Here is a 108,818-nt window from a genome sequence, read left to right on the forward strand (position 1 = left end):
AGCCAGAAGAATCAGTCTCAGACAGAAGGAGGGACAGCTCTTCCATGGTATAGGAATGAGAGCTGAGAATTCAGCTACATCTGTAGGTTTGGTGGCTGGAAGTCCTACAAAGACCTTTCTGTGAATCTTGGTAACGTAGGCAGCAAATCTGGATTCTCTGAGAAGCTCAGCATACTTGGGAACATCATTCCATTCACTTTTGTAACTTATGTAAAAAGGAAGCAGACGTTTTCTTCATCATCGACTGTACTGACGCACTACGGAGCAAAATAACAAGTTTCCAAAGCAACTCGGTAACAGAGCTGAGACAAGGGATCTCAGTGTTCTCTTTATTGAGCATGCTTCCTTCCCAAATTGGGAAACAGTACGGTAAAATGATAATATGGTAAAATAATAATGGCTGACACTGGTGGAGTGTTACTATGTGCCAGGCACTGTTCTAGTACTTCACCTGCAATAACTCATTCGGTCCCCACATTATGATACATTTTAAGATGAGGAAACTGAATTCTTCGGAGGTGAAGGAACTTAGCCAAGGTCAACAGATAGTAGGTGGCAAAACTAGGTTTTAAACCAAGGGGTCTGACTCCAAAACAGAAGCCTTTATCCACTCGGCTGTATTCCCTCTCTAGCAGAGGGGAAAGAACATATTAGGAATCAGAAGTCCTGGTGTCTCTACTATGAACTAACTCTGTGAACTTGGGCATTCACTTAGGTGTCTGAACATCAGTTCACTCATCGATAAAATGAGAATGATAATGTTTACCTTATGACGATTTTAAAAGGATTATGAAATGTTGAAAATGGGAAATCACTATACAAAATATATTATTATTATGCTAGTCATAGACTTAATATGCTTGTCTTCTAATTGGATCACAGTCCAATAGGCGGTTGTGGAGACCCTCGGTTCCCATAACCAGTACAGCAGCAGCTAGTTGGCTGTTTCTCATCCCATCAGCTTTAACATCCTTGACCAAGTCTCCTTGGTGTACATACCTTGGTGTCCCCTTTACCCCTGAACACACTCACTACTACCTCTGGGAACAGTTACAGCTTATGCCCTCACTTTGATTCTGTTGCCTGAAGGAATGACTGTTAAAGAATAAGTAATAAATAGCCTGAATTACAGCTAATGGTGAAGTGTACCCTAGAAGGCCAAGTTCCAGTCTGGTGACAGAATCACTGTTCCAGTTTAGTGATGGAATCAGACTATCAGAGCTAGAAAAGAACTTCTAGGTCATCTTTTAGTGCAACTCCCCACCCCCTCTCCCAACCCATTTCATAGACTAGGAAAACTGAGGCCAGGAAAACTGAGATGACACAACGAGTTAGGAGTGGTAGCAGGACTTTTTTTTTTACCTTGAAAATGTTTTCAAATGGGTTTAACACAAGTGCTTTCACCTTGCCAAAATCATATCTGGAAAGTACTTCAATTGCTTATATATTAGTTTCAGTATGCATACCTTTTCAGAAAGGAGCAAAATCCTAAAATTTGATTACCTGTAAATACATAAAACTTTAAGCCCAATAATTCACACAAAGCCCATTCTTCACATTGCCCGTACTTGGCCATTTCAGGCATTTCTCAGGTAAAAAGAGGCCCACATCGTCAAGGGCAGAATAACCTAATGGTTAAATTCAGACTGCTCTGTACAAAGCCCACTCTATTATTACTAGTTCATTTCTGAGCTTAGCTTCCTAGTCTGGAAGAACAGTACCTACCTCTTAGAGCTGGAGTGAGGGGTGCGGGTCACAGGAGATCATGCACTTTTAGCACCCACCTGGCACTCTATAACTTTGTTATTATTTGGGCATAATTCTTTCCTCTCCTAAGCAGATAGCAGTTCACCGTGGTTAATGACCTTAGACCTTAGACCACTCAGACGCTACCAAACCAAGGAGAAACCCAGCTGTGCCAGGCCTAGAAATGTCCACCCCACCCCCACTCCCTCTTAAGGCAGTGAGTAGGCCGGAATTCTCCTGGTTGATAAATGAGAGGAGCTGAGAAGGAGCCGAGAGAGCTGCAGTGATGACTGTTCCGAGAATCTGATCTGCCAGAAGGCGAATCTCCACCACATGTACCATGGAGATGCTCCGGGAAAGAGAGCCGGCCTACCTGCTTGAGGGAGGACGCGAGAGAGACGGGATGGATGAAAAAAATGATTAAAGGGAGATGGACTGGAGGTGTCCAAACAGGAAAATTTGAAAAGGAAAACAGAGGCTGGATATTGGGAAACCTTCCGGGCGGTGAGTGCCATTCAAGGAAGGATTTCGCGTCCCGGGGATACAGATTTTGGAGCAAGAGCGGAGTAGGGACAAAGGTGGGCTACGCAAACTGAGAAGACCGAGCCCGGCAAGCTGTGGGGGGTACCCAGATGGCCCGGGAGTGACCCGGGGCCGGCGAGGACCGGAAGGCGGGGTTAGCGGGGGCACCCGCAGGGAAGGTGGGGGGCGGTCGGGAGCCGGCAACGGAGCCGCCTCCGCGTTCGCCCCAGGGAAGGTCAGCGACCCCGGGCCGGGGGGCTGTTCGGAGAACCGAGAGGGGCCGCGGTTGCCATGGTGCCGGGCGGGGAGGGGGTGACTCGGGCCCCGCCCCGACCCCCGCGGGGCCGCGGGCTCCAGATGGTCCCGGACCTCCCGCGGGAGCCGGCGGCCTGCGGCAGGGGGAGGCTATTGTCCTCCTTCCGAGGCGCCGCAGTCCCGCCGCTCGCGCCCGCGCGCCGCCACGCGCCCCGCCGCCGCCGGTCCCGCGCGCCCCCGCGCCGCTCGCGCCCCGTGACAGCGCCCGCCCGCCGCCTGCCGCCCGCCGTGCGCCCGGCCGCCTCCGGGCCACCCGCCGCCGCCCGCAACCGCCCCTCGCGGCGGGGCTGCGGGCGCGGCGACGACCGGTGCGCCCCCGCTCGCCGCGATCCCGCCTGCCGGGCCGGCGCTCCGCACCGAGGTAGGTGCCGGTGCCCGGGCCGCTTTGTCCGGGCCGGCGAGGCGGCGCGCTTTGTGCAGCCGCGTGCGGGCGGCTGGGTCGGGGTCAGGGTCGGGGCCGGGGCCGAGGCCGAACAGTGGAGCCGGGGAGGGAGGATGCGGCGCCTGGCCCTCGCTCCCGCCCGGTCCCGGGGACAGGATGGAGAGAGTCATGTGCCAGCCACCCAGGTACCGGCGTGCCGGCGGTGGGGGGTCGAGGCTTGGGAGACTTGGGCCTTTCCAGAGCTGAGAGAAGAGTCTGGAAGAGTTGGGGCTGACAAACGCGTTAAGGGATCGGGTCGGCTGGGCTCGGAGCGTGTCTGACAGCGCCGGCTGTTCGCGTAGCGGAGGCTCCTCGGCGGACCGACCGGCGCCGGTCCAGGTGCTGAGGACACGCTCGGCGGTCTCCACCGGGGTGTGCGAGCGCCCGGCTTCCTCTTGGGAGCTTGCTAGGGCTCCCTCTGGAGCCGGGTGGGCTGCTTCTCGCTTCTTTGGTAGCTAGCTCTCCTTTATGCAAATTCACAGTGTGTGTGTGAGGGGGACACGGTTGGCGGTGATGACCAGAACACTGGCAGAGGGAGAACGAAGCCCTTTCGGGTGGTCAGGACCTGGCGGTGTAAGGTGTTTCTGTGGCTGGGATATCCAGAGGGCTTGGAGACCGCCCGGCGCAAGAACTGCCGGCAAGGCCTCCTCCTAGGTTATTCCAACTCCAGCACCTCAGTCGGCATTTACCATCCACTCTGGCTCCGAACGACTTTACTCCATTAGTCCCATGGCACTGCATGCTTGTATGAGATGCACGCTTGCCCCTTTCCTAACCTGCTACATGTTGTCTCCCGTGAGCTGTTTCTCAGCTGCCCTGCTCCCCTCCTGGAGCAGCCACGATTCCAGCGCTGGAAGCTGGTCGGTTCCTGCATGGGCAGGGTATCCACAAACCAGTTTTCCTTGAAGGTGAAGCGGGCAGAGTGAGTTCCAAATACGGGTCTTAGCTTGAGGTGTTGGGCAACCTCTTGACATATTCATAAGAGCAAAGGATTAGGGAGGAAAAAGCTAATATAGATCTTAGTTAGGTTTGTCCCTTAGAGAAACTGATGTAACTCATCAGTTAAACACTTGGGGGAGGGGGTGAGGAAGGGGGTGAAAATTAGTCTGAATAATTCTGCCCTGAGTGGAGGATTCTAAAGGAGAAGATCAAACAAAAATTCAGTCCCACTCTTCAGCCCCGTCCCTAAATTTCTTGGAGGAGAGTTCCTGTGCTTTATCAGGGACACAGCCTTGAGGGAAACAGGTTGGGATTTTGTTTCTCCTGTGGGTTCTCTGATTGCCCTGAGTGCATCTTTCTTTTTCCTTCCTGGGAGCTCTGAGTTTATTTGTGATTTCTTTTTCCTATCTCTCTGCCAGTCCACTCATATTTTGAGTCAAATGAGATTTTTACTTTGGCAAAGTCCCCGTTTCTTCTAATCTATTATTCCGCCTGCTGTCATTTGTTCAACTCTGCCTCCCCATAGCGTCTCTAGCCATATCGTCCTCCTTCCGCACATCTGTGACTCGCCTGTGCCCGGACATCAGCTCTGTTTATCTCATTAGATCTAGAGCCTGCTCCATCTTCAGTTTCCTCTCTCATCGCCTGAGGCTCTTTGTGGGTCTTGGGGTTTCCGAGGGGAAGTTATATTTGAGTTTAGCCTGGGTTAGTGTCTAACCTAACCTCAGGTCGCTCTCACCCCTGAAACTTTGTGTCTTAGTCCTCATAGCTCCTCTAGCTGATTCTAACTGCTCCTCATCTTTGTGCAATGGTGGCCCTCAAAGTGTGGTCCCCAGACCAGTAGCTTTAGTATCATCTGGGAACAGGTTAGAAATGCAAATTCCCTGGCCCCACCCCAGATCTACTGAATCAGAAACTCTGGGGAGCAGGGCCCAGTGATCTGTGTTTTAATAGCCCTCCAGGTAATTGTGATTCATGCAAATTTGAGAATCACTGATCTTGAACAACACAGCTCAACCCTGAGAGTACTCCAGCTGAGGAGCAGAGGGTCTTCTCTAATCCCATTTTCGTTCTTTCCTTGAGTTTTTCTCTAGCACTAAGAAAGATTAATTTGCTGGCCAAAAAATGAGTTATGGTCTATTTATTCAATATCTCTTTATTGAATACCTATTGTACTGGGCTTAAAAAACCCAAACGGGAGTAAGACACAGCCCTTGTCCTCAACGGGTTAAAAATGGAGCAGGCAGAGAGACACATAAACAACTAACTATAATACAATGTGATAAGTGCATTAATAGCTGCCTGCTGAAGTGCTCTGGGAGCACAGGGGAGGGGATGATCAACTCTCTCCGAGGGAGGTAAAGAATTAATCAGGAACAGGATGTGGCCAGAGGAGGAATTAGGGTACATGACAGGCTCTAGCCCGGGGGATAGTATTTCTAGCTTTACACGCCAGCTAAATCAGAGGAAAAGGGAAGGGAGGCAGACGCCCCTGAGGGTTGGCACGAGGCCGAGCAGAGTCTGCATCCCACAGCGCTTGGGCGTGAAATCTAGCAGGACCCCAAGCTTGCAGCTGTCGGGGGTTGGCCTTATTCTAGCAGGACCAATGTAAGCTCCTTGGGCTTGGCCTCGAGGTCAGTGGCTAAGAATAAGGTGCTGGTAAAACTGTAATCTGGATTAGCTGCTGGCCCGTCCTATTGCCAGAGTTCAGGAATCCACGGAGGAGAATAAGGTTGATGATTCTCCAGCACAGAGAGAGACAGGGGGTCCTGGGGCTGGGGGGCATGCTGACTAAGGAAATGTGAGCATGGAGACCCAGATCATAGTGAGGAATGATATACTGAATGAGAAAAAACTAGAACAGATCTATGTAAAGAAACTCAAATGGGAAACTCCAGGAATCTGGAGATGGCAGCAGGGAACATGGAGAACACAGCATATTGTCCAGAAGGTCAGGGAGCTGCAGAGCCCAAACACTTGAAAACCAAAACTCAGAAGCCCTGAGAACCACTGCACTGAATAACACCAGACAGCACTGTTCATGTGCGAGTCTATGGGAATAAACTCCTTGGAGTCCCAACCTGGTGGCCCTGTGGGGCTCTGTGATCTCAAGACACCAGTGCCATTTTGGTTCCTTATCCATGTGATGGCAGGCATCCCTGGAAACTCAGGATGCAAAATATGTATGATTTGGTCAGAGGAGCATTTAAGTGGTTGAATTTTTATTTGGGAGAAGGGGAGGTTCCAGATCCATACTTTTCTCCCCAAAATTATAGGATCCAAGGAGAGGCTTTAGCAGCCAGACCTCACTGGGATGTCTAGATCCCATGCCTGGGTCCCAGTAGGTCCTTTGGAAGGACCAAGTTTGATCACCAAAAAGAAGGCAAAACAGTACATGTTCAGGTTTTGTGCCGCTTACAGGGGCCCCAGGGACACACAGTAGTTTGGAGACAGGGTCAGACAATCTGTTTCTTTAAGTTTCTGCTCTTTGTGGAGTACAAAGTTAGAAAGCAGGGTTTGAAAACCTCAGAGGCCTTCAGGGGCCAGGCAGGTAACAGAAATATGTGATATGGCTGGGGAGGATACAAAAAGAAATGGTGGGGCTTGCAGAGAAATGGAAAGCATGGGCCCACCTAAGGGAATCCAGAACCAGTTATTTTTAAACAGCGTATCGGCCACACTCCTGGGGGCCAGGTTCAATAGGTTTGTGACTCCTGATAAAAGGAAAATGGTTGTGAAAGGAAAAGGTCAGGGGGCATTGTATCTAGGAGTTCTAGTGGGGAGGTCTATGCAGGGAGAGTATGACTCCATCCCACTGGAAGTGTCCATCCCAGAGCTCAGCGTGAGCATGGCTGCTGGTGAGGAAGCCCTAAGCTGAAGGGTGGAGAGAAAAGGAATTAGAGTTGGTCCTGGGGCTTGAGGTGCTTCCCTGTCCGGTGGCTGAGAGTATTAGGTGACTCTAGTTCAGGTCACGCCTCGCCCACAGCACTCTTTGCTCAGGGTGATTCAACTCTGCCCTAGAATTTATTTTTGTATAAATATTTACAGGGCAAATTCAAAGAATCTGTTGGGGATTAGGGGAAATGATGGATTTCAAATGAGAAAGGAGTCCTAGGCCTAGTGGAATTAAGCTCTCTTTCCTATTATAGGGAATGTAAAGCCCAAATCTGGGAACCTTACACCTTAGCTCCCTCGCATCTCATCAATGCAGAAGAATCCTTGTGCGTGTTTTCTCTTTGGGAGAAAGAGGAGGGGCAGACGATCCTGACTGTCACAGGGGTCAAGTTCAGCTTCAGGGAACCAGTTAATGACAGAAGCCAAGTTCAGCCTGGGTGTGCCCTCCCTACCCACCCACATCTCACCACCCATCCCTTCTCCCTTCCTCAAAACCACACAGAAGGTTCTCCCTACCCCCTTTCCAGAGCCAGAAACTGCCAAGATCGTAGCCCAACTGTAGAAGGTAGTGCTAAGGATTAAAATCTCTTTCATTTGAGGGGTACTAGGAAAATGAGAAATGCAGAATTTGGGGTTCCGATAAAGTTACAGACCCAGCCCCCTCCATTCTCTTGAATGGCTGCTGAATGCTGAATTACATGAGAACTTTGGACAGTAGAGGTGTTTTTTAAAATCCCTAGCAGCTAATCTGAAGCTCATTTGTTAGTTTTGAGAAGGACAGAGTTTGTTTGTGTAACTTAGAGTTGTGACTAGTGCTGTCGAGCCTACATGGTCCTAACCCCCAGCCTGGGCCCTAGAAGTGGGCAGTGGGTGCTGATCTCTCCCAGGGAGTATGAAGAGCTCCAGGAAGTTTGAGGAACATATAAATGTTCTGATTAAGAGCTTGTCCCCGAGAATCAGAAAGAACCTCGCTTCAAAACCCAGCTTTGCTCCTTCCAGCTGTGTGACCTTGAATGGAGACTTAATTTTGCCAGTGCAGCTTCCTCATCTATGGAATGGGGATGATGATGGACCCTCGCCCCATAGGGGGTTGGGATGAGCTGATGCATGTAAATGGCGAGGACACGTAGCACAGCCGACATTTATCAAGCACCTATTAAGTATTCTCTGTAGCACGGAAAGGAAACCAAGGGGAGAGAACCGATCTGTGTCCTGCTTTGAACTCCAGGCACTTCCCCAACAGCGCATCACAGTCTTCCTGATGTATCGTAGATGCGTCTTTGCTCCAGAGCAGGATTTGAGTCTTTTCATCTCAGATGCCTACAGGGTAAGGGAAGCTGTCTGGTATGGAGGAAGGGCTCAGAACAGTTTGTGGAACCAGGGAATGAACGAACTCCAGTTTATACTCAGTATTGCCCAGGGGGTCCCTGCTTCCTGCACCACCCTGGTTTACCCACTGCTGTCCTGAACCATGCTGATGGCCGTCGCCACTTTCGGCCCCCTACTCTGCCCACTGTCCCTCTCTGGCCTGAGGCTCTGGAGCCCTTCCTGTCTGCTGCATCACTCTGAGACACTGCTGCCTTCCCGCCTCACTCTGTGTGCATCTGTTGTATTTCTGTCCCTCTGCTTCCCCACCATGGCTTTCCCTCTCCCACTAGGGGCTGATTTCCAATGACAAAAAAACCAACCATAACCTTTGGCCATCAGGAGAGCGGAGGAGATCTAGGCAGGAGGATAGAAGGACATGGTGAGTGGTGGGCTCAGTGGCCTTGAGATGCCCCTCACCAGCCACGTTCCCCCTTGCAGGAGCAGGAGGCTACCCACCACCATGAGCAGCACCCTGTCACCCACAGACTTCGACAGCTTGGAGATCCAGGGCCAGTACAGTGACATCAACAACCGCTGGGACCTGCCCGACTCGGACTGGGACAATGACAGCAGCTCGGCCCGCCTCTTCGAGAGGTCTCGCATTAAGGCCTTGGCAGGTGAGGTCAGGGGAGGGCGGGGGGATGCTGAGGAGGCTGGGGGGAGAAGCTTTTCATGAAGAGTCCTTTAACTTCATGGGAAGACTACATTTCTTTCTAAGCTGCTGCGCTAGAGTGGGAAATCCAGATCACTCTATCAAGCCCCTGCTCCCCCAACTCCAGCCTCAAGAGCAAACTTTATGGGATCCAGGACATTCCCCAGCTTCCCTTCCCCCGAGCACAGAGAAGCCATGCTGACCCCGACTCAGCTGGCTTCCCTTCTGCACCCGCTGACTTCCAGCCCTCTGTTCCTGAGTCACATTCTGTAATTCTTTGGCACTTCCTCTTGCTATTCTGTTTCCACCCACCTGTCCCTAACCTTTCATCCCCTTGCTGTGTCTTCCTTGATTCCCACTGTCATCTCTCACACCTGTTCTCCCTCCCAGGTCATTATCCGCTCCTCTCCCTCCCCACCTGTTCCTTCCACCTGCCGTCTGTTCCATCATTTCGTCTACCTGTTCCCTGAAGCAGGTTCCCTCTGCGTCTGCCCGTTCTCCCGGCTTTGCTCTCTGCTTCGCTCAGCCTCTGCCCTCCCCTACGGCCTGGGCTCTCTCCTTCTGCTCCTCTGAACACAAACAAACCCGTCCGACGGGCCTCCCTGCGTTCCGGGAGGAGTTGTCATGGCAACAAGAGTGCAGCTGCCACCTGACACCACCAGTGGCTGGCGTGGGGCTGAGTCACCCACACACCCCAAGGCCACCCACCCCATCGGGCTTCCTTCCTCCGTCCCACCCTCGTCTTTCTCACTGACCTGCTGGCCTCTCAGACCAGTGCAGTGGGAGAGGTTGCAACTACGTTCTCCCAGCGTGGGTGGGGTGGCCTCCTGGAAGAAGGGAGACACTCAGGAGGGTGGTTCCCCAACCTAGCCGCACTTTTTATAGGATCGCTCAGCGACGTTTTTACAGATACAGGTTCCCAGGCTCCTTCCTGGACACATTAAATTAGGATCTTTGGACATATGGTCCAGAAATCAGGATTTTTAAGCTCTCTAGGTAATTCTTTCCAGCCAGCCTAGCACCAGTCCAAGGAGCCCCCCGCATGGCGGCCATAGCTCTGGGGGGGTCCCTTATCATTTTCTCCTGGGCCTCTCTGTCCTTCTGGCTGGGTCTTCAGGCTGGCTTGTGAAATACTCATATCAGCGTTTCTATAGATGAGAGAAGAGAAAATGTGGGTTATGGAGAATGCCACCTCTTTGGGGGAAAGTTTCCCTGGTACTCTTGTTTTGGATGCGTGTAGCCTCTAGAACTGTCATGATGTCTGTGTGCACACGACACGTGATATCCAAGACCGTCGTGACGTCTGTGCACACACGACATGTGCCCCCCCCCATGCTGCCATTAGGTGTTTATCTCCACCACTACACTGGGCTCTCCTGAAGAGGCATCTCTCTGTGGGCTTTGCCTCGCACAGCGCCTCACATCAGTCGGTGCCAAATAAATACTGAATGAATGAAGATGGGGGAGGGCAAGAGTAGGCTGTAAGTGACAAGAGCTGAAGCGCAGAGAGAGGTAGGAGGGAATCTGGTAGATGTGCCCAGCAGTGGGTGTACTGGGGGCCTGGGACCACCTGGCTGAGGAGGGCCTGGTGGGCCCAGTGGCAGGGAAGGGACGGGAACTGGAGGTGTTGATGAGAAGTGGGGAGGATGACATCTTTTTCACAGATGAGGGAATGTACACAAACACCTAGCATGGTGCCTGGCATGTACTGAGCTGGCTTTGCCTCTTCAAAGATTTCTCTTTCTCTGCTCTCTGAGCTGGAGGTCAAAGCCCATGTCCTGAAGGGAGACCTCCCAGAGTCACCCAGAGAGGGGCCATCCTTGTCACACCTGCAAACCTTCGGGAAGCGGGACTTGCTTTGGGGGCCCCTCTCTCTGGTCTTCTGAACTCTTAGGCAACTTGGGGCCTGATGGGCAGGCCTCTGAGGCGCTTGCAGTTCCCTCCTCCGCCCTGCATCGCCCTGCCCCAGCAGGCCGAGCTCCGCCTCCTACCCCTCCCCCGCCACTGTCCGACCTGTTTGTCTGGAGCTGCCTCTGTCTTCTCTCCCCACAGTCAGGTGTGCCCTGCTGACTTGTCCTGGAGCTCAGGAGCTCAGACATCCTGTAACTCCTTTCTCCCACTCCTCGCAACTTCCACCATCCCTGAACCATCCCCCGATCCGGGACCCCAGCCTCCTGGGATCCCAGGCTCCAGAGAGAGCAGAACCTTGCCGCCCTGCCCCGCGGCGGGCAGAGCATGGACTCTGGGCCCCGGGCCGTGTGAGAGGCAGCAGGCACCATGAATGTGAACGGAGTGGGCAGGGTGCACGGGCACAGCCTGAACGGGGCTGGTGAGTTTTACTATGAGGCTGTGGAAGGGTCTCAGAACCCCGGGGGCCTCCTGCTCTCACCAGCTGCCTTCATCGACCCCGCTCAGTACGCCAGCATGCTGGAAGGACGCTTCAAACAGCTTCAAGGTGAGCTCGGCAGGCAGAGGGAAGCGCTGTGCCCAGAGAGGGGGGCCTCGGGGTGTGGGACAGGAGCCAGAGCAAAGGACACGGAGTGGAGCATTTTCTGTGACTCAGACGTTTGTGTTGGAAGACAATGTGCCGGGGGAATAATTACAAGGGGCCGGAAAATACATGGATGCTGACAGAATTGGGAAAGGCTTGGACCCAGTGGAAGGGACCGTGAGAGAGCGTGAGTGGGTGTGACCTCGAGGCCCCGCTGGGAGCGGCGGAGCGTGTGTTGCAGCGAAAGCGATGAGCATGGAGGCAGCGGGCGAGGCCGGGAAAAGCAGCGTCTGTGTCAGCAAGTGGGGAGGCCTGTTGCGCAGTCTCACTGAGGCAGTTTACTGTCGGTGGGTTCAGAGATGACGTGCCTGCTCCGATAGTTGGGGCAGGAGAGAGGAGAGCCAGGAGGCTGAGGCACCTAGGGCTTGTTTGTGTTGCCCTGGGTTTCTGAGTGGGTGTCTACCTGTGTATGAGGAGGCTGTGTGGAAACTGAGGAGTTGTCAAAGGGAGTTGGTGCAACAGGCTCGGGTCTATGTCTGAGCAGGCGTGTTCATCTCGGCACCAATATTGCAGTGTATTTCCGAGAGTCACTGTGTTTTGCGGGGTGGGTGTGTGTCTGTGGAGGTTGTGGACGCCGTGTGAAGCACACTGTCTCCAGTGCTTGGCTCTGCGCAATTCTCCCCTAGCTGTCACTATTTCCACCTCTTCGCCTTTTATTCTGCCTGTGTGCCAAAATGGCCTCACCCCAGTGTGCCTGGCATCGGGGCAGGCCCCATGGATCCAGTAATGGCAAGGATCCGGACAATCTCAGCTCGGCCTGTAGACCCTGAGGGGGAGCCCAAAGGCACCCTTGGTTCACAGATGCTACAGAGCATTGGACCATGCTCTGCAGTTGTTGACCCTGAGCTTGGCGCAGGTATAGGGGTTGGAGGTAAGAAAGACAGGAATAGACAGGGTGTGTCGCCATGTTTTATGGGTGAGGTGCGCAGGAATGTGAGATTAAGGGATGAGTCTTTTCGGTTTCTGAGATGCTGGTGCTGAGAAGGAAACAAAAGTGACTCTTCAGGCCCTGGCCACTTGGGTTGGGTCCTTGCACTGGGCTTCTCTCTGGGGAACTGGCAGAAATCCTAGTGACCTGAGCAGCTTCCGACGGCCTGACCTCTTCCCTCACTTTCTCATTTATAACATTTTAATTTTTTTGTGGAACCCAACAGCATCCCCTCAGCGGTAGCTCCCCCTGTGAACCAGGCAGCAGGGCATTTTCTCACTTTTTTTGATAGGCGCCTAACTCTGCCTGGCCTCCCCCCATTCCCATATTTCTTGGGCTCACTGTTTCCCCTGTTGCCAACTTTCAAGGTCTTGTTTTTCTTCTTAGCATTGGAATGTTGGTGTCCTGGGACTGGATCCCCTTGCCGCCAATTGAGTGAACCCAGCCCACAAGTAGAGGAACCTGTGTTTTCTTTAAATTGCCCCAGCAGAGCAAGCTGACTGAGGAGGCCGGCAGCCTCTAGCACGTCATATCCTCCTAATGACCACTTAGAAGAGCTGCTGCTGTAATTTCCGTCCACACCCTCCCCTTTGTCCATGACCCGAAGAGAACAGCCGTCCCTCCTGCTGGACCTGAGCGCCTCTTGGTCTTTGCTTTGGGTTAGGTCACACCTGGACAGCAGTAACCCATCAAGGAGCCACTTCATGCCAGGCATCTTACACACATCGTCTCGTTTAATCAGCACAGTGACCCGTTGAAGTAGGAAGTAATATGCCCATTTTACAGATGAGGAAATTGAGGCTCTGACAGATGAAGTAACAGCATTTCACCACTGTTATATGACAGGGCTCTGATCCCAGATCCCAGATCCCAGCCCTTCCCTGCATGTCCCATGCTTCTAATTTCTTTCATCATTTCTTCTCAAAGCATATTTTCTGTCTCTCATTTTTGTTCTTTACCTTGCTTACAAGCTCACTCCAGTTTCTTTATTTCCCAGCTTTTTAAGTTAGGGATTTTCCTCCCAGCCATCTTTCTTCCCCTCCTCTTCCCCAGACCTCACTTCTGGCCTCTCGGGCTTCCCCTCATTGCCCCAACCCCACCAACTGGTGTTTAGAAGCAGGTGCACTGTACATGAAGGACAGAAATGACCCCATGTTGCTGCCACAGATGAGCGAGAAGCCGTGCAGAAGAAGACTTTCACCAAGTGGGTGAACTCACACCTGGCCCGGGTGACATGCCGGGTGGGAGACCTGTACAGCGACCTCCGGGATGGACGGAACCTCCTGAGGCTCCTCGAGGTGCTCTCGGGAGAGATACTGGTGAGCTGTGGTCATGAGGGAGGAGGGAGCCTGAGGAACAGCGGTCAAGGGGAAAAGCCGTAGGAGTCGCCCTTAGAAAGAAGAGTGACACCACAGAGTGGAAAGCAGTGGCTGCCCTCTGCTCAGAGGATGGTTTCATTTTGAGGGGCTTTGCTGCGTGGATTAAACAGGAACATTGCTTCATGGAGACAGGAACAGTGGTGTCATTGAAAACGTTTCTTTTCCCACCCACTCTGGGTGCAATTAATTCCCTTGGGAATCTTAATCTGCCCCAAGCCTCATCTACAGCCTCAGCTTTGGCTCCATGAACTCCAGCCCAGCTCTGGGGCTGTCCCTGTGTTCCTGAGGGAGGAAGGTGTGCGAAGCAAGGCCCCAGGAAGTCTAGGAGGGAAGCAGGAAGCCACGGTCCCATGCCTTTGTGTCCCCTGTCCCTCAACAGCCAAAGCCCACCAAAGGCCGCATGCGGATCCACTGCCTGGAGAATGTGGACAAGGCGCTGCAGTTCCTGAAGGAGCAGAAAGTGCACTTGGAAAACATGGGTTCCCATGACATCGTGGACGGAAACCACCGTCTGACCCTCGGGCTGGTCTGGACCATCATCCTTCGATTCCAGGTACCCCAGCACAGCGTTACTCAGAGTGCTCTGCACACCGGTACCGCACCTCCAACAGCCACTGCCGGTCCCTGGCATGATCAGTACAAAAATGGGGACTCTAGGGGCCGGCCAGGTGGGTGGTGGTTAAGCACGCGCGCTCCGCTTCGGCAGCCCGGGGTTTGCAGGTTCGGATCCCAGGCGCGCACCGAAGCACCGCTTGTCAAGCCATGCTGTAGCAGGCATCCCACATATAAAGTAGAGGAAGATAGGGCCGCCCCAGTGGTGCAGCAGTTAAGCGCACGTGCTCTGCTTCGGCGGCCTGGGGTTTACAGGTTCGGACCCCGGGCGCGCACCGACGCACTGCTTGTCAGGCCGTGCTGTGGCGGTGTCCCATATAAAGTGGAGGAAGATGGGCACAGATGTTAGCCCAGGGCCAATCTTCCTCAGCACAAAGAGGAGGATTGGCAACAGATGTTAGCTCAGGGCTGATCTTCCTCATACACGCACAGAAAAAAGTAGAGGAAGATGGGCGCAGATATTAGCCCAGGGCCAATCTTCCCCAGAAAAAAGAGGAGGATTGGCAAGAGATGTTAGCTCAGGGCTAATCTTCCTCACCAAAAAAAAAATGGAGAGTCTAGAACCTTGTCTAGCAATTTGTGGTTGCTGTGGACCAGGGGACTCTCCTCGTTAAACAGGGTGGATACCAGTGTGGGTGTTGTCAAACTTCTGTAGCAAATTCCCTGTGACCTGGTCTGTGTACTAGTCATGTGCAGTAGGACCACGTGTTGGTCCACAGGGAATGGAAATTTTACAAACTGGTCCTTCACCGCTGAGAGTTTTAGAACTCCATTCGGGATCGGGTCACCGGCCCACTGCTCTACTTCAAACTCTCCTACCTCCCTCAAAAGAACAGCCACCCTACTTCTTATGCTCTAGCATAGCCAGTCCAGTGTCCTAAAGCCATTACAGCTCTCCTGACTGCCCCACTTACTCCCCACGTGTAACCTCCTCTGCTCCTTCCAGCCCTGAGCAGAGCTCCATCAACTTCCCCTTTGGAACCTGGCTCTCAGCAAATGTTCACTCATCTACCTTCAGTTCCCCACCTGGAGGAATCAGCATCCTTTGCTTCAAGGCACTTCCACTTTCTGACTTCCTAGCCCATTTTCCTGCCTCAAATCCCTTTGACCTGATGTTTTGTGGTCACTAGCCCTGTAGGAAAGGTCCCCAGGCTCTGTCCCTGCTCCCCTATGACAGGAGTCTGACAAGCAGTTTCCTGCCCTGTATCTCTGATAACTGCAGGAGCCCCTGTTCAGGGAGTGAGGGCCTTCTTTCCTTCCTTCTTAGATCCAAGACATCAGTGTGGAAACTGAAGATAATAAGGAGAAGAAGTCAGCCAAGGATGCCCTGCTGCTGTGGTGCCAGATGAAGACCGCGGGGTGAGGCTGCCTGGGGAACATGGCCTTGGAGGGTGGATGTGCCGAGGTCGTGCAGTAAAGGAAGAATGGGCTCCAAGAAACACAAGCTGGGGATCCATCCTTGAGTCGCAGGCCAGGGCTTGGCCCTGCTCACTGTTTTTCCTGGTCCCTGTTTATAGGTATCCCAATGTCAATGTGCATAACTTCACCACCAGCTGGAGAGATGGGCTCGCCTTCAACGCCATTGTGCATAAACACCGGTGAGAAGACGAGAAGATGGGGTTCGCGAGCCTGGCGGAGCTGCTGGAGGGGTTAATGACCCAGGGGCACACACACATGTAGACGAAGCGATGAGATGAGCTACACAGCAGTTATGAGGGATGAATGTTCGGAAAAGAGCCAGGATGTGGGGGCACTGTGCTGCACAGAGGGCATGCGATGGGAAGCGAGGGGATAGGAGCCGTGGGTGTGGGTTTGAGCAGCCTAGCTCTTGACAAAATGGAGTTGGTGACTTAGGGTGGCTTTGCTTTTCTCTTTAGGATCTCACATGCTTTTGATACCTTTGTTTCCTCCGCACCCAGGCCAGACCTGCTGGATTTCGAGTCCCTGAGGAAGTGTAATGCTCACTACAATCTGCAGAACGCTTTCAATCTGGCTGAGAAGGAGCTGGGACTTACGAAGCTGCTGGATCCTGAAGGTGGGGCAGAGCTAAGTGAAAAAGAGGCTGTGGGATAGAGACAGAAGGTAGATGAGTGGGTGCCGGGGGCTGAGGGCGGGGAGAATGGGGAGTAACTGCTAATGGGTACAGGTTTCATTTGGGGGTGATGAAAATGTTCTGGAATTAGATAGGAGTGATGGCTGCACAACCTCATGACTATACTAAAAACCACTGAATAGTATACTTCCAAAGGGTGAATTTTATGGTATGAAAATTATATCTCAATTAAATTAAAAAAAAAGCTGTAGGAAGGAAGGCAGCCCTGTGGCAGAAAGAGTCCCAGGATGTGGTTCTATCCCAGCCCCACCATGGAGTAGCTCTGTGACTTACAGCCAGTTGCTTGGCCTCTCTGTAGCTCAGTTTCCTCATCTCAAAAATGAGAAGATAGGTCTATGTGGTCTCTAAGGGCCATTCTGATTCTCAGATTCTAGCGTTCTAAATTAAACTGCATGACCTTGTGGTCTCACCAAGCACTGGCCTTGTGGTCAGCTGATCCTGCCCATTGGCCCCTGGGGTTCTGACCTTAATGCCAATGAGACCAGTAATGGCCACTGGGATCGCAATTTTGTACCTGGCACTGCACTTGGCATGCTTTAATTTCTTTAATCCTCACAACACCCCCTTTGCAATCAGTGCCATTATTATCCTCAGGTTATGGAAGAGAAGACGGGGGTGGGGCAATGGAGGAGGGCGGCCATAAAGGTTAAGTGACTTTCCCAAGGTCATACAGCTGATGGGGCTGAGAGTCCAACTCAGGCAGCCTGGCTCCAGAGCCTGTTTCCTGAGCCACCTCCCTGGGAGAGCAGCCAGAAAAGGGGAGGAGAGAAGGGCCAAGTGACCTACCTCCCTGCTGGAAATGCTCCTTCCTAAGCTCACTGGGCAGATTTGGGTCTTGGTTATTTTCTCCCTGTTTTCAGTCCTGCCTGTAGCCCCATCTCCTGTGCCCTCTTAGTCCAGAATGACAAACAGCTAACTAGTGATGGAAGTAGGCCAGGTACCAGGTTCTTTGGAGAGCATTTGAGAAGCACAGCTATGATAAAGAACACTCAGGTACAGCTAAGTGTCCTGTAACTTTCTGAGATGATTTTAGTGGATCCTGGCTACCTGTGGGTTTTCAGAGGAGGTCAAGAGGGCTTATAGTCCCACAGTCTTCTCTTTAGGTAGGATACAATTTGGCCTAATTAAGAGAACCTGGGGATTTCAGGTCATAGTCAGAGCCTTGGTCCTTGTGATGGAAGCTGGGTTGCTTGAAGGACGCTCACATCCTCGGGTCCATAGCTGAACTTTGGGACTGAGGTCAGAAATAGCTGTGACCGTGCCCCAAGATGGCCCTGAGAACTGACCTCTGTCCCCGCTGCCAGGGTTGACAGGGTCCCTCACTCTGAACATCCTGGGTTCAGGAAGCTTCATTTGTACCTTCTGTCTTGCTGCCCCTCAGTCGGCTGACTTCTTAGATGTATTTCCAGCCCATAAGTCCATGATCCTTCCCCAACTGGGAATGCAGTTTCTTTTCCTGCCTTTCTTCTCCCAAACAGCTAATTTTGGTCTCCAATGGGGACACTGGGTAAAGCCTCCTTGGGCTTCTGGATTTTGTACTCTGCTTATTTCTAGGAGTTAAAGATAAAAAGGTTAGCTTTCTCATGCCTTTTTAGTCCAAATGCTTTATTTGTCATTTTGCTCTGAAGGGAGCTGCAAAGATGTCAGCCTTGGGGGGCTGGGAGGGCCCTGGGATTGGGGTAAGTGATTCAAAGTGCGGGTACACTTCTGGGAGGCAGGTTTCCACTCTCTGCCTGACCTGAGTGGTCCTTCTTCTCAGATGTGAATGTGGACCAACCAGATGAGAAATCAATCATTACCTATGTGGCTACTTACTACCACTACTTCTCCAAGATGAAGGCCCTGGCCGTGGAAGGCAAAAGAATTGGCAAGGTACTTCCCGCCATGGGCCGGTAGGCGGAAAGGCCTGCGGACGGGTCTTTCTCCCCTAAAGCAGAGGCGGGGTGGAGCTGCCGGACTGCCAGGGACCCCGTGGCCAGGATCCCCGGCTCGCTGTCTGCAGGTGCTGGACCACGCCATGGAGGCAGAGCGCCTAGTGGAGAAATACGAGTCCCTGGCCTCAGAGCTGCTGCAGTGGATCGAGCAAACGATCGTGACCCTCAATGACCGGCAGCTGGCCAACTCCCTGAGCGGGGTCCAGAACCAGCTGCAGTCCTTCAACTCCTACCGCACCGTGGAGAAGCCGCCCAAGTAGGTGCCCCTGGACTACCCCCTGCCGCAGCATGCATGCTCCGAGCTGTGCCCACACAAGAGGAAGCCTAAATTAGGGCGGACTTGCGGGAGGGAAATTTGGCAGCATGTAAATGCGGTGGAGGCTCATTTCCCCAAGCTCAAAGCGCCAGAAGCAGTTCCAAAATAAATTTTTAAAATGATTATTCATTTAAAAAAAATCATGCTGTGAGAATGATTGCTATGGTATGTGGAGCCAGTGCAGCCCACTCAGATGAGATTACTGGTCGGGGTGTCACAGCAACCCCATCCCAGCTTAGGGACAGGAGGGATGGGCCTGACAGGCAGGTCATAGCTGCCCATACAGGAGTGTGGCTGGTGACCTGCACGTTGCAAAGGTTCTTATTGTTTACATATTTCAGCAATTAACTGTTTTCAAGTGTGGAATTGCTGTTAGGCAATTCTATACAGTATAGGCTAAAAATTCTGTTTTTCTGTTATTGAGCTCTTTTGGAGTTAATATGTTTCAGCTCCAAAACTGATATTAATCCAGAAAACATCTGTTCCTATACATTCCAGGGAATCATTTGAGGTTGCCCTTTGACCTGGAAAGTCCTCTTCTGGGCATTGATCAGAGATGTAGCTTCAAAGATGTTCACAAGCATGACCTTTGCAAAAGAAAAATAAGTCATGGGACAGCCACTGAAAATAATGTTGAAGAAATGCGTTTATTGACCTGAAAAGATGTTCATGAAAAATAGGTGAAGAAGCAGTTTACGAAACAGTGATGTGTGGGCAACAGAGAGCAAAGGGCTAAGCATCCAGGCTCAGAGTGCGAGTTCAAATCCTGGCTCTGCCACCTTGCAGCTGTGAGCCTTGAGCAACTTATTTGGCCTCTCTGTGCCTCAGTGTTCTCCTCTGAAAAATGAGGGTAATAAGAGACTGTAGGTAACAGGGAGAACTAAGCAAGTTAATGCTTGTAACGCCCTGAGGACAGGCCCAGCTCACGGTGAGTGAGTCCTCGACACGTTAGCTGTGGTTATGATGTGATCTCATCTGGGTAAAACGAAAATGAAGTGCGTGTGCACCTGTCAAGGGGTAACAGTGATCGTTTCTGTGTGGTTTTCAGTTGTTTTAAAATTATGTTCTTTTGGTTTGCCCATATTTTCTGGCTTTCACACAAAGAGCCTGTATTGCTTTTATGAGAAGGAAAGCAACACAGGACACTTCATTTTGAAACATAAAGAGTCCCTGCGCCCCTAGTGGCCTTTGACTCTGACCCTGACCTGCCCTCCTGCCTCAGGTTCACCGAGAAAGGGAACTTGGAAGTGCTGCTCTTCACCATCCAGAGCAAGCTGCGGGCCAACAACCAGAAGGTCTACACGCCCCGTGAGGGCCGGCTCATCTCTGACATCAACAAGGTCCACGGCCTCCCTTCCCATCCCACAGACGTTCCACCTTCAGCACCAGCCCCTACTGCCCCAACTTGCACACTCATGTGGCTCCCTGAACCCCTCCCTGGTGCAGACGTGACTCACATGTCTTCTTGTGCGTCCTGCACATCCCCCTTCCTCCTCCTTCTGTCTCTCCATGCGAGTCACATAATAAAATTGTACCCTAAGTCCCATATCTTGTTCACGTCCCCAACTCGCTCTCCCTACTTTTATTGTCTTCACAGACAACATTATAAGATTAACAAAAGTAATGGAGTTCACCCACAGTCCCGCCACCACAGACAAATCCAGTGGTTTCCATTGTTCCCTGTTCCCCTCGGTTCTTGTCCTTAGGCAGGTGTAGTGGTCACATGGCTCCAAAGCCCTCACACCTCCCGTTTCTCATACTTCCACGCAGAGGTGTCTAACTGACCGTGGTCCACAGACCCACTAGACTGAGCTTCCCTGGGACTCGCCATGTGCCCCCAACCCTGATGACCCCTGCTCACCCTCCCTTCCTGAGCCTTGGCCCTTTAGCACCAATTCTGTCCCCACCTCACAGGCCTGGGAGCGGCTTGAGAAGGCCGAGCATGAGCGCGAGCTGGCCCTGCGCACCGAGCTGATCCGCCAGGAGAAGCTGGAGCAGCTGGCCGCCCGCTTCGACCGCAAGGCCGCCATGCGGGAGACCTGGCTTAGCGAGAACCAGCGCCTCGTGTCCCAGGTAGGACATGGGGGGCTCTTGGCCTGTCTGGGCTGGTCGGGAGAAATGGGAGAGAGAGAGTGGTGGATAAGGAACCCTGCGATGTGGGAGCTAATGAAACAAGAAATCCATCACACAGATAGGAAGACCAAGAAACTCAGGAACGAGGGGCCGGAGGCTTGAACAGAAGAAAGGGTTAGTGAGGCCGGCCCCGTGGCTTGGTGGTTAAGTGAGCGCGCTCCGCTGCTGGCGGCCCGGGTTCGGATCCCGGGCGCGCACCGACGCGCTGCTTCTCCGGCCATGCTGAGGCCGCGTCCCACATACAGCAACTAGAAGGATGTGCAGCTGTGACACACAACTATCTACTGGGGCTTTGGGGGGAAAAAATAAATAAATAAAATCTTTAAAAAAAAAAAAAGAAGAAAGGGTTAGTGAGACAGGATGAGATGGCGTAGAGAGGACACTTAGAGCCACCTCGTGGAGTTGGCCCCTTGCAACAGAAGTGCCCTGGAGGGCAGAAAGGGCAAGCAGAGATGGTGTCCCTGAGCTCCCAAACCTCCCCTCCCTGCCCCCTGCCCCAGGACAACTTTGGGCTGGAGCTGGCTGCGGTGGAGGCCGCGGTGCGGAAGCACGAAGCCATCGAGACGGACATCGTGGCCTACAGTGGCCGGGTGCAGGCGGTGGACGCCGTGGCCGCGGAGCTGGCCGCCGAGCGCTACCACGACATCAAGCGCATCGCCGCGCGGCAGCACAACGTGGCGCGGCTCTGGGACTTCCTGAGGCAGATGGTGGCCGCCCGGCGGGAGCGGCTCCTGCTCAACCTGGAGCTGCAGAAGGTGTTTCAGGACCTGCTCTACCTCATGGACTGGATGGAAGAGATGAAGGTACCAGTGGGACGCGTGTGGCGGGGTTAAGCTGATCAGGACTTGCGGGGGTTTGACGAGGGGTGCTGTCGCTCACTTGCTCAGCTGATCTTTGTGGAGTATGTACGGTGCAGAGCCCTGTCCTCAGATGAACAGAGCACACTGGTCCCTGTCCTCGGGGGGCTCGCATTCTAGCAGGAGGAGACTGATAATAAAACCCATGGACCGATCAATAAGCAAAATAGCAAGTGGGCATAAAACCTAGGAGAAAGCTGGAACAGAGCGTGTGATGGAGTGCTCTAGGAAGGCCTCTCTGAGAAGATGCCATTTAAGCTAAAAGCAGAATAACACGAGGAGCCACCACAGGGAAATCTGAGGAGAGGTGGTTCCAGGCAGAAGGAACAGCTAGGAAAAGGCCCCAGGCCTGCTGAAGTGTGGCATGTTCAGCACGAGAAGGAAGGCCAGGGGGGCTGTAAGAACAGGATGGGGGCAGTGGAATGAGATGAGGGAGGAGCGGCCAGCTCATGTGGGGCCTTACAGGCCTGGCCAAGGAGTCTGGATTTTATTCCAAGTAACAAAGAGCATTGAAAGTGACTAGAAGGTTTTGAAAAGGGGAGAGACATGATTCTGCCTTATGTTTCTAGAAAGATCCCTTTGATACTGTGTGAGGAAGGGCTGTGGGCAGCTGGAGTGGGAGCCGAGAGACCAGCTGGAGGCTGTTGTGGTGATCTAGGCGAGAGGTGGGGATAAGGATAGGTCTGGAGATGCTGAAGATTGCTGGAGTGCTGGGAACCGAGCCATGACGATAGGAGGGTGGAGATAATTCTGGGGCTGAGAAATGAGTCAGAGCGGAGATTCCAGGAGCAAGATTTAGTAAGAAAGTCGTTCCACAGGAGGGGAGTTGAGTACTAAGAGGCCAGGGTGCCAGGACAGAACTGGGGGATCACTGTGTGTGTGAGTGAGGGCTGACAGACAGAAGCAGGTGAGCTCACCTGGGTGTGACACCTGGAGCCGCCCAGAGAGTTTGGGCGGCACGGTCAATCCAGGAAAATGGAGCCAAGTTAGCACGTGTGTGTGGTGGGGCTGAAAGAGGCACGGCTGAGAGGGGACTGGTGGGTCTCCGATGGGTATCGGCATGCTGCCTGTGCCTGGCAGGGCCGGCTGCAGTCTCAGGACCTGGGCAAGCACCTGGCTGGAGTGGAGGACCTGCTGCAGCTGCACGAGCTGGTGGAAGCAGACATCGCTGTGCAGGCTGAGCGTGTGCGGGCTGTCAGTGCCTCCGCACTGCGCTTCTGCGACCCAGCAAAAGGTGAAAAGTGGGGAAAGGAACTGGAAAAGGAGGGGCTGGGAAGGAGAACATTAAGAGCTGCAGCAGCAAGACTGGGGGAACCTGGGGACAGGAAGAATGGTGGGTGACAGAGCTAGGAGGGAGGCCTAAGAGAGCGGGTGGGGGGATTCGTGACCAGGAGTGCCTGGGATGCAGCAGGAGGGCTGAGGTACAGCTCTCACCCTCTGGTGTAACTTTTCAGAGTACAAACCATGCGACCCCCAGCTGGTGTCGGAGCGGGTGGCTGCCCTGGAGCGGAGCTACGAGGCGCTGTGCAAGTTGGCGGCCGCGCGGCGGGCCCGTCTGGAGGAGTCCCGGCGCCTCTGGCGGTTCCTCTGGGAGGTGGGCGAGGCTGAGGCCTGGGTGCGGGAGCAGCAGCACCTGCTGGCCTCGGCCGAAACTGGCCGGGACCTGACCGGCGTCCTCCGCCTGCTCAACAAGCACACGGCCCTGCGAGGCGAGATGAGCGGCCGGCTGGGGCCCTTGAAGCTCACCCTGGAGCAGGGCCAGCAGTTGGTGGCCGAGGGCCACCCTGGGGCAGGCCAGGCCGCCGCCCGCGCAGCCGAGCTCCAAGCCCAGTGGGAGCGGCTGGAGGCCCTGGCAGAGGAGCGCGCCCAGCGGCTAGCCCAGGCCGCCAGCCTCTACCAGTTCCAGGCAGACGCAAACGACATGGAGGCCTGGCTGGTAGACGCGCTCCGCCTGGTGTCCAGCCCCGAGCTGGGGCACGATGAGTTCTCCACGCAGGCCCTGGCCCGGCAGCATCGGGCCCTGGAGGAGGAGATCCGAGGCCACCGGCCAACCCTGGACGCCCTGAGGGAACAGGCCGCGGCCCTGCCTCCCGCACTGAGCCGCACGCCCGAGGTGCAGGGCAGGGTGCCCACCCTGGAGCGGCACTACGAGGAGCTGCAGGCCCGGGCAGGCGAGCGGGCACGGGCCCTGGAGGCGGCCCTGGCGCTCTACACCATGCTCAGCGAGGCCGGGGCCTGCGGGCTGTGGGTGGAAGAGAAGGAGCAGTGGCTTAATGGGCTAGCCCTGCCTGAGCGCCTGGAGGACTTGGAGGTCGTGCAGCAAAGGTAGGCCCCCTGCAGGCTCCCTCCTGAGGGGCCTTGTGAGTTGGCTCCAGTGTGTAGGGTGGGGTCCCGCCATAAACTGCCTACTCTTGCTACATCCCTTTGAGTCTTAACAGTTGTCTGTTTTTTGTTTTAATGAAAAGTGTTAAACTCAGAAGTAGAAAACATTATCCAACAAACTCCTATATACCTATCACCCGGATTCAATAATTGTCAAGACCTTGCTTTATTTGATTAATTTTCATTTTTAAAGGCAAATTCCCGGGTGGCACAAGCAGTTAAATGCGCGCGTTCCACTGCGGCTGCCTGGGGTTGGCTGGTTTGGATCCCGGGCGCGCACCGATGCACCACTTGGCAAGCCATGCTGTGGCAGCGTCCCATATAAAGTGGAGGAAGATGGGTAGGATGTTAGCCCAGGGCCAGTCTTCCTCAGCAAAAAGAGGAAGATTGGCAGATGTTAGCTCAGGGCTGATCTTCCTCACAAAAAATAAATAAATAAATAAGAGCAAATCCCCAATATTATCATTTCACTTGTGCATTCTCCAGGATGCATCCTTTAAGAAATATGAGGGGGGCCGGCCAAGTGCCTCAGTGGTTAAGTGCATGCGCTTTGCTTTGGCGGCCCGGGGTTCACAGGTTCGGATCCCGGGCACGCACCGACGCACCGCTTGTCAAGCCATGCTGTGGTGGTGTCCCATATAAAGTGGAGGAAGATGGGTAGGATGCTAGCCCGGGGCCAGTCTTCCTTAGCAAAAAGAGGAGGATTGGCATGGATGTTAGCTCAGGGCTGATCTTCCTCACAAAAAAAAAAGAAACATGAGGAAGTATTCTTACATATAGTAAATTATTTTTTAATTGTGTCTGCGGACTTAAAATAGTTAAGGCTTTGAAGTTGTAAACCTTTTAGTCAGAGACACTGATTAACCTCTCACGAAGTGGATTTATTTACAGAATAATAAATCTTAAAATCATTTAGAAAAGATATTTTTCTTATAGAACCACAATCCCATTATCACACAAAACAAAATTAGCAATTCCTTGATATCATCTACTACTCACTCTATATTGAAATTTCCTGGTGGTTTTAAAAAATGTAATCAAAGATTTTTTTTAGTTTTCAAGACATCCCATGACAGGGGTCAGCAAACTACAACCTTGGGCCAAATCCAGCCTGTTGCCTGTTTTTGTAAATAAAGCTTGATTGGAACAGAGTCAACACTTATTCGTTTCCACATTGTCCCCTGCTGCTTTTGTGCTGGGACAGCAGAGCTGAATACTTGAGACAGAGACCGTATGGCCCACAAAGCCTAAAGTATTTACTAATGGCCCTTTGCAGAAAACATTTGCAGACTCTATGAGAATATAAGTGTCCCTGGGAGAAGTTATGCTTCTCTTCTTTATCACAAATATTTTAGGTTGTTCGTTGGTTTTTAACACGTATTGGTGGATGGGACCCAGGTAGGCGGCTGAGGGGTGAGTCCCAGGAGGCAGAGGGGAGGCTCTGATAAAGACGGGCCTGCGCCAGGGATGAGTTTGACTTGTGCAGCTGTTCCCACCTTCAACTTCCACCGCCTTTTTGAGCAACTCCGGAGATACTAGTTTTTCTACTTGTTTTGGGGGAATTGGGCGCGCCCTGTGACCCACAGATGCTGTGAACCTTGTGGATGAGAAGTGCAGAGCCTCCTAAAAATAAGCCTCGTGTTGACGGAGAGGAGTTTTGTGGGCATCTAAGGGAGGTGGGCCGTGGCATCACTGCCTCTCGGTGTTCATGCCCAGCTCTTTGCCCCTTCAGGTTCGAGACCCTGGAGCCCGAAATGAACGCCCTTGCGGCGCGAATTACTGCTGTGAATGACATTGCAGAGCAGTTGCTGAAGGCCAACCCCCCGGGCAAGGACAGCATTGTCAACACCCAGAAGCAGCTCAACCACAGGTGGGGTGGGGGAGGGCAGGACCAGGGACTGAAACAGTAGGCAGCAGGCAAGATGGCAACCGGAAGCGAGCTCTGTAGGGCATGGAATAGAGGCTACAAATGAGGAGGCAGAGCAGTCTGGAATATGTTGGTGGAGGGGATGATGAAAGAGATAGAAGCAGGGTAAAGGCAGTCTGAAGAGGCTGGTGGCTGGACAGGGAGCAATTAAGAAGGAGTCAAGGGAGGATGAGTGGGAGCAGCCTCTTTAAAACAGCAGAAGCAGGTGGGTAGAATATACCAAAGGAGAGAGAAGCAGGGAAGAAGCTTCCAGATGCACCTGGACAGGGCGAGGAAGCTGAGCAACTCCGAACACCAGGCTCTCCCTCACTCTCAGGTGGCAGCAGTTTCGGTCTCTGGCAGATGGCAAGAAGGCAGCTCTGACGTCAGCCCTGAGCATCCAGAACTACCACTTGGAGTGCACGGAGACCCAGGCCTGGATGAGAGAAAAGACCAAGGTCATCGAGTCCACCCAAGGCCTGGGCAATGACCTGGCCGGCGTGCTGGCGCTGCAGCGGAAGTTGGCCGGCACTGAGCGGGATCTAGAGGCCATCGCCACCCGGGTGGGTGAACTGACTCGAGAGGCAAATGCCCTGGCTGCTGGCCACCCAGCCCAAGCCCCTGCCATCAATGCCCGGCTTGCAGAGGTGCAAGCTGGCTGGGAGGACCTCAGGGCCACCATGCGGCGTCGAGAGGAGTCGCTGGGTGAGGCGCGGCGGCTGCAGGACTTCCTGCGCAGCTTGGATGACTTCCAGGCTTGGCTAGGTCGCACGCAGACCGCTGTGGCCTCTGAAGAAGGGCCGGCCACCCTGCCTGAGGCAGAGGCCCTCCTGGCCCAACACGCAGCCCTGCGGGGAGAGGTGGAGCGAGCCCAGGGCGAGTACAGCCGGCTGCGGGCCTTGGGTGAGGAGGTGACCCGGGACCAGGCCGATCCCCAGTGCCTCTTCCTACGGCAGCGACTGGAAGCCCTGGGAACCGGCTGGGAGGAGCTGGGCCGCATGTGGGGGAGCCGGCAAGGCCGTCTGGCCCAGGCCCATGGTTTCCAGGGGTTCCTGCGCGATGCTCGCCAGGCCGAGGGCGTGCTCAGCAGCCAGGTGAGAGCCTGGGGTCAGGCCGAACCAGGAAGAGGCGGGAACTAGGGACCGTGAAGGAGAATGGTGGCTGGGTGGGGAGGAAAATGGCAGTGGGTAGACTAGTTGCGGAAACAGGATGGACAGGGAGAACGTGTTAGAAAAATACGGGAGTGAAAAAAAAGATGTAAATATAACTTACCCAAACTGACTTAAGAAGAAATAGAAAACCTGGCTTGTCATGTAACTATTAAAAAAATCAAATCAGTAGCTAGAAATAAGATTGAACAGGATTTAGACTGTCAAAGGCCCTCCAGCCCAGCTTCCTTCTAGCTTTCTCCCACACTTTCAGGCACCATCCCCCTCTGTCTTCAGAGCCACACGGTCTGCCCTACCCCAGCCCCTGCCCCTGTCTGGTTGGCCTCAGTGTCTCAGATGTGCCCTTTCAGTAGGTCCCTTCTGAGAGGTTGAGCACTGCTTTGAGAAGTGAGCTCCATATCTCCCCTCCCACACAGGAATATGTTTTGTCTCACACGGAGATGCCGGGGACACTGCAGGGTGCTGATGCTGCCATTAAAAAACTGGAGGACTTCATAAGCACCATGGACGCCAACGGGGAGCTGATCCGCGGGCTCTTGGAGGCCGGGCGCCAGCTGGTGTCTGAGGGCAACATCCATGCCGAGAAGATCCAAGAGAAGGCAGACTCCGTTGAGAGGAGGTATAATGAGGACAGTGGGCAAGTGAGGGGCCCGAGAGGGAAATAAGTGAACACGGGATGGCCTGTTTCACTGATGAAGAAGTTGGAGAACGTGGCACAGGCAGACTAACAGATGGTGGTGGGGAGCTGACAAACGTAAAGAAGGAAGAACCAAGTGATGGGAGAGGGACTAGGCCATGGGCTGAGAAGTTCTGTCTCCCCCACACTGGGGCGAAATGAAGTCTAGGAGAGCTGGACGCTGACATCAGGATTCCTGGGTTGTGTTGTAGTGCTCCCAGAAGGCACTGTCCCCAGAGGAGGAAGACTGAAGTCTTCTAGGTTAGTTAGAGGGTTATAACCCTTTCACAACAAGTTCAAGGGCTTCACAAGGGGCTGTCTTACAGACACAGGAAGAATCAGGAAGCAGTGCAGCAGCTCCTGGGCCGTGTTCGGGACAACCGAGAGCAGCAGCATTTCTTACAAGACTGTCATGAGGTGGGGCTCTCAGTTCCCCTGTGTCTCCTCTGACATTCCCTAGCCATCCCTTTCCCACAACACCCTCACTCTTTGAGCCTAGACTAAGTCCACTGCAGTGTCACATGAGCATGTGGACCCCCTTCATGGCTTCTCCCCACATCCACCACTTCTGGCTCACCCTTGCCTCCTCTGTGCTTCACTCTTCCCTCCTTCTGAAATGTACTCTGCCCTCCTCCATCCCTGCTCTGTGCTTGGTCCAGCTGAAACTCTGGATTGACGAGAAGATGCTGACAGCCCAGGACGTGTCCTATGATGAGGCCCGCAACCTGCACACCAAATGGCAGAAGCACCAGGCGTTCATGGCTGAGCTGGCCGCCAACAAGGACTGGTTGGACAAGGTGGACAAGGTGAGTGGTGTGATGGGAGCACGAGAAGAGAGCCTCTGGGGCCTCCTCCAGGCAGGGTCCTGGCCACAGTGCAGGGGAGGGTCCCGCCTTCAGGATATGACTCTTTCAGAGTTAGAGATCAGGGGGCCTCTGGTGCCAAACCCCCAGGGTGGAAAGTTATGGTCTGGGAACAAACGTCTTAGGTCTACGGATGGTGACTCTAGAACTTTGAGAAAGTACAAATTAGTAGAGAACCAAACTGCAGCTTTGGGTCAAGACAATAACTATCCCTGGGTCCAGAGCTGGATGACACTCTTCAAGAGAGATCAGCAAACTTCTGTAAAGGGAGAGATGGTAAATATTTTAGGCTTTGTGGGCCATACAGTTTCTGCTGTGACTGCTCAACTCTGCCACTGTAGTGCAAAAGCAGCCATAGAGAATACAGAAACAAATGAGTATAGCTGTGTTCCAATAAAACTTCATTTATAAAAACAGGCAATGGGCCAGACTGGGCCTGCAGGCCACAGTTTGCCAACCCTGGCTTTTGAGTCTTGCTGTTCTTGGTACTTGGTCTCCCACTCAGTTCTTCCTCAAGAGCTGAGCACCAGTAAAACTTTATTTCAACTCAGCAAGTATTCCTGGACAACAGTGTGTGTGCTCAGCACTCTGCTAGGTGCCACAAGGTATATAAAAAGACACTTTCCTTCCCTCAAGGGCATGATGGTTGGGGAGAGGAGGAGACCAGTGTGTATTCAGTTTTTCCATTTGTTCAGCAAATACTTAGTTGGTGCTATTGTATGCAAAGCATTGTATTAGGCACTGAGCAGGGAATGAAGGTGATTCCATTGCAGGCTCCGCTCTCGAGGAATGACACTGTAGCCAGGGTGAGACATACACAAATAGCTAAATTAAATCCACAGCAGAATATAGCAAGTGCAATAAGAGAGAGCCCGATAAAGCCTGGGCGCTAAGGAGAGAGATGTGAGACTCCTAGAAGCAGGTGCCTCCAGGGCAGTCCACCAAGGACGAGGAGAATTTGGACAAGCAGAGATAATGGGGGAAGGATGTTTCTAGGTGGAGAAGAGAGTGTGAACAGGAAACCAGAGGTGTGGAAGTGGGGTGCCTGTATGGGAGCAAGGGGGTAAGTCAGTCTGGGGGCCCCATGGAAGAAAAGATGGGAAGAGCCTGCAGGGCCAGGTCATGTAAGCCCTGATCACTCCATAAGGACTGTGTGTCGAAGTGTGGCTTGTGCTGAAGGTTTGTGCAGTTACCCAAGCAGTGCTAGACTCCACCGCTCTTCATCTTGGCAGCTATGTATAAAATGGCCTGAAGGCGGTGTCTTGGTTTGTGTTCCCCTAGAAGCAGACCCTGAAACAAGGCTTCCAGTGCAGCCCACTTATATGGGAGGTGATTGCCAGAAACACCAGTAGGACAGTGGGGAGATGAGACGGAGAAGGGAAGGTAGTCAATAAAGGGCCCATTGCCATGCTAGTCATCCCAGTGGGCAACTGACGCTCAGTCCTGGTGGGGCACCTGGGAGACGGTGTAAAACGTGCATCAGAGTTATCCCAACCAAAGCACAAGGATGCCGAGTGTTTGTCCACCGGCTCCCTGTCTGTTACTAGTTGAGGGCTGCTTCTGGGGGCAATAACTCTCTGGCACTTCCAGCCTGCCTTGCATGCAGGTCAAGAGGCCATGCTTCCCTCACATCCCTGGAAACAAAAGTTCTCAAGCAGAAAGGCTTGGAGTGGGGAGACCAGGTGGGACTCACTTGTGAGAGTTCAGGTGAGGGGTAATGAGCTGAGAAACACGAATGATAGCAAATAATACAAGACCACCTGCAGTATACCACCAGAAACCACAGCACTAGGGACTCAAAATGAGGAAAGAGCACAGTGGTTTCTTAGTTGAAAGGGGGTTTGAGCTGGACCTTGAAGGAGGAGTAGGGCTTAATCAGCAGTGAGGGTAGGGAAGTTTAGAGGGGTTTCAAACCTTTGAGAAGAGCATGGTAAGGAGCACACACAAGAACTTGGAATTATTGCCCACACTTCAGGTCTCCACTGCCCTTTAGGTGCCCGGTCTACTCTCAGCCTGTAGAGTTCAGTGCTGTCTAATTCTGACACTTACACCTTCTTCGCACCCAGGAGGGGCGGGAGCTGACCCTCGAGAAGCCGGAGCTGAAGGTTCTGGTCTCAGAGAAGCTGGAGGACCTGCACAAGCGCTGGGACGAGCTGGAGACCACCACCCAGGCCAAGGCCCGCAGCCTCTTTGATGCCAACCGAGCCGAGCTGTTCGCCCAAAGCTGCTCTGCCCTGGAGAGCTGGCTGGAGAGCCTGCAGGCCCAGCTGCACTCGGACGACTATGGCAAGGACCTCACCAGCGTCAACATTCTGCTCAAGAAGCAGCAGGTGTGTTGCGGGCGTTTGATGGGGATGGTGAACAGCAGAAGAAAGGAAGAGGGAGTCTATAGCTTTTGGGAGGTCGTTCTCAGGCCTTGCAGACAACATCTTTACTGATATTTCTCCAAGTGATTTCCATGGGCCACCATATCAGAATCTCTAGGAGTGTGTATCAGTCATAGTAGTCAGGAGACAGAACCCACATTCTAACTTGAACAAGGAAACTTTAGTAAAAACAAGCATTAATTAGTAAAACGTAGTTAGCCACCAAAGGGGTAAAGAGAACTCCAAAGCAGGGATCAGAAAACACTTTTCTATAAAGGGCCAGGCAGTAAATATTTTGGGTTCTGTGTGTCATATGGCCTCTGTCACAACTATTCAACTCTGTCCTTGTAGGGTAAAAGCAGCCATAGACAAAACGTGAAAGAATGGGTGTGGCTGTGTGCCAATAAAACTTTATTTACAAAAACAGGCAGGGGCCTGGATTTGCTGATCCCTGCTCTAAAGAATCCAGGAATAGCAAATGCAAGGAGCAACTACTACCTCTAGGGCTGAGGAGGAGTACCCAAGGAAGGAACGAGATACCCTCGCCCAACCCCAAGGCTGGAGTTTCAGACCTCATTGGAAGGGGCAGAGGCCCGCTGGATGGCATAGAATTTTGCTAGGGTATCATGGCCCCAGCAGGTCTGAAGCTGGCAGGCCAAGGCTGGCCAGCAGGAAGTTGCCACTGGGATGCCAGTAAAACTTGCTGGAGGGTGAGAGCCAGGAAAGGCACTCTGGAACCATAAATAGAAGCCCCTTCCTCTCCTGTACGTTGTGGTGTCCCTCCAGCGCCCTCTACTGACAAGGCTTAGCATTGTACCAGCGGGCAAAGGAGAAATGTTACAGGGTCCAGTTTCACCAGCTCAAAACAGGGAAAGATGGATTTGGAACTGAGGTGGATTTGGGACTGAGAGGCAATAAATTGATAACTGCCACAGTTAACATGCCCCCCTGGATTTTTATGTATATTAATGTTTGAGATCCACTGCTCTAGGTCGCACAGGGATACTCTCCCTGGGGTGAGCCCCTGCAGATGAGAAATCGTGATTGGCTTAATATAGACCAGCGTCTCCTCTGAGTTGGAAAGCAGAAGGTGGCGATAACACCCGCTTCCTCTTCCGGGTTGGCAGATGCTGGAACGGGAGATGGCCGTGCGAGAGAAGGAGGTGGAGGCCATCCAGGCCCAGGCGAGGGCGCTGGCCCAGGAAGACCAGGGTGCGGGGGAGGTGGAGAGGACCTCCAGGGCTGTTGAGGAGAAGTTCAGGGCCCTGTGCCAGCCCATGAAGGAGCGCTGCCAGCGCCTGCAGGCCTCCCGTGAGCAGCACCAGTTCCACCGGGACGTGGAGGATGAGATCGTGAGTCACTAGGATCTGCGATGGGGTGGAGTCATCATCATGGCAAGTTGTCCCCTGCCTTATGGCTTTCTAGTCTCCTTCCTGGATGCTGGGGAGATGCCAGAAGCGCCCTGTTTTCTCTTCCGTTTGGCATTGAAAATCAACCATCTAAGGACACTTGGGGATGTCCTCTAGGTCCCTTTATCCCAGAACCAGAGATGACCATTCCCAGCACGCACATGCCAGAAGCCCTAGAAAACCCCTCCCCAGGTATCCTCACTGTCCACCCCCTATCATTCGCTTTGCCCTCTGGACCTCCACTGACCCCTCTTTCTCCTCCAGTTGTGGGTGACGGAGCGGCTACCCATGGCTAGTTCCATGGAACATGGCAAGGACCTGCCCAGTGTCCAGCTCCTCATGAAGAAGAACCAGGTGAGGCAGAGGCTAAAGGAAAAGTTCCAAGAGCCTCCCCATACTTGGAAGTTTGTTCCTTCTTAAGACCTGGGGTTTCTGTGGCTCCCCCTCAATGCTGTGTGTAATCCTAGACTTCAGTGTTTTGCCTTTCTTCACCGCGGAGGGTGGGTTCCCTCTGTAGGAGATCCTGTGTATTGAAGGGGAATCACCATCACATCCTTGGGCCAGAAAAGAGGGGACATGATGAGGACTCTGGAAGGAAGAGAAGCGAGAGCATGGCGGGCTTGATGTTGAGTAGGTGTAAGGAGGGATGTGGGTGAGGGGTCCCTGAGCAAGCCTTTCAGTGTTTCCTCTTCTGTGCTGTGGACAGACCCTGCAGAAGGAGATCCAGGGCCACGAGCCGCGGATTGCGGACCTGAAGGAGCGGCAGCGTGCTCTGGGGGCGGCGGCGGCAGGCCCGGAGCTGGCCGAGCTACAGGAAATGTGGAAACGCCTGGGCCACGAGCTGGAGCTTCGAGGGAAGCGACTTGAGGAGGCCCTGCGGGCCCAGCAGTTCTACCGTGACGCCGCCGAGGCGGAGGCCTGGATGGGCGAGCAGGAGTTACACATGATGGGCCAGGAGAAAGCCAAGGTGACAGCCAGGGGGGAGCTCAGGCTGCGTGGCTGCTTCTTTCCTCCCCCTGACCCCTGCTCCCTGATGCCCACTGTCCCTTCCCCCAGGACGAGCTGAGTGCCCAGGCAGAGGTGAAGAAGCATCAGGTATTGGAGCAAGCCCTGGCTGACTACGCCCAGACCATCCACCAGCTGGCAGCCAGCAGCCAGGACATGATTGACCATGACCACCCAGAGAGGTGAGCGCAGCGGGCAGCAAGGGCCCCAGCCCCTGGGGGAGAGCGGATCCTGTTCCAGGAAGGTGCAGGGATTGCAGAGTCTTCTGTAGTACATGTGTACAAAACCATCTAGAAAGCTGAGAAGCAGGGACTTGGCAAGTAGTTGGGGGGCTAAGAGGGACAGGACTCTATGGAATAGGCTAGGGATCAGAACAATGTGTCCTGAGTCCTGCGGTGCCTCCCCACCCCCATAGCACGCGGATATTGATCCGCCAAGCCCAGGTGGACAAGCTGTACGCCAGCCTGAAGGAGCTGGCCGGCGAGCGGAGGGAGCGCCTGCAGGAGCACTTACGGCTGTGCCAGCTCCGCCGCGAGCTGGATGACCTGGAGCAGTGGATCCAGGAGCGCGAGGTGGTGGCAGCCTCCCACGAGCTGGGCCAGGACTACGAGCATGTGACTGTGAGTGTGGGGAGGACACCGGCCTCAGGTCAGCTCCGGGAAGAGTAGAGGACCCCTTGGGAGACTGGGGCCTCATCCAGGGAAGAGACAAGGTGGAGGGGGCACAAGATCAGGCTGAGCAGCACTGTCCTCCGGGGTTTTGAGGTATTTAATTTGAAGACGTGTGCAGACAGGAGGACATGGGGCTGAGCGTAGATGCGGGCAAGAAGGAAATTACCGGTCGCTCTTTTCCAACAGAACTCAACAGTGAGGGGGGCCTTGAGATTCCTCTCCACAGTTTGAACCCACATTGGTGCAGAAATAATGGACCATAGTTAGGGGATCTTTGTGTGAAGGCTAAAGGTTCTGAGTATGCTCAACACCTTTGTTGGGGGCTGGGGGTGCCAGTCCATCAGGGTCAATAGGAAGCCATTCTGTCGGGTTGCTTCTGCTCGTTAACTCAGCCCTGCTGAAGAAGCCTATTTTCCCCAAGTGGCCCAGGGGACAGAAGCGGGTTCCCAGTTTGGGGTGAGAGGACTCGCTCCACCAGTGTCACAGCGTTGTCCATGCAACTGCTTCTTCCCCCAGATGCTCCGGGACAAATTCCGAGAGTTCTCCCGAGACACGAGCACCATTGGGCAGGAGCGTGTGGATAGCGCCAACGCACTGGCCAACGGGCTCATCGCCGGGGGCCATGCCGCCCGGGCCACCGTGGCCGAGTGGAAGGACAGTCTCAACGAGGCCTGGGCTGACCTGCTGGAGCTGCTGGACACGCGCGGTCAGGTGCTGGCGGCCGCACACGAGCTGCAGCGCTTCCTGCACGGGGCCCGCCAGGCCCTGGCGCGGGTGCAGCACAAGCAGCAGCAGCTTCCTGACGGCGCCGGCCGGGACCTCAACGCCGCCGAGGCCCTGCAGCGCCGACACTGTGCCTTTGAGCACGACATCCAGGCCCTCAGCGCCCAGGTCTGACCCCAGACTGAGGAGGTGGGGGGTGGCTTGGAGGAGACTTTGTGGGAAACAGGGGAAGGGGTCCCTCAGAAGTGCTGGGTGGAGGGCATCCTCTGGAGGGCCACTTAGGGATGAGGTTAGAATGGTTCCAGGAAGACACCTCTGGCCAGGGGACATCTAGCTACCCCATTCACACCTTTAATGACAAGGCTCCTTTGAGGGCCCATGACATTTTCAGATGGTCTCAATAGCTAGAAGATTCTTCATGTTGTACTAAAATCTACCTGTTGATCCCACTCAGGCTCTAGACCCACACAAAATAAGCATAGATCCTTCCTCCAACAGTTTAAACCCAGTCGGCCCCCATCCAAGTCCCTTCTTCAGGCTGAAAATCTCCTTCTATCCATCTTTGAGGTCCCTCATGTCATGGACAGGCCTCTGAGAGCTCAACTGGCTAGTTGCCCTTTTAAAGGGTTGACCCCTTCCCAGGCTAAGCCTAAGCCCCCAGATGAGACCCAACAGGGCAGAGTGGGACAGGGCTTACTCTGGGCACCAGCCTTCTTCTTCCCCAGCCCCCCACCCTCTGCTTCTCTGGCTGGTAAAATGGGCAGGAGGTGGAGAACGGAGGCCAGGACCAAGGAAGACTGCAGCTCCCCAGGGTGTCTGAGCGCTTCCTGACTCTTAGCTGGGGCCATGCAGGTCCAGCAAGTCCAGGACGATGGCCACCGGCTCCAGAAGGCTTACGCCGGAGACAAGGCCGAGGAGATCGGCCGCCACATGCAAGCTGTGGCTGAGGCCTGGGCCCAGCTTCAGGGAAGCTCTGCCGCCCGCCACCAGCTGCTCGTGGACACCACGGACAAGTTCCGCTTCTTCAAGGCTGTCCGCGAGCTGATGCTGTGGATGGACGGGGTTAACCTGCAGATGGATGCCCAGGAGCGGCCTCGGTGAGGCCCGGGGGCCTCCAAGGGTTTTGGGCTGGTGGCTGAGATAGGGTTGTGGGCAGCGGGTGATGTGGTCTCTGTACCCCCAGGGATGTGTCCTCTGCAGACCTGGTCATCAAGAACCACCAGGGCATCAAGGCAGAGATAGAGGCCAGGGCCGACCGCTTCTCCTCCTGCATCGACATGGGACAGGGGCTGCTTGCCAGGAGCCACTACGCGGCTGAGGAGGTGGGTGAGGCCTGGGCGCAGCTGGGGTGTCATCACTCGGGAGGCCTTAATGCTGATTTCTCCTCTTTCTGCTTCCTCTCATTCTTTCTTCGCAGAAACCTTTCACTGTCTCTCCCTTCAGCGCTGTTCAGGGATTTCCTACATTTCCTCTTTCCCCCAGAACCGTCTGCCTCTTGAAGTCAGAAGTCACTAGTTCCCCCATGTGCATCCCCCCAGGGACCCTGGAAAAGCCCCACTGGGTACTAACTCACATCTCTGTCCCCTAGATCTCAGAGAAGCTGTCTCAGCTGCAGGCACGGCGCCAGGAGACAGCAGACAAGTGGCAGGAGAAGATGGACTGGCTCCAGCTTGGTGAGCCACTGTGGGGGCCCAGAACCTGGCTGAGGGCACTAGGCCCTGGGAGGAGGGGCTGGGGTCTTATACCCTGTGGTTTCCAGAGTAGGTAAGACCAGGAATCCTGGGCATGGGATTCAAGGCACCCACCCTTGGCACCGCCTGGCTCTGCCCTGTGCTCCAGCTCTGGAGCAGCAGCTTTCTCTGTGTCCCTGCTCTTGAAGTGCCATGGCTACGGTGCCCTGCCAGTGCCCACTCTGACTTGCCATCTCCCTGTGACCCCCAATCCCTGCAGTTTTGGAGGTGCTCGTGTTTGGGAGAGACGCAGGTATGGCGGAGGCCTGGCTGTGCAGCCAGGAGCCGTTGGTGCGAAGTGCTGAGCTGGGTTGCACAGTTGATGAAGTTGAGACCCTCATCAAGCGGCACGAGGCCTTCCAGAAGTCAGCGGTGGCCTGGGAGGAGCGGTTCAGCGCGCTGGAGAAGCTCACCGCGGTGAGGGCTCCAGGACCCCCAGAACGCCCGCCCCATCCCACTGCCCCCAGCCTTGTGCTCTCTCCTGCTTGGAGAAGACATTTCTACTCTGCCCATTGCACCAGCATCTCCCAGGTGGGAGCTGAGAGTGCCATGCTGTCACCACAGCTTTAGGAGTCATCAGTTCCCTTGGGTGATGCTAAGAGACACCATCCTCCCCCGTTGCTTCTAATCCCCACCTTCTTTTGGAATTATATTCTCCATCCTTCCTGTCTCATCAGATTCAAGCTGAGCCATTTCAGCTTTTCCTAACACCCCTTAAATGAGAACTTCTATGCTCTGATCTCTGAATTTTTTGACAGCTGGAGGAGCAGGAGAAGGAACAGAAAAGAAAGAGGGAGGAGGAGGAACGGAGGAAACAGCCCCCCCCTCCAGAGCCCACAGCCAGTCTGCCTGAAGGGGCCCTGGTGGACAGCCAGACAGCTCCTGATGCTCCCTGGGACAGGTGAGAGCTGGGACACTGGGGGTAAGGGGATGACACTGAGCCTGAGCAACCCGAGGACTCACCATTCTGTGTCACCTTCTGCTGTTCCAGAACCCACCCCCGGCTACCAGCATCCACACAGCCAGCCAGCGTTAATGGCGTCTGCACAGATGCAGAGTCCCCACAGGTGACACCCCCGCCCCGTGCGCCCCCTTCAGAATCTTAGCCCCCCCCTTGCACACCATCTTACAGCTTCTTGTCATTGTAGCCCCTGTTGGAACAACAAAGGCTTGAGCAGGGCAGCCTCCCAGAAAGGCCTGTGAGTTTCTCTTGGAGGTGTGGGTGTTGATAACTGGGAGATGAAGGGACAAAGAGGGGTGTGAGCTGGGTGGGGGGGATACTGGGGATGGGAGAGGGCAGAGGCTCAAAGGAAACTTGGGGGTGGGGAGACCAGCTCTTGGACTTCAAGCTTCAGGACACCATGTTAGGTATCGTCCATCTCATCCTTTGATACTGACACTGTTTTCCCAACAGGGGTCTGGCGCAGGGGAGGAGGCCAACGGACCACGGGGAGAGAGGCAGACCCAGACTCGGGGCCCAGCCCCTCCTGTAATGCCCCAGAGCCGGTCATCTGAGTCAGCCCGGGTTGCCACCTTGCCCCCTCGAGGCCCGGAGCTCTCCGCCCAGGAGCAGATGGAGGGGATGCTATGCCGAAAACAGGAAATGGAGGCCTTTGGCAAGAAGGCTGCCAACAGGTGTGGGGTCTGGCCACGCAGCGCTGTGGCCTCTTCAGTTCCTGCCTTCTTAAGAAGCTTCCCTGGAACCTCTTCCTAGATAGAGGGGAAGGGTGCCCTGTAGGAGGGGCCTCCTCTGGGAAAGGGGTGGGGCTCAGGGGCAGAGTGGGGCCTCAGTGGGGGCCAGGAGGGTGTAAAGACAATGGGCCTAATGACAGGAGTGGCACCGAAAGTCTTAGGACACCCAAGCTATTCCCAGGGTTACAGGCCCCACAAAGGCCGGTCATTCACCCGCCTCGCTTCGTCACCTGCACCATGTCCCTCCCAGGTCATGGCAGAACGTGTACTGCGTCCTGCGGCGTGGGAGCCTCGGCTTTTATAAGGATGCGAAGGCAGCCAGCACGGGTGTGCCATATCATGGAGAAGTGCCTGTCAGCCTGGCCAGGGCCCAGGGCAGCGTCGCCTTTGATTATCGAAAACGCAAACATGTCTTCAAGCTGGGGTAGGAGGGGAACCGGACTCTCAGGATGGGAGGGGAAGTTGAAGTGGTTAAGGTGAAGGGGAGCCATGAGCTAGGTCCGGAGGGAACAGAGTTACAGAGCCAGGCCTCTGGGGACAGAGATGGAGATGAGGGAGAGGTGAGGGATTCTGGCTGCATTCCACACGAAGGGGAGCAGGAGCACGGAGACGCAGGCCTGATGGCTGATGATGTCACACTGAAAGCTTATCCTGGGTAGGAAATCTGAAGGCAGGGTGCTGGCACTCCCCTGCTTCCAGGCGCCTCCAGGGGCCTGCCCCTGCGTGCCAGCAAGCAGCCAGAGCAGGAGGCACGGCCTGGGATGGAAATGAACTCACCCTGGTCCTCGGCAGCCAGTCAGGAAGGATTTGCTTTTGCACAGTCCTGGGAATCTGAAGAATGTGCAGAACATGTCTGATCTGGCTCTGAGGGCTGCAGCCAGCATGTTCTCCAGCCTGGTCCCTGGGTGATTACTGAGCTCGCACCAGCACTGATCTGGCCAATCCAGATTCTCAGCTCTGCTCTGAGGTTTCTCTCTCTCTCAACAGCTTGCAGGATGGAAAAGAATACTTATTCCAGGCCAAGGATGAGGTGAGCTGTTCCCTTCTCCTCCCGTGTCCCCGTCTCTCTGTGCGACTCTTAGGACCCTCTGTTTGCAGATACCCCTTTCTTCTCTCTCCTCTCTCCTTTTCCTTGTCAAGTGTCTCATTCTTTGTAATCAGACAACCCACAATGTGCCTACTGGATGTTTGTGAAGGCCCCACAAAAACACATTCCCTATCTTAAAGGGGTCTTTTTCTCCAGTGAGACGAAACAGTCCAATTGTTTCTCTGCCGCCTCCTCTTCAGCTTCCCTGCTGTCCGCAGGCCGGCAGCCTCCTTGCAGCTGCCTTGAAGCTGACCGGTTGTCTCTCCATGCCCCCTGCAGGCAGAGATGAGCTCGTGGCTGCGGGTGGTGAATGCGGCCATTGCCACTGCGTCCTCTGCCTCTGGAGAGCCTGAAGAGCCAGCAGTGCCCAGTGCCACCCGGGGCATGACCCGGGCCATGACCATGCCCCCCGTATCACCAGTTGGGGCTGAGGGCCCTGTCGTCCTTCGCAGCAAGGATGGCAGGGAACGAGAGCGAGAAAAACGCTTCAGCTTCTTCAAGAAGAACAAGTAGCTGGGGGCCAGACTCCCAGGCCAGCTCCCTCCCTCTGTTCAGGAAACTGCCAGGGACTGTCGACAGGGACCACTCTCTTGTCAGGACAACTGCCTGCTGCTAGGGTCTGTTGCCAAGGTCAACCCATCACCAGGAACTGTCTCTGGGGACAAGTCAGTGTTCCCAAGGGCAACCCCTCTCTTCTGCTATTTAATTCCAGACTGGTGGTGGGACCCAGGCAAGGCCCGATTCCACTCCCCCAACTTCTCTTTTCCCCAGCCTTACGCCTCTGTCCCCCACCACTGTGCGGACAGCGCCGCACCCTCACCATAGGCCATGTGGGGAATGGCTGCCCCTGGGGACCAGCCAGGAACCTCTCAGAGCTGAAGCAGGACCTGGGGGCAAGATGGCCAGATGACAGAGTCAGAGACACTGAAGCTCCCCCTTCCCGTCCCTCCTCATCCTCTGACTCGAGCAGCCACTCCTCCAGCGACTCTCAATGGCTTCCAGGTGTGAGTTGTTTAGGGACAACCACAGCCTTGAGTCTGGCCAAGGAGGTGATTAAAGAGCTCAGCTTCTCTTACTGCCTCTGGGTGTCTTTGCTTTCCTGACCACAAGCTTCTCTGCCTATGCCGGGTTCTTCCCTTTGGCTCTGGTCTCCTGGGTGTCAGGTTTCCACTCCGCCCCCAGCCTCCAAGCCCTCAAAGAACCACATTATTTTGAGAGCCTCCCTACCTTGGTCTCATTTCCCCATGATAATGACTCCTGGTTGCTGGGTTGACCAATGTCAAGCCTCTTTTTAGACCAAAGAAGTTCACCATGGGTCAAGATGATGTTAACAAGCAGTATTAATGTTAAAAGGCAGTGAACGACTACTTCCCTGTGCACAACCTTCTTCACTCGTGATTCTCTCAACTGTTTTCAAAAATGAAAGACTGAAGAGCATTGACACAACCTAGTCTCAGCCACTGCTCAGCCTGACAGTGGAGAGCGGAGCACATAGGGGGTGATTACTGACCCCTCTTTCTGTCCCCTCCCCAGTAGAGAGGATCAAGGGAGTTCAGACAGGGATCTGATAAGTGGCAGGTTCCCAATTCACTGACCAATAGAAGGACATCACCCTGGGAAGCCACAAGGTACATCCTAAGTCTGTAAATACACAAACACACACTGGAGAATGTATTCTAGATCTAGTGAAGTATGAAAAAGGGAGCAGGTGGCTTTCTCCCTTCTCTCTGACTTGGCAACTGGAGGTTTCAGGGCAATAGTATTTGCCTTGGTGGCCTCCTACAGGAAAAGCTTTGTCCTTTCATGGTTTCCCATACATACAGTAACAACCATTTCTTTTCGGGGCTCAGAGAAGATCTTTCTGGGAAAGCAGCCCCATCTTCAGCGTAATCAGCCGAGGTCCCTGGCTTAGCAGACCCCCCGACTATCATCAGCCATGACAAAGAGAGGGTCAGGTGTGTGCAGGCCCAGGACTAGCACAACACAGCCCCAGAATGGCCTCCAAATGTGAGATCTGGTAGACCAGATAGCCCACAGGATAATTACCCTTTTCTCCTAACAAAAACAGATTCAGAAGTATTCCACTGTAAATATGTGGATAAATGTAACTGGAACAATCTGTCGGGGGACTAAAGGGAATAATAGCACTACAACCTTCACTTGTTCTTCAGGTACAACTGTAAAATCACCACTGTATGAGGGAAGAGAAAGTCATACATTGTGGAGTGCTCAGGGAATCTGGGTATCTACCCTCCCAAGGTGGCAAGCCTGGTGGTTGAGGGGGAAAGCAATAATTTGAAATTTAGAAGGAAATGTATACGGGGGTGAGAAATTAATGGAGAAATTATGCTAACATGTAAAATGCAAGTATATATAGGGCAGCCAGGTGAAGTGGTCCTGCGGAATGCAGTCAGTCACTGTGAATGGAGAATTAATGAAGATATGGTGTGAGCATCATCTACATACACGTGGCAGGTGAAGCTACCTGAGTGCATGAATCCTTAAGGACAGGCTATAGAAGAGGATAAGCATAAGGTCAGGAAGTAAGTCTTGGGAGACAGCTTCAGATATGAGTAGAAGAAAAGAAATGTTCCAGGAAAGATGACAGAATGGAATGGGGTAGTGAGGGATATGAAACAGGTTAGAGCCCAAAAATGGAATAATGCAGGCACCACAAATCAGTGGGGAAATATGGACAGATAAAAATGCATTAATTATTTAGAGGAAAAATGTGTGTGCATTCTTACCTAACACCACCTCCAAGGGTGAAGTCTAGGTCTGTGCTGTCCAATACAGTAGCCATGAGCCACATGGGGCTACCGAGCCCTTGAAATGTGGCGAAGCCAACCTCAGATGTGCTGTGTCAAATGCTCACCGGATTTCGAAGACTGAAGGGGAAAAAAAGAATTTAAAATATCTCAATAATTTTTATATTGGTTGTATATTGAAATGATATTTTAGCTATATTGGGTGTCAAAAGAATTAAAGTTAATTTCAACTGTTTCATTTTACTTTTTAAATGTGTTTACTAGAAAATTTCAAATTACATATGTGGCTGACATTTATTTGTATTTGGGCAGCACTGCTCTAAAGGGACTGCAGACCTAAATGGGAAAGGTAAAATCATTAATGTTAATAGAAGAAAATGTAGGAGAATATGTTTGTGACTCGGGGGGCAGAAAATGACATATAAAACTCAAAAGCACAAATTTTAAGATAAAGATTGATTGATTACATAAAAACTAAGGATTTCTGTTCAATGACGGACATCACGGACAAAGTTAATAATATGGTGAAATAAGATATTTGAAACCAATGAGAGCTTAATATCTAGAATATACAAGAAAATCCTGCAAATTAACAAGGAGACTGCAACCTAATAAGAAAGATGGGCAAAAGATATGAATAGGAAATTTAAAGAAGAGTAAACCCAAAAAACTTAAGAACAAGAAGAGATACTTAAAATCATTAATAATCAGAGAAATGCAAATTAAAGCAACAGTGATATATCACTTTATACCTATTAGACTGGCAAAAATTACAAAGCTGGATAATGTCAAACACTGGCCGAGATGTTGAGACACAGGGCCCCTCACGTGCTGCAGGTGGTACCGTTTTGCCAAAGAACGAGCTGGCACTACTTAGACAAGTTAGTTCCATGTATACCCCAGGACCCAGCAACCTAGCAATTCTACCTCTGGGTTTATACCCCTCAAATTCTCACAGGGATCCATTAGGGCACACAACTAACATAAAGGTGTTAATTACAATTCTTTTTATAATGGCGGGGAGTTGGAGGCAACTTGAGTGTCCTACACCCAGAGATGGAGAGGAAATTGTAGTGGTTGCACACTATGGAATATTAGTGGTTAGCTATCACACAGCAACATAATGCTTACTGAAAAAAGTAAAACGATGAGCTATACAACACAATTTACATAAATTAATTTACCTAAATGAACAATAAGTGGACCTTGTTTAGATCCGTATTAGAAGAAACCAACTGTAAAAAGACATATTTGCAACAATCTAGGAGAAATGTTAACATAAATATTAGGTATTATTAGCATAGCATAGCGCTGAGGTTTTAATTAGAGGCAGATAGTGAAGTCCTCATGGGCAAAATGACATTACATCTGGGATGTGCTTTTAAAAACTCCAGCCAGGGGCCGGCCCGGTGGCACAAGCAGTTAAGTGTTTGTGCTCCGATGCGGCGGCCCCGGGTTCTCCGGTTTGGATCCCGGGTACGCACTGAGGCACCGCTTGGCAAGCAATGCTGTGGCGGGGTCCCACATAAAGTGGAGGAAGAGGGCCGGGCCCGTGGCTTAGCAGTTAAGTGCCCGCGCTCCGCTGCTGGCGGCCAGGATTCGGATCCCGAGCGCACACCGACGCACCGCTTCTCCGGCCATGCTGAGGCCGCGTCCCACATACAGCAACTAGAAGGATGTGCAGCTATGACATACAACTATCTACTGGGGCTTTGGGGGAAAAAATAAATAACTAAAAATTATAAAATAAATAAATAAATAAAGTGGAGGAAGGGGGCCGGCCGGTGGCGCAAGCAGTTAAGTGCGCGCGCTCTGCTGCGGTGGCCCGGGGTTCGCAGGTTTGGATCCCGGGCACGCACCAACGCACCGCTTGTTAAGTCATGCTATGGTGGCGTCCCATATAAAGTAGAGGAGGAGAGGCACGGATATTAGGCCAGGGCCAGTCTTCCTCAGCAAAAAACAAGAGGAAGATTGGCAGATGTTAGCACAGGTCTGATCTTCCTCACAAAACAAAAAAAAACCTCCACCCAAAAAAAAGAAAAGGAGAGGGGTTAGACGAAATAAGATCAGCAAGATGTTGATAACTGTCAAAGCTGGGTAAAATGTCCATGAGGAGTTCATCATAATATTCTCTGTGCCTTTTTGAAAATCTCCACAACAAAATATGTTTAAAGATGAAAAAAGCAAACGTGCACTAGAAAGACATGTCTTGCAAGAAGACAGACAGACAAAATAATACACATTAAACTATTAGAATGGTTGTCTCTGAGGGAAGGGGAGGGGAGATAAAAGAGAATAAAACAGAGTAGGGAAATAGATGCGGAAGGAGATGGACTGGTGCAGTATCCAAACATGGGAGAAGGATAGTAAATGAAATGAAAATCTTAGAAGGGTGAAAGCTGTGAAAAGAACATTAGTTTTGGTGACCTCAGAAAACTTTGGGAATTGGAGAGGAGGACAGAACCCAAAACACAGGGTATGAAGGTGGGCAATAGCAGGTTCAGACTCTCCATTTGTGAAGTCTGTCCTGGAACACAGGGAAGAAACCCAAGTTAGAAAACAATAGTGAAGATGAGTGAAAGCTAGGTCAGAAATGGGTGAGGAGGTCCCCATACATGTTTTTAAAAGTCTGAGTGTAGAGAGAAACTGGAAATGCCCAAGAGGAGAAGGGAAGGGGAGAGGTAGATAGAACTAGGTGGGAGACAAGCATGAGTGTTATTAAAATTGGAAGGACAGTGCTTCTTCTGAAATGGCTGGGAAACAAAAAGAACTCAGCGAAAGAAACATGTCAAAGTGGCAGGGGAGGAAGAGGGCAGCCTGGGGAATTTGTGCCTGATGGTATCAGAGAAGCTCCTAAGGAACCACCACAATGAGGGATGGTTATTGACAGCCACCCTGGCATGCTTTACTCGGAGATAAACTCACTCCATCAATCTCCATAAACGTCTATTCTTTGTTCAGGGGTGACAGTGAGTAAGCCACCTAATAGCTTCCCTTTTGCCACCAGGAGGTGCCCTTGGACCACAGCTGAATTTTGAATCCTAGAAAGTGCCCAGGGACTCACAGTCCTCCAGCAGCTTGGTGTGGACGTGGAGACTCTGTCCCACCCCTGAAATAAGGAACCTCTCTGGGCCTCTGCATCCAGTGTTCCTTTGGTGTGCTCACCGCGGACCAGGAACTGTGAAGGACACCCAATGAGAGCGTTTACTCGAGCTAGGAGAGCAAACCAGCCCACGTATATACACGAGCAAACAAAACATGACTAAGTGTAGCCTGGATACAATGCCTCTGAGAGCTACTCCAGCTCTGCCATCTTTGGTTCTCAGTTTCCTCACCAGTGAATAACGTGTTTGCAATGAAAAAATTTTAAATTATGTTTAAAGCTCTACAAAAAATAACTAGGTTTGCTTAAAATGTGGCGCCTGTATTTTGAAAATGTTGTCCCAAGCTGCCACAGAGGCTGGCCAGCCCGCTAAGTTAGCCCCCTTTAAGGGGACCCGGTGAGATAACGCTTTGTCATCAGCTGCCGCCCCCCACCCCCCAACATGCCCCAAACCCCCGCCCTCCAGCTGGCCCAATAGCACGACCCATTGTGATGTTAGGACTCCCCCAGCCTTCTGACTTCACCAAGGCAATGGTGGCGTCCAGAACCCTTCTGACGCGTGAGCGCCAACCCCCTCCCAAGGTGGTGATTGGCCAGCGGGGGCTGGGGGCGGGCTGACTCCGCTCCGCAGGGCCGTCACCAACTGGCCCCGCCCGCGGCACGGGGCGGCTGGGAGCCGAGCCTGGGGCAGCCATTTGTGTGCGGCCACGCGATTGGTCGCCCGGCTCCGAGGGGGAGGGGAGGGAGACAGCGCGCACCCGCGCGTGCGTGAGCTGGCGCGCGAGAAAGGGCCCGGTCGCGCCGAGGCTCGAGCGGCCGTCGCCATTTTGTAGGGTTCTCTCTGACGCGGGAGCCGCTGCCACCGCCGCCGCCACCCGGAGGTGCGAGGGGGTCCTGTGGGTGTGTGGGGAGCCCGAGGGCGGACGGGCCGGGCCGGGCCTCGGGCGGACGGGGATGGCCCGGGTTTGGGTTTCTCCTCTTGCTGCGAGCGGTCCGGGGGAGACAACGGGAGGAGGCGGGGCCGGGTCTCCGGAGGGGGCGGGGCAGGGGTCGGGTCGAGTCTTTGTTGGGGCGAAGGAGCTGGAGGTTGGGTCCCTGGGGAGGGGGGGTCCCAGTTTGGGGCCAGAGGGGCCTTTTTGTTCCTAGAGTAAATTGAAAGATGATACCGCGCGGAGGAGCGAGACACCGATTTCCCTCCAAAACCTTGTTAGCAGGGACACTCAGATACATGCCTCTTGCCCCTGCTTGGGTCCTTGTCTTTCCTGCTCCCCAAAAAGAGTATTTTAAGACATGAAACAGCTAACCTTGTTACTTAAATGCGCCTCATTTCACGGAGATGATGGACTATGCAGTGCATGCTGACCCCTAGCCTCCTGTTTGTGTGTCACATATAGCCCACACTACTCCTTAAGAACAAACCTTTCTTCCTCTATTGAGAAAAAATAATGAACGTCTGCGTGAAGGTCTTGAAGGTGCCAGCAGCTTCTCTGGGGGATTAAACATAACCTAAATGCAATGCACTGAAATTTCCCACTCCACCCCTAACTTTTGGAAGGAAATCTTGTTTTCTCTCCCAGGCTCTTGTAAGGATGGTGAAGCTGTTCATTGGAAACCTGCCCCGGGAGGCCACAGAGCAGGAGATCCGCTCACTCTTCGAGCAGTATGGGAAGGTGCTGGAATGTGACATCATTAAGAACTATGGCTTTGTGCACATAGAAGACAAGACGGCGGCTGAGGATGCCATACGCAACCTGCACCACTACAAGCTGCACGGGGTGAACATCAACGTAGAAGCCAGCAAGAATAAGAGCAAAGCTTCAACCAAGTTGCATGTGGGCAACATCAGTCCCACCTGTACCAACCAAGAGCTTCGGGCCAAGTTTGAGGAGTATGGTCCAGTCATCGAATGTGACATCGTGAAAGATTATGCCTTCGTACACATGGAGCGGGCAGAGGATGCAGTGGAGGCCATCAGGGGCCTTGACAACACAGAGTTTCAAGGTGAACTGCTCTGGGGTCTGGGTGGCAGAACTGAGGGGGGTCTAGCTCAAGACAGAGGCAAAAACTCAGGACCATGGGACTGTCAGGGTGGTGTCGTCCATTCGATTTCAGTTAGAAATAATAGGAAGATTGAATGTTTACCACTCTTAAGCACAGTTTACTCTTGGAGAAGCAAACACTTCCCTTTTTCAGATCTGCCAAGATATTCCTCAACAACTGCGTAGCATCACAAACTGTAGGTTACTTTATCCTGCAGGCTTCATTCGTTTGAGTGCTGTTGGGAGTTTAATCCACCTGGGCAAATGAGTACCTCATAAGAGAAGGGAGGATAAAAGTCTGGCTGACCTTCTTTTGTAATGACCAGGAAGCTTTATATTTGAGAGTTTCAGTGTTGAGGGTTTATACTCTCTCCTGCCTTGGGTGATGGGTTGTGGGAAAGAGGAACATAAGACATCTAGAGGAATCCTTATATTATAAATCTGGGTGGTGAATCTGGATTTGGGGGAGTGTCTTTTGAGTGCTCACATTTGTTCAGTCTGTGGCCTTCTGCTCCACTTGTTATTATTTAACCCTAAGGGAAAAAAAGAAAATTTCTAAAAATATTAGGTTGAATGGGAATGATGGTCCCTCTTCTGAGGAGGTTCCAGTAAGGCTGTCATAGAGCATATCATATTATTTATACCAATAAAGGTACATATGTTTTCATTAAAACTACAAGAGGTTGTGTGGAGACTCTCTAAAAAACTGTGCTGTCTAATATGGTAGCCACTAGCCACATGTGGTTATTAAATTGAAATTAAATAAAATTTAAAATTCAGTTTCTCAGTTGTACTGCACACACTTCAAGCACTCAGAAGTCACATGACGCTAGAGGCTCCCTTATTAGTGCAGATATGAAACATTTCCATTATCATAGAAAGTTCTGTTGGACAGTACTGTTCTCCAGGTTTTTTCCTCAGGTGTTGTCTTGGACCGCATGTTTACAGCAACTCTTCAGGTTCATAAATGAACATCATTTTTTCTCTGGGTGCCACTAATGGGGTTGTTAAGTACTTAAGTGTCCTCTGCTAAACCTAGAAAACAGAAAAGAAATGAGAGAAGAGGAAAGGTTGACCAGAAAAGGATAAGCAAGTTTGCAAGTAGTGAAGATTGCAAATAGCGCATCCAGTATCTCTGGCCTCAGCGCGTGGTGCTGTGACCTTTTGCTACTCTAAAGCGTAAGGCCAAAGTCATAGATACTTGCTACCCTTAACTAGCTGTATGACGTTGGACTAGTTTTTTAACCTCTCTATGCTTCATTTTCCCCACTTAAAAAATAGAGTTAGTGATCCCTGTGGTACCTCCCTCACAGGATGGTAGTGAGGCTAGAGTGAGGTAATAGATGGGAAAGTGTTTTGACGGTAAAAGTACTATATGATGAAAGGTGAGTGTTGTTTGCAACGAGTGTGTTTCTGTTACGGTTAGAAACTTATTTAAAACGTGATAGTTAGCTTTCCTTATTTACTTTTCTTATTTATATTTGTTTCTCTTTTACTATTTTGGAAAGCTGTTGCACATGAGACAGCTTTACAAAGTATTCTTAAATATTTTCATTTGATGGAGGGCATCATGAGTGGACAGTGGGGAGGGGTCGTCTCTTGACAGGTGACAAGCAAAATGCAAAAGGAATGCAGTTAAAGTCAGGTACAAACTCTGCACACATGTTCTAGTAGTGTAACACTGCGTGTCCTTATATTTTAATATACAATTGAATAAAAGGATAGGGGCAAAAATATATATATGGAAGTCAGTTAATTGGGGGGAGTTGGCTTAGGAGGAGTGTGTGTTTTAATAAAGCAGGTTTAATTACTTTAGGAAGTGCATTTCTGAGTGATGCAGTGATCCATGAAGAGTTTCTAAAATGCCATCACTGAAACAGAAAAATCCTTTATTTGGTTTTCATGTTCTTAGCCTGGCCCCTCTGGAGAAAGCACTCTGAGTTATACATATATTTTTATAACCAGCTGTTTTTTCCCAGATGACAAGAGAAAGTTTAGCATTGGATAATAAGTTGCAGTTTTGCAGAAAATACAATCTAGATACCAATTTGTCATATTTTTCAATAAAGCCTTTTCAGTCATCTCCTAATGAAGGTGGCCTCTGAAGAGTGCCACTGTGAACATCTTTTGAATCCTCCTATGTTAATGGCTGCCATTTAGGGCTTCTGAATTCTTCCAAGTGCTTCCAAATGGAATGCTTCCAGAAGGAAGCAGCAGGATCTGAGTGTACCTGGGTCTTTCAAGATGACTCCTCTCCACAAGCAGCAGTGAACTGATCCACTATTGCGTTAGCAAACCGTCTGCATTGGAAGACCCTAAAGACACTGTTCCCAAGGAACAATTCAGCAGCTGAATTGGGAATGATATGTAAGCGTTCAGGTGTCTCGTTTTTTCTCTCATATGTAAACAAGCATTAAATTGGAGTACTGTTGTGTATCAGCTACATCCCCAGCCGTCTCTGGATCCTGGCACGTGATAGGAATTCAGCAATTAGGACCCCACGTTGCCACCTTGCAGTATCTTAATACTTTTTTCTGTTCCAGCTTTTATTGGATTGGTTTTCTGGAAAATGTTGGCAGCACATTTCCGTAACTTTTGGGGGTCTCAGAAAATCTTTCAGCTTTTGGCCTCTCCCAAGTGTGGTATAGTGGTAGAATTTAATCTTTCAGGTTTCTTTGCCCTGGTTCCTTAAGGTTATAGAGAAGGACTGTGTTTTTCAATTTTTATAAGAACTTTAGGGGGTTTAAATTAAAAGCCTAGTTACAACCTTTGGAAAGATTGTGTGAAAAAAACAACACTTCTGTTACAGATCTTTTAGTTCTGGGTAAAAAATGTTTTACCTGAGTCCTTTTCATAGTTACTACAGAGGTAGATTTTGCCACAGATGTTTATAAACTTATGAGTTCCACTCTCTCAGTAAAGCAGGGATGAAGATTTGATGTAGTGACAGAAACATCAAGGAAAAATCACTGGGTTTTGTTTCTCAAAAAAATGGACTCAGAATCTAGAAAAGAGCAAGTTAAATTGAAATTTTTTCCTTAAAAATGTACTTCTAGGTCTCTGGATTGGCTGCCTTTTAGATTGGCATGGTTACTCCGACTTCACAGTTGGAGCACAGTTTGTGTCTATCATGCAGATTAATGTCACCATGGATATTGGAAAGCCAAGTAACTTGTAATCCTCCAGTCTAAATTATAGAGAACTCTACATTTGGGATATAAATTGGGGCAAAAATCTGTGTCTTTCTGTTCTAAGCATAGTTAGTATGTGGCCGTTAATAACTTTTTCTAAGAATTAGAATGGGAGTATTTAAATCTCTGAAAGCAATGGGATGGCTAAATGCTGCTTTCAGAGAATTATTGCCGTTTGGTATCTGTTGACTGTATCAGTGATGATGGTGGATGCTGCTTCTCTGTTAGCAGCTGGAAGTAAAAACCTGAGCACCTTTATTTCTGCTAAAGAAAGGGTTTTCAGTTGGAGGCAGCAACTACTAGAAACTGGGGTGGTAGGAATCTTAGACATTGGGCAGAACCGAGTTTGACTGAAGTGATATTACTGCACTAACCCGCTCCCCTCTCAGGGTCAGTGCATGGCGCTGTTCTGGCTGCCGTCCTGAATCGGGCTGTTTCCAACAGGCTGGTGGAGCACGAGGCCTCCTATCGCATAGCTGCATCCAGAACAAGGTCTGTTAAAGAGAGAGCAACTTGCTGATCGCGGAGGGGGGATTTGTTTCAAGCAGCCCTTAAGAGTAACATGAAGCCCCTGTTCTCTACCGTCTGTACTGGCTGCCTTTTGGCTACAATTTGAAAAGCATCGACTTGATCTCCAAAGTCTTATGCAGTTTGGAACTAAATACTGCCAAGAATACTCCTGTTCTCCAACTGCTTTTAAAGACCTTCGATGCTTTCATCAGTAAGGGTCCCTGGGCTTAGTGGTACACAAGCCCAGGGTGAAGATTGTTTCTTCTCTTAGCTGTTCATGGTGCTGGTCATTTCCTGGAAGTATGGATGTGGCTTGTTTGTATGGGTGCTCAGAGTCTTTAGGCAAATGTTGCATTTTTCTAGCACATAGATAATCCCCTGTAAAGAATTATAAGCTACATGGCAGGATGAAATGTTGATCATTCCGCTACATGGGAACACGCTGTCCCTAAGAAACCAGTACTGCTTCAAGATCTTTCTAATTCTTGCTATTGAGAGACCTTGGTCAAGTAGTTTTCTTTGCCACAGTAGGCATAGGTTCACCCTTGCTGAAAAAAGTGGGGGCGGGGTTGAAACCTGGAGGGTCTTATAACTCCTAGAGGTACTGGCGAAGAAGCTGCTGGCAAGCCAGGTATGATTTGTGTGCCCAGCACAGCCTCTGGTGACACCTGCAGAAGTCGCTGGAGGAAACAAGATGGACAAAAGATTGCTGGGGCTTTTAAGCTACAGTAAGTGGTCAGGCCTTATGTGGCCCTGAGTAAATCAGTGAAAGGTTGGTAAGATGCTTTCCAAATTTGGCATAACTGAGGTTTTGTTGGGTATTTGATTTGGAAGAATTGGCAGGTTTTGAATCATTACAGTTAATAACAGTCTAAACGGTGAAAAGTGTAAACTTTTTCAATTTCTGTGTTGGGGGGTGGGGGCAAAGGAAAGTTGTGGAGACAGAAGTAGAAAAGAATCTAGTCTACCTGGTGTAAGTAGAAAGTATTGACTGGTCTCTGAGAACTCAAATTTTCTCTAGCTCTCATCTGTATTAAAACTTCACTTCTTTTGGAGGGGATTGCTGAAACAGGGTCACAGGAGTGTGTGTATGTATGTATGTCTTACCAACTAGTTTACTTTCATTTGGGGGAGGATAGATTGTCAGTGAGTTATAATAAATCTTCTTACATCTATTTCCTCAAGGCAAAAGAATGCACGTGCAGTTGTCCACAAGCCGGCTTCGGACTGCCCCTGGGATGGGAGACCAGAGTGGCTGCTATCGGTGTGGGAAAGAGGGGCACTGGTCCAAAGAGTGCCCAGTAGATCGTACAGGTCGTGTGGCGGACTTTACCGAGCAGTATAACGAACAGTATGGAGCAGTGCGCACGCCTTACACCATGGGCTACGGGGAGTCCATGTATTACAACGATGCATATGGAGCGCTCGACTACTATAAGCGTTACCGGGTCCGGTCTTATGAGGCAGTGGCAGCAGCAGCAGCAGCTTCCGCGTACAACTACGCAGAGCAGACCATGTCCCATCTGCCTCAAGTCCAGAGCACAGCTGTGACCAATCACCTCAACTCCACTTCTGTTGATCCCTATGACAGACACCTGTTGCCGAACTCAGGTCCTGCTGCCACCTCAGCTGCTATGGCTGCTGCCGCTGCCACCACTTCCTCCTATTATGGAAGGGACAGGAGCCCCCTGCGTCGTGCTGCAGCTGTGCTCCCCACAGTTGGAGAGGGCTACGGTTATGGGCCAGAGAGTGAGCTGTCTCAGGCTTCAGCAGCTGCACGGAATTCTCTCTATGACATGGCCCGGTATGAGCGGGAGCAGTATGTGGACCGAGCGCGGTACTCAGCCTTTTAAAAACTGGAGGTGAGAGTGGGGTGGGTGTGGTTAAGAGATTCCATTTAGTTCCCTTGAAAGAGACCCACGCTGCATAGAGGAGGCTAAAGCCACTTGTTTGCTGTCAGGACAGTATCCAAAAGGTATAAATTCCATGTTAGTCTTAAATTTATTTCTCTGGCTTAGGCCAGAGGTTCATTTGGCCTATTGGGGTTTTAGTGTGTGATTCCAACCTATTTGTTCCTTCTGAGAGAACAAGAAACTCAGTTTGTTAGTGAGAATATTGTTGTTTAATCAAGTATAAGCAGATCTGGATTATAGAAACATAGCTAAGAGAACTAACATTTGCTGAGTGTCTTCTGTGTACGTTGTCATTTAATCTACAAAATAAGCTTTTAAGATATTTTCTCTTTTACAGAAAAGGGAACTAAGACTCAGAGAGGTTAAGTACTTTGTCTGAAGTCATCTGGTAATTGAGAAGTAGAGCCAGAATTCAGACTCAGGCCTGGCTGACTCCAAAACCCATTCTCTTTCCACTACAAAAGTCACTGTGGTGTAAGCTGAAGAGTACAGGTTCAGAAGTTAATGTATGTCACAGTGAGAATTTTAACTATTAACTTTAGACTTCCAATTTGCTAATAAAACTACTTATGTCATTAGCCTTTATCAGGGGAAACTCTTCTAATGTATATCTATAAGCCAAATGCAGTCCTATAAATTTTAGGGGTTTAGTTCTGAGACAGTTGTTTAAAAGCAGAATGTTGGGCCCAGCCCAGTGGTGTAGTAGTTAAGTTTGTGCGCTCTGCTTTGGTGGACTGGGGTTTACAGGTTCGGATCCCAAGCGTGGACCTACACACCGCTTATCGAGCCATGCTGTGACAGGCGTCCCACATATAAAGTAGAGGAAGATGGGCACGGATGTTAGCCCAGGGCCAGACTTCCTTGGCAAAAAGAGGAGGATTGGCAACAGATGTTAGCTCAGGGCTAATATTCCTCACAAAAATTTTAAAAATGTAAATAAATAAATAAAAGCAGAATGTTTTGATGCCACTGTCCCATGGAGTCCTCTCCTTATTAGTAATCCAGAGCATCTTGTTATACGTGGGCACTTAGGCCATATTTCTACATAGCCTATGATGCTCTCATTTAAAGCCAGACACTTCCCATTTCTTCCAGTGGTTTTTATTTTTTTTGAGAGGAACATTTAAGGAACTAGATAAAACAGGTAATTTTCTGACATCTACAAAATCCCATTGATGGTGACCCTGTAAATTTAATTTTTCCTGCTTTTATACCAAAGATGTTGAAATGGCAAGAATAATTAGGACATTAGGACTAGGGGCCGGCCCCGTGGCCTAGTGGTTAAGTTCGGCATGCTCCGCTTCAGCAGCCCGAGTTCTATTCTTGGATGCGGACGTACACCACTCGTCGGTGGCCATGCTGTGGCAGCGACCTACATACAAAATAGAGGAAGAGGGCCAGCCCCATGGCTTAGCGGTTAAGTGCACACGCTCCGCTACTGGCGGCCCGGGTTCAGATCCCGGGTGCGCACCAACGCACCGCTTGTCCAGCCGTGCTGAGGCCGCATCCCACATACAGCAACTAGAAGGATGTGCAACTATGACATACAACTATCTACTGGGGCTTTGGTGGGAAAAAAAAAAGGAGGAGGATTGGCAAAAGATGTTAGCTCAGAGCCAGTCTTCTCAGCAAAAAAAAAAAAAAAAAAAAAGGATTAGCATGGATGTCAGCTCAGCGCTGATCTTCCTCACAAAATAGAGGAAGATTGGCACAGATGTTAACTCAGGGTGAATCTTCCTCAAGCAAAAAGAGGAAGATTGGCAATGGATGTTAGCCCAGGGTGAATCTTCCTCAGGGAAAAAAAAAAAAGAATAATTAGGACTATCTAGAGATTGATAATCTCTTCATCTGAGTGGAAATGGCATCATGACATGCTATTCTCGTGATTTTCTTGTACCTTGAAATTGAGCATCACTTGAAGTAGAGGCCTAGTAGCAAAGTTAAACTGAGTTACCACTGAGTTTCCAGTGTTCCTAACTTATCCCTTTGGTAGTATCCATATAGAAGAAAACAAAGCAATAGGAATTTGCCCTTTTGTGTAGTGAGAAGCAAATATGGCATTAACCTGTGATAAGTTATATCCTATATGACCATGATGAGACTTGGGATCTCCTAAGACCACTGTGTAGCAGTGTGGGTTCATGTGCATGAAGTGGATAATCTTAAAATTTGTACAGTTTGCCATTAATTTTTACTTTTAATGCAGCTGGATCTGCCATGAAGTGGGATATGCCTCTACAGTAAGGTGGTATCATCTATCAGATAACTTCTGTTTCTCTTGAATATGTTTCAAAGTTAAGTATTAAATTAGTATATTGTGGTCTTTAAAGGGTATTGCTAAGGTATTTTAAAGTGAATTTTGACTGCAAGCAGTGGTTGTTAACTAACTCTTTTTAGTGATGACTTTTAAAGAAACTTACCTTCCAGGTGTGAACCTCAAATGGACTGAATAACCCTGAGTTGGTTGCAGTCCCAGGAGCCTGATGTTAATGAGGCTGCCAGGATGAAATACTCCAGAACTGTTGGGGATCCAAATTCGGGTCTCACCCCAGCAGAACTGATTCAAGAACATCACAACTTTTGAAGTCGATTGGCACAGATCAAGACCAAGATTTGGCCCTTTGTCTGTAATAAGTAGAGGAACTTGGTGTGAGTTAACTTTTTTTTTCCCCCAGCCATTGGTGTCTGGAGTTCCCATCATCAATGGAAGAATTAGAGAATTTTAGGATTTCTTCTTTTGATTTGGTAAGGGATATTTGGTCAATTAGGGGAACTACTGGAATTACGGCTCTAAATCTGTGACCATATATGACATGTTGGTGTGTTGGAGGGTGAATGAACCACTCCTTGATACCCTTTATGATTGTCACTTCTGAAAACTTGTTGACTATGAAAGATTAAAATGAAACAAATTTAGAAGAGTGCAATTGGCCATATTTGAGATCTTGGCATCTGTTGCTTTTCCTGGACCCAAAAATTAAACTATAATTCTTGATAATATCAGTATGCCCTTTGTTGCAGCGATAGTAGCCTTGTGTCACAGAGGTTGTCTTGCCTAAAAGATAGATAAGAAAATGAGAAAGATGTATTTACCACCAACACTGCAGTCCTCCAGATAGATTGCTTCTTGTTCTATATATAGCTATAAGTAGATTCCTATATATAGCCATAGTAGACTCCTAGGTAATTACATGGGAAATAAGTTTGATCCAGTCTGACTTGGTTTTGTTTTGTTCTTTGTTTTTTTTCCCCCTGGAATACAGGACGGGACCAGGGCCCTTGTACTCGGAGCCAAGCTGCTCTCCAGGCATTGTGTAAGCCTCTTGTGTTGTGCTCTCTTTCAGGTAGGATAATTGCGGACTGAACCCTCGGGCTGCGGTCATATATGAGAACTTGCTCCGCGCGGTCCCCTTTGCCGGGATGTTTCCATTGCTTCATGTTTCAGTAAACAAAGGAATTTGTGACCAACTATGTTTTCTTTCTTAATTTAATTCTTCTAAGTTGACTTTTCTTTCCTCCTGATACTAGTCTCTGTAGCCTTTCACTCTGTTCCTTATATTCTCAGCCTCTGAGCAGCCCTAGGTAAGGATTATGCTGGCATCCCCTTTTTCCTGTACAGTGGAACCCCTCTTATCTTGCTTTCCATAGGAGTTGAACCCTTCTCCCTGTCTACAGCAACATCTCCTTTCCCTTTAAAATGACCATGTAGTGGCAAGCAACCTTTTACTCTTCTCTGTTAGCTCTGGACTCTAACACTGAAGCTAATCTTCCGAAATTGCTAGGAGCATTGGGATTTTGGTGGGGGGTTTTTTTGTTGTTTGTTTGTTTGTTTGTTTTGTTTTTTTATGTCTGACCTGTGATCGTGGTACAGCAGTAGCTGAAATTTAGCCTTGTTTTACTCCACTCCTCCCACTTTTTTTTTTTTTAATATTTTGACAAATAAACGTTTCTAACACTTAAGTATCTTTTTGTATTTATGTGACTGTTATTTACCAGCAGTATTTTCTGGTTCTTTCTCAGTTGTGCTCAAGCTACAAAATTCAGGTGAACAGATGTATGAAATTTAGATGTAGAAGGAAGGATTTAGTGAGGTAAGTAATATGGCTTCAGCAATGGATGGAGAGAAGTTAGTCAGCATCTCAAGACATTGATAAATGTGCTACCGCTGGTGGTCAGCCTCATTTTTTCTAAATAACCAAAGATGCTCTTTCCAGCTTAAAGGCTAGCAAACCCAGGTTAGTAGTGATAGTAGTAGACCCCACAGAGAAACCCCTGCATCAGGAAAAGGTTGAGCAAGAATATCACCAAGGACTGGACTGGACTTCATAGTGTATGTTTGTTCAGAGTCGTGAACTATTTAAAGGACTCTCTTCTCATGATGTTAACATTCTGCCAGGATTAGGCTTTGGCTAAAATGAATAAGATAGTTATGATATATCAAAAGAGGGGAAACGGGGGCTGGACCAGTGGCGCAAGCAGTTAAGGGCGTGTGTTCCGTTGCGGCGGCCTGGGGTTCGCTGGTTCGGATCCCGGGCGCGCACCAACGCACCGCTTCCCAAGCCATGCTGTGGCAGCGTCCCGTATAAAGTGGAGGAAGATGGGCATGGATGTTAGCCCAGGGCCAGTCTTCCTCAGCAAAAAAGAGGAGGATTGGCAGATGTTAGCTCAGGGCCGATCTTCCTCACAAAAAAATAAAAGGGGGAAACGTATGTCATAATATTTTGAGCAGAAAAGCCAATAGGGTATTAATAATTAGCAGTGACAACATTCTGCAGTAAAATGTGTCTGTCCTTCTAGAATTTTTTAAAAAGATTTATGGACATTATATTTTATTATCATTGCTTAGAGCCTCACAAAACAAGTTTAATGGTGAACTCAACCTTACTTAAGCTTTATTGTATCCTATATGGAAATGCTGACATACAGATTCTGACTGTGTGAATTTTTATCTACAATTATATAGCATTTCCCCCACATATTTTATACTTAAAATAATCCTGACATAGGTGAAGCAAAATTTTTCCCTGATTATTTGAGGCTAGGATACAACAATCTAGAGAGGTTAACCTGTCCGTGCACGCACTCCAACCAGCAAAGTTTCAACTAGTGAAGTTCACATGGCCCATATTATCTTCAGCCTTCCCCAAGGAGACAGGACTCCCTGTTTTACAAAAAGGAAAATAAAGCAGAGATACTGGGATTTCCTTGTAATTAATCTGCAAGGCACCAGGCAGAACAAAGAAATAAATATGTAAAGGTTTCGCTGGTCTCACCAAAATTTCTGGTCCTCCTCTGTGCTAACTTAACGTAGAAGTTTAATATCTCGATTCCTATCTCACTGGGAGAACAAATAAGAAAAAACACTGGATTCTGCAAAACAGTTCTACATCAGCACTGTCCAGTAAAACTTTTGGCTGTGTTGGAAATGTTCTATATTACTGTGCTGTCCAATTTGTAGCCACTAACTACATATGGCTATTAAGTACTTGAAATGTGGCTACTGAAGCTGAGAAACTGAGTTTTTAATTTTAATTAGCCACATGTGGCTATTGAGGACTTGAAATGTGGCTAGTGAAGCTGAGAAACCGTTTTTTTTAGTATAATTTAATTAGCCACATGTGACTGGTGGCTAGTGTACTGGACAGCACAATTTAAATGGTAAAATAAGTTTCTTATATGAGGAGGAAAAAAAGCCTTGCAGAATCATACAAAATATTTTTCCCCTAGGAAATCCACTCACTCCCCCTAAAATAAATAATACTATGAAAGGTGTTACTTTTCAGCCAGTGTAAAAGGACTGTTGGGTAGGAACAAATGTGTTTCTTTCTCAACCTCAGTTCTTATGTGATAAATTACACATTGTGGGTACAAAAATCCCTTTTATCACCAAATATCCGTGATAAGTACTATGGAGGGACAAGTACAGGGTGCTATGAAAACCTGTAATAGTGACTAACATGAGAGCGGGATGCTATTCCAAGTCGAGGAAGCAGCACATACGAAGGCCCCTGATAGGAAGAGTGTGGTGCCTGTTAGAAATTAGAAAGGGAGCTCTATGGCAGGAGAAAATCTGTGCAGTAGAAATCTGCAGAGCTAAATTACAGGCACAGTTCATGAGAGGTGGTGTTAAAAAATGTATGTTTACCCTAAGACTAACTGGAAGCTATTAAAGGGTTTTAAGTTTGGGGGTAAAAGGATCAGATTGATTTTTCTTAAAAGATCACTGGAGAGGAACACAAGTGAATAGCATTATAAATGTGAGATTTTTCTGATATAAAAGAGGTCTCTCCCCTAATCATGAAGCCAGTAAAGCTGGTGTTTTGTTTTAAAAGGAGAAAAAATACCTCATAGACAAGAAAAGGACCATACATAAGGACATGTGATTGAAGGGGCAGTCAAGGGGGCAGGGTTTAAATCCCTGAGGTTGATGGAGCCATAAATAAGGGAATGAGCTGTGCCTTGTACCTGTGGTGGACCAGGCCATGCTAAGGGCTTTGCGCAAGGCACCGCTGAGTGCTGTGGGGCAGGGGAGATGAGATAAGGTCTCTCAGAGATTTAAGAGGCTATTGAGAGACAGGATGGTATGATGAAAATGTTAATTGCTATGACCAATGTAAAAGCATTGTGAGAGTTCAGAGAAGGGCAGTTATTTATGCAGTCCTACCAAAACTCTGTGGCTTATTCTTTGTGCCTTAAGATTAAAACTCGCAATATATCTCTCCTTTGAAAAAGAAATATAAGGGCCGGCCCCGTGGCTTGGTGGTTAAGTGAGCGCGCTCCACTGCTGGCGACCCGGGTTCAGATCCCAGGCTTGCACCGACGCGCTGCTTCTCTGGCCATGCTGAGGCCGCGTCCCACATACAGCAACTAGAAGGATGTGCAGCTGTGACACACAACTATCTACTGGGGCTTTGGGGGGAAAAATAAATAAATAAAATCTTTAAAAAAAAAAAAAAAAAGAAAAAGAAATATACTTATCAGCAGTCCACAGAGACAGTGAAATGTGAGGGATGATGAAGGCCGAGGGGATATCCCTGGCCCAGTTTGGGGGGAAAAAGCAAATAATAATACCCCAGGCCTTCCATCTCCATGAACTTCTTCCTGAGCAGTAAGGTATTTGAGGTGGGGTTCTGGGCACCCCCTCAAACAAGGCCCACTGACAGCAGCAGCACTCTTTGAGGCACATCAAGTACAAGGCAAAGTAAACTGTAGCCTGATTTAAATATTGCTGCTTGGGAGAAAAGTATCCAGAGTCCCCTGTTTAAGAACTCCCTGGGTTCTACTGCAACACCCTCCCCTGGGTGGTGGGGGAGACACAAACCTACTGAGCCACAGCTCATTCTTGGCAAAAGCTCCTACTTTATAGCCCAAGCTGTGCTCCACCTTTTAGGCCTGCAGCAGCCCCAGACCTACCCCTTCCTCTGATTTCCAGCCACACACTAGTTAGACGATGTGACACAGAAAGATAGTAGGCCCTCAGGGCACTCAATGCAGACACAGAGCTTGTCCGAAGGGTAGAAAACAGTTGGCTGGCTCCAGGGTAGGCCAGAAAGGGTAAACAACTTGCCCAAGATTTGCCTCATGGCTTGCCAGGATTTGGCTCACAAATCTGGTCCTCAGAGACAAAGTCTCCTGCCCTAGGAGATTTGGGAGGAGGAGGGGAGAAATAAAAATACATTCCTAGGAAGAGCTGTCAGCTTGTCAGAAGAATCCATTTCAGAGCTTTCTTAAGATGAGGGCTATGCTCCACTGCCAAGGAGAATTTAAGAGTAAGAACAATCGACAGATCAGCCCCAGGCACCTACAAAAGAAGAGGGAAAGGTCTCGTGAGACAATTGCAATCAGTAGTGCCTTAGGTTTGCAGGCCCTTTGAGGATCCAGGACAAATTCAAACCACACAACGGCCCTACAGATTTGATGACTCATCCATCATCTCTGCTAATCCACAAGAACTCAGTGAGGTAGCATCTTGGTCCAGCCCCCTGGCTTAGCGGTTAAGTGCTCCGTCACTGGCAGCCCGGGTTCGGATCCTGGGCGTGCACCGACGCACCGCTTCTCCAGCCGTGCTGAGGCCACATCGCACATACAGCAACTAGAAGGATGTGCAACTATGACATACAACTATCTACTGGGGCTTTGGGGAAAAAAAAGGAGGAGGATTGGCAATAGATGTTAGCTCAGAGCCGGTCTTCCTCAGTAAAAAAGAGGAGGATTAGCATGGATGTTAGCTCAGGGCTGATCTTCCTCACAAAAAACAAAAATGAGGTAGCATCTTTGGTCCCCCGGTAATTAAAGCAACCGAGGTTTAGAAAGCTTAAATAATTTGGCCCCCAACCCCACACACACAGTGGTGAGGAAAAAAGACCCCCGATTCTTAGTGTGTGTTCTCCACAGCGGAATGCCACAGTAAGAAGCTACTGAAATGGAGAGGAGCAGTTGGTAAAGGGACCCAGCAGTCCTAGGGAACTTCCATGTGGAAGGGAGTGGAGAGGGAGGTTTTTAAGCCTCTTTATTTGGTGAGGTGAACTAGACTGCCAGTGATGGTGGCCTTGGCCCGCCCTTGGCTCTGGTATCTCACAAGCAGGACACTGACTATGAAATTAGGAAAATGAGTGGTTAGGGAAAGGGCCCTTCCCGCCACAGGTACCATTATATTCCCTCCATGTTGGGGCGTGTACGTTGCCAGTACACTTCAGTGGCTGCGTTTGTGAGTCGAACCTTGCCTTCCTGTATGGAAATGAGAAATTTTGGCCAAGATCATCTAAGCCAGGTGAATGGCCAACACTCCAGGAACCATGCTGCTGTCAGCACGCACCCCCACCTGGACCCACACTGCCCTGAGCAGGTCTGGGCAGGCCAGGCAGCGGAGTCACAGAACCCTGGGCACGGAGCTCCCACCCAGGGGTGGAGCTCGTGCTGCCACAGTATGCACACTCACTAGACTAATGGCTAAAATTCGAGCTCTGGAGCTGGACTGCCAGAACTTAAATCCAAGCCCTTTCTGTGGCCTTGGGCACGTTACTTAATCTCTCTGAGCCGGTTCCCTCATTGTAAAATGGGAACAGTTATAACTTTCCTCTTACAGTTGTTCAGGGTAAATGTAAAGCACTTGACTGGCTATTACTATCACAAACTGATGTGTGAGAACAAAAGAGAGGGTTCCACCCCTCCTGGAGCTCACCTGACTAATGGAGGAGGTATCCTGCAAATACACAAATCTATCATGACAAACTATCAAGAGGACTATCTGTGTAGGGAGCTAGAACTGTCCTCTTCAGTCTTTCAACGATTCCGGCTCCCCCTCCTTCCCTTTCTTGCCCAGATGTGAGACCTAGAGACAAACCTGCTCAAGCTCTGCCCTTAGGGATCACCAAATCTCAAAGCTAAAGAGCTCTCCTGGGTTATCAGTTCCCCCATCTGCTGAACTCTTATGGGATGGGGCACGAATCTAGCCCTAACAGTGGCCATCCACGAATCCTCTGGTCCTACCCCAGGGCCTGGTCCTGTCCTGGCACTGTTTCTTGAATGACTGGTGACTGCTAAGGCAATGAATGGATGGGGACAAGGGCAGAGGGCAGTACATTCCCAAGAGGAGCACATTATTCAAATAATAGCTTACATATATACATTTATTATTAGATGCCTGTTATGTGTCAGGCACCGTTGCCAGGCGTTGGGGAAATTTCCTGTCCCCCAGCTTATGATTCTGTGAAGAAACTATTCAATAACTGAGTAAGCAAAGAAACTGGGATAAGTACCACTAAAGATAAACTGGGCACAATGGTAGGAAAGAACAGGAGGGGGCATCTACATAGTTAGAGGTTGTCAGGGAGGGCCTTCTGATGCTTGATCCTGAAGCTAAGACCTGAAGGATAAGAAATTAGCCCTAAAGTGGTCAAGGAGAAGGTCCTTCCAGGTAGAAAGAAGGCCCTGAGGCAGCAAAGTGCTTGGTGAACAAGGATCTGAAAGGAGGGCCAGTGTGGTTAGAAAAAGGTGGGTGAAGGGGAAAGGCCTGAGATGATGGAGTGTAGGGTAGAGTCCAGACATTTCAAGGCATTTTAGGCCAAGGAAGGGGATTGGCATTTTATTTTAAATGCAATGGGAAGTTGCTGAAAGCTTCTAAGTTATGGAGTGACAATCTGATTTATATTTAACACGATCATCCCAACTACTGAATGGAGATTAAATTGAAGAAAGAGAGGAAAAAAACAAAGGAAAAAAGAGCCAGGGGAAGGCCACTGTAGTAGTCCTACAGTCCTAGTGGGAGATGACTGTATGGTCTTGACTATCACCGTGGTAAAGACATGGACAGAAGTGGCAACATTTGATATATAAAATGTGCTAAAGAACTGATAAAGGGGGACAAGAAATGAGGGAAGAATCAAGGATGACTACCAGGAATCTGGCTGGAGCAGCTTTGTGGATGGTAACACTATTTAAAGACATGGGGAAGATTGGAGGAGAAAACTATTTTGGAGTGAGGAGACTCAGGAGTTCTATTTCAGACATATCAAGTTTGAGATGTATTAAGATAACCAAGGAGCACTCTCAAGTAGGTCTTTGGATCCCTGAACTTTGAGCACAGAGAGGAGAGGTTTGGGACAAGAGATATTAATTTGAGTCTTCAGCATGTAGACCAGCATTATCCAACAGAAATATGTGAGCCACCAATGCAAACCACATATGTAGTTTGAAAACTAATAGACACATTTAGTAAAAAGAAACAGGTGAAATTAACTATTATTTTTAATAATGTATTTTACTTAACCCAATATATCCAAAATATCATGTCAACATATAATAATCATTTAAAAATGAATATTTTACATTCTTTATACTAAACTTTTGAAACCCCAGGGGTGTTCACAGCACCATATGTGGCTGTGGCTATCATACTGGACAGCACAACTTTAGATGATATACAAAGCCAAGGAAATTGATGAAATCACCTAGAATAGGGTTTCAACCTTGGCTCTATTGATATTTGGGGGCTAATTCTTTGTAAGGTGCGGGGAGGGGCAGGGGTTATCTTGTGCACTGTAGGATGTTTAGCAGCATCCTTGGCCAGTATCATCCCCCATTTTGACAATTAAAAACAACTTCAGGCAATACCAAATGTCCCGGCAGAGGGTGGGGAGTGGAGAGGGGCAATCACCAGTGGTTGAGAACCACTGAACTATAGAGAGAGTGTACAGGGAAGAGAGCCTAGGAGAATTCAGGAACTCCAGCCTTAGACTCTGCCTTATGTAGTGTGCATGGGTAATTAAAAGGAACAAATAAATTCTCTAGTTCAATTTTTCTAAGATTGGAGGTCCTAGGGAAATGAAAGGAAGAGGTGGGGTGAGTTCATGTGAAAACTGCAGAGGTCCAGTTTCTAGCACATGAAAAAAACCAGTGTCTGTAACAGCAACATCAAGAGGTCTTCCCCCACTGTCACTTCTTATGTAATCAAGTTTTTCTCTTCTCTTCTGATCCCTTCCTCTTGACAACCAGTGGCATTTAATTTTGACCACTGTCCTCCAAGAGAAACTCCACATACCTGTTTGGAGAGATTGGGGGTTATCCAAATTAGAAGATACCACGGGTGCAGATTCAAATATCAAGCTTCCATGGCCTCTTGGCCAGACATACAGCTCTCTTGAGCACAGAGGAGAAAGTATGGGGCTGGAGATATACATCTAGAAGTCTTCAGAATCTAGATGGTCAGGAAAGCTAAGGGAATGGGTTGATACCACCTAAATGAAGAACATGGGAAAAACAGAGGGTAGAGCCCTAGCCTCATTTTTACTGCCTCAAAAACTTACCAGCTTCCTTTTCACCTTGAAAACCCAAATCTGCTTTTTTTTTTAATTTCAAAAAAAAAACCAAAACAAAACAAAACAGGCCTTTAAGGAATATCTAGAGGAATAGCTGGTATAAATCCTAAGGGAGAAGGGGCCTGTCATGTACTCAAAAGATCTGTAAAAATCTAGTGCACAGTGTGGCTGAAGCTGAGTAAGCAAAGAAGAGTAGGATAAAGTCAGAGAGCTAAGAGGAGGAGGGGGCAGATCATATAGGGCTTTATAGGCCTTTCCATGGACTCTTGACTTTTACTCTGAATGAAATGAAAAGCCCCTGGAGAGGGTGTGGGGGTGAGCTGAGTTGTGACAATATCTGATTTTGGTTTTACAAGGATCACTCTGGCTGCTATATTGTGAATAAATGGTAGACAATGTAGAAGCAGGGAGATCAATTAGGAAAGAACTATGGAAATCCAGGTGAGAGATGATGGTGGCTCTGACTAGGGTGCTAAGAGTCAGGGAGATTGTGAGAAGTAGAGCCAACGTTTCCTAACAGACTGAATGTGAATGCACCCCCAAGTTTTTGGCTGGAGTAACTGAAGGATGGAGTTCCATCAACTGAGATGGGGGAAGGGTACAAGGGGGAGGAGAACAGAAGTTCAGTTTTATACAAGTTGTGTTTGAAATATCAGACAGCCAAGCAAAAATGTCAAAAGGGTAGTAAGATACGAATCTGGACTTTGGGGAAAAGATCTGGACCAGAGATATAAATTGGGAATTTTCGTATATAGATGGCATTTGAATCCACAGGATCACCAAAGACCAAGATCTGAACTATGGAGCCTCCAACATCAAGAGGTCAGAAAGAGGAAGAGGAGCCAGTAGAGGAAATTGAGAAGGTAGGAAAACCAAGAGTTGTGTCCTGAAAGTCAAGCGAATTAAGTGTTAAGGAACCAAGAGTAATCCACTATGTCAAAATACTAATACCAAAGATATAAATAGGTAGATAAGGACTAAGAATTGACCAGGGGCTGAGGGGATTAACTGCACAGCAGCACAAGGGCTTTTTGAGATTACAAAAATGTTCTGTATCTTGATTGTGGTAATCATTACACAATGGTATAATTTATCAAAATGTGTCATATTGTACTCTTAAAATTGGGGTATTTTATTGTATGAAAAGAATACCTCAAAGCTGTTTGATTTTTTTTTTAAAGTGCATCACATCATGATACTCCTCGGTGCGCGCCCAAGATCCGAACCGGCGAACCCGGGCCACCGCAGTGGAGCTCGCGCACTTAACCGCTTGCGCCACCGGGCTGGCCCCAACCTCATTGTTTATCTGACCTCCTCTCCTACTACTCTCCCTGTCACTCCACTCTTGCCTCCTTACTATTAGAAAAGGCCAGCTACAGTCCCACCTTGGGGCCCTTGCTCAAGCTGTTCTGTCTACTTGGAATACTGGAGGTCTGTTTGGCTCTCACCTCATTCAAGTCTACTCAAACCTCAATTTCTCAGTGAGGCCTGGCCACTCTATTTATTACAGTAATCTGCACACTTACATTGCCATAGCTCTCCCAATACTCCTTACTCAACTCTACCCTTTTTAATACAAACCTCTTATCTCCTAACATAGAACTTACTTATTTACTATGTTTACTGTCTTGAGCTGGAATTTAAGTTTCAGATGGTGGAGCTTCCATTAGTCATGAGGATAACAAAGAGGAGAAACCACCACACAACTATAACGGACAAGCGGCATTAGCAAGAAATAAACCTTGATTTTTTTTTTTTTTTGCTGAGGAAGATATGCCCTGAGCTAACATCTGTTGCCAATCTTCCTCTTTTTTTCCTTGAGGAAGATTAGCCCTGAGCTAACATCTGTGCCAATCTTCTTCTACTTTATATGTGGGACACCTCCACAGCATGGCTGGTGAGTGGAGTAGGTCCATGTCTGGGATCCGAACCCATGAACCCGGGCCGCCAAAGCCTAATGCGCGAACTTAACCAGTCACAGGGCCAGGCCCCAAACCTAAGTTAAAAAACAAAAAAGTGACCACATGACTTAGCAACATGAAATCACTAACAACATTCCTATGTAACAGTAGGGGTAAAACCCTGATTAAGAAAGTTTTAAGAGAGGGCCCGCCCCGTGGCTTAGTGGTTAAGTGCGTGCACTCCACTGCTGGTGGCCCAGGTTTGGATCCTGGGCGTGCACCAACGCACCGCTTCTCCAGCCATGCTGAGGCCGCGTCCCATATACAGCAGCTAGAAGGATGTGCAGCTATGACATACAACTATCTACTGGGGCTTTGGGGGAAAAACAAATAAAATTAAAAAAAAAAAGTTTTAAGAGAAAATGGAAGGTGATAATTTGAGACAGGAACAATAGAAAACACTTTTGAGGAGTTTTGCTACAAAAAGGAGTGAAGAAATGAAGTGGCGGTGGGCTGGCCCCATGGCGTAGTGGTTAAGTGCATGCAGCTCTGCTGCTGGCGGCCGGGGTTTGAATCCCGGGCACGCACCAACACACCGCTTGTCAGGCCATGCTGTGGTGTCCCATATAAAGTGGAGGGAGATGGGCACGGATGTTAGCTCAGGGCCAGTCTTCCCTCAGCAAAAAGAGGAGGATTGGCATGGACGTTAGCTCAGGGCGATCTTCCGCGCACGCGCGCGTGCACACGTGAAAGAGAGAGAGAAATAAATAAATGAAGTGGTGGTAACTGGCAGGGGAAATAGTCAAGAATTTTTTTTTTAATGGGAATGACAGAATGTCTGTAATGCTGAGGAGGAAAAACCTAAGACATGAGAGGGAAAGAACTGCAGGAACAAGGGGATGGGCCCTAATGCATAAGTAGAGCAAATGGCCTTAGATAAAAGCAGTTAAGAGGGAATGTGATGTGGGTACAGATGCTGGATGGTGAGTAGGTGTGATGAGAACGCTAAAATTCTCTTCTGATTGCTTCAGTTTTTTTCAGTTAAGTATGAAAAAGGTCATTAGCTGAGTAAGCATGAGGGGAGAGGAAGTGAATGGGAGAGCAAATGGACCAAGGACCTATTCTGACTGCTTGGCAGAATTACGGGTCTACACAAGATATAAAATTTGTGATCATTTATTTAAGTCACTGAGATTGTTTTTCTCCAGTTACCTTCAAGCCTTACCAGGCAGCAGAATGGATTGTGAATTGGATTTAATCTGTTTTGTGGTTATGCCAAGCATGATGAAGCCAAGGGACTAGGTAGCCCCGGGACTTGCAAGGAAAACGACTTGACTTGTAGGCAAAGGAATGACAATGATTCGCTATGGATTTTAAGTTGGGTAAGTAAGTGAAAAGATTAAGAGGGTGAGGGACAATGAAAAATTGGATCAATGGATTGGAAGTTCCAGTGGGATTAGAATATTAAAGAAAGCCATCTGAAAAGACAGGAGATGACTGAAGTAAGGACAAGAAGTAAATTTACAGAAATTAAGAGGCTGGCATTTTGGAAGGACTGTCTCCAAACCAAAAAAACAAAACACCCTTCCATACCAATTGGTATTTAAGAATGGTGTACCAGGGCCGGCCCCGCAGCTTAGCGGTTAAGTGCGCGCGCTCCGCTATTGGCGGCCCGGGTTCGGACCCCAGGCGCGCACCGACGCACCGCTTCTCTGGCCATGCTGAGGCCACATCCCACATACAGCAACTAGAAGGACATGCAACTATGACATACAACTATCTACTGGGGCTTTAGGGGAAAAAAATAAAGAAGGAGAAGGATTGGCGATAGATGTTAGCTCAGAGCCAGTCTTCCTCAGCAAAAAGAGGAGGATTAGCAATGGATGTCAGCTCAGGGCTGATCTTCCTCTCACATACAAAAAAGTTAGGGAGTTAAAACTTATGTGTCTGCCCACAAATTGGTCTGCATGCTGTCCACCAGATGGAAACAGTATTACATGACAGAGAAGGAATAGGTGAGAAGAGAAACGTCATTCTCATCCATCTTGACTAATAGAGGCTGGGTGGGTCCCTGTAGGTTCAATCCTGACAGAGAAGTCCTGGGCATTGTTGCAGTGGATTGGGGAGCAGCATTGGTTCTTCAGCAGGTTCTGTAGGTTGAATCCTATAGATTGAATCCCTAGAGGACAGGCATGCCAGACCACAACAAATCTGGTTAACACTCTATAAAGTAAAGCCTAAATACATTATTTAAAGCACTCTAGGCAGAGATTTACATCCAGGGTTCATTTTGCCCCCCCCAGGCCAACCCCTACAGACTGATTTAATTGGTCTAAGGCAGTGGTTCACCCTGGATAAGCAGGGTTTGTTAGAGTAGGTAAGAGGCATCTATGTCCTGCTCATTCCAGTCTTTCATCAAAAAGGGTGCTAAAATTTCTTGCTCCTTATACTTAGAAAAAGAGATGTGGGGGCCAGCCCGGTGGCGAAGCAGTTGGGTTCGCACATTCCACTTCGGCGGCCCGGGATTCGCCGGTTTGGATCCTGGGCACAGACCTACTCACTGCTCATCGAGCCATGCTGAGGTGGTGTCCCATACAGAAGAGCTACCACTCTACAACAACACTAGCAACTCTTACCACACAACTATGTACTAGGGCTTTGGGGAGAAAAAAGAAAAAAAGAGGAAGATCGGCAACAGATGTTAGCACAAGGCCAATCTTCCTCAAAGAAACAAACAAAAAAACAGAAAGAGATATGATGTTCTAATAACATTATTTTCAACCCTTTGGTTCCACTGCAATTAAATTAAAACTTGTTTCCATTTGGTCCCCGAGTGGCCATCCACAAAACTAAGATATCTACCTCACACTTTATATCAAATAAATTCCAAATAGATTAAAATTTTAAACTTAAAAAATGAAACCATAAAAGTACTAGAAAAAAAGTAAGGATTTTCATATGTTCAAGTGCAGAAATCTCAAGTATGCAAAATCCTGAAGCCTTAATAAGACAAGGCTGCAAGTTCAACTACTGTGCATTTAATTCTCCCGCATGGCAAAAACATCATGAAATAAAATGACAATGGAAAAAACACTAGCAACTCTTATCACAAAGCTAATTTCCTTAATATATACATTGCTTCCACAAATTAATAAGACTACCACCCAATTTAAAAAAAAGTAAGGACTAAGGATATGGAAAAACAAAAAGGAAACACAAATGGCTCTTAGAAATGTGTAGGTCCCTGCCCTGGAACGGAACCTGGGCCACCGAAGCAGAGCACACCAAACTGAACCACTAGGCGACCGGGGCTGGCCCTATATTTTTTTTAATTGAGGTATATATTCAAAATCTGGTTCCCTATCTTTGCTGGGCCTTCTACATTTTATAGATGTGCCATGCTGAAATTCTACAGGAAATTTTTTTTGACATCTTAGCTCCCAGGCTGCTTCCCTGGCTTTCCAGGAAAAACTTGCATTGTTCACTACTAAAATCTGTTCTTCAAACCATTTTGAGTCTATAAATAAATAAGAACATTCTAGTCCAGCTCAAGCTAGTAGAAAGTATTTTCCTTCCCCTTGCAAAAGACTGGATGAAATAGATCAGACTAGAAATTCTATACTAAGGGAGCTCCAAAGTCTCAAATCTGGTTTAATATTCCTTCTACAGTGAAACTGAGAGAGGTCCCATCTTCTTGGATAACTGAGTACAAACGATTCAGCATGTTGGATAGAGGTACTGAAGGAGATCAGCAGGCTGAGCCCTTAAAGGAGAACCAGCCCTGGTGGACCAAGAGCAGAGCACTCAGTTTGCCTCTGCTGGCTTTGACAAGTTAGACAAAACAAGAGCAGTAATAAAATACTCAATTCAGCTTCTAAGGTTTGCTGATCACTAGGCTAAGCACTTCCTCCTCTGGTGTCTTATCTCCTTGACAAGACTGCTAGCACCCTCAGGGATGCTACTGACCTGCCAATAAAGTAATACAGGTCCCTACTCCTGACAGATTTGCATTTGGTGAGAAGGTGGAAGGTTCACTGAGTGTTAAGCCACCATCTCAGGCTTAAGACAGAAAAGAGAGCTGTTAGCATGACAAAATTTTTTATTCTCGTCAAAATAATCCATGAACATGGTTTAACAAAGCAAATAGTACAAGGCTTTCACAAGTCTCTTGCCCCACCCTCCCCAGAAGCAACAGCTTTTAGTTTTAGGTGTTCACTACCTTTATGTATCAGAATAAAATGCTCATTATTCTTCATTACCACTTTTTAAAATTATCTATTGATTTCTATCATGAACTTGAGTTTTGCTCTTACACACCTCATTGTCACTCATCCACACTTCCCTATTCTCTCAATTTAGTTAGATGACATTTTATTAAATACTCAGTGCTGCCATGATTATGACTAGGTTGAGCCCCATAATTATATTTTACAAGTTTTTGTTTACTCTGGAGTTAACATTCACCTTTTTTCACTTATTTTCTATGTACTTATCAGTAATTCAGCTCTGAACTCTTCAAATGAACCAAACACTTCCTCAAAATATTCAAATACAGGAAGTTTTTAATTGTCTTGGAGATATCCCCTTCTAAAACTCTACTTTCTCCTGCTTCACCCTAGACTACTGTTCCAAGCCCACAGCAGAAAAATAGTCCTGAGACTTCCCATTGCCATCATTCTGGTCATTCCTTTTACCTCAGCATGAGACCATAATGGAGAACTCCAGTACTGAGCAAATCTTACTCCAGTAGTTTGCTACAGCACCTAATATCACAATGAAGTGGTCTACCTCTCACTACTCCATGCCCCTCGAGTCTAGTTTAGTGCTGATATAGCTTTGGGGTAAGGAGCCCAATTTAATTTAGCATTCACCTAAGTCAACCCCAATTTTGAGGATGCCTGAAAGACTTTTAGTCAAAGTTAAGAGGTCTAACACCAAATTAAACCCCAAAATCACCCTGAAAACTGTTCTCCTAAATCCTTTGACCCATCCAGAACCATTAGGCTGGGCCAGATGCCATCACTACAGAAATGTGACCATTCCCATCCCCACGTGACTTCCAGTGATAAAGCAATAATTCGCACACGCAAGGCCTAGATAAAGCTGTTTGTGGAGGCAAGGTAAGAGTAGGCACCATGCCCTATTCATCTTTGTATTCTCCACATGGTACTTACACATAGTGGGCAACCAGTGAGTACTTCATGAAGCACAAAGCCAGCTCTGAGGTGGATACTAACCACACTTGCACCCAACAGCATGAATGGTGGAAGGCTAGAGAAAATCAGTGTAGTAAAGCATTACTCTTGAAAAACTACTGTGTAACTCCTGAGCTAAGTGATGGCAGTATAACTTTGTCAATTACACAGAGCAGACTATGTGGCTTCAACTCAGAGACAGACTTGACTGGAAGCTTAAACAAAAATAATTTCAAAAAACTTCTTTACTGTTGAAATATTAGCAAGTTAAATTCAATCCTTTCAAATCACCTTTTAAAGTTTTACAATTCACTATTTTTCCATTGTTCTTAACATTGTTCTTCCTTTCAACAAGTAAATAGTTAAATAAAAAAGGCAGCTGCAGTAGGAACATAGCATTAAACCAGCCCTGATTCTGGCAGTGAGGAAAAACTGCTCTTAGTTTGTCTGTTACAGGGAGACCATGCTCTCAAAGCAGAAAGCAAGAATGACTCCCTTTAAAATTTTAACCAGACATCATGATTTATAATGCAAAATACATTACTCCCATATTCAATCTATAACATCACCACCTCAGAAAAGCCTTCACTGACCATGCCCATATAAATAAAATTCTGATTACTATGTATTTTGTACACCCCCTCTGACAGTATAAGCTCCAGAACTATATGTATCCCCAGAACCTAAAACAATACCTTGCAGAGTATCACTCAAAATATCTGTTGGATCAATGAATAGTTAGTCTCCATCTTTCGAAACTTGCCAACCCCACCCATCCAACCAAGGGATATAAAAGTGTGGATCAGTGATGGGTCCATCTTTGAAGAGAAAAAAGGACCAAAGCAGGGACAACCCTCCAAATGGCCGTGACATAAAAACCAACCCAGCTAGGGAAGATAAAAAAAAAAAAAATAGATGCTAGGAAATTACCTAGCCTAGATATTACTTATAATCTTCGTTACTAACTCTTATCTTTGTCGGAGCTAATAACTCTTCCCACCCCTAATCCCCTTAACTCAAGTTTTCCTGGAATTGTTGTCTTCATCACTTGACCTCTCACCAAAGACAGCTTCCGTGTTCAGCAATTATTTGTCTTTTGAGGGTAAAAGGAATAACCAGAAATGGTTGCTGGAAGGATTACATGAGATAGCACATAAAACACCTATCACAGGGTTTCACATAGAGCAAATATTCAATAAATTACAAGTTGTACTGATAGTTATTCCCACCTCAGCCACCAAAGAATCAGAAATGTATCAGTCAGGTAGAAGCATTAAATAAAAAAATCTGAGACATCACCCAACTAAAGACCAGCTCCTTTATCTCCCATCACCACAATCTACCTTTTCTAAAAGCATAATGCCTGGCATACAGTAGGTGCCCAGTGTTGAATAAATGATTCTGGGAAATGGTCTAACTAGACATAGCCCTACTAGTCATGCATTGCTTAACCATGGGGATACATTCTGAGATATGTGTCCTTAGGCTATTTCATATGTGAACGTCATAGAGTGTACTTATACAAGCCTAGATGATATAGCCTACTACACAACTAGGCTATATGGTAGTAATCTTATGAGATCACCACTGTACAAGCAGTCCCTCATTGACTAAAATGTCGTTATGTGGTGCACGACTGTACGTACGTATTAAAACTGGAGCAAGAAGGTAGAGACCAAAAAAATCTGGAAGATAGTCTGTTTTGATAGAAGCATGGAACTGAGACAGTGGCTCTTCCTTGCACTCACCCCACAACCTGTTAAAAATTCTAAAGCTCCCTTTCCTATGCCTATCATCCTAAAGGCTGAAAGTACAAGTAATGAGGCGCTAGTGGGACCATTCAGGTATTCTTTGATTTTGGCAGAGCTATACAAATAGATGGTAAAAAGCATCAGAAAGTGTTACTTACTGGCCTGAAGAAGTAGCAGAATGCTGTTGGAGCCTCAACTTTATTTTTCCCTATGACATGAGAAGTGAAAGCTGACCTCTTGTTCCCTCAAACCCTTCCTTTTCCTAGACCTCTTCCTTGTAAATAAGTCAAGCTAGATGTACTGATGGACTGGGTGGTTGGAATGTTAGTACTAAGGAGTGGGTGATAATTATTCCTCAAGCAGGGAACAGACCTACATCTCAAAACTACTAGTAAGTAGTTGGTTTTATAACAAAGGTGGACCAGTGGAAAGAAGTCTTTACTGGAATAAAGCTGCCTGCTTGGGTTCTTCTGTATAACTCTTCCTTTTCTTTGGCACCTGTGAGTCCTATCTGCAATAAAGAAAGTAACTGCAGTTATGTTCACCCAGAGCTGAAGGTCAAACTGTACACCCTCCCCTTCTCTTCCAGGGACAAATAAAGAACCCAGACACAAGCCCAAGCAAGAACTCTCTCAAAGCACACATACCCTAAGTTGAAAAACCATTTATTTCACCGGAAAGAAAAAAGTGATCCAACTCTGTGTCTACCCGCCACAAGCCTGTGACACTCTCAACAAGGTCATTCCCAAATCCAATACCCACCGGAAGCAGGAGGCGGGGAGAGCATGACCCCCACCATAGTTTCTGCACACAATGAGGCCTGCTGGGAGAACATAACATGAATGGGAAGCTACAAAAGTATTGAAGGACAGGAAGAACAGGAAAATGGGCAGGAGAGAGGAAAGGAAGAGGTGGTCTGAACTTAGCAACGTAAATTAAGGTCCACGGTTCCTGAGGGACTGAACGCACAGAGCTGAGAACGTCCCGGAGACAGGGTACCACGAAGGGTGTATTCTCATGCACAACCGCAGCTCGGAATTTCAGCCCACACACATCCCACCTGAAAGAGAGCACAATACAGGGGCTTTACAGCAAAACTCAAAAGGGCTTTCCCACTTAAAACTTCAAAGAACATCTTTACAAAGTCTGGTAACTTGACACTCCTTTTTAAAGTTTACTTGTACCCATCCCCAGTATCACAGTACTCTCTAAACATGAAAACAGCATGAAGGCCAGAGAGTAACTAGTAAGGTCAAGCAATTCCAACTGGGGCCTTTCTCTACATTAAATAGCAAATTTTCTTTCATGAGAGTAGGCAAAGACATTGTATTTCTCCTGATGTTAACATTAGCATTCCTCAGAAAAGGCAATTCCACATCACAAACTATCATTGCAGGGCAGGAAAAAAGGAAAGGTTCCAATTAGTCTCTGGGGTAAAAAGTCAAAAGTATGTTTAAATCTGGGAGTTACTACCAAGGTCCAAGTTAAAAACCATTCAAGGTCCAGGCAAAAGCAGCATCAATTGAACAAGCCGTAAGACCTGAGGGCATGCAACTCTGCCTAGGGAAGAAACTAAAAGAATGTACTGGAGGGCATGTGTAAGCTACACATCAAGTCACTTGAGTTTCTTTTCCAGCCCTATCAGTGACTGCCTATCCAACAACCCTGGGCAAGTCACGTACCTTCTGCCCTAACTGAAAAGATGACAGCATATCATTTACCCTGTAACTACAGGATTACAGATCAATGGTAATGTTTGGGACACACTGGGGGCTACTCAAAACAAAGGGCATTGGGACTCACCCTTTAATACAATAGCAATCTCAAACACCTAGAGCCCAAAGCTGGCAAGCACCAGAAGAGAATATATTCAAGTAGAGCCAAATGGATCATGAGGCTCAAAATGTATAGTAGAGGAAAAAGCCAGAGGACTCAAGGTAGAGCTGGTGGTTCAAGAGTATTAAGTGCTCATAACCAGTGGGAAGATGAAGGGAGCGATCTGCTTAAGGCAAAGCTCCCAACTCTAGATTTCAACATTACCAAAGACAGTAAAATTAACAGGTGTGCATGCATATTTATATTACCATATACCTTGAAGAAGTGGAGAGGATGTCAAATCTAACACTGTGGGAATAGTTTAAAAAAAAAAAACTGAACAAAGTAAACAGGCTCTTACAGGACAGATTCGAAGATAAAGCCCTGGAGTGGGCACTGTACTCAGGGAATGAATCTGAACTGAGCAGAAAAGTTGGATTTGAGTCTGCCCGAGACTCCTTGTTGAACTCAATTTTATAAATTAAGATACCTTCTTTTTATACTCCTCTCTGCCCCAACTTACCATCCAATAAGTTTTTTCTATAAAGCTCATGGGGGGTGAACTGTTCAGGGATGTCAGAAAAATGCTGCTTCAAGATTAAGATGATGCCACTTGGGGAGTCTTCATAGTAACTGGAACCTGAGCAGTGATGACCAGTTAACTACAGTTATGGATTTTATCATTACAGGTCATATCAGACTTTTCACATAGCACGAAGCAGAACAGGAAACTTGCAGACCTTAGTGATGTTGCACACCTAGAAACTGTAACAAAGGCTCTGAGAAACACCACACCTGAGTCTGTCTGGTCCCAGGTTCAGTTCAATTACAGCACATAGGTGTGACCCAAGATTCATCACACCATTCTTTGTTTTTCCAGGCACAAATAGAATCAGATTGACTCCCACTACTAGGATCCCTGGAAAACTAGCCATGAGGGCCAAGCATGTTTATATATTTCAAAAAGTAGTTACAACTTCTCCCTAGCCTCTGAACCATACCAGTAACCTTACCATAACCCTGCAAAAGCAAGCAAGCAGGGCAGCCTAACTGGAGCCTTTAGGCTGCAGGAGAGATGGCAAAACCAGAACAGGGGACACCCCACCGCTCTCACCTCAAGCTTTAAAAGGCTGAATACCGCGCCCGATCCGCATACTGCTCCCGCTCATACCGGGCCATGTCGTACAGGGAATTCCGCGCGGCCGCCGAAGCTTGGGACAACTCACTCTCATGCCCGTAACCGTAGCCCTCTCCAACAGTGGGGACTGGGGCTGTAGCGCGACGCAGGGGGCTCCGATCCCGCCCGTAATATGAGGTGGAAGCTGCAGTAACAGCAGCAGCGGCTGCTGCAGCAGCAGCAGCTGTAGCAGCAGCAGCTCCTGAGGTCGGCAACAGGTGTCTATCGTAGGGATCGAGAGAGGTGGAGGTGAGGTGACTGGCCATGGCTGTGTTCTGGACTTGTGGCAGCTGGGACAGGGTCTGCTCTGCGTAATTATACGCAGAGGCAGCTGCAGCCGCCACTGCCTCATAGGACCGGGCAGCACGGCAGCGCTTGTAGTAGGCATCGAGCGCTCCGTACGCGTTGTTGTAATACAATGAATCCCCATAGCTCATGGTGTAAGGTGTACGCACTGCTCCATATTGCTCATTATATTGCTCGGTAAAGTCTGCCACTCGGCCCGAACGATCTATCGGACACTCTTTGGACCAGTGCCCCTCTTTCCCGCACCGATAGCAGCCGCTCTGGTCTCCCATCCCGGGCGCAGTCCTAAGCCGGCTGGTGGACAACTGCACGTGCATTCGTTTGCCTTGAAGAAACAGACGCAAGAAGGGTTGCTATCACTCTTAGTCATAGCCCCAGCCCCTACCCCAGACACTGGTCATAGCAATGGCTTTACCTAGACAACCCTAACGCAGGACTCACTGCCAAAAAGATTAAAAAAAAAAAAAAAAAAGTCCAATATATAAACTCAGTATAATGACCTGATTTCAGGAAAAGATCAATTAGATGAAGAAATGTTTCAGTTCTAATGGTAGTTTAATGCTTAAGAAAGAAACTGCTTTTGCTGGAAAACAAGCATCTCATCCTTTGCCAAGTAACTGTGGACAAAAACTACTGTGAACAATGGCTCAATGTCAAAAGAAACCACATTAAGTGTGTTCCACAAGATTCTGACACCTCCAACCTTCACTATCAAGACTGATTTCATTAAGCAGCAGAATGCAAAGGCCAGTCCCCCAGCCCCCGCACCTTACCCCAAACTCAAAGAGAACAGAATAAGACTCTAAAGTTACCACCGATAGAGAGTAATCCAGACTGGATCCATGGCTGAGTGTGGTAGGCATGTTTCAAGCTTTTTGGAAAAAACATTCATGAATGGGGGGAGGAGGGGCAAAATTTGAGTTGAAGGACTGCCTTTCCCCTTAACTGAGTCCTTTAAATTGCTGGTTCTGATACTCATTCTAACAAGGATTCTTTACAATCTGACAGCTAACTTCAGTAACCCCTAGAGCAGGGTCAAACAAAATAGGGCAGGCAGTTCACAAAACGCCTGCATTTTTAGAAAGATTATGGAAAACATGGAAGAAAATGGGGTTTGAAAAAAGTGGAAAATAACCAGTAATATTAGTCAGTGGATTAAACTTTATTTTAGCAAGATTCAAGTACTTCTTCTCCTTAAACTAGAGATGTGAGATCCTAAAAACAAGCACTTAATACCATTTTTTGCTGAAAATTACAATTTGTATTCTGGAAATGAAAAATATTATTTCTGAACACCTAACCAAAAAAAGAAACTTTTCTGAAAAAGTTTAAAGTTTAACTTTTTCACAGAAGCAGTTTCCACCTAACACGATCTACCAATTTAATGGTGAGCAAAATTCCAGCAAAAACTTTTCAGTGCAGTTGGATGCACCAAAACATGCAGATGTTGAAGAACTGAATGGTTAGAACCAGGGGAAGAGTCAACAGATAGGCTATCTACTCATTTAACATTATAGGAAGTGGTAAATACAATTTCACCTGCAAAATTAAATTTAGGTTCTGGGAGGCTAGAAAGGAGAAAAGGGGGTGGAAGGACCAAAATATTTAACAAGTCCTGGTTTAAACATTACATCTGTTAAGGGTAGGTTGCAGGTTAAGAGCTAAAATATGCAATTAAGTACTCAAGTGCCTTAAAGTGCTAACCTGTGTCTCTCTGGCATTTGCCCCTGGGGCCACTTTGGCACCTAACAAAACCAGAGAAGACAAGTGCAACCAAGGAAACAACCATGCACATTCAAGACATAAAAGTCATTAATAAATGCCCTGAGCTAAGGATTTTGCAGATTCCAAAGCCAGAAAAAGAAGCTAAGTCCTTTAAAATATCTAAAAGATGTTCTTTAACTGGGCAAACAATAAAATACCTGTAATCAATACTGCTATTCTACATGCGCATAGAACTCTACTAGACAATATTAATGGGAATGGCTCATAATAAGGAAAAAAGGGCAAAAATAACAAAGTATAGGTAGGATCTGAGAGCTCAGAGTTCAGATGCCAACAGTTATGCTATAAGGATAATTTGTCCTGAATCAGTCCACCACTGTCCTGCCCTTACACATGTAACTACTGCAAGCAGGCACCACCACCTCTTCTATGACTGGGTTCAAGTATAGAGGAGTGCCCCAAAACTAGGCATCATACCACAAACAGCAGCAGCCCTTGCTCCCAATTAAGTTATTGACATAAAATAATTCTCAACTTACCAATTAAAAAAGGAAAACAAACTACACCTGAGAGACCTGTGACACTTTTCTTTAATAATGCACAGCAATACCCATGACACAGGGTACCCATTACCTGGGAGATGATGAGACCTCCAGCTCTATGAAAGGTGCAACTTAAGGAAAATAAACACCAAAGATAACAGCAATGACTCAACAAGAGAAGGGCTCAGGAAAAGCAGCAGCCACTACCTTGTTTAGGCTAAAAAAGTTGGAATATAGGTTAAAAATGTAGCAAGGAGCTGTGGGAATACCCCATGATTTGGAAGTAGTTAAAACCAAAGTGAAAAGGCTCTTTTTTGACACTGAGAACCCAAAAGGGCTGGGAGAAGAGTTGGCAACTCACCGTGGTTACCACCCCCTTCATGACTGCCAGTCTTGCCAGAGGAGCTCAGATCTTAAACCAAGAAAAGATTATGCCTTCCAAAGTGACAATCCACAGCATCACTCATGCTGCCCCCTCCCCGGGCACACCAACAGTTCACCTAGTCAAGGATCCAAGTTAACACCCATCTAGGTGCTCTATTTACCAAGGTTGTTAGAGTCTACTCCCCAAACCAGTGAAAAGACACTGTCATCATTGCCCCCCAAATCCCAATACCTCCTCCTCTGAAATTCACCTTTTAATTCTAGATTCGACTCATCCTCAAAACAGAACCTCTTGGTACAAGCACACTGGAAAAACAAGAGCTGTAGCCTTTTAGAAATGCTAGTCATTTAATGACTGTTTACTGAGGTGTGAGTTGGGATGAAGTGGGAGAGCTTAACAGGGATTCTGTTCCTAAATGTGTTGCTTAATCCACTTTTGCCATGTTCTTTATATGTAAAATAACGCATAATGCTGATACATGCTAAGGCAATAAACTCAGTGAAACACTGCAATATGCTCTACATTGCAAGAAAAGGAAAAAAAAAAAGATAACGGGAAATCTTCAGAGGAAATGATTTCTGCACTAATAGGCATAAATAAAAGCCTTAGGGACTCCAAACTAACGCCAAGTGGTTTTTCTCCTAGAGACTTGATTTGCCTAAGGTAAAGCCTCTAAATCCCATGCATTCTCCATTTTAAGTCCATCGCCCCACTTAATCCTTCACCATCAGCCAGCCAACAGCTATAGCTCTACCCCAAACCCCTCTTTACTTATCCAACCTATTTTCTGCATATAACCTTTTGTTCAGCCCTCTTCCTGAAGAGGGTGGTTCACCTTGAAACTCTGTGTTGTCAAGGCCCCTGATGGCCTCCACTGCATCCTCTGCCCGCTCCATGTGTACGAAGGCATAATCTTTCACGATGTCACATTCGATGACTGGACCATACTCCTCAAACTTGGCCCGAAGCTCTTTGTTGGTACAGGTGGGACTGATGTTGCCCACATGCAATTTTGTGGAGGTTTTGCTCTTATTCTTGCTGGCTTCTACGTTGATGTTCACCCCGTGCAGCTTGTAGTGGTGCAGGTTGCGTATGGCATCCTCAGCCGCCGTCTTGTCTTCTATGTGCACAAAGCCATAGTTCTTAATGATGTCACATTCCAGCACCTTCCCATACTGCTCGAAGAGTGAGCGGATCTCCTGCTCCGTAGCCTCCCGGGGCAGGTTTCCAATGAACAGCTTCACCATCTCGACACAGCCTGGGTGAGAAGAAACAAAATTTCTAACAAAAGACCTTAGACCCACATCAGTTAAAAAAAAAAAAAAAAATCGATACTGCCATCTCCTTTCATTCTAGCAAATATTTCCAGTTTCCCCCTATCTCACACGCCCCCCACACACACCTCCACACAATAATCAAGGGGACATGAAAATACGGAGGCCTGCCACAGAACCGGCTATGGAAACTATAAGAATGAGAACACGCTTGTAACAGAAAGGTCTTTAACAGACAAAGGGTTTGGTAAGAGTTTGATAGCTTCAAACGGGAATGGAAATGAATTGAGAGCATAAACGTAGCGCTGGGGACCTCAGCTTTTCTATCCACTATGAGGACAGACAGAAACAACGGTCTCACTACTGGCCAGCTGGATTAACTGCCTGAAATTATGAATTGGCTCTTCCTCCCGTAAACGAAGTAGCCACCATTTCCGGAAAAGTGGGCCTTATAATAATAGCTACATTTTAGAGCTTCCTTTGGAAGCAGTGCACGGGCGACTTGGGCCCGACAGCGAGGCGTGAGGAGGGTACAGGAAGCGGAGTGTGGACCGTCTCTCTCGGGGTGCCGTCCTACGAGTTCCTGCAGAATGCAGAAAAGCGTGGCCAGAGAGGGGGCTTCGGACTCATCAGCCGGACAACAATGTCTCAGGGCCTGAGAAACTCTCGAGACGGGGTTTTAATTTCTAAGTGTGAGGGAAGCGCGGTAACCTCGGTGGAAAGCTCGAGGCAGGAAACCGAGCCAAGTCAGGTAGAGGGCAGGGTGGGGAAAAAGCAAGGTACTCTCGGGGGAGGTCGTGGGGGAAGGGCTGCTTCAGGCTTACCGCGAAATGCTGAACACCGAGGTCAGCTCTCGGGCACGCGCGCAGAGGCCGCGACCCCACTAGGATACCCCCGAAGCCCGAGGGAGTGAGATAAGATTTAAGAAGGCAAAAGAATGACAGTGGAAGGGTTCGGAGTCTCTCACCCGCACGGAAATCAGCAGGGCCTCTTCCTCGCGGCACGGACGCTTCTGACAAAACGCTAAAATGGCGGCGGCCGCTGCAGTGACTCTGGGTAGAAGGGGGAGGTGAACCTACCACCGGATTGGCCGCTCAATAAAGAAAAGGCAGGCGTTCCCGCAGATCCTCTTCCTGATTGGTTAACACGAACGCCAATTACCTGAGAGGCCGGGAAGAGGTGGAAACGTCAGTAACCCTGGAGCTTTTATGCGAATGCCAATGAGCAGCAATCTCGCGAAGCCGAAGTCACCAATTGGGTAAGAGGTTGGCGTGAGGGAGGAACTACAAACGTGGGCTTCGCGGGCGGGGTTCCGCCCGCCATTAGGCGGAGCGAGCTTGGGGCCCTGTGTGGCGGTCTTTCGCTGCGTGGCGCCAAGTTTGTTAAGCTTCCACATTTCGCCACTTCCACGTGCACATTCCGACAGCATTCCGCGCTCCGTTTTGCCTTCTACTCCACATTTCTCCCTCTGAACTCCCAGATACCAGTCCCTCGCAGCCAGGATGCTGCGGCCGACAGCTTACGCAGACCCAAACGGCAGGTAAGAAAAATTGCGAAGCGTCGCACCTGAAAACCCCAACCACCTCCTTTGGCCAAGAATCCACACGGTAGCCCTGTGAGTCCCTGAGCTCCCCTCAAACTAAAACTACTTTCATAGGTGGTGAAAGGAACTCTGAAAACGGCTAATGGACGCAGCTTCAATTAGGGTACAGTGGCCCCGAAGTCGGCCCGGTTGGGGGCTGCCTTACTCAGGAGGCGCTGAAGAGGCAAGTTCCCTCGAGGAACCAACCTCCCGGGGTCCAAGATGAAGAAACGGCTTCTCTGTGACTGGAGATTGAGAAAACACCCCCACCCCGCCCTGAGAAAAAACTGGAGCAGCAAAGTTTTTTTGTTTTATTTTATTGGGCGCCATCAGCCAGAGCTGTAGAGGTTTAAACTCCTAGAACCGACCTTAGAGGGAAGAGCCTAATCACAACCAGCTAAAAACATAACAATCAAAACGGCATTCTCCAGAGGGTCCGGCTGCCTCATTACAGTCTTTCTCATCCTTGGGCTTCTTCACATAATCCCATACTCACTGAGCAAGCAATGACCTTTTGCAAGGCAGCTTTTGAAGAGGGAGTTAAAAGGGGGACAAAACGGGGAGGGAGAGCGGTGCTGGATGGAAGAACTTAAAACACAGAAGCAGTGAATTGTTTATGAGGAAGGAAAGGGATCCTCAGCAGTGATGACACAAGTAGAACATACTACCGTCCAAAGCAGCCAAAAAAAAAGGGGGGAGGCGGGGGTCATAAAGAGAAAGGTGAAGTCCAAGTTATGGAAATGGGTTTTAAAACCTGACATGACTCAGAAATCAAATGGTGGAAAACTGGTCAAGAACCTATTCTAGGGTAGGAAAAGGTAGGGACCTAAAAACATTTACAGATGTGGTCACTAATCTTGGTCCATTTTCACTGTAGATTCTAATGCTGATACTCTTGAGACTGAGTAAAGGCCACAGGATCAGGGATGAAAACCAATTCCATGTTAGTCAGCTGCATGTGTGCCATTTGAGGGGGCCAGCATCAGGAGGTGGTCACAACTCAGTCTGCACAGGGAAATGCATCTGGTATAGAAATCCTCTTAGCTCCTTTCAGTTTGATCTTCCAAAATTTGTGTGTCGCAACAGCCCTGGAGATAAACTTTCTTCCAAAATACCAAAGTATGTGAGATCAACTAATTCTGTGAAACTAGGAAATCTCTCCAAGTCCGAAGGGAAGAGAACGGGAAAATAAATCTTCTCAGGATCACAATTCAACCCAGTTGGCAGACCACCTCCCCCACCCCCTTATCTAATTACTTGATTTACCTTCTGAAAGCCCTCTAGGTGGAGTTATATTTGTTTCATTTTGCAAACTCATCCAACTGAGTAAACCACATTAAATCATACCCCTGCTTTTTAAAACCCATTGCAATTGGAAAAATTTCAAACTCACCCTACCCAATCTGATTCTTGCCAGAATCTCCCAGTCTCTTTACACCCCCCCCCCAGGGCACAACTATGCTCCAACCCGCCACCCCAACTATGCTCCAGCACACTGGCCTTTTTTCCCCAAGCTCATTCAGACTAGAGTGTTCTTTCTCCAGGTCCTTCACTGGCCACCCCATCCTAAGACACCCCACCACTCCAACCCTACCTTGGAACTCTATCCCATGACTCCATGTTATTTTTCCGAATACTTACCACTACTTGAAATCCTATTTGTTCATTCATTTTTCTGCCTTCTTCCCACCCTCTGCCCCCAGCAAATACTTGTTCTACAAGGGCAGGGCCCTTTTCTTGTTCGATACTATATCCTCAGTGTTAGAACTGCACTTGGCACATGGTAGGCACTCAAATATTTGTTGACTAAGTCAACAAATGGATAAATGAATGCACGAGTTAACTTCTTGATAACAAAAAGGAGAGAAATGACTTTGGATTTTCAGTCAATATCAGTTTAAGAACATGGACACTTAGTACTAAAAACAAGCACGTTCATACTCTTATCACCTAGTACACTTTCCAGTCTCCCTCAAACAGAAAAAGCAGGTGCCCAAAAGTCGAGGGTAATCTGTGCTACAGCTTTTGATTGCTAGGATTACCAGCTTGACAAATGCTGCAAAATGAAGCCTTAGGTAGGAAGATTTGTAGTTCGAATGTCTCCACATGTTCATCTACCCAACTGTGTTTTACCAAGTACTAAAGGAGCTTAATGTAAACATTAAGCTTTTACCATTAAAAACTATTAAAAGTTTTAAATTAAAGACATCTGGTCCAAATCCTCTACCACCCCAACTACAGAGAATGGGATTGAATGGAATGTTTTAAATTCTTATTTATTTATTTTTTCCCCCCAAAGCCCCAGTAGATAGTTGTATGTCATAGCTGCACATCCTTCTAGTTGCTGTATGTGGGACGTGGCCGAGGCCGGAGAAGCGGTGCATCTGTGCGCGCCCGGGATCCGAACCCGGGCCGCCAGCAGTGGAGTGCGCGCACTTAACCGCTAAGCCACGGCCGGCCCGAATGGAATGTTTTAAAAGCACCTTGTCTGCAACACTGTAGATGCCATTTTGGTGATTCTTAATTTGCTGATCAGGTTACCAAGCACCTAAAAGTAAAGTGACTTGTCCAGTCATCTAGAAAGCTGACAATCTGTCAAGAGCCAAACATAAATATTTATTCTGGCTGCAAATCTTGAAGAGATGAAAGACCCTGAACTCTTGAAAGAGAAATAAGGAACAAATCCAAATTTCCGGGGAAAACACCAGTGTCAGTGAAAACCACTCACATGGGAATAAGCAATCTGTATTAGTTTCACACCCTTAGGGGTGAATATATATAATTTATACACCTAATAACTCTGGCTCCTGGTCCACAAATGAGCTCTTGGTATAATAAGGGCTCAAATTAAAAACCAGTGTTCTCCAGGGATGTTCAGAGGGAGCCACTAGGCCAGTCAAGCAAACTTCCATCCTGCTGCCAGTTACATCTTCTAGCCTCCCCTTAATGTCTTTGCAGGTCCCCTACCCCATACCTTTCTCTATACCCAGGAGAATCTGATCCCAGGACACTGAACGGTGTTGGCTGAGACTGGAGGCAGCCAAAACTGGTGTGGTCCAGTGGCCTACGTCACTCCTAGGTGTCACTCATTACAAAAATCCACTGCCTTCAGTTACTCATGTGCTGCACTCACACCTACATCCAAAGTCTTTTGCTCAGCTATGTGCTCCACTAGGCCATCCTAATCTCCCCAGAATGTTCTAACTCCTCATTTCTATAAGATGGCTAGCATTTAATGAGCAGTGACTATATATGAGGCCCTACGCTTGTCAAATGTTCTCATTTTATCCTTCCAATGGTAGTTTTATCATGATTACAAGCAAAGTCCTGGATGGTTCAAAAGGGCTGGTTCAATTCCTTGATCCACTACTTTTTAGCCATATGATCTTAAGTTACTTAACCTACAGCCTCAACTTCCCCATTTATAAAATAGGTTTAGAAATACCTAATGCATTTGGATTGCAATGAAGATTAAATGAAATTAATATATGAAAAGCAGTTTTAATAGTGCTTAGCATGTGTTCAATAAATGTTAGCTATTATCCCCCTTTTACAGAAGAAAAAACCAAGGCAGAGTTCCTGACATGTCCATGATCACACAGCTAAGTGGAAGAACCAGGATTCAAACTCAGGTTGCTTTTAGAGCCAACACCCTTAGTCATTGTCTCTGTGCCAAGTCAGTTTTCAAATCAAATCTCATCCAGAAAGTTTTCTCTAACTACTGGGACTGCCCCCATCCTCCTTCCTTACCTACCACTTCCCTAGCATTGCTTATTAACTGTAACTCATTGAGTAGGTCCTGCCTCCCCAAACTGTAAATTTCTCAAGGTCAGCCCAAGGGCTCAGCTACCTGAACACTATATTTCCAGCACTACCAGACATGTGATATTTCAAATGATTTATTAGAGCTAGACTTGAAATCATTTTAAGAACTTTTTTTTCTGAAAAACTCTAGATTCTACCCTTTAGGACCTTTTTAAAGGTACCTATAGAATTTTGGTGAATATAAATTTTCCACCTGCTATCCACCTTACCTTCTCTATTACCCAAACTCCTATTACATAGCATACTAGTCCATAAGTCCAGGAAATTTATTTTCAATATGCCCTCAGCCATTCCATGTTATAATAGTCAGCTTACTTGGCGTGACAGGACAAAATGGCTAGAGAACCAACAGTCTGTGCTCTGACTTTGGCAGAGCTTAACTGATGGACATGACTAGAAAGGCAGCCTACCCATAGACGCTGACCACTCAGTGATATTCCCATTACCTCCAGTACAAAGGACGGGGCTCCAGGCCTGCCCCAGACAGAACCTGAAACACTCTCCAAACCTCAGAAGAGAGCAGGCTGATGAGGCTAGAAGCCTCTACGTAGTCTTGTTCCAGGAATAAACCGTCTAAAACTTCTCCAATGAAGGCCAAGTTGTAGAGGTGATAGATGGCAGCGGTGCAAAAATCTGAAGGACACTGGAAGCCCATATTCCCACCACCTTTTCCCAAAACACACATTAAACACCTGTCCTCCCATTCACTCAACCCAACCATCTTCAAGTTATAGGAGCCTGGAAATCAGAAATCCACAAAAAGCAAAGTGTGAGGAGTAGGCTTAGGATTAACACAGGTGGCATACTTTAAACAAAAAAGAGGGGAGGGAATTTTAAAACAATCTGCAAGGAAGAGGAAAATGACAAATGATTTAGCTTTGTAGCTCCTTCTGGCTTAAACAATGAGAAGCCTGAGGGCTGAGGCAGCAAGGGCATCAGGACCTAAAGATGACAGGCAGTTAGAGTGATCCTCTAGGCCAGGTCACTCTGAAGAACTTGGTCTGCAATGAAGAACATCAACACTGGCCCGGAGAGCACATTAAGCTGTTTTTCACAGGAACCATGGGATTGGGACAGTGGCAGAACCCTCATTGGAGAGAAAAGACGACAGCCACATTGACAAAGAAAGAAATATTACAAATAACACAGGCCACAATCACAGCCCTAGAATCAACCAACCCTCCATTTTCCAGGATAATAACCAGAGCTAAGCTTGTTAGCTTGGCCCTCAGATCACCCCACCCTCACTGCAGAAAAGGGACAAGAAACCTATCAACTCCCCCTCCCAGACCTGCAAAGAAATGAAAGGAGCGGCAAAGCAGTGAACAGAAAGAGAAGCGAGGAAAACAGCTATGGCCCCAGTACCTCTGAGATCACCCCAGTTAGCATCCGTAAGAGCTCATGGTTGCAAAGACCATATGCTTTTGCCTGCTGGGCAGAGGGAAGAGAACATCTGGGGCAAACTACTCTGTCACAGGCAAGTTCATAAGAAGCCAGTGAAGGAGGCAGAAGAGAACCCACCTGAACTCCACTTGATTGACACACATACCTCTGCAAAATCGCGTTGCCCCAGCAGGCTCCCAAATCAAATCTCTAATAAAGCCCCCTTTCCCAAAGGAACATCAGTAGGTTTTCCTGTTATTACCCCACCCAACCAGTCTTCTAACAGTCACCCATCATTAAGCCCAAGCCTCAGTCTTGTCCCCGGCTGGAATTGCCATATTTTTTGCCCAAGTCCTCTCGACCCTCAGTCTCGGAAGAAAAGTATAGAAGGAATCTTCAATTCCTCACCCTACCCCAGCATCCTTACTTGGTGATGCTTGTACTTCACCCCCTTCCCAGAGGGTATCATGCCACCTTCAAATATAAACCCAGCAAGAAAACATCTGGAAACCTTAACAAATGGAGACAGGGAGAGTGAGAGTCTCAGGTGACTATGATAACAGGGGTTGGCAGGACGCAGGAAGGACGCTCCGTGATGTTCAACAGGCGAAATACCAGGTCTATGGTCAGAATTCCCCAGACCTGCTTCAGACTGTCCCTGCCCCTCCTTTCTCCAACCACAGGGCAGTACCAGACATTGACATCACCCCAGCCCCACTACTGGCTCCTTTCCGGGTCCCAGCCCCAGCACTCACTCGAGACCACTGCCTGAAGGATCCAGTAGCCTCGTAAGCACCAATGCAGCCCACTCCCCACTTCTCACTTGAGAAGCCAAACCCCAGAACCACCCTGCTGGAGCACAGGTTGTTTCTGAACTGTAAACAAGTGAGGGAAAATAGTCAAGCAAAGGCAGAGGAAAATGGGCAATAAACAAACTGCATTTTGGTGTGATTCATTCAAGTTGAGGGCTGAAGAAGTCCAAACAACTTGGTCTGGACTCTCCAGTCCTAAAGATGGCAGACTAGCAGGACGACGATGAGCTAACTCCCTCTGGGCAGCAGGGAAATCATTCTTATTCCCCCATTCAAACCCCCTTCCTCACCTGCCCTGAACTCTCTGGCTGCCTTCCCTTTAGCTGTCATGTCTTCCTGGATGTCAAACTGGCTCCTCTCAAACTGAGTGCAATCAAGACAATGACAACCAGGTTTCCAAACTGCAAATTGCCCCAAGTTTTATTTGTAGTCCATACAAAAGGGAAAAAAAATTAAGGTTTTCTAACACCACCTACTTGGGGAGATGGGGAAGTGGGACTGTGCCGCTCAGCATCAGCTAGAACATCAGGGGTCAGTAGGGATTTGGACATATACCAACTGACTGTCCCAACAGGAACTCAGTCTCAATACAGTCTGTAGAGGGACAAAGTCAGGGCCCCCTGGACTGCTGGCACAGCTTGGCGCATAGGAAATGGTTAAGCTAAAACCCTTTCCTGGCCTCCCTCACATCTAAAAAGAAAAAGGCGCCGCCGACCTCAGCTGCAGGTTGCTTCCCCATCCAGACGACCTTAAATATCGCGCACAAAAATAAAAGGGAGCCAGGAAAAAATAAAAACATAAAAGAAATTCCCATCCCAGGGAGATGGGAGGCAGGGGAGAGGGGAAACCGCAGATCTAGAGCCAGTAGCAAGATATGCTGCTGAGGCGAAGGAACAAAGTAGATTACTGCCGAACACTCAAAAGGATTGACTCCTGGGGAAGGCCCACATGGTAGGGGGGATGAAAAACCGCAAATGGGAGAGGTATGGGCCAGTGGTTATAACCTGGGTCTGCACCCTACTCCACCTCTCCTCTCCTTCCCTCCCTGTGGTGCCCCATCCCAGGATGGCCCTACATGCGGCGCTGGTAGCCAGAGTGCATCTGAGCTGCCCGCAGGTAATCATTATAGGAGCCCGAATAGCGTGCGTAATCGGAATGGGCATCGGGCAGGCGACGGTAATCCAGCGAGGACTTTGTCGGCGAGCGGCGGAACGAAAGCTGCGACTCTGATAAACGGCGGTAATCAGAGAGCTCGGCTAAACGCCGGTCGGAACCATACCTAGTCGAGAGAAGAAGACAGTTGGTGAATGAGACAATTGAGGGGAGGGCTCCAGGTGGGCATGGGGGAGATGCCAAGGGGGATAGGGAGGGTGTGATCAGATTGGTCTCCAACAAACAAGATTTTGTCAGAAGGCTCATCACCCTATCCAGGGCAAGAAATCAAGCCTAGTTCAACTCAGTGGGAAACCAAGCCCACCACTGCAGCCCTCCCTTCTGAACTGGCCAAGGTGGGTTTTGGTGTACATTCCCAAACCACGAACAAAACTATCCCCTCCGGGCCCCGCACAGAAAGACCTTGATTGTTTATCAACAGAACGGCGGACGAAAGCAAGGTCCCCAACTTCCCACAGAGTGGACGCACCTCATACTCCTTGCCTTCAGCCAGGGAGTGCCAAAGGGACTACTCTTTCAAATCCACCCCCACCAAAGCCAGGACAACCATGTAACAGGCTTAAGGATCCTTGAGACGGTGGGAAAGGCCAGGGGCCACGATCTTGCAGGCAGTAGCTCCAATGGCATTTGGGCTAGCCTAGACAGGTGACACTTTTCCCAGCCTGACTAGCTGATACCACCCCAGGCTGAGCATTATGCTCCACCTGAACCCTGGTGACCAGGAAAGTTCACAGACATCACCCCCCTCAGCCTCTGGACATCCCACGGGGGTAGAGAAGACCAAGGGAGGGGCCAATGGCTCCAGTTTCCCTCCCATGCCAACCTCAGCCCCTTGCCCTAAGCCCCAGCTGGGGGCAGAGGCGGGGGGGCATACAGTACCTTTTCGACATGGCGACAGCCTTTTTGTAGGGATCGTCGTAGCTGGCCCGGGGTGGGGAGAGGCGGGTACGCTCATAGGGCGGCGGGGTGCTGTTGGCGTTGGCAACGGCCCCCTGGGACATGGACAGGTAGGCTGCAGACGGCTGACCTGCCCCATCGTAGGCATTGCCCGGCTGGCCGCGGTAGGAGGCAGCAGCCTGGGGATGCTGCTGGGCAGCATAGGATGCAGCCAATGAGGCTGACGACTGAGTGCGGTAAGGAGCTGCCAGGGTGGCAGAAGGCTGGGCCCCGTAGGCAGCTGCTGCACCATAGGAGCCAGTGGCCGCAGCAGCTGACTGAGCCCCATAGGAGCCTGACAGGCCCATTGATGCTTGAGCCCCATAACTATTCAGTTGGGTCTGAACGACTGGCTGGGCCCCATAGGAGCCAGCCATTGGCGTAGTAGCTTGTGCAGCATAGGCGGCTGGCTGGCTGGCATAGGCAGCAGCTGTAGCTGGCTGTGCCACATAGGCAGCAGGCTGGGAAGAGTAGGAAGCAGCCTGTTGTGCAGCATATGGGGCAGACTGGGCATTGTAAGAGGCCGAGGGTTGGGCATTGTAAGAAGCTGCCTGGGCCCCATAAGCTAGTGAGGAGGCTGCAGATTGGGCCCCATAGGAGGCTGCCTGGGCCCCATAGGAGCCTAGGGAGGAAGCTGCTCCCTGGGTGTTGTAGGAGGAGGCAGCTGCACGAACCCCATAGGAAGAGGCAGCCTGTGCGCCATAAGAGGATGGCTGGTTACCATAGGAGGCAAGGGAGGAGCCTTGAGCCCCATAGGAATTGAGCGAAGAGGCCGCGGCTGGCTGACCCCCATAGGAGGAGAGGGCCGAGGCTGAGGGCTGGGCTCCACCATATGGGCCAAGCGAGGAAGCTGCAGCAGACTGGGAGCTAGGGCTAGCCAGCTGGCCCCTGTATGGGGCCCCAAGGGAGACAGAGGGCTGAGCGCGGTAAGAGGCTGCCTGGGCTGTCATGGGCTGAGTCCGATAGCCGACACCCAAAGAGGCAGAAGGCTGGGCCCTGTAGGCAGCTCCCAGTGACACTGAGGGCTGGGCCCGGTAGGTGGCTGGCTGGGCCGTCAGAGGAGCCACGTAAGAGGCTCGGGGAGGTGAACGGCGCAGGGGGCTGCGGTCGCGACCAAAGAAGGGTGGTGTGGGCTGACGGGCTTGCCCATCAAAGCCACCAGTGCTGTTGCCAAAAGCCTGCTGGTAGTCGAAGGTGGCAGAGAAGCCACCAGTTCCAGGGAATGCCGTATCCCCAGCCCCTGGTTTCTTGGTCTTGTCCCCAGACTGGATAGCCAGGCCAGGCCCCTTCTTCTGACCCTTGGTTGAGAGTTCCACGTTGATGCGCTTGCCCTTCACTTCTTTGCCGTTGAGCTGCGCGATGGCGGCTTTGGCATCTGCTTCCTTCTCCATGTGAACAAACGCGTAGTCTGATAAAGCAGCAGACAGAGGGTTAGCAATTAGGGGGGCAGGGCATGCTACCCAGTGGGTCCCACACTGGACACACCAACAGCACCCAGCTGTTGCCAACTACCTCCAGGTCTCCAAACCCTCCTATCCAGGAGTATGTCATAAAATGTGGCTCCCATATAACAAAGCTCCTGACTGTCCCAAGTAGACACCTTTGCCTATGGCCTTCTCCCCATTCTCCCCTTGCCCCCTGCTACCTCACCCAACTTCCTGGTGAGAGAAGAAAAGAGCAAAGATGAACTGCAACACGGCATAAAAATCTTCATGGCTCCTGTAAGTATAAGCCAGCAGACAAAACACAGAAAAGCTTCCTGGATCACTCAATTATTCAGTATTCTCTAACCCAAGGTCACCAAACACTACTGCTCACTTTTGAGGCTTAACTCTCAAACACTAGAAATGAACACTTATGTTTTGATAAGACCAATGTCTCACCCCATGGTCCAATTAAGGCAAGACAGCTAGACTACAATGCACAGTTTACGAAATCCCTCCACTATGATCTCTCCTTTTCCTACAAAACTTCCCAGTTTTCAAAGCACTTCCGTACACAGGACCTCATTTAGGCCTCACAACAATCCTGTGAGGTAGGCAGAACAAAGGATCACTATCCCCATTTTACAGATGGGCAGACACACTCAGACAACTGGCTTGCCCCAAATCAAAACGTGTTAGAGCCAGGAACAGAATCCCATCTCTCCATGCCCCTACATTATCGAGTCTATCCCTGAGAAGTCAATGTATAAGACAGGACTGTGTAATATGGCTAGAAATTTAAGCTTAGAAGGGGAGAAGTTGGACCCCATGCAAGCCAATGAGGTGTGGGGATGGAAACTAAGCCTTCTGGCTGAGCTCAGGCCCAAGCCCCCTCCTCCAGGCTACATTACATCCTCCACTGGCTCCTCTTCAAGGGACAGAGGTATACCTTACCCCTTGGGCTCCTGTTCACAGAGCAGACTATCTACAGGAAAGATTTGGTTTCTCAGCTCCAAGACAAGAAGCTGCAATTACTGCAGCTAGCAGGCTCTGCAAAGCAGATTACCCCTGGGGTTCTCATTCAGAATCTGAATGAGTTGTGGTGGGACAAGATCGAAGACAGAATGTTGATCTCAAAGTCCTACTCATCTACCACACAGAACAAGAACATTGCAGGAGGGGGAAGAGTGGGAAGAAATTCTTGTTCACATCCAAACTCACAAACCACAATGGTGCAAGCAGGATCTGAGGAACAAGGATAAGACCACGCTCATGGGAAATAAGGCCATACACTTAACCCCATCTGGACCTGTGTCTACTTTAAGATGCAAGTCCAAGTACCAGGACCTCATCTCTCTCCCATCAGTTCAGGAAATGAAGAACTACCCGGATGAGATTACTAAGGTTCCCTTCTTGTAGATAAGAAATCCTTGTAAATGGTCTCTAAACAAGTGTCCAAATTTCTAGAAACTTTCATACTAGGATACCCTCTCTAGCTGCTCCCACAAAACAAATCATTTTCCTGGATGTAAGGCAATACCACCAAGCCAACTCTTACATAAATGAGAATAAAAATATAATCAACAGGTAGAAGTCAGAAGTATGATATAGCACAAGGAATCCTGGGCTAGGAGCTAAAAGGCCTCAGTTGTAGATCCAGTTATCACTGACTTGCTATAAGCTCTTAAGGAACCTACAGTCTATTTCTCCATCTGACAAATCTGTCCTACCTACCTCAGAGTTAGGAGATTCAAATGAAGAGATAACAGTGCCTTGTAAAGTATAAACAATAAAAACTTATGATGATTATAACTACAGGCTTATTTCCCCACAGAATATTATCTATAATAAAACACAAGAGATACAATGCCATCTATACATGCAAACTTGGAACCTGCTAGAGATGACAGAACAAAATGAACTATAACAACTCTCAGTCCTCACACCCTCATGACCAGAACGTGATTCCTATCTACCAAATGAGAAAAGCCAAAGTGTTTCTTTTGGCCTAGCCACAGGGCACTAGAACCGTCCTCTCATCTCTCACCTCCACTTTGGGTAGAGTGAGCTAAAAATAGATGCTGGTGGTCAGAGATCTCTCTAAAAGCAGAGGCTGAGCTGACCCTCTGGGAAATGGCAAAACCATCCCGACAATGCAATGGCAAGCAGAAAGTAGGAGCTTGTAGGCAGATTAAGGGGAATGAAAAAAAAAAACCAAAACCCTCCAGGCACTGTAAGGGAATATTAAGGAACCATACTATGTTCCTGGCTAATCTATCCACAAATCCCTGAGACTAGAATAAGCTAGGAAAAAAAACCCAACAAAAAAAATTTCAATGAGTTTACAAGAGCAATAGGACATCCCCACTGTCTATTCCCTACTTAGCTGCGTTTCATTAAGAGACCAAGTTTGTGAAATTTGAAAATTGAAATTTCACATGTACAATTCAATTGACCGCCCAGACTAGCAATACAACTGATAAAAAAAAAAAAAAGCCACTGCATACAATTATAACGAATTTATATCAGAAAGTTCCTAAGCCTGATATTGGAGGAAAGTCTGAACAGGTTGTCCAGCTGACTCAATCACATCAGGGCTAACTAATCCTTTGTGAGCAGCTAAACCCAGCTCCAGCCCCGTCAAAGATGCCCAGGAACCCAACTACTCCTAGAACAATTAAGAACAAGCAGAGATCTAGAGAACTCCAGGGGCCCACCTGCCTGGAGAGCTAGTTCATTCAAGGAACAGTGACTTCTGAAGGAAATTCACTGCACTTAAAGGGACTAGCAAACAACGTTTTATAGAGAGCTCCTAATGGTCTGGTGGCATCACAATTCCTCCAGTACCAAAGTTAAGAGAATCCAGAAAAATAAGTTTTCCTATTCTGAGCAGACTTGAAACTACAAAGCTGTGTATAACAGGAAAGAATAGCCACCCACAAAAAAGAAGAAACAGTTTCCATTTCTGCCTGTCAGACCTCCCCTGAAGTCTAAATGGTTCCTAAAGCTGTCAGCCACTCTCAGTTTTCATCTTTGAACACCCAGTAGAATGTAGCTGTAGAGAGTGGTTACAATCCACTGTTGCTATGGAGACTTTTACTCTACAAATCAAATCATATCTAAGCTCCTGGGGTAACCAAGCAACTATGTTTTTTCCCCTGTGAAATAAAACAACTGGTTGTCCTGTGCAATGCCAAGATTCTGTGCTTTTCAAAGACCTGACAGCCAACACAAGAAGACTCAATCGAAAGCCCACTCCCAGCCCAAGACATGAGTAAGCCATTTATAGAGCCAGAGCCAGTCTCTTCTACTACATTCGCAAGTTAAATACCTCAGTTTCCTTCACCCCAAAGAGACAGAAAGGCATCAGTGGAGAATATAACGCTCAAATCTTTCCCACAGTTCCTGACATCAAGGTATATCACAAGCTCTGTTACATATTAGCGTGACTACAAATAACAGCTGACTACCACATCCTGAGGAAGTCAATGCATTTCTGCTAAGGGACAAAACGCACAAAACTTTCGCTCTAACTCTCACAAGGAGTCAGCCAGGAGTTCTAAAAACCACACGCAGTTATGTATTACCCTGCCCCCCCAGTGTCACCTGGTGTCGGTCCTGAGCAAATTCAAATTTTGGCTTTCTCTACCACCTGAGAGCAAACTTCTTGACCAATGAGTTCCATGGAGACTGTCCCCTCAGATGCTAGTTTCTAGACTCCCAATCTAGTAGCCACCGTACCTAAGAACCACAAAAGCATCGTGGTAGGTCAACTAAACATAGAACTCTCATAATGAGTCATATACCCCCATCCATTTCCTGGCCAGGTGCCCAACTGAGGCCATTCTCACTCTTTTCCTCCAAACAAAAGCAAAAATCCATGCACCATACAGCCTGCCTCAGAGCACCCAGCAGGGAAAGCCCGATTCTGGGTAGTCATGCACTTGCATAACCTGAGTTGAGGAAAATAGAATGCAGTATTAATGCAGAACAAGGGATGGCTCCTAGCAGCAGAGACTAGCACCCTTTACACTTTCCTCAGTTACGGAAAGGACAAGGCCCAAAAGATGTGCCCTTCCAGGACAACAAATAAAGTATCTCGGTGGAAATGAATAAGCAACTGCACCCACATTTATTTCCTATCCTCAAAACTTCTCACATAGGGTAGGTATGAATCCAACACCAACAGTAGGGCAGCAGACACTCCCAGGCTGCACCCTTGAAGACAGCAGGGCAAAGAACTGATCGGTTCCGGAGTGGAACAGAGACTGGCCATATACACAAGGGCTGTCCCACCAAATCTTGCCAACATAAAAGGAAAAGAGCCTGGGGATAAGAACCCAGACTATGAAAAAAGTCAACTGGGTCCCAAAAAGAAAATCGGGCCTAAATTATGGTTACACATTTTCTCGAAGAAAAGGCAAACTAGGGATCTGCCCTGAGGATTAGACTACTCAAGCAAAGACGACCAGGAAGTAAATATGTTTAACCAAAGTTTAACGAAGCCCTCTCACACGCCCCTATCCATGTCCCCTTCACCACCGAGTTAGTCCCCTTGCAAAACCACCAAGCTATAAAAGAATGATACTGCCCTGGGGCCAGGCTTGGTAAGTAAAGGCTACGGAGAAGGAGCCTTCATAAAACAAGCCTCCTTCCACATGCGAAAGGTCGGGGGTTTCCAGTTTTTATATGTAAAATCGAGCCCAAAGAAAAACACCCAAGTTTGAGGGAGTTAGAAAGCGCAGAGTTGCCACGTCTAATCCACCTAACAATATTGAAAGGCCAAAGTGGTTCGGAAGGGGCCCTCCTGTACCCACGAGGAGACCCACGCCACACAATACTAAAAGATCCCAGCCCGAAAAACGTCCAAGGGCCCCGTTACCTTCCGCTCGGGAGCATTCACCGGGAGGGAACACGAGGGTGGCCTTGGGGCATCAGCCCCCACCTTTTCCCTCTTCCCTTGCTCTGACCGACGTCTGGAGAGGAAGTGGGGAAGTGGCGAAATCTTCCCCGCTCCACGATCCGGCTTGTGCCCGTCACTTCCCAATTTCCGCTCGGTGCCAGGCCCAGGAGACCAGTGGAAGACGCGCCCCCGGTACACTCGCAACTCTCAGGCGCGTCCCCGGACCCGTAGCTCGGCTCCCAGCGGCCGCCGCACCCACCCAGAGCCGCTTGCTCCCATTTGGTGAATGGTGCCTGGACCGCAGGGGAGGAGAGTGGCTCTACCCAACGCGCCCCCAAGACCTCCGACCTCGCTCCCGCGGACTCCCCCAGTCCCCCGCCCCAACCGCGCAGTGACCGACCCCCGGGAAAGGGGCGTGGCTAACAAGCAGAGTGCCCCGAGCGCGCCCGCGCCCGCGCCCCCGCCCCCGCGTTACCTTTCACCACGTCACACTCGATGACGCGTCCGCGGCGCTCGAAGAGGCTGCGCAATTCCTGGCTCGTGCACGCAGCCGACACATTGCCCACGAAAATCTTCCATGTGTTAAGAGGCCGTGGGCGCGACATCTCCACCACGAGCGCGCGCCCCGGCCGCAGCTCGTGGCCGTGCAGGGCCTCAATGGCGCGCAGCGCGCCCGCGTTCTCGCGCATGTGCACGAAGGCGAACTGTTTCATGACGGCGCAGCTCATGACCGTGCCGTAAGGCGCGAAGAGAGCTGCCAGCTCCTCCGGCGTCGTATCCGCCCCATCGACGTTTCCCACGAATATCTTCATTTTGCCGCCGCAGCCGCCTTCCCGGAGAGCCGGGACCGCTCCTCCAGCTACAGGCGAGACGTCCGACCGACCGGTAGTCCTCCCCAGGAATGGCTGGCGACCGAGAACCCCGCCGCGCAGGCGCTCTGACCTAGCCAATCGGGGCCCACATCCCGCGCGTCCTGCAGCCAATCAGAGAAGCTGAGAGAAGATGCACTCGGCCGCAGCCAATCACAGAGGGCATGGAGCCCGCTCGTTAGCGAAGGGGGTGGGAGAGGGACGACGGCGCGCGACCAACCGCCACTGCCGAGGGGTGGGGGAGAAGGGTTAGAGAAGGGGGTACGCGCGCGGGGAGCGCCGGCGGCCGAGAGGCCTAGTCGGTGAGGCGGCCTCTGGCCTGGGTGGGGCCGGGATCGGCGGGCTCCAAGGAAAAACTTTGTTGAGTCGGAAGTCAGAGCTCCTCCCGTTCTGGCAGCCTAGGCCAAACCCCTGCCTGGAGGTGGCAGCGAGAGTGTCCACGGGAAGGCCGGGCCTGGCGGAAGAAACCAGGACAAACGCCTTCAGTCAGCAAAGGACCCGGGACTGTCGCCTCCGGGACTGTGCTGGGCTATCTAAAGGCACCTGAGAGGCATCTGCCCCAGGGAAACTCTCGTGCCACTAATTCGTTCTTTGGAAACGTTCCCTGAGGTTGCAGGTCCTGGCAGACGCTGGAGACAGTGAAAAATGAGACCCCCGTCTCTGCCCTTATGGAATTTCCAAACGAGGAATAATGAGATGTATCTCTCTTGTGTGTGCTTGAAATCTTCCACAATAAAAAGTTGAATGAAACAGAAAATTAGGTCAAAAGAACGGTCGTAGAAGGGGCAAAAGTTGAGCCTTTAAAAAGACATAAAAGAGGAAAAATTTGTAAATAAGATTTTGCATGGCAGAAGACATCAAAAACATAAATACAGGTGACAAACTCGGAAACATTTGTCTACATGTTCATTCCACAAATTTTATTGAGCACCTACCATGTGGGCAGCACCAAGGATATAGCGGTCAACAGAAAGTGACGAAAATCCCGACCCTCTTGGAGCTTATATTGTGGTGGGGAGACACAGAATAAAGAACTAAGTAAAACATATAGCCTGTTAGAGGATGATAAAGACTTGAAGTAACTGAGGGAGCAAGCAAGCCATCCTGTAGGGAAATCATTACAGCTAGAAAGTATGAGTCAAAAAGTCCTGGGGCAGGAGCATGTCTGCCTATTGAGGGAATAGCAAAGAGCCAGTGTGTCTGGAGGCAGAAACAGAGTGAATAACAGAGAAGGCATAAGGGTGGGGGCAGGGCGGAGGGAGTGTAGCATCTCGTGGGCCATTGAAATGACTTTGGCTTTAGTGAGGCTGGAAGTCTATGGAGAGCATAGGGCAGAGGGGTTCATCTGATATAATTTATTTTTCACAGTTTTATAAGTATCTTTCTGGCTACTATTGAAACAGGCAATAACAAACGGAAAACAATTGTTTGCTCAGAACAATTACCAGCACTGCAAAAATCCAGGAGAGAGATGATGGTGACATGGATCAAGATGGCTGCAGTAGAATTTGGGAGAAGTGTTCAGATGTGGGTGTAGTCTGACAGTAGCGCTAACACAATATGCAATTGGATGTGAGTTGTGAGAGAAAGGGAGTCAAATATGACACCCAGCAGCTGGAAGCACTGAGTTGCCATTTGCTGAGATGGAGAACATTACAGGAAAAACAGATTTTCAGTGGAAGACCAGAAATTCAGTTTTGGACGTAAGTTTAAGATGCCTCTAAGTCATCCAACTGGACACACCAGTGGGCAATTAGATATGTGTCTGGAGTTCAGGGCAGAGGTCTGGGCTAAAGATGTAAATGCAGGAGCCTAAAGAGTTAATATCTGTACTGTACAAAGAACTCCTACAAACTGATACAAAAAAAAGATGAGATAAATTGGCCAAGAATGCTAACTGGCAATTTTATAGGAAAAGAAGTGCAAATGGCCAATAAACAAGAAACTTCATTGGTAGTCAGAAATACAATTTCCTGAGAAAATGAGAACACTTTTCATCCCTCAGATTTGGGAAAATATTAAAAGATTTTCTCTGTTGCTGGTAAGGGTGTGAGGAAAGTACACACATATTGCTGATCATGGTGTGAACTCTACAACCTTCTTGAGAAGTATTCTGGCAATATCAAAACTTTAAAAGTGGTGAGCCTTGAACATAGTAATCCAACTTTGGAAATCTAGCCTACAGAAAACTCATCAATAAAGATATTGGTATAAATTTATTTATTGTAGCATTGAGTAGCAAGTAATGGAAGCAACCTGAGTGTTTATAAATAAGGGAATTAGGTATTGCCTTGTGATGGAATATTATGTTGCTATTAAAAATAGTTCAGAATTTATTGATATGGAAGGATGACCATAATTTAAAAGGGAAAAAATACAATGTAATTGTACAATGTTACATGTTTGTAAGCTATAGGGGGAAAAACCCTCTATATATGTGCATTTGTTTTTTCAGCATAGAGAAATAACATCAGTTACCTCAAGGGGATGAAATGGGGGTTAATTTTTTTATACTTTGCTATATCATTAGACTTTTAACAACGAGCATCTAATTATTTTATAATTTTTTTTGTGTGTGTGTGAGGAAGACAAGCCCTGAGCTACCATCCGTGCCCATCTTCCTCTACTCTATATGGGATGCCGCCACAGCATGGCTTGACAAGTGGTGCGTTGGTTGGTGCCCGGGATTCAAACGCGCGAACCCCAGGCCGCCGAAGTGGAGCATGTGAACTTAACCACTACGCCACCGGGCCAGCCCCTATAATTTCTTTTAAAGTACATTTTAAGGAGGAAAAGAGGGGCACCACTTTGATACCGCTCTGATATCTTCGCAAATCCAAGTTGCTGGCAGTACTCCCAGAGCGGGTGTCAGCAGGCTCCTAGCCACCCGGTAAGCATAGCCATTTTAAAGGTATCATGGGGGCAGTTCCTTGTTTATTCCACTAATGCTGGCAGGGTTTAGGATCAAAACACTGTGCAAGAAAAATATAATGTGAAACTCATATGTGCCTTTATTTTTTTTTTTTTTGAGGAAGATTGGCCCTGAGCTAATATCTGTTGCCAATCTTCCTCTTTTTTTTTCCTTTTTTCTCCCCAAAGCTCCAGTACATAGTTGCAGGTCCTTCTAGTTCTTCTATGTAGGACGCTGCCTCAGCGGGCTTGATGAGCAGTGAGGAGGTCTGTGCCCCGGATCTGAACTGGTGAACCCCGGGCTGCCAAAGCAGAAGGTACAAACTTAACCACTATGCCACAAGGCCAGCCCCTCGTATGTGCTTTTAATTTTTCTGATATCCACTTTAAAAAATAAAAAGAGACAAGTAAAATAATCCTAACAGCATATTTTATTTAACCCAATATGTCTAAAACACTATCATTTCATCATGTAATCAAACTGCTCAATATAAAAAGCTATTTTGCATTCTTTTCCTCGTACTAAGTCTTTGAAATTCATTGTGTATTGCACACTTATAGCACATCTCAATTTGGACTGGCCACATTTCAAGTGTTCAGTAGCCACATGTGGCCAGTAGCTACCATATTGGCTAATGCAGGTTTAATCTTCCTCTCAAAATGGCCTTTAGATCCTGAAGAGACATCCTTTGGGAAAGCAGAACTTCAACGTTGGGGATGCATCTGATTTTTAAAAATAGCCCCTGTTCTTCAGAGCCAAGTGTGGGGAATGAGAATGAGCAGGAAGATCAAGCTCAGAAATACCATCAACAAATGATGTCAGAGCTGCAAAGGATGCTGCAAAATGGCCAAGCCAGGCCAGGCCGGCCAATCACTTTACACATGAGAGACCCACTCAGAGCTGGAGAAGGGAAAGGAGTTGCCCTGGTGGTAGAACTGGGGTTATTTCACTGCTCTCTCCATTAGCCCAGGTCAAGGAGTTAGATCCATGTTCAAATCATGATTTGTCAGCTGTGTGAACTTGAGCAAGATTCTTCACATCTATGAGCATCACCTCCTTCGCTTATACAATAACTGGCCTTCCTACAAGAATTTTTGTTTTTTGTTTTCTTTTTAAATACGATTTGTTTGTATTGTCGTAAAATATGCATAGCATAAAATTTACCATTTTAAGCATTTTTAAGGGTAGAGTTCTGTGGCATTAAATGCATTCACATTGTTGTGCAACCACCAGCACATTCCATCTCCAGAACTTTTTCATCTTCCCCAACTGAAAATCTGAACCCATTAAACGTTAATTCCCCATTCCCTCCTCCTCTCAGCTCCTAACACCCACCATTCTCCTGTCTGTAGGAATTTGACTACTCTAGGTTCCTCTTCTCATATAAATAGAATCACAAACATTTGTCCTTTTGTGACTAGCTTATTTCACTCAGCATAATGTCTTCAAGGTTCATTCGTGCTGTCACACGTGTCAGAATTTCCTTCCTTCTTAAGGCTGAATAATATTCCACTGTATGTATATACCATATTTTGTTTATCCATTCATCTGACAATGGACATTTGGGTTGCTTCCACCTTTTGGCTATTGGGAATAATGCGGCTATGAACATGGGTGTACAAGTATCTATCTGAGTCCCTGCTTTCATTCCTTTGGGTATATAGTCAGAAGTAAAATTGCTGGATTTTGTTTTTAATTTAAGTATATTTTACATACGACAATCACTCTTTTTTTGTGTACAGTTCTTTGAATTTTGACAAACGTGTATAGTCACATAACTACCACCACAATCGAGATATAGACAGTTCCATCACGCTGAAAAGTTTTCTTATGCTATTCTTTTGCAGTCATCCTCCCCCCACCCCCCAGTCCCTGGTAAACACTGATCTGTTTTCTTTCACTATAGTTTTGTCTTTTCCAAAATGTCATATAAATGGAGTCATACAGTATGCAGCTTTATGAGTCTAGCTTCTTTCACTTAGCATAATGCACCTGATATTCATCAATGCCCTTGCCTGTATCAGTAGCTAGTTCCCTTACATCAATGATTTACATAGTATGGATGTACCACAGTTTATTTTTCCATTCCCCAGTTGAAGGACATCTGGATTCTTTCCAATTTTTAGCAATCATGACTAAAGCTTGCATATTTGTGCAAACAAAAGTTTTAATTTCTCTTGGTAAATACCTATGAAGCACAAGGTCGTTTTGAGCATTGAAGTATGATAAAGTGTTCAGTACCCTGTAAGGTGCACAGTAAGAAGCTCAGTAAACGGAGCCCTGTGGCGTAGCAGTTAAGTGCGCGTGCTCCACTGCTGGCGGCCGGGGTTCAGATCCCGGGGTTGCACACCGTCGCACCGCTTGTCAGGCCACGCTGTGGCGGCGTCCCATATAAAGTCTTCCTCAGCAGAAAGAGGAGGATTGGCATGGATGTTAGCTCAGGGCTGATCTTCCTCACCAAAAAAAAAAAAAAAAAAAAGTTTGCTACAGACTTCTATTATGAGTCAAATAAAAAGAACCTGTAGTATCCCAACTAGAATTTTATTAGCACCTACTATCTGCCAGGCATTCTTCTAGTTTCTGGAACAACATTCAATTAGAATTACAATGTCCTGTGTGTGCTTACAGACAAAAATAAAAATCTTCTCTCTCTGTTTTCGCCATTCCTCATATCCACAATTAGATCTCTCTCTCTGGTAACCATCCTAGACTTCCCCTGGTGCTTCACCTCTCCCCTTATTGTAGCCCAGTGACATACCCAACCCATTATGGCTGCTCCAAATGGCCTGTAATAAAAAGGAGAACTGAAAGGAAAGACATCTCTAATAAAATAATATATATCATACGAAATATTTATAATAAAATATGTCTTCTGGTCAGCTACAAATGCAGACTGATACAGGGCACTGCATTGGCAACTCGAATAGTACCATTGCCATTACCACCAGCAACATCGTTCTCCAAAATAGTGAAGAACTCTCAGTGATATTCCAAACCAAAGAACAGGAAAATTCAGTGTATATTAAAACTGCACCAAAAATATTTTGTTGTTTGTAAATAAAATTAATTAATAAATAAAATACATTAGGTTCTAGTTATAAACATTATTCACCTACAAGGATATCTGGTGGGACATTTGAAAGTTGTGCAGGATATGGGACAGTTCTTCATTGTGCCAGACTGTCCTGCACATTGCAGGTTGGCAAGGGTCCCTAGCCTTCCCCCAGTAATGCCAAGAGTAACCCCACCTAGCATTGTCACAGCCAGAAAAATCTCCCTCACAAACTCCCAAAAGTCCCCTAAGGGGCAGGAGCACCCCCATTGAGAACGACTGATCTAAACCAAATTTTGTTTTTTGTTTTTGTGAGGAAGACCAGCCCTGAGCTAACATCTGCCAATCCTCCTCTTTTTGCTGAGGAAGACTGGCTCTGGGCTAACATCATGCCCATCTTCCTCCACTTTATATGGGACGCCGCCACAGCATGGCTTGCCAAGCGGTGTGTCAGTGCGCGCCCAGGATCCGAACCTGCGAACCCCGGGCCACTGCAGTGGAGCGCGCACACTTAACCACTTGCACCACCGGGCCGGCCCCTAAACCAAATTTTGTAAACTTGAAGTAAACTTAACTTTGGGTAACTCTGAGTTAACTTTGGGTAAAAACCTATTTCTGTAATAAAGCATTCTGATAGGAAAAGTCCTTATCTCTTTGCAATGAATGGAAGAGAAACATTAGAAATTCTGTCCTGTAAACTAGAGAACAGAGCTCAGTCAAATTTACTTATAAGGCCTTTGCCTCAATTATATTAACAAACCGAAAGTTCTTTGGTTTAATAGGTCACTGTAGGGGCCAGCCCCATGGTGTAGCGGTTAAGAGCTAGCACTCTGCTGCTGGTGGCCCAGGTTCGGATCCCGGGCGGGCACCGACACACCACTTGTCAGGCTATGCTGTGGTGGCGTCCCATATAACGTGGAGGAAGATGGGCACAGATGTTAGCCCAGGTCCAGTCTTCCTCAGCACAAAAAGAGGAGGGTGGGCATTGGATGTTAGCCCAGGGCTGATCTTCCTCACAAAAAGAAAAAAAATAGTTTAAAAAGAAAAAATAATAGGTCACTGTAATAAGCCAAAGATTCAGGTCATAATCCCTGGAACATGGAAATGTTACTTTATTTGGAAAAAGGGTCTTTGCAGATGTGATTAAGTTAAGGATCTTGAGATGGGGAGATTATCCTGAATTATTCCAGTAGGTCCTAAATGCAAGCACATGTATCCTTATAAGAGGGAGGCAGAGGGAGATTTGGCACAGATAAACAGAACAGAAGGTGATGGGACGATAGAGCAGAGAGAGATTTGAAGATGTTGGCCTCAAAGACTGGAGTGACGTGGCCACAAGCCAAGGAATGCGAGCAGTCACCAGAAGCTGGAAGAGGCAAGGAAAGGACTTTTTTTCTAGAGCCTCTGGAGAGAGCGTGGCCCTGCTGACACCTGGGTTTCAGCTCAGTGATACTAATTTTGGACTTCTGGCCTCCAGAACTGTGAGAGAATAAAGTTCTGTTATTTTAAGCCACCCAGTTTGTGGCAATTTGTTACAGCAGCCACAGGAAACTAATACAGTCGTAAATTATGTTTCCTTAAAACACAGATGAAGACATTTTCACAGCATGGACTTATATGATTTTGTTCCATGGACGGTCCTCCCTGATGAAGGGCAAGAGCTTTTCCCTTTTCAACTCCCTTCCTTCCTGCTCTCCACCCTATTGTGTGTGAGCGTGTGAGGAGGGGAGGCTTGTGGCAGCCACCCTGCAACCAAAAGAGAGGGTGCTAAGGGAAACACACAGTTCAGGGTGACACAGTGTCCTGACACCATCGAGCCTCTGGACACACTCTGAATCCTCAAACCTCTAGACTGCTGATCTTATGAGATAATTAAATGTCTTAATTGCTTTGGCCACTATTAGTCAAGACTCTTGTTACTTGCAGCAGAATTCACCCTAATATAAAAATCAACAGACAACATCAAGACTGCAAATAAGAAATAGCAATACAGTCATGTTGTCTAAAAATATGGAGGTAATTCCCAGAAGAAATGGCTAAAGGAGTGGAAAGCTGTTGCCTCCAGGAAGTGGATTTCAGAAGAGATGGGACAGAGATTGCTGTTTTTCATTATAAGCCTAATAGTCCTATTTGACTTTTTAAGTGGTTACATATATTACTTAGATAAAAATAAAATTTAGGGGCCGGCCTGGTGGCATAGCAGTTAAGTTCCTGGGCTCTGCTTCAGCAGCCCAGCGGTCACAAGTTCAGATCCCAGGAGCGGACCTGCGCAGTGCTCATTAAGCCGTGCTGTGACAGGCATCCCACATAAAATAGAGGAAGATGGGCACAGATGTTAGCTCAGGGCCAATGTTCCTCAGCAAAAAGATGATTGGTCTTCCTCGCTAAAAAAAAAAAAAACTTAAACTGCTTTGAACGGTCTTAGTGAAAATGAAAGAAAATCTATAGGATACAATGGGTATTTGAAAACTTTTGAATTTAATTTTTAAAGTACTCTACTAAGCTCATTATCAAAGGAGACAAGACTAGAGAACACTTCCATTCTGGTGACCTTAGAATCCCCCCAAGAACAAAGTGATCAGAAAGATGGGGGAAAGTTCTTATTTAACATTATGTTTATAGAGATTCCATCTCCTCATGATGGCTCGGAAGCAGCAGAAAGCTTCCTGAGATGGTTGCAGGTTCTCCCTTAACACTGAGTGAATGAATGATAAAACGGTAATAGTTAACACTGAACAGTTACTAAATGTGCCAGGTGCTGTTCTTTGCCTGGGCAAATTTACTTGATTATCACAATAGGCCTATGAGACTGGCCTATAGTAATCCCCATTTCACAGAGGAGACTGAGAGGCATTGCCCAAGGTTGCACAGCAAGAAGGTAGCAGACCTGGAATCTGGACCCAGAGCCCGGCTCATTGCTACTAAGTCTCCTGGATAAACGCATGAGTAAGAATGATTATCAAACGTGCCCAGACATAGACCATAACTGCTGCATTGATGACAGTAACAAGGAGTTCATTCCTTATGTAAAGATGTTCTTTTGTGGCAAAAACATTTTCAGAGCCAGAAAAAGATTTGTTGTTAGAATGTCTTTAGGACTATGGCCAAAAAAAGAAAAAAGGAAGAAAAATAAAAGCTAATTTCTAAGAGACTTTACAGGCTTAATTTGAATTTAGGGATCACATTTGTAAAGCCAATGTCATCCGTAGGGTTTGGCCTTGGAGTTCCCTGTTATCCCAGCAACGATTTGAAAAAGACCCATCAGGGGCCGGCCTGGTAGTGTAGTCGTTAACTTCGCACATTCCGCTTTGGTGGCCCTGGGTCAGTTGATTCAGATCATGGGTATGGACCTACTCACCACTTATCAAGCCATGCTGAGGCGGCATCCCATATAGAAGGCAGCATCCCATATCTACAACTATGATACACAACTATGTACTGGAGATTTGGGGAGAAAAAAGGAAAAAGAGGAAGATTGACAACAGTTGTTAGCACCGGGCCAATCTTCCTCAAAAAAAAAAAAAAAGAAAAGAAAAGAAAAGAAAAACGACCCAGCAGGTACACTTATTGCATAAAAAGAATCACCCTTGACACACACAGCCCCAGAGATAAGCCGCCCCAGCCCTGGGGACTATAACGCCAACTCCTTTTCAGCTGAAAAAAAAAAAAAACCCAGCTTAACATGGGTTTAGAATTAAAAATAAACATGATGAAGTAAATGAAAATCACAGTAACAATACTTTTGTTTTAAGTAGATTTTTGTCATATTTGGGGAAATCTGAATATATTTGGTATTTAAAATATGTATAATGTTAAAGAAATATTGACATATTAGAGAATCTGACAGATCAGTCTTGGTTTTCTAATTTAAGAAGTGTAATTAAGAAATTGATTTTAGGGGCCGGCCCCGTGGCTTAGCGGTTAAGTGCACGTGCTCCGCTGCTGGCAGCCTGGGTTTGGATCCGGGGCGCGCACCGACGCACCACTACTCCAGCCATGCTGAGGCCGTGTCCCACATACAGCAACTAGAAGGCTGTGCAACTATGACATACAACTATCTACTGGGGTTTTGAGGGAAAATAAATTAAAAAAAAAAAAAAAAGAAATTGATTTTATAAGCCATTCACAGAAGCACAGATATTGTATAATTCTACTTGTATAAGGTACCTAGAGCAGTCAAATTCATAGAGACAGACAGTAGAATGGTGGTTGCCAGGGGCTGGGGATAGGGGAAAATGGGGAGTTAGTGTTTAATGGGGACAGAGTTTCAGTTGGGGAAGATGAAAAGGTCTGGAGATGGATCGTGGTGTTGGTTGCACAACACTGTGAATGTACTTAATGCCACAGAAATGTACACTTAAAAATGGTTAAAATAGGGGCCAGCCCAGAGGCCTAATGGTTAGGTTTGCACACTCGGCTTTGGCGGCCTGGGATCCGCAGGTTTGGATCCCAGGTGTGGACCTACACACCACTCATCAAGCCATGCTGTGGCAGTGTCCCACATACAAAATATAGGAAGACTGGCACAGATGTTAGCTCAGAGACAATCTTCCTCAAGCAAAAAAAGGAAGACTGGCAACAGATGTTAGCTCAGGGCCAATCTTCCCCAGCACAAAAAAGGTTAAAATAGTAAATTTTATGTTATGCATATTTTGCCACAATAGAAAAAAATTGATTTTAGATGCTAAAATCAGTGGGCAAAAGTTTGATGAGAAACAGAATATTTACATAGTCTCCAAGCAACTCCCCACAAGATATTTATTAATTGCAAAGGGAAAGAACCTAAGGTTACAAAGGAGAAACTCAGAGGACCCTACCTTAACCACGTGATCCCAGTAAATGACACCAGTAATAAGATATGTCAACACGATGTACTGTGGAAGGCACAACTTCACTTCCATGGTATTCAAGCCAAAAATACATAACCTCAAACTAATCACAAGAAAACGCAGACAAATCCAATTGGAAAACATTATACAAACTACTTGACCAGTACTCATGGGAGTGTCACGACAAGAGAGGGACGACAAGGGAAGTCTGAGGAACGGTCACAGATTGGAGGAGACCAGGGAGACACGACAGCTAAAAGCAATGTGCCGTCCAGGATTGGATCTAGAAACAGAAAGTGATCATTAGTGGAAAAGCTGGCAAAATTTGAATAAGGTCTGCAGTTCAGT

At 48.3% G+C, this 108,818-nt stretch overlaps 4 protein-coding genes across 11 annotated transcripts; 2 read left to right on the plus strand and 2 right to left on the minus strand.

Annotated features, from left to right (window-relative positions):
* The first annotated feature begins 2,062 nt into the window (after positions 1 to 2,062).
* On the plus strand, positions 2,063 to 42,380 carry SPTBN2 (spectrin beta, non-erythrocytic 2). 4 transcript variants are annotated; one of them, XM_014793047.2, is made up of 37 exons: positions 2,063 to 2,250; positions 8,645 to 8,823; positions 13,505 to 13,656; positions 14,096 to 14,269; positions 15,596 to 15,687; positions 15,846 to 15,926; positions 16,248 to 16,363; positions 18,201 to 18,313; positions 18,444 to 18,631; positions 19,914 to 20,031; positions 20,606 to 20,764; positions 21,325 to 21,627; positions 22,762 to 22,915; positions 23,136 to 24,006; positions 25,796 to 25,933; positions 26,307 to 27,063; positions 27,555 to 27,757; positions 28,141 to 28,231; positions 28,474 to 28,620; positions 30,744 to 31,007; positions 32,171 to 32,395; positions 32,717 to 32,806; positions 33,159 to 33,419; positions 33,509 to 33,639; positions 33,873 to 34,077; positions 34,645 to 35,019; positions 35,704 to 35,948; positions 36,035 to 36,173; positions 36,440 to 36,524; positions 36,802 to 36,998; positions 37,340 to 37,482; positions 37,573 to 37,648; positions 37,730 to 37,780; positions 37,996 to 38,216; positions 38,524 to 38,697; positions 39,261 to 39,303; positions 39,640 to 42,380. In XM_014793047.2, the coding sequence occupies exons 2-37, from the start codon at positions 8,667 to 8,669 to the stop codon at positions 39,871 to 39,873; spliced, it is 7,173 nt and encodes a 2,390-aa protein (XP_014648533.1). In that variant the 5' UTR covers positions 2,063 to 2,250; positions 8,645 to 8,666; the 3' UTR covers positions 39,874 to 42,380. The 4 variants fall into 4 exon arrangements, with proteins under 4 accessions (XP_014648533.1, XP_087278714.1, XP_087278713.1 ...); XM_087422588.1 differs by lacking the exon at positions 2,063 to 2,250 and adding an exon at positions 2,896 to 2,944; XM_087422587.1 differs by lacking the exon at positions 2,063 to 2,250 and adding an exon at positions 3,133 to 3,150.
* A 3,578-nt stretch (positions 42,381 to 45,958) lies between these two features.
* On the plus strand, positions 45,959 to 56,859 carry LOC101401083 (RNA-binding protein 4B). Of its 4 annotated transcripts, none has more exons than XM_087422589.1 (4): positions 45,959 to 46,112; positions 46,809 to 47,232; positions 52,157 to 52,833; positions 55,091 to 56,859. In XM_087422589.1, the coding sequence occupies exons 2-3, from the start codon at positions 46,821 to 46,823 to the stop codon at positions 52,822 to 52,824; spliced, it is 1,080 nt and encodes a 359-aa protein (XP_087278715.1). In that variant the 5' UTR covers positions 45,959 to 46,112; positions 46,809 to 46,820; the 3' UTR covers positions 52,825 to 52,833; positions 55,091 to 56,859. The 4 variants fall into 4 exon arrangements, with proteins under 4 accessions (XP_087278715.1, XP_087278716.1, XP_004437740.1 ...); XM_087422590.1 differs by having other exon boundaries at positions 55,312 to 56,858; XM_004437683.3 differs by having other exon boundaries at positions 56,229 to 56,855.
* A 17,336-nt stretch (positions 56,860 to 74,195) lies between these two features.
* On the minus strand, positions 74,196 to 81,910 carry LOC101399413 (RNA-binding protein 4). 2 transcript variants are annotated; one of them, XM_004437676.3, is made up of 4 exons: positions 81,739 to 81,910; positions 80,333 to 80,755; positions 76,477 to 77,170; positions 74,196 to 74,607 (listed from the first exon to the last, which is right to left on the minus strand). In XM_004437676.3, the coding sequence occupies exons 2-3, from the start codon at positions 80,742 to 80,744 to the stop codon at positions 76,485 to 76,487; spliced, it is 1,098 nt and encodes a 365-aa protein (XP_004437733.1). In that variant the 5' UTR covers positions 80,745 to 80,755; positions 81,739 to 81,910; the 3' UTR covers positions 74,196 to 74,607; positions 76,477 to 76,484. The 2 variants fall into 2 exon arrangements, with proteins under 2 accessions (XP_004437733.1, XP_014648537.1); XM_014793051.2 differs by lacking the exon at positions 76,477 to 77,170 and having other exon boundaries at positions 81,739 to 81,906.
* Positions 81,911 to 88,766: 6,856 nt separating this feature from the next.
* LOC106799922 (RNA-binding protein 14) lies at positions 88,767 to 97,724 on the minus strand. The gene is made up of 3 exons (XM_004437674.3): positions 97,285 to 97,724; positions 90,426 to 91,890; positions 88,767 to 89,652 (listed from the first exon to the last, which is right to left on the minus strand). The coding sequence occupies exons 1-3, from the start codon at positions 97,619 to 97,621 to the stop codon at positions 89,445 to 89,447; spliced, it is 2,010 nt and encodes a 669-aa protein (XP_004437731.1). The 5' UTR covers positions 97,622 to 97,724; the 3' UTR covers positions 88,767 to 89,444.
* Positions 97,725 to 108,818: the final 11,094 nt, after the last annotated feature.

The sequence above is a fragment of the Ceratotherium simum genome, chromosome 34 (assembly GCF_057802395.1).
Source record: "Ceratotherium simum simum isolate JZ-2026a chromosome 34, ASM5780239v1, whole genome shotgun sequence".
NCBI classification, from domain to species: Eukaryota; Metazoa; Chordata; class Mammalia; order Perissodactyla; family Rhinocerotidae; genus Ceratotherium; species Ceratotherium simum.

Bases quoted from the DNA above. Each gene is read 5' to 3' on its own strand.
- LOC106799922 (XM_004437674.3), bottom strand. From the start codon at position 97,621: ATGAAGATATTCGTGGGAAACGTCGATGGGGCGGATACGACGCCGGAG. The intron at 91,891-97,284 runs GTAACGCGGGGG...CTGCTTTATCAG, and splicing joins CGAGTGTGACGTGGTGAAAG to ACTACGCGTTTGTTCACATG. The intron at 89,653-90,425 runs GTACTGTATGCC...TCTCTCGACTAG, and splicing joins GCTGTCGCCATGTCGAAAAG to GTATGGTTCCGACCGGCGTT.
- SPTBN2 (XM_087422587.1), top strand. The intron at 18,314-18,443 runs GTACTTCCCGCC...CGCTGTCTGCAG, and splicing joins AAGGCAAAAGAATTGGCAAG to GTGCTGGACCACGCCATGGA. The intron at 25,934-26,306 runs GTGGGGTGGGGG...CCTCACTCTCAG, and splicing joins CAGAAGCAGCTCAACCACAG to GTGGCAGCAGTTTCGGTCTC.
- LOC101399413 (XM_004437676.3), bottom strand. From the start codon at position 80,744: ATGGTGAAGCTGTTCATTGGAAACCTGCCCCGGGAGGCTACGGAGCAG. The intron at 77,171-80,332 runs GTGAACCACCCT...TGTTTCTTCAAG, and splicing joins TGACAACACAGAGTTTCAAG to GCAAACGAATGCACGTGCAG.
- LOC101401083 (XM_087422589.1), top strand. From the start codon at position 46,821: ATGGTGAAGCTGTTCATTGGAAACCTGCCCCGGGAGGCCACAGAGCAG. The intron at 47,233-52,156 runs GTGAACTGCTCT...TATTTCCTCAAG, and splicing joins TGACAACACAGAGTTTCAAG to GCAAAAGAATGCACGTGCAG.